General features: G+C 56.0%; 8 protein-coding genes across 19 annotated transcripts; 4 read left to right on the top strand and 4 right to left on the bottom strand.

The window, feature by feature from the left end:
- The first annotated feature begins 4320 nt into the window (after positions 1 to 4320).
- On the top strand, positions 4321 to 24509 carry ATP1A3 (ATPase Na+/K+ transporting subunit alpha 3). 2 transcript variants are annotated; one of them, XM_082438576.1, is made up of 23 exons: positions 4321 to 4479; positions 8653 to 8742; positions 8839 to 8898; positions 9041 to 9244; positions 10692 to 10805; positions 10920 to 11054; positions 11438 to 11555; positions 11689 to 11957; positions 13230 to 13428; positions 13506 to 13615; positions 13698 to 13832; positions 16455 to 16647; positions 16940 to 17115; positions 17201 to 17337; positions 17991 to 18141; positions 18262 to 18430; positions 20875 to 21029; positions 21108 to 21231; positions 22009 to 22154; positions 22708 to 22838; positions 23366 to 23467; positions 23723 to 23814; positions 24121 to 24509. In XM_082438576.1, exons 1-23 carry the CDS (start codon positions 4474 to 4476, stop codon positions 24147 to 24149), a joined length of 3045 nt encoding a protein of 1014 aa, XP_082294702.1. In that variant the 5' UTR covers positions 4321 to 4473; the 3' UTR covers positions 24150 to 24509. The 2 variants fall into 2 exon arrangements, with proteins under 2 accessions (XP_082294702.1, XP_082294701.1); XM_082438575.1 differs by having other exon boundaries at positions 8614 to 8742.
- Positions 24510 to 28520: 4011 nt separating this feature from the next.
- On the top strand, positions 28521 to 31458 carry RABAC1 (Rab acceptor 1). The gene is made up of 5 exons (XM_082438858.1): positions 28521 to 28689; positions 28982 to 29194; positions 29509 to 29606; positions 31025 to 31126; positions 31210 to 31458. The coding sequence occupies exons 1-5, from the start codon at positions 28634 to 28636 to the stop codon at positions 31296 to 31298; spliced, it is 558 nt and encodes a 185-aa protein (XP_082294984.1). The 5' UTR covers positions 28521 to 28633; the 3' UTR covers positions 31299 to 31458.
- Positions 31459 to 55340: 23882 nt separating this feature from the next.
- ERFL (ETS repressor factor like) lies at positions 55341 to 74576 on the top strand. 5 transcript variants are annotated; one of them, XM_082438802.1, is made up of 7 exons: positions 55780 to 55797; positions 69180 to 69259; positions 69372 to 69479; positions 72142 to 72376; positions 72786 to 72981; positions 73089 to 73206; positions 73671 to 74576. In XM_082438802.1, the coding sequence occupies exons 3-7, from the start codon at positions 69431 to 69433 to the stop codon at positions 74117 to 74119; spliced, it is 1047 nt and encodes a 348-aa protein (XP_082294928.1). In that variant the 5' UTR covers positions 55780 to 55797; positions 69180 to 69259; positions 69372 to 69430; the 3' UTR covers positions 74120 to 74576. The 5 variants fall into 5 exon arrangements, with proteins under 5 accessions (XP_082294927.1, XP_082294928.1, XP_082294930.1 ...); XM_082438804.1 differs by having other exon boundaries at positions 55785 to 55797; positions 69376 to 69479; XM_082438801.1 differs by lacking the exon at positions 69372 to 69479 and having other exon boundaries at positions 55341 to 55797.
- Positions 74577 to 74893: 317 nt separating this feature from the next.
- ARHGEF1 (Rho guanine nucleotide exchange factor 1) lies at positions 74894 to 93897 on the bottom strand. 4 transcript variants are annotated; one of them, XM_082438597.1, is made up of 30 exons: positions 93766 to 93897; positions 89287 to 89329; positions 89106 to 89189; positions 88484 to 88597; positions 86459 to 86557; positions 86109 to 86151; positions 85655 to 85901; positions 85172 to 85201; positions 84793 to 84892; positions 84549 to 84645; positions 84438 to 84473; positions 84064 to 84201; positions 83214 to 83319; positions 81723 to 81890; positions 81306 to 81451; positions 79684 to 79830; positions 79282 to 79364; positions 78925 to 79050; positions 78706 to 78820; positions 78485 to 78585; positions 78262 to 78339; positions 77971 to 78046; positions 77720 to 77887; positions 77133 to 77220; positions 76908 to 76994; positions 76480 to 76547; positions 76303 to 76389; positions 75726 to 75889; positions 75545 to 75647; positions 74894 to 75232 (listed from the first exon to the last, which is right to left on the bottom strand). In XM_082438597.1, exons 2-29 carry the CDS (start codon positions 89314 to 89316, stop codon positions 75564 to 75566), a joined length of 2910 nt encoding a protein of 969 aa, XP_082294723.1. In that variant the 5' UTR covers positions 89317 to 89329; positions 93766 to 93897; the 3' UTR covers positions 74894 to 75232; positions 75545 to 75563. The 4 variants fall into 4 exon arrangements, with proteins under 4 accessions (XP_082294723.1, XP_082294724.1, XP_082294725.1 ...); XM_082438598.1 differs by lacking the exon at positions 93766 to 93897 and adding an exon at positions 92540 to 92634; XM_082438599.1 differs by lacking the exon at positions 81723 to 81890.
- A 1125-nt stretch (positions 93898 to 95022) lies between these two features.
- On the bottom strand, positions 95023 to 99386 carry CD79A (CD79a molecule). The gene is made up of 5 exons (XM_082438838.1): positions 98281 to 99386; positions 96613 to 96906; positions 96248 to 96366; positions 95622 to 95690; positions 95023 to 95477 (listed from the first exon to the last, which is right to left on the bottom strand). Exons 1-5 carry the CDS (start codon positions 98354 to 98356, stop codon positions 95364 to 95366), a joined length of 672 nt encoding a protein of 223 aa, XP_082294964.1. The 5' UTR covers positions 98357 to 99386; the 3' UTR covers positions 95023 to 95363.
- A 2949-nt stretch (positions 99387 to 102335) lies between these two features.
- RPS19 (ribosomal protein S19) lies at positions 102336 to 110057 on the bottom strand. 3 transcript variants are annotated; one of them, XM_082438847.1, is made up of 7 exons: positions 109547 to 109642; positions 109009 to 109079; positions 108633 to 108733; positions 103851 to 104034; positions 103628 to 103754; positions 103262 to 103316; positions 102336 to 102401 (listed from the first exon to the last, which is right to left on the bottom strand). In XM_082438847.1, exons 2-7 carry the CDS (start codon positions 109077 to 109079, stop codon positions 102355 to 102357), a joined length of 585 nt encoding a protein of 194 aa, XP_082294973.1. In that variant the 5' UTR covers positions 109547 to 109642; the 3' UTR covers positions 102336 to 102354. The 3 variants fall into 3 exon arrangements, with proteins under 3 accessions (XP_082294973.1, XP_082294971.1, XP_082294972.1); XM_082438845.1 differs by lacking the exon at positions 109547 to 109642 and adding an exon at positions 109248 to 109272; XM_082438846.1 differs by lacking the exon at positions 103628 to 103754 and having other exon boundaries at positions 109547 to 110057.
- Positions 110058 to 113455: 3398 nt separating this feature from the next.
- On the bottom strand, positions 113456 to 118735 carry DMRTC2 (DMRT like family C2). The gene is made up of 9 exons (XM_082438805.1): positions 118692 to 118735; positions 117430 to 117657; positions 117188 to 117342; positions 116852 to 116928; positions 116405 to 116588; positions 116130 to 116256; positions 115276 to 115336; positions 114945 to 115119; positions 113456 to 114011 (listed from the first exon to the last, which is right to left on the bottom strand). Exons 2-9 carry the CDS (start codon positions 117651 to 117653, stop codon positions 113965 to 113967), a joined length of 1050 nt encoding a protein of 349 aa, XP_082294931.1. The 5' UTR covers positions 117654 to 117657; positions 118692 to 118735; the 3' UTR covers positions 113456 to 113964.
- A 578-nt stretch (positions 118736 to 119313) lies between these two features.
- LYPD4 (LY6/PLAUR domain containing 4) lies at positions 119314 to 124180 on the top strand. 2 transcript variants are annotated; one of them, XM_082438821.1, is made up of 4 exons: positions 119314 to 122582; positions 122782 to 122925; positions 123390 to 123716; positions 123974 to 124180. In XM_082438821.1, the coding sequence occupies exons 1-4, from the start codon at positions 122516 to 122518 to the stop codon at positions 124174 to 124176; spliced, it is 741 nt and encodes a 246-aa protein (XP_082294947.1). In that variant the 5' UTR covers positions 119314 to 122515; the 3' UTR covers positions 124177 to 124180. The 2 variants fall into 2 exon arrangements, with proteins under 2 accessions (XP_082294947.1, XP_082294948.1); XM_082438822.1 differs by lacking the exon at positions 122782 to 122925 and having other exon boundaries at positions 119314 to 122596; positions 123365 to 123716.
- The last annotated feature ends 6063 nt before the right edge of the window (positions 124181 to 130243 follow it).

Raw genomic sequence — 130243 nt, 5'->3', positions numbered from 1 at the left:
ATCCCTCCCCCTGCCACACCCCAGTCCCCGTTGGAATAAAAAAAGAACAAAACCCCAAAACTGGGGATACCCGGGTCTCATTTCCTAGGGGTGCGAGGGCACTGAAGGCTTGGGCTCCCCCCTCCAGGGAGTCTGCTGAGAACCGCAGACTGGATGGTCACTCCTGCACTCTCTCGATTCTCCGCCCTGCCCACAGACAGCAGGTCAGCCCAGGTCCGGGCAGCTGGCCCTTCTCCACTGACCTTCTCTCAGGACAGAAGGAGGCTGCGACAGAGACCCTGAGACAGATGGAGAGAGATACAGGGATCTGGAGAGGCGGAGACACCAGGAAAAGGAGACATAGAAAGACAGAAACCAGATGGGGCTGGGGGAGGGGAGGGTGAGTGAACAGTTCAGTGTGGTGGTGCCTGGGTGGCCCGTATGGTGGCAGGTGTGTGCCTGGGCCAGGGTAATTTGTCATGACTTTGTAGTCATGTGCATGTGTGTATGTGTGTACATCCGTGAACCCATCTTCAGCTGTGTGACTGTGACCCTGTGTTTCTGCAGAAAACGTACCTCCCCAGCCCCAAGAGAGGAAGTGAGATATCCCAGTCGGGAGGAGGGAGGAGGTGGGGCGGGGTAGGCTGAGGGCTGGTTGAGCAGGGAGAAGAGTGGGTCTGCTTTCTGTCCACGCCCTCCCCCGCCCCGCTGGAGGTTTCTGTGGAAACTGCAGCTGAGAAAGGACAAGTGAAGGTCACACAGCCAGAGCCAAACCGAGGCCGAGTGGAAGGGGGAGAGATGGGGAGGTGGAGAGAAAGAAAGAGATGGGGCGAGGATGGCGGAGAGACAGAAAAGGAAGAGACAGAGATGGGGTAGAGATGGGGAGAGACTATGGGGGCTGGCAGAGAGAGATGGGGAAATAGGGCAAAGGGGGAGACACAGAGAGACATACCATGATGAGGTGGGAGAAGGGTGAGACAGAATGGAGAAGGGGACGAGGTGGAGACAGAGAAAACAGGGAAATTAATAAGAGACCTGGGGAGTTTGGGCTGAGAGAAGCAGAGACTGAGGTGGAACAGAGACAGGTGAGACAAGAAGCTGTAGAAAACTATATGAAGACGGTAGGGGGCCCGAGCTGTGCGGAACGCTAGACAGAGAGAGGGACCACCAAGCGAGGGAAAGGAGCGAGGCTGGGCCCCGCCCCTCGGGCAGGGGGCCCAGAGCTCGGGAGCTGTCCGTTCAGCACCGGCCTGCTGGGCCTGGCGGGCCTGGCGCGCAGCACTGCCCTGTCTCCCTTGCAGGACCTGCCTGCCTTCTCAGTGTTTGGGCAGGCCACACCCCGGGGGACCCCGCCTGGCACACAGCGCCGCCAGTCTCCATCTGGCCTCTTCTGTGTCTCAGACCCTTGCCGTGTGTGTGCCCCTCAGAGACAGGTGTGGGGACGAGCTTGTGTCTCAGGGTCTCTCGTTTCCACATCTCTCACAGACTAATTGATGTCTCTGCCCTTGGGCGGGACTGTCAAGTCTGTCAGGGTGACTAGAATATGACTGCAGACATTTCTGGTCTGTCTCCCTCTCTGTTCCAATACCAAGCAGATCTCCTCTGGGGTCTTTCCCCATTTCTGAGTCTCCCCCACCCCCATTTCTGCTTTGTCTCCCCAGTGTTTATCTCTAAGTCTCCCCAGTGTGCCAAACGTGTCTGCCTGGCTTTCTATGTCCCTGTGTCTCTCTGTCATCTTCACTAAGTAATTCTGTTGATCTGCCTCTTACGCCTGTTTTCTCATTTCTGTCTTTGCCCATCTCTCTGTCTTTGTTGGTCTTTCTGTTTTTCTGTTCCTATTTGCCTCTCTCTGGTTCTGAACTCTGTGTGTCCATTTCTTCTCTTAGTCTCTCCCTCCATCTCTCTTGCCGAGTTCTCTTGTCCCCATCCATCCCTGTGACCTTCGTAAATCTTCCCTCCCCCCCACCCAACTTCCGCAAAGCCTCGCGCTGGGAACACGGTGCACAGTCATCAGTCTCACCAGGCTGAGGAGTGCATGAGGGGGGGACACGAGCCTGTGTCTGGGATGTGGTGTGGGGGACCGGGGTCTCCTCCAGTCCAGCTGGAAAGCAGGAGGAGAGAAAGCCGAGAATCTCCTGGGATCCTGACATCCCCAGGTTTCTCTGTCACCCCATCTCCCTCCCATGGTCCAAGCCCATTCCTGTAGGACAAGGTGGAGGGGGAAAAGATAATATGTTGACAGGTTCTCCCTCCTTCCCTCCCTCCCCCTGGAAGGGGGCAGAGTTGTAGGGGGGCAACTACCAGGGCTAGAAGATGTGCCTCCCCCCCTTCCCCAGTCTCCATGGAGACAGGCCAGGTCTGCAAGCCCAGCCTCCTTTGCTGCATATGCGGCCTCCCTGTTACCACGGCAACAAGGGACAGCGGGGAGGGATGGGGATGGGTCAGAGTACAGGATTGGGCTGAGGCTCTGGGTGCTGGGGGAAGTCAAGGAACCCACCTCCCTGCCCCCTTTTACTCTCTGGCCCAGTTTCCCTGTCCATGCCCATCTTTCTGTGGCTTTGAATCTCTGACTCTTGTCTTTCTCAGTTTGTGTGTCTCACTCTGGCCTTCACCCTTTCACACATTTCGGCGACCAGGTCCTTAACCTTCCCCTCTCACCTGCTATACACCAGGCTTACTCTTGCCCCTTGCCTGTCCCCCACATGTCCACTCCCATAGGTGGGGAGGATAGCCACATTCTGAGAAAGCTACAGCGACAGGCTCTTGCCTGCTCTCTGCCCCTTCTGCCATTCCCAGGGAGAGCCCGGGAGTGTTCCTCATAGAGCAGAGGGGTGGGGGTAGGAGGCTGTAACTCCTCAGGCTCCAGTGGGTGGCTGACGGGGTGTTGTGTGTATGTGACAGGCCTGGGGTGTGGCTGCTGGCTGTGCATCTGTGTGTGTATACACATACCGAGATGGGATGTGCATGGTGCGTGGGTGTGGGCATTGGGGGTGTGTTTGGAGCTACAACAGAGGGGTATGAGATAGCACCGCAATACATGATGTGTGTAGTGTGTGAGGTGTGTGGGACGGTGTTGTGTGATCTGTGTCGGTGAATTATTGTGCTGTGTGTGAGTCCGTGTGCACCTTTTGTCTGTCATTCACAATTAGCAACGCTTTGGCAATTCTGCACTGTGGGCCTTTGCTTATGCCCTGATATATTGGGGACGAGTGTGTGTGATGTTGCGTGACTGTGAAACAGTGTTCACAAAGCCTCAAGTGGCGTCTGGGGCAGTGTGAGGCCTGTGGGTGTGCTATGGTGCTGAGTGTAGATGTGTACTGGTGTGTGGGTCCATGGATTTTATGGTTATGGCTCGTGAGGTGGTTTAAGGCCAGCTCTGATGGAGTGTGTGATGTGCGTATCTGTGAGGTTGTGTTTTGAGGGTGTGTGTTAATCTACACGGCATTTTATGACTCTGATTCTATGGTGTGATGGGGTGTGCAAGGTGTGTGTGCTATGTGTGTTTCATTTCTACATGTTTGTGAGTCCCTGGGGTTGTTTGATGGGGTAGTGTAGGGTGTGTGGGAGGGTATTAGCTGGTGTGTGATGGAATGTGGTTGTGAAACTGGTGGTGAGTGGTGGGGTGGTGTCCGTGTGTGTCCACAGCGTCTGTGCTGTCTGGGTGATGGTCATGTGCGAGTATGATGCTTGGTGATCCTCTGGCTGTGATGTGTCTCTTGTGTACCTGTGCAGTTGTGGCTCGTTGGATAACTGCCATACCATAGTGTGTGTGTTGGGGGGAGGTCACACAGTGAGGGGAGCCTCAGGGCTCCTACCCCCTCTGCAGCTTCCCCGCTCACTGTGGGGTCTTCCTTGCCTCTTGTGCCCCCTCCATCTCCCCCTCTTGAACAGCACCCCACAGTCTCCAGGGTTCCCCCCTGCCTCACTGCAGAAGAAGGTGGTCTGGCCCTCCTGCCTTATTGCGGTGATTTACGGGGCTTTCCCCCCACCCGGTGGTGTCCACCTTCCACAGCGCACTCCTCCCTCTGGTGGCACACAATGAGGGGGATTACGGGGCTATCCCCCCCCCCTCGGCGCCCCTTCCTCGGAGCCGACATCCCACACTGCGGGGGTTTCCAGGTCCCTCATTTCGGGGGTCTCCGGGTTCTCCGCCTCCCGCAGCGCTCCCCCTTCGCCGCCTCGCCGCCGCTTTGCGGAGGGTGGGGGGCGGGGAGGACAGCTGCAGTACCGGGGGCGGGGCCGCGGGCCGTCCATCAGAGCGGCGGCGCCCCTGATTGGCCAGCGCCGGCCCCCCGGCGGGCGCGGGCATATGAGGAGGCGGAGGCGGCGACCGCCGCAGACTGTGTGCAGTGGGGCTGACCGCCGAACGGACGCGCGGACCGAGGCGCGGGCGCTGCAGAGGCCCCCAGCGCGAGCCCGCGCCTGAGCCCACCCTGAGGCCGCTGCCCCGGCCCCTGCCCCGGCCGCCTGCCCCTGTCCCCCGGAGCCGCCAAGATGGGGGTAGGTGCTTGGGCCGGCCGGGCGATGCGTGTGTGTGTGTGTGTGTGTGTGTGTGTGTGTGTGTGTGTGTGTGTGACATTGTGGGTCCTGTGAGACTGGGTGTCTGCGGGGGCCGGGGACTCTGGGACCCCTGCTCTCCGGGACCCGGGTTCAGGAACCTGTGAGCCGGCGGACCCAGCCCGTCCGTGTGGTTCTGTCTCTGGTTGAGTGTGTGCGTGGGGCCACCTGGCTTGGAGGGGGTCTGTGGCGCATGTTGGTGTGTCCTTTGTGTGCGGGGCCCGCGGGGCACGGACCCGCCCTCAGCATCTCTGCCTGACCTGGTGCGGTTGCCTGCTCAGCCGTATGTGTGCGTGTGCATGTGTGCGTGTGTGTGCTCCTGGCTCTGTCAGGCCCTGCAGCACCGTCCGCCTGCGATTGTGTGGCCCGGGTTTGTGTCTGAATGTCTGCAACCGCGTCTGGGTGTGTCTGAAAGCTGGTGTTTGTGTCTGGGGGTGTTGAAGCCCGTCTGCTTCCCTGGCCAGGCGGGGACAGGTCCAGACTATGGGATGAACACCAGATGACCTCTCTTTCTCCTTCCAGGCCTGGATGGGGTGCTCCGCAATGCGGAGTGGCCTGGGGCTGCAGTGTGTGTCTAGCTCCTAATCTGGGGGAGCAGACACAGGGGCTGGGGGGAGCAGGAGAGCCATGGCGGGGAGGCTGAGAGCCTGGCTGAGGGCGTATGTATGCAAATGAGTACGTGTGTGTATGGGGGGAGGGGTTGTGCATGCCTGGCTATGCCCTTTCCTCCGTGTCCGTGTGTCCTTGTCTGTCTGTGAGTCTCTCCAGCAGATGCTGCCTCCTCCCCTGGCTGACCACCTGACCCCCGCTGCAGCCCTGGATTCCTCCCTGCGTGTCGGGCGGGGCCGTGGGGGGTTGGGAGGCGGGTGGGCTGGGATGGGTGGGATGAAGAGACAGAGAGGGTCGGGATGGGAGAGGCTAATGGAGAGGGAGTATGAAGGATGAGGAGAAAGATGGTGGATGAGGGCTGATGGGCCCAGGGATGGAGCTGGGGAATGGGGCTGCAGATCTGTGGCTTGGGGTGGGCGAGGGGAGAAGGAGAGAAGAACTGGGTGGGGAGGGGACTGGGAGACAGAAGGGGGATGTGGGAGTCAGTGATGGCTTCCAGGTAAGTGGAAATGGAGGGGAAGCCGAGGGCAGATTGGAGGAGAGGACTGGGGCTAAGTGCCTTAGAGAAGAAAGGAGCGGGAGGGTCTTAGGAAAAGACGTGAGAACAGGAGGAGAAGTGAGACTCTTTAGACATGGGAGGCAGAGACATGGGAGGCAGAGACATGGGAGGCAGAGACATGGAAAGCAGAGAGAAATGGGCAGAGACTGAGAGAGGTGCTCCGAAAGAGACAGAGAAAAAGAGACATAGAGACAAAGAGACAGACACAGGCAGAGAGACATGGAAAGATGAAGAGAGACATGAGTGGGACATAGACAAGGAGCGACAAAGAGAGAAACTGAGGCTGAGATGAGGAGACCCAAGGACAGACATTTCCTATCCAGAGACAAGCAGAGGCAGCCTGAATGATAGGAGGAGAGGACAGAGGGCAAAAGGGGAGGTCGAGGGAGAGACGCTGAGATGAGGCCTCAGGCACCTTGAAAGGGGGAGGGAGAGGCAGGCTGAGGGGCAGAGGCTGCGTGAGCTGGGCAGGTGTCAGGGGAGGCGGACCGCATGGAAAATGGCGAGGAGCCGCAGGGGCAGGCTGCAGCGAGGCAGGCGTGTCCCCCACCCTCAGAGGTGCTCCCGCCCTGCAGCGCGCCATCTGGGCCTCCTGCCTTGACTGGGAAAGCCTCGGCTCCCCCTCGAACAGATGGAAGCCCGCCCCCAAGGGAGTCTTGTCATGACAAGGGCAAGGAGGAGCCAAGGCTTGTCTGCCAGGGACTGGGGTATCCCAGCCCCTCCCCCCTCAGACCCAGGATCCAGGCCCCCGGCCCCTCCTCCCTCAGACCCAGGAGTCCAGGCCCCCAGACCCTCCTCCCTCAGACCCAGGAGTCCAGGCCCCCAGACCCTCCTCCCTCAGACCCAGGAGTCCAGGCCCCCAGACCCTCCTCCCTCAGACCCAGGAGTCCAGGAACCCACCCCTAGGCCTCATAGGGACCCAAGCATCAGCTCCCCAGCCTTCCCTGAGGTTTCAGGGGTGGGCAGCTGGTTTTCTTCCCAACTTCTCCTCTCCTGCCTTCCAGGCCTCCATCTCTTTCCTCTCCTGCCTTCCTCTTATTTCTCTAACTTGTGCCCATGACCTTATATCTCCACTCTCTCCATCCTTGGGTCTGCCCCTCCGTGGAGGCTGAGGCCCCTCCTGAAGCTGTGGGTGGAAGAGTGTCCTCCCTGTCCCCCAAGCCTCCATGTTCCACGTCAGACGCAGTGCTGCTGCAGGGCTGGCCCAGGGCCAAGCCTCCCTCCCACCCCCTGAAACCCAGGCTCCCAGGCCTCCAGGCTGCAGTAGCCTCCCAGGCTCAGCCTCCCAGTCTGGGGGCAGACAGCAGGCAGCTCAACCCTCTACAAGGTCACGAGGGGATTAGCGCTGAGCTGCACTGAGCCTGGGATCCCAGCTTGGCCCTGGACCCGTAGGATCAGTCAGCGCTCCTCTACCAGCACCCGGTCTCACCCCACCCCTCCTGCCAGCCTCCAAGGACACTGCCTTCCCCACCAGCCCAGGTCCCCAAACTGGAACCTCAGTCACTCCCCCTCACGCTGCATCCAGTTCAAGCCAAGCCCGGGGGCTTTTGCCTCTTGCTGTTCTGCACCCCAAATCCCAGCCAGCTCCTAGTCTGTCCTCCAGAGGTCTAACCATGCCAACCCCTTGTCCAAACCTATCCATGGCTCCCACCAGCCCCCAGGAGAGAGTCTAGGCCCACAGCTTGTCAGTCAAGGGCCTCAAGACTGGCTGCATGTCCAGCCAGGCCACCATCCCCGTGCACAGTAGGCTGCCTCCCAGGCGTTGGTCCCAGCTGTGACTTTCCTCCCCCTTCCTGCCAGACCTGTGGGGTCTCCCAAGATTTGCTGGGTCCTTTGAGAGACAGAGACATCCACGGGGTTGGGGAGAGAGGCCCAGAAAAAGAGCCAGGCAGAAAAGACAGGGAGAGTGATATATGGGGAGACCTTCAGCTGGAAGGACAGAGATGCCGAGATGGACTCGGAGAGGGAGAGATGCAGGGATAGAGAGGAAGATGGCAGAGCGAGATCGTGAGAGCTAGACAAACAAGATGGTTGAAACAGTAGAGACGGTTAGGGAGAGACACACCAAGCATTACAGAAAAGGAGGTACCTCGAGAGATGAAATCAGAGAGAAGCAGAGATAAGGATGGAGAAAGATACAGACAGGAAATACGGACACTCGGAGACAGTCTGAGATCCCCTCACACCAACTTGGAAAGAGATAGGAACCCAGAGAGAACCCAGAGAGACAGTCTTAGCCAGACTCAGGGAGAGAGAGTTCAAGAGATAGAAACAGATATTGTATGAGATGGAAAACATAAAGAGCCAGAGATCAGAGAGAGACCAAAATCAAAGAGAGACACGCACAGACGCAGAGACAGAGAGAGAGAGAGAGAGAGAGACGGACAATATGAAGTGATGAGGGAGAGAGAGATCAGAGAAACAGCCGCAGAGAGACAGAGATACACACACATGAAGAGAAGGAGAGATAAAGAGGTACAAGGAGACAGAGATAAAACAGAATAAGACAGAGAGGCACAAACAGAGACCTGGAGAGACAGATCGAGAGAGAGAGACAGAGGTAGCGAGAGACAGACCTACCTAGCAAGAGACAGACTAAGTGCCCAGGGAGAGGGAGAAAAAGACACAAAGAGATAAAAAGACACATGGAGACTGAAAGGGAGAGGCCTACAGAGAGAGAGAGAGAGGCACAGACAGACCCAGATGGAGACTCTCAGGGACAGAGACCCAGAGGTACATGGAGCCAGAGACGGAGAGGCCAGTAGGAAGAGATGAGACCCAGGGGTTCTCAGAGATACCCAGAGCCGCAGGGCAGAGACAGACTGAGCCCCCAGAGCCAGCCCCTGCCCAGAGACGCAGCTGCACAGACGCAGGGCTGGTGTCCCCTTGTAACCCCTTCTCGCCCGCAGTCTGGTGGCTCTGACAGCTACCGTGTCGCCACCTCGCAGGACAAGAAAGATGACAAGGGCTCGCCCAAGAAGAGCAAGGGCACCAAAGACCGCCGGGACCTGGATGACCTCAAAAAGGAGGTGGCTATGGTAAGTCCCACCCTCTGCACCCACCCAGGGCAGGCCCCACCCACCCCTGCCAGGCCTCCTCGCTCACCCGATTCCCCCCAAACTCCTGTTCCTCAGACAGAGCACAAGATGTCAGTGGAAGAGGTCTGCCGGAAATACAACACCGACTGTGTGCAGGTGGGGCCAGGCCGGAGGGAGACGGGTCCGAGGTGGGAGGGGATGGGAAGCCCTGACCCTTGGGTGCCTGGGGGCACTCGGGAAGTGTTGGGGGTGCCAGGGTTGCTCCGGGAGGGTTCTGTGTGAGTCCTGTGTCCCCTAGGGTCTGACCCACAGCAAAGCCCAGGAGATCCTGGCCCGCGATGGGCCTAACGCGCTCACGCCGCCACCCACCACCCCAGAGTGGGTCAAGTTCTGCCGCCAGCTCTTTGGGGGCTTCTCAATCCTGCTGTGGATCGGGGCCATCCTCTGCTTCCTGGCCTACGGCATCCAGGCAGGCACCGAGGACGATCCTTCTGGCGACAACGTGAGTGCCCTTCACCCTGCCGTGCCCAAGGGCTCATACACGTAGGGACACATATGCACACCCCACTTCTCCCTTTAGACTTTTCAAAGCCCAGCCTCCAACTTTTTCTCATCTAACTTTCACAATCACCCAGTGAGAGAACCAGAGAAGCTATGAGGAAAACTGGGACTCAGAAAGGCAAAGTACGGGACTTCCCTGGTGGTCCAGTGGTTAGGACTCCATGCTTCCACTGCAGTGGTCACGGGTTCGATCCCTGGCCAGGGAGCTAAGATTCCACAAGCTTCACGGCTTGACCAAAAAAAAAAAAAGGCCAAGTAACTTGCCCAAGGTCACACAGTTATAAGTGTGAGTTGGGGGGTCCATCCCAAAGCTATGTGACCTCAGCGGCCTTGAGGATAGACACCAGCAGGGGGTCATGGCCTGAAAGATGCTCAAACAGTGAGAGAGCTCACATAGAGACCCAGGCACAAGCACCTGCTGATTTGTCAGGACCCATCCTCGCAACACACGGGACCACACGGTCTCAACAGACACGATGCCCATAAACACAGACCCACATTCTGACTACATGGAGATCCTCACACACACACGTGCACACGTGCACAACAGTGCAGAGAGTCAGTGCAGACAGTCACACTTGTACACAGATTCAAACACGGCCACCTAGTTCAGACACATAGGCACAGACAGACACAGACATTTACTGACAGACAGACATAGGAAATCAAACACACACAGAGTTTCAGGCATAACCTGGTGACAGACAGAGAGATGTGAGAATCAAGTATAGACAGTATTCTCAGAAATTAAAACCTAAACAGGCGAACAGACAGACTCAGAGTCTCAGACCTACGCAGACCAACAGAGAGAGACAGAGACAGAGATCCACATACAGAGACTCAAACACAAACAGTCTCGTACATTTAAAGCCAGGCATGCAGGCAGACAGACACATTGACTTTAACACAGACAGACACATGGACAGAGAATAGCGTACACTCAGATTCTCTGACACAGGCAGAAAGACAGACAAACCCACAAAATAGAGAGATGGACAGACTCAGAGGCTCAAACACACCTATGTTCAGAAAGAGGGACTCAGGGGAATTCCCTGGCGGTCCAGTGGTTAGGACTCCGTGCTTTCACTGACGAGGGCCCGGGTTCGATCCCTGGTCAGGGAACGGCCAATAAATAAACAAATAGATAGATAGAGAGATAAGTAAATAAATACATAAACAACAAACATTTAAAAAAAAGAAAGAAAGAGGGACTCAAACATGGACAGGCAGACAGAGACACAGACCCTCAAATGGATACAACCTGAGGTCAGACATACGAATACAGACCCCCAGTGACTCAAAGCTCTCTTCCCAGGTTCCACAAACCTCGGGATGGGGGTGGTGGGGAGTTGCTCCAGGGCGGGCTGTGACCCTGCATCTCCCCACAGCTGTACCTGGGCATCGTGCTGGCGGCCGTGGTCATCATCACCGGCTGCTTCTCCTACTACCAAGAAGCCAAGAGCTCCAAGATCATGGAATCCTTCAAGAACATGGTTCCCCAGGTGAGGGGTACCCAGGAAGGGGCCAGATGGGGGTGAACGGGGGAGGCAAGGCTATGCCGAGTGACCCCAGGTAGAGGGAGTCAGGGAGGTGACTCTTCTCCATTCTACCCCCAGCAAGCCCTGGTGATCCGGGAAGGTGAGAAGATGCAGGTAAATGCTGAGGAGGTGGTGGTCGGGGACCTGGTGGAGATCAAGGGTGGAGACCGAGTCCCAGCCGACCTGCGCATCATCTCAGCCCACGGCTGCAAGGTGGGCCAGGGGCCTGGGGCCCAGCTCTGCCCTTCCTGGAGTGGCCCAGGAGTCCAGGCCCCCATCCCTTCCTCCCCCAGGACCTAGGAGTCCAGGCCCCCGGCCCCCTCCTCCCCCAGGACCCTGCAGTCCAGGCCCCCTCCTCCCTCAGACCTACAGGTACCTTAGGCCCTGGCAAGAAGCCGTGTACCGTCCCCAGCTTCAAGAGCCCAACCTCTGTCCTCCCAGACACAGGCACCCAGACTTCTAGCTGTGACTTCCAGGGACACAGCCTTCAGCCTCATTAACAAAACAAACGAACAAACAAAAATCTTGACATCTCCTCTGGACAAATGCCCCTTGACCCCAGGCCCGGGGCTGACACCTGTCTCCTGTGTCCCCAGGTGGACAACTCTTCCCTGACCGGCGAATCAGAGCCCCAGACCCGCTCCCCCGACTGCACTCACGACAACCCCTTGGAGACTCGGAACATCACCTTCTTTTCCACCAACTGCGTGGAAGGTGAGGCAGGGGGGAGGGGCGGTTCGGGCACCCAGGTGGGGCCGGGCTCGTCCAGATAGATTGTCGTGCCTCAGGGGCTCGGGGTCCCTCTGAAGCTCCCCGAGTCTCAGCCCAGTCCCCTCTGACCCCACAGGCACAGCTCGGGGTGTGGTGGTGGCCACGGGTGACCGCACCGTCATGGGCCGCATCGCCACTCTGGCTTCCGGGCTGGAGGTGGGCAAGACGCCCATCGCCATTGAGATCGAGCACTTTATCCAACTCATCACTGGCGTGGCTGTCTTCCTGGGCGTCTCCTTCTTCATCCTCTCCCTCATTCTCGGATACACCTGGCTCGAGGCTGTCATCTTCCTCATCGGCATCATCGTGGCCAATGTCCCAGAGGGCCTGCTGGCCACTGTCACTGTAAGGCCCGGACCCTCGGGTCTGAGGGAGGAGGGGGCTGGGGCCTGATGGCAACAGTCTTGATTGCAACTTGGACATCAAGGGCCAAGCCTGCCAGATGTTGAATGAGGAGGGTCCTGGGGCTCAGAGGGCCTCACTGACAAAACCAACCAACAGGGAATCCCCTGGCGGTCCAGTGGTTAGGACTCTGCGCTTTCACTGCTGAGGGCCCCCGGGTTCAATACCTGGTGGAGAACTAAGATCCCACAAGCTGAGAGGCATGGCCCAAAAAAAAAAAAAAACCAACGAAGAATCTTGAGAAACACTGCCAGTCAGAAAGGGCTAACAACCCTATCATTTTTGAAGTTAACTTACAAAATTAAGAAGCACAACCTCGTGGTGAAAAGTCTAAAGAATACATTAAAATAGTTAAAAAATAAAATAACAGTCCCGACCCACTGCCCAGCCGTCAACCCCCCTCCAGAAGCAGGCTCTCTGCGCTGTTCCCGGCAACGGTGGGCATATTGCCACGTGTGTAGTAATTGTTTTCAGGGTACACAGAAGGGACCATCCTAGGAATACTATTCTTCTCCTTGATGCTTTTACTTAATAGATCCTGCAAAGTTTTCCATATTAGCATATTCAAAGCTACTCTAAGTCAAAGGCCTTTTATTGACCTACACTATACAAACAAGAGTTGCACGTATGAAGGTACTGCCTGATGAGCTGGAGGCAACTGAACACACCCCAGGTCAGCTGCACCCAGATCTAGTTCCCCAGAAGCCCCCTCAAGACCTGTTCAGCCCCTCCCCTCCAACCCCAGGGTTACCCCTAGGATAGACTGGCTTCAAACAGTGTAGCTTTTGTACTTCACATCAGTGGAATCATTCAGCAGGAGCTCTTGTTTCTGGCTCGTTTTTCGCTGAACACTATGTTTTTGAATTTCACCCATGCAGTTGTAGGCAGCGGTTGCTTGTTCTTTTTCACTGCTGTATAGTATTTCCATCTTTTATTCCCCAATTTATTTGTCCCTACTGCTGTTAGTGGACATTTGGGTTGTTTGCAGTTTGGGACTATTATGTTGCTGCTATGAACATTCTAGTATATTTCTTTGGGGTGCATCTGAGCCCATTTTTGTGGGTCTATACCTTGGGTGGAGTGGCTGGGCGACACCCCATTCTTTGCCCAGGATTCTCTCTGGGCTGGGCAGTTGGGTTGTTGGCAGTCGTGTTGCTGGCCCAACTCCACCGCCTGACTCTACCTGTAACTCCCCTGCCCTTGCATACACCCCAGGTGTGTCTGACCCTGACCGCCAAGCGCATGGCTCGGAAGAACTGCCTTGTGAAAAACCTAGAGGCTGTAGAGACCCTGGGCTCCACATCCACCATCTGCTCGGACAAGACAGGGACCCTCACCCAGAACCGCATGACGGTCGCCCACATGTGGTTTGACAACCAGATCCACGAGGCCGACACCACTGAGGACCAGTCAGGTGAGGGTGGGGCCCAGGCAGGACCGAGGGCGCCTGGCTCCCGGACACCCCCCAGCCCTGACTCGTACCTTTCTCAGGGACTTCATTTGACAAGAGCTCGCACACCTGGGTGGCCCTGTCTCACATTGCTGGACTCTGCAACCGTGCCGTCTTCAAGGGGGGTCAGGACAACATCCCTGTGCTCAAGGTGGGTCTGGCCTCCCGCTTGCCTCAGCTTGGCCCCTGCCCGCCCCGCGCTGCTCTGCTCTGACAGCCCCCTCTCCCCACAGAGGGATGTGGCCGGCGATGCCTCCGAGTCTGCCCTGCTCAAGTGCATCGAGTTGTCCTCCGGCTCCGTGAAGCTGATGCGCGAACGCAATAAGAAAGTGGCCGAGATCCCCTTCAACTCCACCAACAAATACCAGGTACCCTGGGCTCTCCGGGAGAGTCGGCCTGGATCTCACTTTCTTTTTTTTTTTTAATTTATTTAATTAATTTATTTATTTTTTATTTTTGGCTGTGTTGGGTCTTCGTTTCTGTGCGAGGGCTTTCTCTAGTTGCGGCGAGCGGGGGCCACTCTTCATCGCGGTGCGCGGGCCTCTCACTGTCGCGGCCTCTCTTGTTGCGGAGCACAGGCTCCAGACGCGCAAGCTCAGTAGTTGTGGCTCACGGGCCTAGTTGCTCCGCCACATGTGGGAGCTTCCCAGACCAGGGCTCGAACCCGTGTCCCCTGCGTTAGCAGGCAGATTCTCAACCAGTGCACCACCAGGGAAGCCCCGTGGATCTCACTTTCTCTACGACACCCGAAAAGCAGTCAGCTCTGCCCCGCTGCCCTCCTGCTTTGGGCAAGTTATTAACTTTCCCAGAGCCTTGGTTTCCCCGTCTGTAAAATAAGCCCAAGAGTACCCACCCAGTGGGGAGAGGAACACAGACTCGGGAGTGAGAGCAATATCTCTGTTGGAGTGAGCGGCAGGGGAGTAAACGTCTTCCTGCAGCAGAGCGGGAACCAGCCGGAGATCTCATTCATCCATTCAACAAATATTTTTTTGAGCAGCAACTACGTGTCAGAGGCACTTGTGTTAGGTGCTGGGGATACAGACGGCAGGGAAGTCCCTCCTCTCACGGAACTTATGCTCTAGTGCCAGGAGACAGACAATGACAAAGGATGAGAACATTAGGAAATTTGGAATATGTCAGCCAGTCACCATGCTGAGGGAGGGAGCCCTGCAGGCGTCTGGGGGCAGCGGGCACAGCGTGTGCAAAGGTCTTGACGAAGGAGTGTGTTGATGTACTGAATAGCCAGGCAATGTCAAGCCAGGAAACGTGGTGGGAGGGGAGGGCAGTGGGTGCTGGGTCAGGTCCCCTAGGGCCTTGTGGACACGACTTGGGTGTGACCCTCAGGGGGACATGAGCCACCGAGCAGAGGCAAGATGGGACCTGACTCACATTTATAAAAACTGCTTTATTGAGAGATACAGTTCACACACCATAGCTCACCCACTTAATGTGCATAATTCAATAGTTTTAGTATATTCACCGATACATGCTATCATCTGCCCAGTCAGGTTTTTAAAAAATATTTATTTATTTATTCATTTATTTTGGCTGCTCCGGGTCTTAGTTGTGGCATGCGGGATCTTTAGTTGCTGCATGCACGTGGGATCTAGTTCCCTGACCAGGGATCGAACCCGGGCCCCCTGCATTGGGAGCTCAGAGTCTTACCCACTGGACCACCAGGGAAGTCCCCACCCAGTCAGTTTTAGAGCATTTCCGTCACCTCAAAAAGCAACCTCACACTCCTTGGCTTTATCCCCCTACCTCCCCCCGTCTCCCCGAGCCCTAAGCAACCACTAATCTACGTTCTGTCTCTATGCACTTGCCTATTCTGGACACCTCATATAAACAGAATCATACGATATGTGTTTTTTGATGTCTGGCTTCTTTCACTGAGCATGATGTTTTCAAGGTTCCTCCATGTTGTAGCATATATCAGTGCTTCATTCCTTTTTATGGCTGAATAATTTTGCATTGTATGGATAGACCACATTTTGTCTATCCATTCATCTGCCAATGGACATTTGGGTTATGTGCACCCTTTGGCTACTATGAATAATGCTGCTGTGAACGTTCGCCTCCAAGTTTTTGTGTGGACATCGTTTGCATGTCTCTTGGATATATATCTGGGAATTGCTGGCTTATGTGGTAACTCTGTTTAACCTTTTGGGGGACTGCCAGAGACTGTTTTCCAAAGTGGCTGAACCATTTTTCACTGACTCTAATATTGTTTTTTAAATATTTATTTATTTGGCTGTGCCGGGTCTTAGCTGCGGCACACAGGATCTTCGTTGCCTCGTGAGGGATCTTTAGTTGCGGCATGCGAACTCTTAGCTGCAGCATGTGGGATCTAGTTCCCTGATCAGGGATCGAACCCAGGCCCCCTGCATTGGGAGCGCGGAGTCTTAGCCGCCGGGCCACCAGTGAAGTCCCGTGACTCTCATATTTTAAAGGCTCCTTCTGGCTGCCATGGGGAGGAAATATTATGGGGAGGGGAGGGAAGAAACAGGGACTCAGTGTGGAGGCTGCTGTGATATTTCATGACACACGGTGGTGGCCGGATGGGAGGGCAGAGGAGGTGAGAAGAGGTCAGAATCTGGGTACTTCAGGGGTGAGCTGACCAGATTCGGTGATGGGTCAGGTGCAGGATGAGAGGTTGTCGGGCAAGGCAGAGAGAGAAGCACGTATCCTAAGGACCCCTGAGATTTCTGCGAGAGAGACACAGAGGGCAAGAAATATCTGCGAGACGGAGAGACAGAAACGGGCAGGGATGAGCAGAGGTCTCTGTGAGAGAGCCCGAGAAACAGATGAAGATCTCTCGGGTAGAGAGATTTGGGCAGTGCCCTCTGGGGCAGCCTGGCGGTGGTCTGTCCTGGCACCCGTGGCTCTGGACGGGGCGGCGGGGGGGGTCCTCTTCCCCAGCTGGGTGCAAGGCAGCCTCTGGGTCCCTCGCTGTGAGGCTCAGGCGCGGCCGCCCTCTGCCCTGTCCACAGCTCTCCATCCACGAGACCGAGGACCCCAATGACAACCGGTACCTGCTGGTGATGAAGGGCGCCCCCGAGCGCATCCTGGACCGCTGCTCCACCATCCTGCTGCAGGGCAAGGAGCAGCCGCTGGACGAGGAGATGAAGGAGGCTTTCCAGAACGCCTACCTCGAGCTCGGGGGCCTGGGCGAGCGCGTGCTTGGTGCGCACCAAGGGTGGGGCCAAGTTGGGGCAGGGGCTGGGCCAGCTCTGGGGGCCCCTTGAGGGTAAGGAGGGACGTGAGGCTGCCCAGAGCCTGGCTCAGAATAGGGCCTCCCAGAATGCACCGTGAATGAATGAATGAATGAATGAATGAGACCGGAAGGCGTCTTTCAGACATGCGTGTTGACTGACTGTCTGGCCAACGAGGGAGCCTGACTGCCGGGACCGGGAGCTGTGGGCAGGAGGCAGGGAGGACCGAGGCTGGAGCCCCTGTGCCCCTCTCCCTGCACCAGGTTTCTGCCATTACTACCTGCCCGAGGAGCAGTTCCCTAAGGGCTTTGCCTTCGACTGTGACGATGTGAACTTCACCACCGACAACCTCTGCTTCGTGGGCCTCATGTCCATGATCGACCCTCCCCGGGCAGCCGTCCCTGACGCGGTGGGCAAGTGCCGCAGCGCGGGCATCAAGGTGTGGCCCGGGGCAGCAGGGGAGGCAGGGCCAGGGCCCCAGCGGCCAGCGGTGAGGCTGGACCGTTTGCACATGATGCCCGCAGGTCATCATGGTCACGGGCGATCACCCCATCACGGCAAAGGCCATTGCCAAGGGCGTGGGCATCATCTCCGAGGGCAACGAGACCGTGGAGGACATCGCCGCCCGGCTCAACATTCCCGTCAGCCAGGTCAACCCCCGGTGAGCCCTGCCCTGCCCAGCTCAGGTCCCTCTGGGACTGCGGGTCCCCCTCCTCCTGGGCCTCCTCCGTTGACTCAGCATCTGGGTCCTGTTCCTCTTCCATCGTGAGGATGGGCAGCCTGGTGTTGCAGCTGCGTGGGGTTAGCAAGGGGTAGGGTCACATCCCAGCTTTGCCACACATGAGCTGTGTGACCTTGGGCAAGTCACGTAGCCTCTCTGTGCCTCAGTTTCCTCCTCTCTAAAATGGGCTGCTAGTAATTCACATCTGAGAGGATTCTATGAGACCCCTTATTTCTGCATCCGTCATTCTCTCTTCCCATCTCTCTTTTATGTCTTTGTCTCTGTCTCTCTCTGTCTCTCATCTCTGTTCTGACTTCCTTAGCTTTCCCACCCTCATGTCTCTCTGTGTCTGTCTCTATTTCCTAGTTGCCTGCATATCTCTGTTCCTCTAAGTCCAGTGTCCCAAGGTTCTTCCTGAGGTCTGCCCTCCATCCCTCCTACTGCAGCCCCCTCCTCCCCTCCTTCCCTTTCATCTCTGATCCCCTGAGCCCTTGTCCCTCTCTCAGAGCCTGGTCCTCTGTCTCTCCTGTCTGTGAGTCTGTCCAACAGGTGTCACTGCCCCACATGTCCTGAACACTCTCTGCTCTTCCCAGGGATGCCAAGGCCTGTGTGATCCATGGCACCGACCTCAAGGACTTCACCTCTGAGCAAATCGACGAGATCCTGCAGAACCACACTGAGATCGTCTTCGCCCGCACTTCCCCCCAGCAGAAGCTCATCATTGTGGAGGGCTGTCAGAGACAGGTGGGCTCGGGCTGGGGTCCCTCGGAGGAGGGGGCCGGGGGTCTGGACTCCGGGGTCCTTGCTGAGAAGAGGGTTTGGGGCCAGGCCTCTGGGCGTCATCCTCACCCTCTCTCCCTCCAGGGAGCCATCGTGGCTGTGACTGGGGATGGCGTGAACGACTCCCCCGCCCTGAAGAAGGCTGACATCGGGGTGGCCATGGGCATTGCCGGCTCTGACGTCTCCAAACAGGCAGCAGACATGATTCTGCTGGATGACAACTTTGCCTCCATTGTCACGGGTGTGGAGGAGGGTGAGTGAGTTGGCCCAGGTGGCCCTGGAGACTGGGGTCCCTGCATGAAGCCCGAGAAGGGGGAGGGGAACAGGCCAGGGCTGCAGCAGATGCACGGCGGGAGACCACAGAATCCCACCAGGCCCCCGGCAGAGGCTGAGCTTGTCGTTTTCAGTTTTCTTCCCCTGCGGAGTTGGGGGCTCCCTGGGGGCAGGACTCAGCCAACGCACTTCTGGGTCCCAGTGTCGCCCAGCACAGGCCCAGTCTGGTGGGCAAGGCACATTCGGAAACATTAAAAGACAACACTCATGGGGATTTCCCTGGCAGTCCAGTGGTTAAGACTTCGCCTTCCAATGCAGGAGGTGCGGGTTCGATCCCTGGTTGGGGGGCTGGGATCCCACATGCCTCAGGGCCAAAACACCAAAACAGAAAACAGAAGCAATACTGTAACAAATTCAATAAAGACTTTAAAAATGGTCCACATCAAAAAAGTCTTTAAAAAAAATACTCATAAGTACAACCTCAGGGAAGCAGAGGGTCCTGAGGGAGCCCTGAAGAGGCCCCTCACCCACCCTGGAGTCAGGGGCCAAGGAAGCCTCCCCAAGTGGACAGGGATGGCCTGTGCCAAGTCCCTAGGGCCATGTGGGAATTTTCACGTAGAAAAGTGCCAGCAAAGGGAGTTGCAGACAGAGGCAAGGCCTCAAGGTCTCAGGCGGGGCCGCCGGGCATCACCTCCTGACGGGCCTGGATGCGGCCACAGATGGGGCTTGTTCACATTCAGTTTTATTCTGATTATCAAAGTAATTCATGATAATTATAGAAAATGTAGAAAAGCATTAAGAAGCAAATTGGAATCACCCGTAATCTTACCATCCAGAGATAATCACTGTTCATGCTGTGCTGCATTTTCTTCCAGTCTCTCTCTCCTATATGAAATGTCCCCAGCGTAAAAAATAACTCATGATAAGAGAGAATTCAAACGGTAAAAGCTGAGCCTACAGTGTCAGGTTCAATGCCCTTATCCCTTGTCTCCTGTGGCCCAGAGGACACATGGTTAACCCTTTCTCATCCCCAAGACATCCTCCGTGCACCTGCAGAGCACACACTCACGGAGGCGTTCACGCCGCCCAGACATTTATTGGGCCCCTTACCTTGTGTATGGTGCCGGGGGCTGGAGATACAGCTGTGAGCAGAGCAGACATGGGTCCTTGCCCTCAAGGAGCTGGGAGAGACAGCCTTCTGCAAGTTAACAAACAAATTGTAGCATAACAAACATAATTACATATTGTGACAAGTGCTAAGAAGAAAACCAGCAGGGTGCTGTGATAGATGGGGTCCTACCTATTTATTTATTTATTTTTTGGCCGCGCCGCGCAGTTTGCGGGATCTGAGTGCCCTAACCAGGGATCGAACCCGCGCCCCCTGCAGTGGAAGTGTAGAGTCTTAACCACTGGACCTCCAGGGAAGTCCTCTGTGCCTTCTTAGTGACACACCTTGTTGCTCATCTCAGCACACGGGGGAAGGTGGAGGGAGGGGCTGGCTGGGTTCATCTTTAGTTTCTTTTTACTTTATACACACTGTACTGCTGGAATCTTTATTGGGATATAGCATTCACACAAAGTCAGGCAGCTCCGTGACTTTTTATGCACGCACACACCCACACAACCACCGGACCCCCATCAAGATAGAGAACACTTCCAGCCTCCCGTTAGGGTTCTATCAGGTCCCCTCCAGTCTATATCCCCCCTCCCAGAAATAACCACTATCCTGACCTTCAGCACCATGGGTTCGTTTCCAACCTCTTCCAAATGGAATCATGTGATACGAATGCTTCTGTGTCTGGCTTTTTTTCACTCATCATAACCTCAGTGAGATTCATCCATGGAGTTGGGGGTGTCAGGAGCTCGTTCCTTTTTCTCGCCGGGTGGTATTCCTTTGTATGGACGGACCACAGTTTACTTATCCACTCACCTACTGATGGCCAGCGGGTCAGTTCTGGTTTTGGGCTATTATAACTAATGCCATGGTGAACATTCTTGTACTTGCTTTTTGGTGGACATAAACACTCATTTCTCTTGCGTATAAACCTAAGGTGAGGATTGCTGGGTCAATAACACAGGGATGTTTAACTTGTAACAGAAACTGCTGGGAGTTCCCTGGTGGTCCAGTGGTTAGAACTCCATGCTTTCGCTGCCAAGGGCGCTGGTTTGATCCCCGGTTGGGGAACTAAGATCCCGCTAGCCACACTGTGCGGCCAAAAAAAGAAAAGAAACTACCAAGCAGTCTTCCGAAGTGGTTGTATTTTGAGAATGTTTGAACAGGGGCAACATGGTTGGGCATCTGTATGGAAAGGCAGGTGGTGGGGGGATGGATTAGAAAGGATGCGTGGACCGGGCAGGGAAGGGGCGGAGGGACTAGGGTGCCCTGGCGTGGGTGCCGAGGTCTGAGCCTGCCCCTGCCAACAGGCCGCCTGATCTTCGACAACCTGAAGAAGTCCATCGCCTACACCCTGACCAGCAACATCCCCGAGATCACGCCCTTCCTGCTGTTCATCATGGCCAACATCCCACTGCCTCTGGGCACCATCACCATCCTCTGCATCGACCTGGGCACTGACATGGTGAGGCCCCGGCCACCCCCAGGCTCCGGGAGGGTAGGTTTCCCCACCCTCCCCGACTTACCGGCCTCTCCTGCCCAGGTCCCTGCCATCTCGCTGGCGTACGAGGCTGCCGAGAGTGACATCATGAAGAGACAGCCCAGGAACCCACGCACTGACAAGCTGGTCAATGAGAGACTCATCAGCATGGCCTACGGACAGATCGGTGAGGACCTGGGGACCCCGCCTCACTTATGGCTGGACGCCCAGTGCCTGGCCCACCGTGGGTGCTCAGAAACCTTGTGCTGAATGAGTGCAGTGAAAAGTAGGACCTGGTGCTGGAGGTTTGGAAGGAGTGACTTACAGATGGGTGGTGGTCACCAAGGTGGGGCTGGCACAGGTGGAGGAAAGGCCCGGGGCTGCACCCGGGGAGCACATGGGATACTGAGTGGCAGATCAGGGCTGGCCCCAGGATGGCCACTCCACTGCTCCACCCGCCACCGTGATGGGAAGGACCAGTCAGCCTGTGAGCTCTCTGAGGGCAGGAGTGAGCCCCACGCCCCACTGCCTTCTCCTCCATCTTTGCTGGAGGTGAGGTGTGCAGTCTTACAGGTGCTGAGTGCCCTGTAGCTGGGAGTGTCCCAGGAAGCAGAGGCTTGGTGGCGGTGGTCAGAGGCCTAGGGAGGTCATTCCTGCCTAGGGGGTCCTCAGGGGTTTCCTGACGTCCAGGTGGCCTGGCTCAGGTGGGAGGGAGCCTCCAGGTTCTCCCCTCAGGAGAGCCCCGTCTCCAAGGTTCCTGCTCCAGGGGGCCAATCTCAGGGGCTCACCACCAGGGGGCACCCTCAGATGGCCCTCTGGGAGCTCAGCCCCGGATGACGTCAGGCAAGAGGACCGGGTAGCTCGCCATCCTCGCGGTGTGGGTCTCAAGGGGCCTCAGAGGTGCCCTGGGCTGGCTGCCTGCCCCACCTGAGCCTCTCCTCATCTCCCTTCTCTCCTCCCCCAGGAATGATCCAGGCTCTTGGTGGCTTCTTCTCCTACTTTGTGATCCTGGCAGAAAATGGCTTCTTGCCTGGCAACCTGGTGGGCATCCGGCTGAACTGGGATGACCGCACCGTCAACGACCTGGAGGACAGTTACGGGCAGCAGTGGGTGCGTAGGGCTGGGTCCCACAGCACGGCCTGGGACCTCCCAGGCGGGGTCCCTGCCCGCAGCACCCTGGGCTGGGGCGAGCCGTCCCAACCATGCAGGGGCAGCTTCCTGTGATGGTCGCTCTGCCCCAGGGGCGGCATCAAGATCCTCGCCGGACACAAGGGGCCTCCTGGCGCTCTTGCCCCAGCCCATCATGGTCCTGGCCACCGGCCATGCTCTCTGCCCCACCAGGCCTTTGCTGCCCTCTTCCCCATCTCTGTCTGTGCCTTCAAAGCCCAGCTGGCGTGCCCTCAGGAGGCCCCCAGGATCTCTGGTCCACAACCGAGGTCACCATTACCCTCTCTCATTCCTTGTACATTTCCTGACTCTTCCCGCGGGGCTCTGAGCTACAGAGGGAAGACACGCCCCTTAGGGGATCCCATCTGGACAGAGTCCCCGCTTTGCCCTGGGGTCCCACGCAGGGGCGCAGACAAGGAGCACGTGGGCCTGGGGTGGGGCCTGGGGCTGCGGCCACACTGACCGCCGACCGGCACACGCATCATCGCCCTTGCAGACCTACGAGCAGAGGAAAGTGGTGGAGTTCACGTGCCACACGGCCTTCTTCGTGAGCATAGTGGTCGTGCAGTGGGCTGACCTGATCATCTGCAAGACCAGGAGGAACTCCGTCTTCCAGCAGGGCATGAAGTGAGGGCCGCGGGCGCCGGGCCTGCTCTCTGTCCCGCCCCATGTCTGTCTGTCTGTCTGTCTGTTTCAGTTTTGCCTCTGAGTTGATTTTCTCTCCAGTGGTCACATCTATCTTGGATTCTCTGTCTCTCTCTCTCTCTATGTGTGTGTGTGCACACTGCTGGGGTGTCCCTGGTCCCTCTCCAGATCTGCTTTATCTTCTTTTTTGGCCGCACGGCATGTGGGATCTTAGTTCCCCCACCAGAGATGGAACCCTGCAGTGGAAGCGCAGAGTCCTAACCACTGGACCACCAGGGAATTCCATGCTGTATCTTTTCATACCCCTGCCTGTGTGTCACTGTCTCTGTCTTTATACTTCAGTGTCACCATCTCCCTGGACCCGTCTGTGCCTCTCTCCCTCTTTCGGTCTCCATCTCTGTGTGCCTCCGTGTCTGTCTTTGTGCGTCTGCCCTTGGCAGAGCCTCTGTCTCGGTGGGATGGGGGTGCCTGCTCGAGTTCTCTGGGTCCAGCCCTGCCTGTACCTCCAGGAACAAGATCCTGATCTTCGGGTTGTTTGAGGAGACGGCCCTGGCTGCCTTCCTGTCCTACTGCCCCGGCATGGACGTGGCCCTTCGCATGTACCCTCTCAAGTGAGTGCCCCCTCCCCTGCCATGTACCACCTGCTCCAGGTTCCTCCGGGGAGCCTTCCCCGCGGGACGCCCTCACGGCGGGGGGGGGCGCTGTGTGGCCCGGGCACCCCTCACCTTGGGCACGAAGGACCAGGGGAGCATCCTCGCAGTGCGGCCCTGCCTGTCCTCTGGGACTCTGCCTCTGTGTGTCCCCCCCCGCCCCCCACCCCGGTCTCCGCCCCACACTGACACCCTCCTGCTCTTCCGTCTCCGCAGGCCCAGCTGGTGGTTCTGTGCCTTCCCCTACAGTTTTCTCATCTTCGTCTATGATGAAATCCGCAAACTCATCCTGCGCAGGAACCCCGGGGGTGAGGGGCTAACTGGGTACAGGGGGGAGGCTGGGGGGACGGGACGGGGCAGCTGGAAGGGGAGGCGAGAGAGCGCTGTGTGACTGATACTAACCTCACTCTCTGTTTCCCCCCAACCCCCTCCCTCCTGCATCGTCTCTCCACCCTCTTTGCAACTCTTCTCTCTTCGCCTCCTCCTTTCTGTGTCTTTCCCTGTGTCTCTGCCCCTTTTGGTTTCTTTCTGTGCCGCTGTCTGTCTGTCTCTGCTTGTGCTTCTCTCCCTGCCGTCTCCCTCTCATCTGTTTCTTTCCTCCTTTGTCTCTCCAGGTTGGGTGGAGAAGGAAACCTACTACTGACCTCAACCCCACCACATCGCCCGTCTCTTCCCTGCCCCCCAAGCCCAGGACAGCCCACTCCGGTCCCCCTCATTTTGTATTCTGGGGGGAGGGGCCCTCTCTCCCCTTGGCCCCACCCCCTCAAGTTATCTCCCGCCTCCCTCCCCCTCTTCCCCCTCTGGCTGGCTTCTCTCCCCGCCCCCGCACCTCCCCACCCCCTGCCTCTCTCCTCTCTCTCTTTTGTGTGTGTCTGTTCCTCTCCCTCTCCTCATCCCTGCCACCCAGCCCCCTCCCTGGGCTCTTTTTTACTCCCCGTCACCCCCTGGCTGACGCCGTCTCTGGTTCTGGACAATTATCAAATATATCAGTGGGGACAGAGAAGCCGTGTGTGTGTCGTGCTTGCTTTGTGGACCCGGGGTGTGGGCAGGACGGTGTTCCCTGTGCTGGCACCCGTGGCTGGGTGATTCACAGAACCCCAGGAATTTAGCCTGGCATGAGCTTGGGAGTCATGGAATCTCAAAGTCATCAAATCATGGAGTTGTAGCCCCACAAGGGTTAGAGTGAGAGCACCTTGAATTCGCCAGGAGATGGGATCATGGGATCAGAACAGGGGAGAGGAAGGGAATCAGACTCTGGATCCTCTTGTATTGGAGAGGTCCCCGGGGAGGCGATGATGCTAATGGTTCATTGAACTCCCACTCTGTGCTCTGCCCTCTTCTAAGCACTCTACGTGTATTAGCTCACTCAATCTTCACAAGGCACAGAGAGGGAAAGTGACCTGCCCAAGGTCACACAGCTGAGAGGTGACAAATCTGGGATTTGAACCTAGGCTGTCCAAGCTCTAAGTCACTATTGCTCTTCTCTCTCTTTTTGTTGAGATAAACTTTCATACAGTGATGTGCACAAGTCTCAAGGGCACAGCTCAGCGATTTAAAAAATTACTTCCATGTAGCCACTAGCCATAAAGTTCTCTCATGCCCCTTTCCAGTCAGCCCCCCTCCAGAGGTAACTGCTGATCTGCTTTCTGTCACCATCGTTTAGTTGTACCAGTTCTTGGCCTTTGTAGAAATGCAGCCTTACAGCATGCTGTCTCGTGTGTCTGGCTTCCTGTCCTCCACACCACGTCTATGAGAGTCAGCCACAGTGTTCCGTGTATCAGTAGCCTGCTCTTTTTCATTGCTGCGGAGTTTTCCACTGTGTGACTATTACACGATTTGTTGATCCATTTTCTTGTTGATGGACGTTTGCTGTTTCCACTTTGGAAGCCTCTAGGAAGAGGAACATTCTAGTAATATCCTCTGATGACACATGTGTGCATCTCTGTTGGGTACATGCCTAGGAATGGAATTGCTGATTGGGGGATAGACAGTGTTTATCTTCAATAGAAATAGCCACACGCTTTCCAAAGCTCTTGTGTCATCTGCATTCCAACAGCGTATCAAAGTTCCAGTTGCTCCACATCCACGTCAACACTTGCTATTGTCAGTCTTTTGAATTTTAGCCCTTCTGGTTGGGCAGCTCTACCACTTCCCTCAAGGCAGCCTTTCTAACACAGCCCAGAGATTGGAGTGAGAGGAAGCCCTGGGGCTGGTCCCGGGCCTGCCTGCCTCCCAGCACAGGTGTCTGGGTGGTCGGGATGCTGAGAGTCCACGTGAGTGTGAGCGTGTGCACATGCCCACTGCACGAGACCATGCTGAGGAGGAGTGCCTGAATCTGAGGGGGAAGGCAGTCAGCAGGCAGCGGCCATGTGTGCCAGAAACCGCCTGTGATGCCCAGGGCAGAGCCCAGTCCCGTAAGCGTTACGTAAGCCTGGACCTCTCCTGGGGAGGCCAGAGAAACTACTTTATTCATCAGGTTACAGGGTAAGAAATATTCCCATAGACAGGTGGGCAATCTGAGGCCCAGAGAGGGCAGGGACTTCCCTGAGGTCACACAGCAGAAAAATAACCCAGGTTTCTGATTGTCTATGCTAATGTCCTCCTACCCTCCCAGCTCCACTTCCTCCAGGGATCCAAGAGGCAGGAAGGAGGCCTCAGGTGGAAGGACCACAGGGCCAGGGCCCATCTCTCATAATCTTTTCAGGCACCCCCTTATCTCCCACCATCCCCCTAATTCAGGGCCCACTTGCCATAGGTCCCTTCTCCCCCCATCTCCCCTCATCCCCCTGCCTCACGGATCTTCCCATCTCTCGCAGTATCTCCGTCTTAGGGCCCCTTCTCCCACAATCTCTGTTTCAAGGGGCTCCTCCCCCACATTGCCCCTATGCCAAGGCCCCTCAGAATCCCCTGATTCAAAGTTCCCGTCCTGCCCCACTCAGAGGGTTCCTCTCCAACAATGTCCTTGCCTCTGGACTCCACCATCCATGGCCCATGCCTTTTTAAAAAAAATTATTTATTTTTAATTATTTATTTATTTATTTTTGGCTGCGTTGGGTCTTCGTTTCTGTGCGAGGGCTTTCTCTAGTTGTGGCAAGCGGGGGCCACTCTTCATCGCGGTGCGCGGGCCTCTCACTATCGCGGCCTCTCGTTGCGGAGCACAAGCTCCAGACGCGCAGGCTCAGTAGTTGTGGCGCACGGGCTTAGTTGCTCCGCGGCATGTGGGATCCTCCCAGACCAGGGCTCGAACCCGTGTCCCCTGCATTGGCAGGCAGATTCCCAACCACTGCACCACCAGGGAAGCCCGGCTCATGCCTTTTGACACCTCCAGGACTTTGCCTGTTACGTCTTCTGCTCAGAGCATGTACTGGCGGGTTATGAGTGAAATCACTTTTATTCGTGTTCCTATGAGGAAACTCCAAAGCCCTCATAACAAAAGTCAAACCCCAATTTGCCCAGGTCGGCCCTGGAAGAAGGCAGCTGGACCTCTGCTTCCAACTCTCTGCTCCCCAAGATTCATCTTCCTCTTGGGGGCTCTTCTGGTTACCCCTGCTGCTCCCATCACTTTGAACTCAGGTGCTGTTCCCCCATTAATGCTCTGGGCTAACTGTGGACTCACAGGCCCCCCCTTGATTTCCTGAAGCCCAGCTCGACCCAAGTGGGAAACCTGAACAAGCTTCTACTAAAAGCCTGGGGCTGACAAAGAGGAAGTAAATGGTAACTAGCCAACCTGATCTTCAAAGTATGGCTCATTCGGTTTCAGCTTGGGACCCCCCTGCCACGCGCACACAGGTGGTCTCCCTGCCTATTGCTCCACCAGCCCCTTCGACAGGGTCATCTCCCCCACCTTGTGGGGATGCCCTCCAGCAGGCCTCAAAGCCCAAAACCAAAAGGAATGTGATCCTTGGAAGACAGAGTTGGAGTTAAGAGTCACCTGGATATCCCAGGTGAGTATTCTCCTTCAGGCCCACCCAACCTTGGAAAATGAGGTATCCAGACCCCAATCAGATGGTCTTTTTGAGGTACTAGTCCGCCATCTTCTCAGTCGCCGGCTTTCCGAATAAAGTCGCTATTCCTTGCCTCACCACCTCATCTCCTGATTTATTGGCCTGTCCTGCGGCGAGCAGAGCGAGATTGGACTTGGTAACAGTACCACCAGGATCTTCACTGTCCAGTTGAGGACACCGAGGTTCAGGGAGGTGATGAGGTCAACACAGCCTGAATTTTGACCTCGGACCCCAGAATCCCAGCTCTTTTCGTTATAACAACTCCGTCTTTTAAAAATTCTCACCCCTTCAATAAAACTAGAAGAAAAGAAAGTGATAAAATGAAAAAAAATCTCAACCCTTTCCTTTCCCCCACTTCCCTCCGTCCTATCCAAAGCAGGGGTTATCCCTAGGTCCCTAACCCTAACCCATTCATCCTTGGGAGCTCAAGGGTTGTGGGGAGAGCTTTGCCCCCTACCTTAGATGCCCCCCCTCCAGCAACCATGGCCCCATCACTAGCCTCTTGAAGAAGGAAGAAATAGGTTCCCACAAATTCTCTACAGTCTCGCTATTCAAAATGTGGGCCATGGACCAGAAGCATCAACATCACCTAGAAACTTGTTAGAAATGCAAATGAATGGGCTCACCCTAGATCTGCTGAATCAGAACATCTGCGTGTTTTAGCACGTGTTTTCTTTTATACCTTCTAGAGTCAGAATGACAGCTCTACACGGTCTCCATCGTACCCTGCACGGGGAGTACACAACGTTTTCTGACTTTAGAGCTCCGGCTTCTGACTTTAGGGCTCGCATAACGCCCTGACTCCTGACAACCCACCTTCCCCGACTCCACGCGTCCTGCTTCTGAAACTACAACTCCCACAATGCCCAGAGGCGTCACTTTACGCGACTACATCTCCCAAGGTGTTTCGCGAGCCATACCACCATCATGGCACCCACTCTCTCCGACATCATCGGGACTACAACTCCCACAATGCTCGGCGGCAAAACTACCGCCCCCAGAGGCTCCAGACCCGCTACACGTCAGCTCCCGCTCCGCTGGGTGAGGCCAGGCTCGGGCGGGTCCCGCGGGGTGTGCAGGGCCCCGGGCTCGTTACAGCCGTTCTTCCCCTCATAGCACAGACATGGCGGCCGAGAAGGACCAGCAGAAGGATGCCGAGGTGGAAGGGCTGAGCGCCACGTGAGCAAGCTGGATCTAGCCCCCCTGACCGAGACCCGGGAGTCCTGGTCCCCCGCCCCTTCCTCCCTGGGGTCCTAGGAATCCCGGCCTCCAGACACATGAGTCTGGGCCCCTGGTGTCCTCTTCGAGGACTCTGGAGTCTGGGCCCTCAGCCCCTTTCTCCCCGGGGATCCAGGAGTCTGGGACCATATCTTCCCCAGAACCCCGGAGTCCGGCCCCCCTCGGTCCTCTTCTTGCTCGAGGGTCCGGGTTCCATCCCGGTCTATCGCTGACCTGGCCCCGCACCCACCAGGACCCTGCTGCCGAAACTGATTCCGTCCGGCGCGGGCCGTGAGTGGCTGGAGCGGCGCCGTGCGACCATCCGGCCCTGGGGCTCCTTCGTGGACCAGCGGCGCTTCTCGCGGCCCCGCAACCTGGGCGAGCTGTGCCAGCGCCTCGTACGCAACGTGGAGTACTACCAGAGCAACTATGTGTTCGTGTTCCTGGGCCTCATCCTGTACTGTGTGTGAGTGCCTCTCCGGCCTGGCCCCGCGCCCACCAGGCTGCCAGACCCGCACTGGCCGGCCCCGCCCTCAGCATCCGGCCCCTCCTCTCACTGGCCAGGCCCCGTCCCCATGGGGTAGCTCTGCCGGACCTTTTGACCCAAGGGCCAGGTCCCTACTCCCGCATCAGCCTGGCCAGGATTCAGTGTAACCAAATGTGACCTAGACTTCCCCGGCCCCAAGGACGTAGCCTGTCGTCCGCCAGTGTAGAAGGTCAGGGCCTCCGTGTCTGGCCCAGTCCCAGCTGCCTGACGCATGCCTCCCTGCCCTCTTCCAGGGCGACATCCCCCATGCTGCTGGTGGCTCTGGCTGTCTTCTTTGGCGCCTGTTACATCCTCTATCTGCGCACGTTGCAGTCCAAGTTTGTGCTGATGGGTGAGAAATCCCCTGCCCTCCTCAAATCCTGGTCTCTTGGAATGCAAGCCTTTGACTCCAAACCTCAGTCCTTGTGAACCCAAGTCTACCCAAGCCTAGATCTACACTAGATCCCCCAAACTCAATCCCTTAAAATCTCAGACACACCAGATGCTTCCACCCACTCTCAGCCCCCCAAATTGCTATTCCCCAAGCCCAGAAGATATCCCAGAACCCACCTCCACCTGCTCCTGTCCCTTAAACCTCCTTCCCTCTCCCTCCTTCCTAACCTCCTGCCAAAGGCATCAGCTGCAGGTACCCACATTGGACACCAGGTGGCGACCTTACACTGGCCTATATCTGTGCTCCCCTTTCCTGTTTCCTGGGGTGGAAGTGGAAAAATCTTGGGACTTCTCAGAGAGGGAAGCTGAGGCCTGTGGCTCATGTGGTCCCAGACTGGCACCAAGCACCACTGAGAAGAAAGAGGGGCCTGAGTTCCCAAGTAGGGGAAGCTCAAGGTTTGGAGTGGGGATAAGGGGGAATTGCGATCAGTCAAACAGGTAGACCTAAGACAGAATCCTTCAGAAGCCTGACAGTTTTGTACATGACAAAGGTGGTCTGGGTGGAGGGGCATGTCGGGCAAGCCCAGGGCATGGAGGGCGCGCCTGGAGCATAGACATGACGTGGCTTCAGCCACTGCTGCCACCAGGACCCGCAGACCCGACCTTCCAGTCTGCCTTGAGAAGGCAGACATCTGTACAGCCCTCCCTCAGTGTCCACAGGGGATTGTTCCAGGAGCCCCCGTGGATGCCAGAATCCACAGATGCTCAAGTCCTTTGTGAAAAATGACGAAGAACAATGATCCATGGGTTTCCAACCGAGGATACAGAGGACTGACTGTATTGTTTTGTGAAATCATCCAGGGAATTCCCTGGCGGTCCAGTAGTTAAGACTCCGTGCTTCCACTGCAGGGGGCCCAGGTTGCATCCCTCGTCAGGGAACTAAGATCCCGCGTGCCGCACAACACGGCCCCCCCCCAAAAAAAAAAACGAAAGAAAGAAAAATCATCCAGTTTCTCGGTCAGCCACAAATCAAATCAAATTCTTGTGGAATAATATGCAGACTCAAAAGACACATCCACGGGTCAGACTTGGCCCTTGGGCCACCAGTTGGAGACTCTAGGTCTACGGGAGTGCAGGTTGGAGCAGGAGAGCTGTAGTTTAGAGGGTGGCGAGGGGGCTGAGGAAGGTCCCTTGTATTCCCATGGAGAGTGGGTGGGGACATTGGAGACATGGACTTGGAGGGCCTCGGCACAAGGAGTTTAGATCCTGAGGCTCCCGGAGCTTGTGACACCAGATTGGTGAGGTGGGGGTCTCAGGGGTTACTCTGGGAGAGGGCACGAGTATCGGAACAGCTGCCCCAATGCCGTCTGCCCCCAGGCCGAGAGGTGACCCCAGCCCATCAGTATGCTCTGGCTGGGACCGTCTCCTTTCCCTTCTTCTGGCTGGCTGGCGCGGGCTCCGCCGTCTTCTGGGTCCTGGGTGAGTACAGGATCTGGGTAGCACTGTGGGCAGTGGGGGGCCAGGTGAGGCAGTCAGGCCCTGAACTGCCCGTTTTCCTGCAGGAGCCACCCTCGTGGTCATCGGCTCCCACGCCGCCTTCCATCAGGTGGAGGCCGTGGACGGGGAGGAGCTGCAAATGGAACCTGTGTGAGGTGGCTTCACGGACCTGCCAGCCTCCCGAGCCAGCTGCCCTGTCCCCGTTCACCCCCGTCCTGCTCGGCTCTGCAGGTCTGGCCAAAGGCCCCCTTCCCATTACAAGCCCAGGGAGGGACTCCCACTTTGGAAATAAAACTGTTAACAGTTGTTCAGCAGATATTCTCCCAGGGTCTTCTGTGGGTCTGTGCCGGGTGATGCTGGGATCCTGCAGAGGCCAAGAAGGTGGGGAGCGAGTGGGCCGCGGCCGTGGTGGGAGGAGGGTGGTGGAGAATAAGCAAGATGGATAACAAATATGATAGGACAGCCAGCGATGACAGGTTCTAAGGAGGAAAAAAGAGTATCCCAGGGGCCCCCGAGACCACCCCCATATTCGGTGATTTGCTAGGAGGACTCAGGACTCAGTATCTAGTTGTACTCACAGATGGGATTTTTTTTTTTAAGCTAATGAATTGCCACTTACTGGGGCTTTATTTTATTTTATTTTATTTTAAATTTATTTATTTTTGGCCACGTTGGGTCTTCGTTGCTGTGCGCAGGCTTTCTCTAGTTGCGGCGAGCGGGGGCTACTCTTTGTTGAGGTGCGCGGGCTTCTCATTGCAGTGTTTTCTCTTGTTGCAGAGCACGGGCTCTAGGCGCGCGGGCTTCAGTAGTTGTGGCACTCAGGCTCAGTAGTTGTGGCTCGTGGGCTCTAGAGCGCAGTCTCAGTAGTTGTGGTGCATGGGCTTAGTTGCTCGGCAGCATGTGGGATCTTCTCCGACCAGGTATCGAACCCGTGTCCCCTGCGTTGGCAGGCAGATTCTTAACCACTGCACCACCAGGGAAGTCCCCAGATGTGATTTATTATCATGAAAGACTATGAAGCAAAATCAGCAAAGGAAAAAGGCACATGGAGCGAAGTCCAGAGGAAACCAGGCACAAGGTGCCCAGAGTCCTCTCCCAGTGGAGCCACCTGGGTTGAGTGTAATACCCCCAGCAGTGAAATGTTGTCTTCGGGGAAGCTCATCAGAGACTTAGTACCCAGAAGGAAAGCAGTTGTTCAGCATAAACAACATCGTTTGCACAAACGGTTTAGACATGAGAGCCACTCTTTCAGGGAGAGGTGAGAACCTTGCTGAAACCCAGGTTCCCAGATGCCAGCCAAGGGCCGCTATGCAAGCAGGCCTCTCTAAGGACAGCCGTCTTGGGCCTACTGTGTTAACTCTTCCTCATAGAGAAAGTTCTGGAGATGAGTTATAGTTTAAAGAGGACCTCCCTGAGATGATGTTGAATGAAGACTTAAACTGAGTGAGGGAGCCGCCGCAGATCTTTTGGAGGAAGAATGTTCTGGACAGGGGAAGCAGCAGGCGCAAAGGCCCAGAGACAGCACTGTGCCTGGAGGTTTGAGGAACAGCGAGGAGGCCGGTATGGCTGGCGCAGATCACGGGGTGGGGGGGGTGCTTTGGTTTTCCTGAGTGAGGTGAGAGTGACACAATTTGCTTTTCATTGTAATGTTAAGGCCGCTGTGTGGGACCGCTGACAAAAGAGAAATGCACGTGGTAGGGAAAGCACTTGGCAGGTGTGACAGCAAAGTGAGGTGACAGATAGGGTCTGAAAAGCTACTTCAGATGGGGCTGGTCTGGGAGCCCTCTCCAAGGAGGTGGCATTTCAGTGAGCTCTGAGGGAAGCGAAGCCAGCCACAGGAAGAGCTGCGGGCCGAGCGGCCTAAGCAGAGGTACAGCCAGTGCCCAGGCCTGGCAGTGCCATCCCCCGGCCTCCCCAGCTTCGTGTCTCATCACCAAAACTCACCGGTTCATCGTTCATTCAGGGCCCGCTGAGTGCTCCACATTGTTCTGGAATCCTGTCACATATGGAGGCCACCAGCCACATGTGGCTACTGAGCACTTGAAGCATGGCTGGTCCAGATTGAGATGTGCTGTGAGTGTAAAATACCCACCAGATTTCAAAGACTTAGTAGGAGAAGGGTGTAAAATATCTCGTTAATAATTTTGTATATTGGTTATGTGTTGGAAGGATAATCTGTTGGATATACCAGGGTAAATTATTATGTTCACCTTATTCTTTTACTTTTTAAAATGTAATTAGGTAGAAAACACAGGGGACTTCCCTGGCGGTCCAGTGGTTAGGACTCCGCGCTTCCACGGCAGGGGGCACAGGTTTGATCCCTGGTCAGGGAAGTAAGATCCCGCATGGGATCTTACGGCCAGAAAAAAAAAAAAAGAAAGAAAATACAACATTACATCTGTAGCTCATATCCTGTTTCTACTGGACACACTGGCTTAGATGCTGGGGAACCAGCAGCGCCACAAAGAGACGAGGCCCACATTCATGAGCCAAGCAACAACAAGCAGGAAGCTCTCAGCGAAGCCAGTGAAACAGGTGAGGCTGGAGGGTAGTTGGGGAAGGAGGGACTCGCTTAGAGGGGAGGCTGGAGGGGCAGGGCCTTGCTGGGCAATGAGGAGGAGATTGCCTCTCAGAGGTCTGGGGGAAGGGTATTCCAGCCAGAGGGAACTGCAAGTGCAAAGGCCCTGAGGTAGGACCTGCCCAGTGACAAGGCAATGCTGTGGCTGGGGTGATGGGAGTGACGTAGGAGAGGATGGTGGGGAGGATGTTGGGGACCAGATGAGGCCGGACCTGCAAGCCACGGGAGGTCTTTGGATTTTAGCTTAAGGTAATGTGGAACCGTGGAAGGCTTTTGAGCAGGGGAGGGACAGGGTCAGGTGTGAACGTTAGAAATATCTCTCCGAGGGACTTCTCCGGCGGTCCAGTGATTGGGACTCCACGCTTCCACGGCAGGGGGCACGGGTTCAGTCCCTCATCGGGGAACTAAGATCCTGCAAGCCATGCAGCACGGGCAAAAAAAAAAAAAAGAAGAAGAAGAAAAAGAAATATCCCTTCGGTGTCGTGTGGGGGATGGGCTGGGAGAACAGGAAGGACGAGCCAAGTTGGGGAAGATGAGGCAGGGACGTGGAACGGAAAGGAAGGACGGGAAGGCAGATTCAGGAAGACAAGGGTGGGCGCTTGGCGACTGACCTGTGTCGGAGCTGAGTGGGAGAGAGCAGGCAAGGGTGACCCCCGCACTGCTGGCAAAATGGGAAGGTTAGGGGGCTTGGGTGTCTGGGACCACTCTGTTCCCAGTCACCAGGGCCGTACTTCCAGTGGCTGCCACCAGAGGGCAGAAAAGGGCTTCCTCCAGACCTTCTCCAGGGAGGGAGCCAGGTGTGGACTTGTCCTGGCCGAGGAGACCTGGGGTGCCTGAGGAGGAGAGTCTACTCAGAGGCCAGGGTCCCAATCCCAACTTGGGGGTGGCAGAGGGCGTTTAGTTGGTTAATCCAGCTGCCAGTATTCCCAGGGGAGACTGCCCTTCAGGGTGGGTGGTCACTCCGTCCAGTTTCCATTGCAGGGCCTGGAGTCAATGTGGTCAGGCTGACTTGTTTGGAGGTGACAGAGGCGGGGGGCCCAAGGACCTGGGACTGAGATCCCTGGGGCAAGGGGTCAGCAGCCTGGGTCTGGGGGTTGGTGGTGGGATGCTGAGACTCAGGCCAGAGGTCTGTCTGGAGGTGACTAACTCCAGGTCCCTAACTGATGTTGAGACCAGAAGCTTCCATGGGGGTGGGCAGAACTGGGGGGCCACTTCCCCCTCTATCCCTTCCTGAATTACCTTGGGGTTGAGAGTTTTGGTTTTGGGAAAGAGAAACTGGGGGCTTGGTGTCTCGTCAAGGGACCAAAAGTCTGGTTGTCTATTTTGGTGATAGAGACTGGGGGTCCAGTTAGCTGGTTGGAGTGACAGATTGGGGCTCTGGCTGTCAACTTCATGATTAAAGAGCCCGTGGGCCCAGGTTTGGGGTGACAGGGACAAGGGATCTACTTGTCCAGTGTAGAGTGACAGAGTCAGGGAGTGCCTGCACCTCATTCGGGGTGTCAGACTGGCCATCTGATTGTCTTGTTCGGGGTGACAGCTTGGAGTCCAGCCTCTGGTTTGGGGTAATAGAAATTGGGGATCTTTTATCAACTTTGAGGTCATTTATCTAGCTTGGGGTGACAGACTGGGATGCCTGAGGACACTGGGAGTCCAGGGCCCTAGTTTAGGATGACAAGGTAGTGCGTCCCCTGGGCTGGAAGCAACCTGATCGGGGTCTGATTCTTTCTTTCTTTCTTTCTTTCTTTCTTTCTTTCTTTCTTTCTTTCTTTCTTTCTTTCTTTCTTTCTTTCTTTCTTTCTTTCTTCCTTTCTTCCTTTCTTCCTTTCTTCCTTTCTTCCTTTCTTCCTTTCTTCCTTTCTTCCTTTCTTCCTTCCTTCCTTCCTTCCTTCCTTCCCTTCCTTCCTTCCTTCCTTCCTTCCTTCTTTCCTTCCTTCCTTTCCTTCCTTTCTTTCTGTTTGGCTGTGTTGGGTCTTCGTTTCTGTGCGAGGGTTTTCTCTAGTTGCGGCAAGTGGGGGCCCCTCTTCATCGCTGTGCGAGGGCTTCTCCCTATCGAGGCCTCTCTTGTTGCAGAGCACAGGCTCCAGACGTGCAGGCTCAGTAGTTGTGGCGCATGGGCTTAGTTGCTCCGCGGCATGTGGGATCTTCCCAGACCAGGGCTCGAACCCGTGTCCCCTGCATTGGCAGGCGGATTCTCAACCACTGCGCCACCAGGGAAGCCCCTGATTGCTTCTTGAGGTGGCAGAGACAGGCAACACTGGTTGGTGGTGACAGAGCCTGGGGACCCTGTTGTGTAATTTGGGCCACCAGAGATTGGGGGTTTCTCTGCCCAGTGTGAAGTGACAGCAACTAGGAGATTTTTTTTTTTTTTTTTGGACATTTGCTTTTCTTTTTTGGCTGTGCCACGCGGCTCGTGGGATCTCAGTTCCCCAACCAGGGATTGAACCCCTGGGCCATGGCAGTGAAAGCGCCGAATCCTAACCACTAGACCACCAGGGAACGCCCTAGGAGATCATCTTTTTTAGTTTGGAGAATGTCTGCTTGACCTGTTTGAGGCTGAAAACACTGGGTCTAGTTCTCAAATTTTAAGTGACAGATTTAGGACTCTTTTGTCTGGTTGGGAGTGACAGAGACCAGAGTTGGAGGTGTCAGATACTGGGGTTCTTGTCAAGGTTGGGGTGATGGCGACTAGTCTAGTCTGGGGTGACAGACTGGGGGTCTTATTGTCTAGTTTTCGGTGACCAAGACTGGGCCCTGGAGTTTCCTTAGGGTTATCAGAGTTGGCGTCTAATCTTTTTTGGGGTGACAGAATGATAGTCTAGTTGTTAGGTTAAGATATCAAAATCCTGAGGTTTGGGATATCAGATTGAAGTTTCAGTTTCTAGTTTGGAGCAACAGAAATCCGGGGTCTGGTGAACTCCATCGGGGTGTCTGAGACTTGTGGTCTGGTTATTCCTTTTGGGGTGCCAGAAACACAAGGCCGATTGTCTAGCTTGGGGTTATAGAGACCAAGGGACTGGTTATCTAGTTTAGGGTGATGACACTGGGGTTGGGGTGCTGGTCTGGGGTGAAAGACATTGGGGTGACCATTTGGCTAGTGTGAAGAAGCAGACAGTACAGGTCTGGTTGCCTGGTTTGGGTGACAGACTGACTGGGCTCCTTCTGGTTGGCTTGGGAAGCAGAGACCAGGGATGCCGCTGTCATGAGATTTCAGAGGACCGTGGGGTATCTTTGTCTAGTGTGAAGTGCCAGAGTCTGGGGGTCCAGATGTCTAGTTTGGGACATCAGAAGTGAGGGTTCATGTGTCTAGATTGAAGTGGCAGAGACCAGAGGTTCTGGGATTCAGGACCCGGCTTGGGGTGACAGAGACTAGGAGGTTAGTTTGTGATGACAGAGATTAGGGATCAGTTGTCCAGTTTGGGATGAAATGACTAGAGCTCTGGGGTTTCATTTAGGGTGACGTAGAATGGGAGTTTGCTCGTCTAGTCTGGCATGAGTGGGACCAGGGGTCTGGTGGTCCAGTTTAGGATGACAGACTGGAGTTTGATTGACAAGGTGAAGGCTACATGGGCTGTGGGGTCAGGTCTCTAGTTTGAGGTGACATTTATGTACCCAGGTGCCCAAAGTGGAGTGACAGAGCCTAGAGGTACCGTTGTCTTGTTTCGTGAGGGAGGGGCAAAGACTGGGTCCCAGGGCATACTTGGGGTGTCAGAGACTGAGGGTTTGGTTGTATCCTTTTGTGGGGAAAAAACTGGGTCCCAGGGACATTCAGTTGACACACTCTGGAGGTCTGGTTGCCTAGTTTTGTGGGACAGAGATTAGGGTTCTGGGTGTATTTGGAGTGACAGACTGGGATCTGGCTGTTGAGTGGCAACTTGGGGGTACTAAGGAGTATTTGGGGGTTTGGCTGTAGGCCTGTTATCTAGTTTTGTGGATCACAAACTGGGGTCCCAGGGTGTATTTGGGGTGACAGACCAGGGACATGGTTGTCTGGTTTTCAGAGGACAGATGCCATGGTCCCAGGGTGTATTGGGGGTGACAGAATGGGGGTCTGGTGGTCTAGTTTTGGAGATCAGAGACTGGGGTCCCAGGGTATATTTGGGGAGACAGAGAGCGGGGTCTGGTTGTCTAGTTTGCTCGGATATTGACTAGGATCTCAGAGAGTATTTGGGGTGGCAGAGATTGAAGTCTATCTAGTTGTGTGGAACAAGGACTCAGGTCCCAGAACATACCTGGGGTGACAGAGCTTGGGGTCTGGTTCTAATTTCGTGTGACAGAGACTGAGGTCCCAGGGAGCATTTGGGATGACAAAGCCGGCTACGTGGTCGTCTATTTTGTAGGACTGAGAGACTGGCATCCCAGGATGTTTTGGGGGTAACAGACTGGTTAAGACCAGAAGTTGGTGGTATGGTCTGGGTGGGGGATTGGGTGCTCAGCTTGTTAACTGGTGGAGAGAGTTTGAGTGCTGGTTGTCTAGTTTGATGTTGCAGACTTTTTAAAACATATTTATTTATTTATGTATTTATTTTGGCTGCACTGGGTCTTTGTTGCAGCGCGAGGGCTCTTCGTTGCGGTGCGTGGGCTCAGTAGTTGCAGAGCACGGGCTTAGCTGTGGCATGTGGGATCTTAGCCCCCCAACCGGGGATCGAACCCGTGCCCCCTGCACTGGGAGTGTGGGGTCTTAACCACTGGACCACCAGGGAAGTCCCTGATGTTGCAGACTTTATTCATCCATTGTCATGTTTGGGGTGACAGAGACTATAGGTCTAGTTGCCCAGATGGGGTGACAGAAACTGTTGGTCTTGTTTTCTAATTTGAGGTGATAAGGACTGGAGTCTTTTGTCCAGTCTGGGTTGACATTAATTGGGGTTCAATTGTCCATTTGGGGGAGACAGGTCCTGGGATCGGTTGTCTAGTTTGAGGTGATAAGACCAGGTGTCCCATCATCAAAAAATCTAGAAACAATAAATGCTGGAGAGGGTGTGGAGAAAAGGGAACCCTCTTGCACTGTTGGTGGGAATGTAAATTGATACAGCCACTATGGAGAACAGTATGGAGGTTCCTTAAAAAACTAAAAATAGAACTACCATACGACCCAGCAATCCCACTACTGGGCATATACCCTGAGAAAACCATAATTCAAAAAGAATCATGTACAAAAATGTTCATTACCGCTCTATTTGCAATAGCCAGGACCTGGAAGCAACCTAAGTGTCCATCAACAGATGAAAGGATAAAGAAGATGTGGCACATATATACAATGGAATATTACTCAGCCATAAAAAGAAACGAAATTGAGTTATTTGTAGTGAGGTGGATGGACCTAGAGTCTGTCATACAGAGTGAAGTAAGTCAGAAAGAGAAAAACAAATACCGTATGCTAACACATATATATATGGAATCTAAGAAAAAAAAAAAAGGTCATGAAGAAACTGGGGGCAACATGGGAATAAAAACACAGACCTACTAGAGAATGGACTTGAGGATATGGGGAGGGGGAAGGGTAAGCTGTGACAAAGTGAGAGAGTGGCATGGACATATATACACTACCAAACCTAAAATAGATAGCTAGTGGGAAGCAGCTGCATAGCACAGGGAGATCAGCTCGGTGCTTTGTGACCACCTAGAGGGGTGGGATAGGGAGGGTGGGAGGGAGGGAGATGCAAGAGGGAAGAGATATGGGAACATATGTATATGTATAACTGATTCACTTTGTTATAAAGCAGGAACTAACACACCATTGTAAAGAAATTATACTCCAATAAAGATGTTTAAAATAAATAAATAAATAAATAAATAAATAAATAAATAAATAAATAAAAAGACCAGGTGTCCAAGGTGACATCGATGGGGAGATACCATCTTTCAGTTCCAGGTGACAGGGACTACCTGTCCCTGGTCTGGAGCCAATTCATGTGAACGATGGTTCAGTTTACGGTGACAGAAACTGTGTGAGGTCAATCACCCACTTTGGGATGATAGAGTTGGGGTTTCACAATGTATTTGGGGGTGATGGGATGGGGTAACCGAGATTGGGGGTGTTGGTGAATAGTTGGAAAGAATTTTTTTAAAGTCTTTACTGAGTTTGTTACAATATTGCTTCTGTTTTAGTTTTTTGGCCCTGAGGCAGGTGGGATCTTAGCTCCCCGACCAGGGATCGAACCCACACCCCCGGAACTGGAAGGCGAAGTCTTAACCACTGGACCACCAGGGAAGTCCCCCTATTGGAAAGAATTGAGATGGGGGACTAGCTTGCCTCCTTTGGATGACAGAGACCAAGGGTGCCTTGTTGGGGTGTCGGAGACTAGAGTTCTGCTAGTCTACTTTGGAATGACAGATGGGGACCTAGTAGTCTAGTCTGGGGAGACACAAACTGGGGATCCAATGGCCCAATTTGAGATGACACACGGCATCGTGGAGATTGGTTATATTTTCATACCAAGGGTCTGGTGCTCTGTTTGCGGTGGTGTGACCAGGGGTGTGGGGACCTAGTTTCCCATGTCAGAGATTAGGGTCCAGGGCCTGGTTTGGGGCATTAGGCCAGGAATCCGACTGTGTAGAGGGTGGCAACACGGGGGCCAGCTGTGTAGCTTGGGGCACAGAGACTGGGGTTGTGGCTTTGCCCTTTGGTAAGACGGAAGATCACCAGTTTTAGTCTGAGGAGGCAGGAACTGTCATGCCAGTCCTCTAGTTTGGGGTGCAGAGCCTGGGGACATGGTGCCTTCCAAATGCTGAGTCTGAGTGTGCTGGCACCTGAGTGTTCCTGGGGTGACTGAGTCAGGGGTCTCCTGCGCCCAGGCGTGGGGTCCCTGGACAAGTGTGGATTTCTGAGTAAGCGTGGCCTGGGTGTGGAGCCCCGTTTGGGGGTTACAGAAGCTGGGAGTCTGGGCATTTGGAACCTGAGAGGTCAGGACCCCAGGGCCCAGGATCCACTTGAGGGGTGCTTGATTGGGTTTGGGGACGTCTGTGACACAAAAGGCCAAGGGCTTTCAAGGCTGGGATATCTCAACACGTGGGCATGGAGGTGATGGACACTGGGGCAGAGACACCCAGCGTGGGGAGGATTGAGGACAGGGCCCGAATGCAGGTCTGAGGCGGGGGCGTGGGGTCCCTGAGGCTGGGGCACAGTGGGCTATGGGGCTTTCTGGCTCGGGGGGTTCAGCTGCCTTAGTTAAACACAACAGCGTCCTGTGGGTCAAAGTCTAGATTGGGGCACATGGTTATGGTGGTCAAGATGCATTGCTGCAGGTGATGAAAACTGCGGACCCAGATCCCTGCTTGGGGGGGATACTGAATTTGGGGTGACCGGAGTCCCTCCTGCCGAGTTCTGGTGCTTTTGAGCCCACGTTCCTGATTTGGGTGCCTAAAGCCAGGCTCTAGATCTGCGACAGTGCAGACTTACGTGGGGGCTGGAGGGGACCATGGAGGCCTGCACTAGTGCTGACAGCGGGGGCCTAGCTGGTGACATAGGAGGGGCCTCCTGGGGTGCGTCCCCTGTCAAGCCTGGCTGAGTCTGGAGACTCAGCTGTCCAGTTGAGAGTGACTGGTCTGGGGTTTAGTGGTGACCACACTTGGCAGCCCATATGCTCATTTTGGGGTCCTGTTGATTACTTTAGAGCTGACTGCAGTTTGGGGCTCGCTGAGCCTGGGTGTCCCACACCCTGGTTTGGGGGTATCTGACACTGAGAGGCCAGATGCCGAGCTTGTGGGTGACTAGCTGTGGGGTTCAGATGCTATTCTGAGAGAGACTCGCTGTGGCTTTACCGACTGTGGGGCCCTGAAGGTAAACTTAGGGGTGAGACTGTGGTCTGCATTCTAATTTGAGGATTAAGGCTGGGGCCCTAAATGCTAAATTAGAGGTGACTTACCCTGGTGTCCAGATGGTAGGTTCTGGGGCTGGGGGACCCAGAGCCCTAGTCTGGGGATAGCTGAGGCAAGCTACTCAGATGTCTAATTTAGCGGGGGCCTCATATGGGCTGCCCAGATGCTGAGGTTGAGATGACCAACGGGGAGTCCTAATGCCAGTTTGGGATGACGGCTGGGGCCCAGGTGTCAGGTTTGGCAGTGACCCCCTCAGTCACCTGCAGCTGACTGTGTCTTCAGATGCCTCCCTGGGGGGTGGGGGGCTGTCATTCTTGTGTATCAGAAGCCTTGGACTTCCCTGGCGGTCCAGTGGTTAAGACTCTGCACTTCCACCGCAGGGGGCGTGGGTTTGATTCCTGGTGGGAACTAGGATCCTGCATGCCACTCGGCGCGGTCCAAAAAAAAAAAAGAAGCCTAGTTTTGGGGGGCATTTAAGAGGGGGGACTAGCTGCCTAGTTGGGGATTATTAAGAGTTCCTAATACTTACATACAATTTGGGGTTCACTGAGCCTCAAGGCCTAGTTGCCAAGGTTTGAGGTGACTGTCACTGGGCTTCCTTGTACCTGGTTTAGGGGTGATGGAGTTTGGAGTTGCCTAATATGGGGGTGTCTGAGGCTAATCACCCAGGTAACCTAGTTATGGGTTGACTGACATGGCGGCTTAGAACTTGGAGGGCCTAGATGCCTGGTTTAGGGGTGGCTTAATGGGGGCGGGTCTCAATACCTAGTTCGGGGTGAACTAACCTTGGGGCCCAGATGCTGAGTTTAGGGTTTGCCAACTAGAGGGGCTCTAATGCTTATTTCATTTGGGAGGTACTGAGACCAGGGGCCCAGCTGCCTATTTTTGAGGTGTCTCAAAGTCAGGTGTCTGTGAGACTGTGGCGATGAAGAGGTTGGAGGTTATTGCCCATGGGGGTTCCTGCTACTTATTTTAATGGTGACAGTGGCTGTGAATCCATGTACACGTTTTGGGGCTGAATGAGCCTCGGAGCCTAGTTAACAAATTTGGGGGTGACTGTGGGTCCCTGGTGTCGCGATGGTGGGTCATTGGGCTGAGATCCAGAAGTTTGATCTGGGGAATAGAGGCTAGTTTGGGGCACCTGACTGTGGGTTCACATCCCTAGTTTGGGGGGGTCACTGAGTTGAGGGATACAGAGGCTTGGCTTTGGGGGGGTTGAATTAGTCTCCTGTGGCTGGTAACTAACCAAGTGGCTTAAAACAGGAGAAATTTATTCCCTCGCAGTTCTGGGGGCCAGAAGTCCAAAATGAAGGTGTCAGCAGGGCCGCCATCCCTGCAAAGGCTCTAGGGGAGGATCCTTCCTTGCCTCTTCCTGGCTCCATCTTCACATGGCCTTCTCCTCTGAGGCTTCTCTTCAGTCTCGGTCTCTTATAAGGACATCACCATCGTCATTGGATTTAGGGGCACCCCAGGTAATGCAGGGTGGGCTCATCTGGAGATCTGTCACTTAATGACATCTTCAAAGACTCTTTACCAAATAATGTCACATTAGCAGGTTAGGACATGGACATCTTTTGGGAGGCCATCACAACCCACTACAGGGCACCCTAAAATTCTTTCTGATTATGGGGTTCCCAGAGTTTATTTTAGGATGACTGACCTCGAGAGTCAGCTCCAGATGCCTGACTAGGGGGTGTTTGGCTTGATTTGCCTACTTTTAGGGTAACAGCCTATGAGATACTAATGGTTAGTGTAGGGGTAACTGAAGGTTGGGGCCAGAGGTATAGTCTGGGGATCACTAAGCTTCAGTGTCAGAGTCCTGTCTTTGGGGATGTCTGAGGTTGGGAGGCTAGCTGCCTAGTTTGTGGGTTAACTTATTAAGTTCCTAACTCTTAGGGGAGGTGATGTGAGGGGAGCTCAGATGTACATTTTAAGGGCAACTGATGACGGGGTTCCAGATGGCAAGTTGGAGAGCTAGTAAAGCTGCTTGTTCAAATGCCTGGGTTAGGGTTACCAATGATTGGGTCCAGATGCACGGTTTGGGGGTGATGGTAGAGACCTAGATGACTAGTGTCCAAGTGACTTGCTGGGGGGTTCCTGACCTTGTCTTAGTGGAAACTGAGTCTGGAGCCAACTGTCTAGTTTGGGGGAGTCTTAAGCTGGGTGGGGCCCAGATCCCAAGTTTGGATTGATTGAGTCTGGGGCTCCAGTTGTCAAGATTGCAGTTACTCAGTTTACGGGCGACTGAATTTCAGTCCCATTTCCTAGTTTGTGTTGAGAACAGCATTCATGCCCTGAGTGGGGTGACAGCAGCTGGGGGCCCATTTGTCTAGCTCATGGGTGAATTATCTCAAAGTCCTGATGTTTGTTTAGGGTTCAATGAGGAAAGTCTAGGTGTGCCAACTTTAGGGCCTCTGATGCTTAACTCTGGGGTGACTGAGTCTGAGGGAATAAATGTCTACTTTAGAGGTGACTTGTGGAGTTACTTATTTGGGGGTGACTGATGTAAGGCCCAATCTCCCTTATCCTATCAGTGTCTTGGGCTGGAGGTTTGGGGTGAATGGGGCTGGGGCCCAGAACTCTCATTTGGGGGTGTCTGGGGCTGGGCTGTGGGTAGAATACGTTTCTGAGTCTGGGTAACTTTATATGGCCTGGGGTGACTCAGCTCAAGGTATGGATCTGATCCTAGGGGTCTCCAGTCTGCTTGGGGGTTTCTGAGAGCCGGTGGGGACTCACGTGCCTGGTTCTTGGTTTCTAGCCCCCTCCTTTGGGGGAATCTGAGACTGGGGCCCAGAAGTGCTATAGACCCCATCCCCAGGTCTGGGGACCCCGGCTCCATTGCTGCCCCCAAGGTCGGGCCCCTCCTGTGGATCTTTTGGGAGGGGTGATCCATTTCGGGGGTGACCGATTTGGGGGTCACACGCCTGGCCTACGTAGTTCTGGAGGGGACTGAGGGGGCCCGGGCGGGGCGGGAGTGGGGGCCCTGAGGCGCAGAGCCGGGCTGCGGTCCCCGGGGCTGGCTGCGGCGGGGGCTCCCGCGGGAAGCAGAGCGCGGCGGGGCAGCCGGCGGCGGGAGGGCGAGAGCCGGAGTGACAGGAGAGGAAGAAAAATGGGCCGAGAAATCAGAGTGGACGCGCGGGGGGCGCGAGTCCGGGAGCGGGCGGCGGCGGCGGCGGGCGGGGGCCGCGCCTCTGCCTCGAGGGACACCGCCCGCGCGCCTTCCCGGGGCCCCCGCCCTGGAGGCCGGGGCCGATGATCCTACCCCTCCCCTAATTCCAACCCCGCGCCCCTCCCGCTCCCCGCCGAGTTCCCGTCCCACCCCTCCCGCGGTCCAGGTGCCCTCTCGCGTTCTACGTGCCCCTCCCGAGCTCTTCCTTCCTCCAGGGAGTTCTATTTACTATGTCCACGTTCTCAACCCCCCGCGCAGTTATCTTCCCCTCCCCCCCGCCTGCTTTCTATCCGAGTCGCCCACGTTCTAAACTGCCTCTGCTGCCTAACTGCCTTCCCCTCCGCCTCCGACGCCCCCTCCTTCTTTTCTAAGTCTGTTCCCGCAATCCAACTCCCTCCTTCTTCAATCCCACCCCCCAGATTCTCCGCGCCCCCACCTCTTCCAAAGGTTCGAAGCGGAAATGGGGCGCGCGGCGGCGGCGGCGGCGGGGGAGGGGCGGGGCGGGGGCGGCGGCCAATGGAGCGGGAAGCAGGACAAATGAGGCCCGGCCCGCGCGGCCGACAGGCCCCTCCATCTTCCCATTAGCGCCTAATGGCCCCCCCGCCGCCGCCTGATGAAGATTTATCGGCCCTGGAACCCCCGCCCCCTCCGCCCCGGGCCTCCCCCTTCGCCCGGCCCGGCGTCCCCCGCCCCCGCCGCCCGGACACCTGATGAAGCCGTCCGCGGGGCGGGAGGGGCTGCGGGAGCCCGACCGAGACGGCCCTCGCAGAGACCAAACGAGACAGCCAGACAGAGACGCCCAGACGACGAAGAGAAAGTTCGGGGACGCGGGAGTCAGGGACCGTGGGAGGGAGTTGAGGGAAGGGTCTGATCGGCAGCCCAGGAAGCCCCGCAACAGCGAATCGGTCCTTAATTCTCTGCCCAAGAGCCCGGGAAGGGAGTGGGCGTGGGGATGGGGAGGGTCCCACCGAGGCTGGAGGAGTCAAGGCCTTCAGGGGTCCGAGGGGGAAGATAAAGCCGGGGTTCCGGAAACCTGGATCTGGGAGAGTGGTGGACTCGGGACACGAACTCGGGGAACCTGGGAGGCCGAGGGCGCCAGGAACCCGAACTCCTGGGCCCTGGGCTGGGAGCTTGGCAGTGGGGGGCTGGGTTGGGAGGCCCCTGATTGATTTCTGTTTACCGGCTGTCCCCGGCGGGCGGAAGAGCGAATCGCGCCCCATCCATCAACAGGCTCGCAGCCTCCCTAATAAAAACATTTTACTCCTAAATGATCTCGAACTAATTAACTCAAAGTGTTAATTAAAGTTTGCGCAGACAGCATTGTCATCAGGGAGGGCGGTGGATCCATCTTCCTGAGAGAGAGACAGGGTTGGGGGGGCCGCATCCAGAGAGGAAGGGAGAGTTCCCCATCCCCCTCCCACACTGACCCCACATCCCTGCTCCCCTAGCTCTTCTCACGGCCTCCCCTGGTTTTCTCTGTCGCTTCTTTTACCTGCCTGTGTCTCTTCCATCTCTGTCACCATGTCAGTCTCTGTGTCTGAGTTTCTGCGTCTCTCTGTCTCTTCATGATCTCTTGCTGCAAGGCTGTCTCCCCACATTGCTCCCACTTCCCATTAATGGGGAGCCTTTATCCATGTGTCTGTGTGAGTCTTGGGGTTATGTGTGCAGACACATACGTGTGTCAGAATGTGTATGTGGACATGTGTGTATGTCAGAGGATACATGTGTGTCAGAGTTAGTGTGTGCGAATGTGTGTTTGAGTCCAGGGGCAAGTGTGTGGACACCTGTCGGGGTTTGTGTGTGGACACGTGTGTCAGGGCTTGTATGCACACAGGTATGTGTGAGTGCAGCAGCATGTGTGTGTGCACGTGTGTGTCTAGATGTGTGTGACCAGTGCTGACAGGAGGGCTGTGGGACTCTGGCACGGTGTCCCTGAGACCTCTGGGAGTCCCTAGGGACAGAGCCAGGGTCCCCTTCCTGTCTCCCTCCGGCACAGGCAAGCTGGAGCAGGTCTGCAGGTCCGCTGGGTAAGTGAGTGACCAGCCGTGAACTCAACTGTGAACTCAGGTGAACTTGTGCACACATGGGTGTGCAGCCCCTCCCTCTGCCCCTGGACGGGGACTCCTCCTCCGCAGCCCCACTCTCCCCTTCCCCCTCGTCCACAGCAGGCAGCCAGCCGGGCAGGGGAGCTGGGGCCCGGACAGGCCACCAGGCCATGGGCATCCGTGGGGTGGCTGGCTGGGCGGCCCCGGTGTGAGCTCATACATCAGGGCTGACAGGCTCCGAAAGCCCCGGAATTAAAACCTAAATCGAATATTGATCACCCGCTCCAGCCGTGGCGCCTACTACGGCCCCCCCAGCTCCCTCGCGCTTGCTCCCTGCTCCCCTGCTCTCAGACGTCACCGTCACCGCTGTCCTGTCTTTCTCTTTCTTGCCTCCTCTCTCCCCTGCTTCTCCCTACCCTGGCCCCACTTGTTCTGGTGACTTGTCTCCGGCCCCAGCAGGTGCTCTCTCAGCCAGAGACGGAGAAAGGAACACCCAGAGACAGATTGAGAGACACACGGTCACAGAGACACGGGGATGCACAAAACAGACCCAGACACGAAATAGTTAAATGCAGACCTTCAGACCCAGAGCAAGCAGCGCATAGACACAAACCCAGGAAGACAGACAGACAGACACACAGGCACCCACAGAGGAACACACAGGAAGTCACATATAGTCACACCCTGAAAGTCACATAGACACAGACACACAAAGATACTACACACAAGATGCAGATGGAGAAAGTTACACTCAGACACCCACAGGCCGACAGACAGACATGCACAGGCCCACAGAGTTACAACTACACACACAGGATCACACAGGCATGGGGGTAGTGACACACAAAGACAGGCACAGTCACACAGCAAGTTACAACAACATAGGCAGAGGGAGACAGAAAGTATGGTCATCCCTGCAAGGCAGACGGACAGACAGACTGAACTCCAGAATGACAGGAAACACACACCCATTCCCTGTCCTCCCATCTCCACTCATTCTGACATAACCCGCCCCCCCGACTCACCCCCAAGTGCCACCCCTCACTGCTGCATCCAGAAGCCAGAAAGTCCCCTTCACAGAGAGGAGGCTCTCAGACCTCATCCCCCTGCTCCAGGCCAACTGAGCAGCACCTTCCACGCCCCAGGGTCCTGGGCTGGTCCAGGAAGGGAGCTAGAGAAGTAGCCTCCAGAGGGGGGCAAAAGGGCTTCTCCTCCCACAGGGGCAGGGCCAAGGTCATGTTGCCCTGGCTGATCCAGGGATCCGGGGTCTCGGTCTCTGAGACCACCTGTGGGATGGAGGCCAGACAGTGAGAAGAACTTCCCTGGGCCATGACGGCTGGGGGGGGCCCCACAGAGTGGGCAGGGGCACCGCCCCGGCCCCCCCCACCCCCAGCCCCTGGTTTCCCGGCTGGGGCGGGCGGCGGTGGAGGCGGGTGGTGGCGGCTGCCGGGGAGAAGATGAATCTTTCATGAGTGATTTGCGGCCGCCTCTTCTCGTCCCGTGTTGTTTAATGTTTCAATTTGGGCGAAAGCAAAACATTCAATCAGGCGGATTAAGAGCGTAATGCGTCTCATCGCTCAATCTGTCGCCTCCGCCGGGCAGCCCGCCGGGTCGGGGGGGGGGTTGGGGATTAGGAGGGGGTGGCGGGCAGAGACCCCGACCAGGGGAGCCCCGTCCCCAGCTCCACTCCAAAGCTGTGCCTCGGGAAGACCCTCAGCCTGGATCCCCTGCGAGGCCAAAGTCTCCCCCAGTCCTGGATCCAGCCTCACCCCTACGTACCACTTTCTGCTCCATCCTGGGGTGTCCACTTGGCTTTGGGGGCCCTGGCTTCTCCATACCCCTCTGTCCACCTGTCTTTCTCTGTCCACCTCTTTCTTGTCTTTCTGGGTTTGCCTGCCAGTTTCTGTCAATTTGTCTGTCTATGAGTGTCTGCCCATCTCTTTCTCTTTCCTTTTCTCTATGTCAGTCTGTACTTCCTTCATCTCTCTCTGTCCATCTGATTTCTCTCTGCCTCCTTACTGGGTTTTCTCTTCTTCTTTACATCTCCCTTCTTCTCCCTTCTTTAGATCTACCCGCCATCCCTCTGTCACACTGTCCTTCTGTCCACATGGCTTCTGTCTCTCTCATGCTATCTGTACGGGAGTCTTCCCACTAGCCCAGCCTCTCTCTGTCCAACAGCAGTCTTTCTGTCTCCCTTACTCTGTGCCCACTGTCTATGGGCAGACCCCCCTCTGTCCCCCATCTTCCCACCATCCCTCCCTAATTTGGCCCCTGTGCCATGTCCTTTCCTTCTCTCTCACTTTTGACCAGGATCTCAATCCTATCCGCCTGACCCTTGCCCCTTTATCTGCCTAATTCTCTGTCCTCTCTTCATCTCTGTTCCCGTGTCCACCTGTTTCTTTGTCCCATCTCTCAGTTTCTGTCTCTCTGTCTCTGCTCCCATTTGGGTCTGTCCCTCTGCCTTCCCTTCCTGGGGTTCCTTGACCTGTCAGCTCCCTGTCCCTTGGCTGGCCCAATCTCCATGTCCACTAGGGGGCAGCAGGTACAGGCTTTTCTGGTGGGGAGGCTGGCCCGATGGCTGAGGAGGTTCCCAGCTGTCCCACTGCGTGTCTGCAGACCATCCCAGTTCAGGAGCGTCCAGGCCAACCAGCCCCCTCCTCCCTCAGACCCAGAAGTCTGGGTCTCCATGCCCTCCTCCCTCAGACCTAGGACCCCAGCCCCCCAGCCTCCTCCTCCCTCAGACCCAAGCATTAGAATCCCCAGTCACCTTCTGTCTCAGAACCCAGGGGTCCTTCCTCCCACCCCCTCATTCCTCCCTTCCAGGCAGGCTGTGACCTGCTCAGGGCTAAATGGAGATTTCAGCTGGGGGACTGACAGGCACTAACCAGAAATGTTGTCACCACTGCCTGCTGCTGAGACCCATGGGGCTGCAAGGCCAGGGCCCCACAGCATGTGCAGGCACGGGAACAGGGACACACACAGATGGATTCCAGGAAACACACAAGTAATAGGATTCCGTCATAACATGCAAGGGCACACACAGACCCCCTACCCCAGTCACACCCGGGAGCCCTGGATCAGACCCCTCGCCCCCCCAGAGAAACTCACAGACACACAACACACACACTCACACTCTGCCTCAACCAGCCCTGCAGTTCAGACTGTGCCATCCGAACACACACACACACACACACACACACACACACACACACACACACACACCCTCCCCTCCATTCAGAGTGACTTTGGGGGACAACACAGGCAGGGCAGGAGGCTCTCCCCAGACTCCCATCTCTGTGTGCACCCTCAGCCCCCGGGACCCCTCAGCCTCTGCCCCCTCCTGGGTGACCTTGCCCGCCCCTCCCCCTCCCTCTCAGCAGCCTCTCTCCCCTCTCCTCCCCTCTGCCCCCCACCCCTTCTCTCTCCTTTCCATTTTCTCTCCTCTCTGTGCTCAACACTCCCTCAGTCTCTCTCCCCAGATCCTTAAGTTTCTCCTCATCTCTCACTTTTAGTGTCTCTTCCGTCTCTCTGTCTGTTTCTCCTGCCTCTTTCTCCATCTTTTTCTCTGAATTTGTCTTTGTCCATTTCTTTGCACCTCTGTGGCAAGTCTCTAACACGTGGATTTCTCTCTGAGACTCTCTCAGTTTGTCTCTCAAACTCTCTCGATTTCTTAGTGCCCCCCCCCCCCGTCTCTCTACCTCTGAGTCTCTCTCGGTTTCTGTCTCCCTCTCTATGACTTCAGGCTTTGCCATCTCTATGTTTCTCTCTCTGTGGCTCCGTGTCTCTGCATATCTCTGTCTCCCCCCGCCCATCTCTCTGAGCTTCTCTCTCACTGTCTGTCTCCTTCTCTGTCTCTCCTTCTCTGTCTCTCTGTCCATCCATCTCTCTCTTCTCCCAGCCCCTCCCTACCTCCCCCTCTCTCCCTCTCTGTCTCACTCTTCGCCTCTCTTTTCTCTCTCAAGTGTTTTCAATTTTATTCTGAGTGGAATTAACTACCCCTGATGTCAAATTGCCGCCGAAATCGATAATAATATCTTTACAAAAGAGGATATTCTTCTCTCGGAGAACGGCCTCTGAAAAATGGAAAATTTAGTCGAAATTGATTCATTACTTGACACTTTATAGAACGGCTGCGTATTGATCGCACCTGTCATGTCCCATCTCCCCTAATCGAAGCTGAAGGCCGGCTCCGATGCCTGCTATTTTTCATAATTCCACCGCAGCCGACAGCTCCACAAACACCGCCGCTCACCCGGCCTCCGCCTCCCCGCTCTGGCCGCCACCGCGCGCGCCCTCGGCCTGGCCCCGGCCTCGCGGGCCGCGCCTGCACCGCCATCCCTCCGGCGTCCATCTGTCCGCCAATTCCCTGCATGTCCTCTGTCTGTCCTCCCCTAGCACGGGGCCACTCTCCCCTGCTGACTGTCTGTCCTCTCCGCCCCAACCCCAAACTCTAAGCCTGTCCGTCCCTTTCCTGGGACCCCTCCCCCCATCTGTCCACCAGTCTTCTCAACACCCGCCTTTGTCCGTCTGTCTGACTCCCACCCCACCCCCACACACGCATTTGCCCTGGCTGGCTGCCCTCCCCGGCTTCCCGATGGTCCGTGTGGCTGTCTGTCTGTCCTCTGTGTCATCCCCTGCCTGCATCCTTCGCCACGTTCCAGGCGGTGGGGGTGGGGGAGGGGTGGGGGAGGGGGGTGCTGTCTGCTCCCCCTCCCCCAGCAGACTTGACTCCCCCGGCTCTGGATTTCCTCAGCGCTCCCCACACCCTCGGCCAGGCCTGGCCTCCTTGCAGCCCCGCTCCCCGGGCCCTCCTTCAGCCACCTCCCTAGGAACCCAGGGCTGCCTGCCCTCCTCCCTGAACCCCTCTTTACCGCCTCCCCCCTCCTCCCCTCCCTGCTCTCTTTAACATCCTCCCCCTCCCTCCTCTCACTCCCTTCCTGACCCTCCCTGTGCCAGACTCTGCCTTCAGTGGGGACGCAGAGATGAATCCGACACAGGCCCTGCCCTCGGGGAGCCTTGAGCCAGGCGGGGTAGCAGGGGAGGCTGGAGTGGGGGGGTGTCAGACTGCCAGAGGAAGTGCAGAGAGCCTGGGGGGTGCGGTGGACTCTGCTTGCGGGGTGTCAGAGCTGAAGATCAGAGTCTAACGTGGGAGTGTATACAGCAGGGTAGTATACGCTGCTGCTTGGGAGCATAGACTGCCACCCCCCAACCCACCCCCACTCAACCCACCCCCACCCTGCCAGCTGCCTTGGCTCAGGTCCCACTTCCAACACTAACTAGCTGTGTAACAGGGGGCAAGTGACTTCTGTGCCTCAGTTTCCTCATCTGTAAAATGGGAATGATGCTAATAACAGCACCTATCTTATAGGGTTGTTGTTGAGAGAATTAGTTAATCTATGTATAGAGTTTGGGCCAGGGCCTGCTCAGAGCAAATACCATTGAAGTGACAATTGTCATGGCTACTGTAACTGTGCACAGACCCTATTCAGCCCAACTCCACCCTCCGCGCCCCGCTCCCCAACTGCCATCCTTGCCTCTTGTGCTCCTGTGGTTCAGGGAGGACCTTGCCCGCCTGGAAGTGGGATGGATTCTTGCGGCAGGAGGGGGGCGGGTCAGCGTATACCCTTCCTGGTTTCACCCTCAGTCACCTTTAGTAGTGTTCAGGCACCTGGAGACCCTTTCAGGGGTGTTACCCTCAATCTAAAGGGACGCATTAGCCCTCACAGAGGGGGGGGGGGTGTCCTTGTACTCCCTAGGGGTTTGAAAAGAGTCTAATGGATGTTACAGACCCCAGAGGTGTTCTCTCTCCTTCATGGGTAATAAATTCAGTCCACTGGGTGCTTCAGGCTGGTGAGGGTGTCCTCTCTCTCTCTCTCTCTCTCTCTCATTTCCAGGGGGCATTAAACACCCTGAGGGCGTTCTCTCTCAGCGGGGTGTTAACTACAGTCGTCTGCTCTTGCAGCCTCCCTGGGGATGTTAACTACAGCTTAATGGTCCCCCTCCTGTGAGATGCTTCCTTCAAGTCAAGTAGGTGTTGGTGATACTGCTAAAGAGTGAATACACAGCCCTGGTGGGTGTTACAGCCCTCCTCGGAAATGTCTTACAACAAGAACTCTGGCTTTTATTGAGCAGCTACTGTTTGCTCACAGGGCAGGGCACACTGATGTCCATCTCAGGAATCCTCTCAACCACCTGGGGCTCAGAGAGGGAACATAGATCATCCAAAGATGCACAGCCCAGAAATCAGGAAGCCATCTTCTCTGGAAGGGGGTTCTGAGCAGTCAGATGGGTGTCGTACAGCCTATCTGGTCCTGGCCACTGAGGGCATCAGAGCTCTCCTGGGGGTCCTCCATACCCTCTGACTGGGCATTGTAAGCCACTCACGGGTATTACCTACACTCTAGGGGTGTTTCTGACACCCTGAGATGCCTTCATCTCTCCTGGAGGTGGGGCTTAAAGATACGGTGTGAAAGCTATCTTGGCTGATGCTTTCTGCTGTCTTATGGGTGCCACTAACATTCCGAGGATGGGTGCTGGGTACACCGTAATAAATGGTATCTTCTCAGAGGGTGTGCTGTTTTACTGAAGGGGATAACATACAGTCAGTTGAGTTCTTTCTGCCTAGAAGGTGTTTTTTCTCTTTTCTCAGGTGCCCTTTTGCGCATTTAATGGTCATAAAATACATCCCAGTTGGTGTTTTTGATGCCCTGACAGTGTTCTAGCTTTCCTGAAGGGTGTTGTCTCTCTCCCAAAAGGGCGCCACGTGCAGATGAAGCGTCCTACCCTACAGAGGGTGTTCCAGAACATTCAGAGCCACCCACTGTGAAGGTGCCAGGAGGATGTTCTCCACAGTCTGGTGAGTGTCACAGACACCCCAGGGGTACAGGTCCAGCTGGTGACCTATCCTCAAGGATGCTGTGTACAGTCCGGGTTGTTCTAGATACCCAGAGGATGCTGGCTTTCCTGAGGGTGTCTCAAGTTCTGCTTAATGACTGGATAGAGACACCCGGGGCAGGGGCAGGGGCTTCCTGCTGCCTACTTGAAAGAGAGACAAGTGTAGAGACAAGTGAAGAGACAAGTAGAGAGAAGTGAAGTTCTCATTTTCCAGCTGAATGTTTAGTATTTTCAATATGATTATTTTGAAGTAGTAATTCTCAGAGCAGGGGTGTTTATTTGGAGCTTGGCATGGTGCCAAGTGCTCTCCCATGTCCCTGTTTAACCCTAGCATGTAATTGACATTATTGCCCCATTTTGCAGATGAGAAAACTGAGACTGGGGGATGCTTAGTGACTTGCCCAGGTGAGGAGTGGTGAATAGGGCTGGAGCTGGGGCCTGTCTGAAGCCTTCTTCATCCCTTCAGCACCTTGGTATTGGCACCTCGGGGTCAGTGGGGTTGGGGAGATCTCACAGAGCTGTCCTGGCCACTATTGTCTTGCCCCAGACACTTTCCCCTCTGGAGGCAGGTGACTCCAGGGGCGATCCCCTGAGGAGGTGGCACTGAGGCTTGGGGGTGGAGCCTGACCTTGGGATGGGAGAGAAAAGTGGGGGAGGGAAGCAGCAAGGGGGAGAAGGAGAATGGGTGAGGTAGGTGCGAGAGAGGGAAAAGAAGAGTGGCTAGTGAGGACCAGGGTCAGGCTGGGCTAGGGCATCTGAGTGGGAGCTGAATTCTGGGCTGGGGGCTGCTCTCAGGGCCCTGAGGCCAGTGGCTATTTCCTTGTTATTTCAATGGGAGCGGACGCTGGGATGGGGCCCTTCCCTGTCACTGCAGTTGTGGGTATGTGCTCCTGTGACCGCGTGGGCATGTGAAGGGGAGTGTCAGTGTGCCTGCCCTCGGTTCTGTCTGTGATTGTCTGTGTGTCTGTCCCCATGCCCTGGGCTCGTGTGTCAGAGGGTTTGTGTGTCAGGGGTGGAGTGTAGCTGTATGTCACCATGGATCTGTGTGTGTCCATGTGTCCAGTCTGTGGGTCCGTGGATCAGGGAGTGGCTGTGAGTCAGGGTAGGTCTGTGTGTGCAGGCTGTGTGTCCATCTGTTGGTGCATGTGTGTGTGTGTGTGTGTGTCTGCTACGGTTGTGTATCCATGTGCCCATAGGCTGTGTCCTGTGTGTGTGTTTGCACTGTCTGTGTTAGTGTATTCGTGTGTCCCTATGTCCGTGTCTGTGTGTCTGCTACCCAGACTGTGTGTGCGCGCGCGCGAGTCGTGTCCAGGTCCAGTTCTGCGTGTCCAGCAGGGGTCCTGGTCACGTAGTTGCCACCTCCACCTCATGCCCGTCGGTTTGTCCGCGCGTCCTCCTCGGGAGGGGCGGGACGCGGAGGGGAGGGAAAGGGAGAGGAGGGGGGTCTCCACCTCTCCACCCACCCCCGCCCGCAGCCCCCGCTCCCTCAGTCCCGGGATCGAACCTTATTTAGAGTCGCGATTCGACATCTGTTTTCAAATTTGATCAGCTCTGAACTTTATTTTCCGAGTTTGAGGAAAATTATATTCCATCGATCGCGCTCCCGCCCCCTCCCCCGCACCGCCCGCCGCCGCCGCCGCCGCCTCCATATATCTGCGCGCGGAGCCAGGCCGGGCGGCCGCGAGGGCGGGAGGCGCGCGGCGCGCGCCGAGGAGCAGCGGGAGGAGGAGGCGGAAGAGCGGGAGGAGGCGCAGGAGGCCGGTCGCCCCCGCGGCCCCCGCCCCGGCCCTGCTGCCCCGCGCCTCGCTCGTGGCGCCGCCGCCCGCCCGGAGCTCCGTCCCCAGCTTCCCGCGTCTCTATCTCTCTTTGCGCGTCTCTGTTTCGGGGTCTCTCCATCTCCCTGTCTCTGCTCCGCCCCCGTCTCTGTGTCTCTGGCCGTCTCTCGGTGTCCCGGTCTCTCAGTGACTCTCGCTCCCTGCTCGCGCCCCCTCTGGCTCCGTCCCCCCCCGCCCCGGGGCTTCGGCCATCTCCCCCCACCCCGTCCCCCGCCCCGGTGCCCACTCCCCAGGACGCCGCGGGGGCCATGGCTGCGGGATCCGAACTTTAAACACTTCTCCCCGGACCGGTGCGGATGCGCAAGCCCCGGAAAGTGAGTGAGCGCCGCGGCCGGCGCAGGGGCGGGGATGGGGGGCGGAGATTCCTTCCCGGGGCGGGGGCCGGGCCGCGGGAGGCGCTCCCGAGAGACCTCCGGAGCTGGGCTCCCCGAGCCGGAGGCGGGGAGGCGGGTGGGGCTGCGTCCGACTCCCGGGAGGAGGGAGGGAGAGAGGGCTGGAGGTGCGCCCTCGGGGCAGGGGTCCAGGACCAGGGCGCTGGAGAGTGTGTTGAGAGCGCGGGAGATGCGGCGGTGAGAGCGCGGGCTGGCGGGCCGACCTGAGGGTGGGTCTGGACTTTTCGGGCGAGAGTGTTGGGTTTAGAGAGCAGGGCTGAGGGCTTGAAATTTGGGACCTGGGGGCTCAGAGCCAAGAGACTGGATATTTGGGATTGAGGGCTGACTGTTTGGGGCTGGGGGTCAGGACTAGGGGTGTGGTTATTTGGGGCTGGGGTCAGCGTGGGAGGTTGGATTCGGGGGGGCTGGGAGGTCTGGATTTGGAGCTGGAGTTCAGAGCTGAGGATCTGCAAATTTGGCTCTGGATATTTGGGGTCGGGATGTTTGGTGTGAGGGGTTCCAGGGGCTGTGGGAAGGACATTTGGGCCAATTCTGGGGTCTGCACACTTCCGGGCTGGGAGTGCAGGCCTGGCCGTGACCTTTGGGGGGGGCGTGTCCTTCTGGGGACAGGTGGCCTAGTGCCACACACCTTTTCTGTCCCAGTCATTTCACAACTGTCCCAGGACCACGCTGGGCCACCTCTGACATCTCTTTCCTGGCTGGGTCTCTCCTCACTGACTCTCTGTCCCTGTCTCTTCCAGGATCTCTGTGTCCACCTCCAGCTCTCCCAGAATCTATCCCTCTGTCTCTGTGACTCTGTCTCTCGCAGCATCTGTCTCTACCTCTTTGGGTCCAACTCCTTAGACTGTCTCTCAGAATCTCTGTGCTTACCTTTGCCTTCCCCTATCTTTCTCAGCATCTCTCTGTCTCTCTGTCTCTGCCTCTCTCTGTCTCTCAATATCTCTCTGTCTCTGTCTCTCCCAGTGTCTCTATCTCTGTCTCCCCCTCGCTGGTTTCCGCTCAGATTAAGCCGGGGACCTAATTCCAGGCCCAGGATCGAATTTTCTGGCAACAAAGGGAAATAGCGAATCGATCGGTCGCTCCGGAGATTAAGAGACAAGCGGCGCGCGGATCTATCACGGCTAAACGGCCCCCCCTTCTGCTCCCCCCGCCCTGCCAGCCCGCCGAGGCCCAGACGCGCTCCGCATCGCCAAGCAGCCTCAAGAGCCTCGGCTGCCCGGCAGGCCAAGCCCAGAGCTAACTGCGTGCCCTGCCGCGGGCCAGAGCCCTGGGAGGGGTGGGAGAGCACAGCTGGCCCCTGGGAAGGGGTGGAGGGGGTAAGGAGTGAAACGGAGGCAGCACACCACCCCAAAGAGTCATGTTGCACACACCTGTGGCCTCAGGTAACACCTTTCACCCACACCTGTCTATCAATGCACCTGTCACATCGATGTTCCCCCTTTAGTTCCCCACATTTGGACCTCCAGGTAACATTCGTCTCCTTATACCTGTGCCCTGTAGGTAACCCCTCTCCTCCACACCTGTTCCCTTCATCTGCCCCTATAGGTATCACCTGTTTCCTTTCACCTACCCCCCCCCCCGCCCCAGGTAATACTTGTCCCTTGAAACCTGCCTCAAAGATGCCCATGATATAGCTTACCTGCACCTCCAGGTAACACCTGTTCTCCAAAATTTGCCCTTTCCACCTGAATGCCTGCATCTGTCTCATTTCATACCCCATTATCCCCTTCCTACCTGCACGTGCACCACCCCACCTGCCCCCTAAAGCTCTAAACACACTTGTTTCTCACACATCTATATTTCTTCATCTCTGTCTCCCCTCAGGCAGTACTTGTTCACTCTCTCTCTCACACACACACACCCTTTCCTTTGCACGTAGGCACTCACACGCGCATCCTCCTTCTCTGTCCTCAGGTAACGCCTGCTCCCTCCCACCCTCCTGGCTCTCACCCATACCTCTCCCTTACGATGCTGGCCTTGTCTGCCATCACACCGGTCCTTCCAGAAGAGCATCCCACGCACGTGTCACTTGAGAACACACCTGCTTCATGGCACTCTCTCTGCCTGCACCTAACTCCCTCACACGCCATCTCCCATCATTTAACATAAGTACACCTACTTCCAAAGGCTTCCCCCATACCTGTCATTTCAGGTAACTCATCCCAGACAATACATGCGCCAACCCCACGTGTCTCCTAACCCACCCCCCCCCACCCTGCTCCGCACCTGATGGCTCACACATGCAATAGCCCCCAGGTATCATATGTATCCTTCTTCCTCGGGTGCCTCCCCTGCCATGATGTCTCCTTGTGCTCTGAAAGCCCCACCAACCCCACCTGCACACTTGCTGCTGGCCTTGCGTCTGACTCCTTCTCCCTGTCTTTCTGTCTCTGCCTCTCTGTGTCTCCCAATGCACAACTTCACACTTATACATGTTTGGGCAGGGAATCTGTCCTTGACCACAGGTACCTGCTTCACCTGTATACCTGTCCTTCAGGTACTACCTACCCACTCTCTTCTCTTCCCACATACCTAATTTCCCATGTTTCTCACTTCCTTTTTCCTTGCCTCACAAGGTCACACCAACATCTCCACACATCTGCCCGTTGCTCACCTGTCTACCTCAGGCATCACCTGCTCCGGTACCACGTTCAGTCATTTCTTCAGCAAACAAGTACTGAGCCCTCCACATGCCACCTCCTTAATCTCTCTCTGCTTTATCTCTTCATCTGGGTCTCTGCCATACCCCTGGCCTCCCCAGCCTGTCCCCAAAGGAACTCCTACTCCTGCCCCACAGACGTGCACCTGACACCCAACACTGGGTCCCCCTCTAGCCTTCTCCTCCCCCCACATCCACGTAGCCCTCATTCCTTCGTAGCTTTTTCAGATTCTGTGCACCCACCCCTCCCCTCTCAACCACTGCCCACACAACCTGTCACCCCCACCCCTTTAGAGCCTAACCTCCAGATCCCCTACACCTGTCTCCAGCCCGCTCCCCTCTAGTAAGACCTGTCCCTTTTCACAGAACCTGTCACCAGCCATCTACCTCCTCAGGGAACACCTTTCTCAGTGAGCATAAGTAACACCTGTAGCATTTGTTAAACACATAAAACACCTGTTCCCAGCCGACCACACACCTGCCCGCTGCAGCGCGCAGAAGCCCTTAAGTCAGAGGTTCTCAGACTGCAGCAGGCATCGGAAAGATCTGGAGCGCTTGTGGACCACAGAGGCCCGGGTCTCACCCCAGAGATCCTGGTGCAGCAGGTCTGATGAGGACCCTGAATCTCGGCATTTCTAACAAGCTCCAGGTGCTGCTGCTGCTGCTGCTGCTGCTGCTGCTGGGTCACGGACCACTCACGAGCAGCACCTGCTCCTAACATGTCCCCGGCTACTGCTGATTAAACCCATCTCTGGGACAGGCGGTGTCCTCAGTTCTTCATATCCATTCTCTCATTCCATCCTCACAAGACCCTTATGAGGCAGGCACTTAACCCTTATTCCCATTTTGCAGAGAAGGAAACTGAACCCAGAGCAATGGAGTCATTTCTGGGCTCAGAAGCTGGTAGATGTTGGAGATTTGCATCCATCTGAGGCCATCTGACTTCAGGCATCGCGGTGTCCTTGCCCCCAGTACCTGCCTATCAGGTGACCGCCTTCTTCCATAGACACTGTCCACCTTGTCACTTTGGCATCATTTGCTTCCCAATCACCTGCCAGCTTCCCTACACCCCAGCCTCACATCCTCCCTCCACTCCTGCCCTCGGACATGCCCCACCTCCCTGCTGGCACACCTGTCTCTCTCTGACACTGACTCCCCCGGGCCGAGCTTGTCATCCTCATCCTGGCTCCCACCTGCCCCCCAAGCTGCATGGAACCAGCAGCCTCCTGCTAACACACACCTGTCTCCCCAGATACACCTTGGTCTCCGGAACTACTCATCTCGAACCTCTTTCCCAGCTCCTGTTTCCTATCTGCTCACCTGTCTTTTATCCCCTCTCTCTACTCCATCCCTGCTCCGTCTGCCCACCTCCCCTCATCTGCCTATCCCTGAATCTGAATCTCTCTGTCTCTCTGTGTCCTGTCTCTTTTTCTCCCTCCCCGTTTTTTTTCTCTGTATTTCTCCCTTTCTGTCTCTCTCAGTGTCTCTGTATCTCTCCCTATCTCTTTATAGCACCCTGACTCTCTGTTTCTCTGTGTCCTGCACTCTCTGTCTCTGTCTCATTCTCTCTCTGTCACCTCCCTCCTCTTCTGTCTCTGTCCCTTGCCCTCCCCTCTGACAGTGGAAATCTTGGGGGGCTTGAAGTTATACTGACCCGCATTTGAGTCCAGGCATCACCACTCACCCCTGTGGGACTTTGGCCAAGTTACTTTCCCTGTCGGAGCCTCAGTTTCCACATCTGTGAAATGGGCATCATGACAGTTGCTACCTCCCAGGTTGTAGTAAGGATGGGATGCGGAGGGAAGTGAGAGGACTCAGGGCAGATAGGAGCCAACCTTGCCTCCGTGGGTCCCTCTCTGTTCTTGTCTCTTTCCCAGGGCTGCAGCCCCACCCGGCTGTCAGTGGAAGCGTGTGTGGTGGGGGGAATGGAGAGAGACGTGGGCAGAGGCATCCTGGCCGGCTGAGGCCTGGGCATGGGACCCGGTGTGGGGCTGGGGACAGAGATCGATCCGCCTCGGCGGCAGTGCGCGGGCCAGGATTGCATCTTGTCACAATAATTTATTGCTCTCATCCCGTCTGATCGATGGCGCTGAATTAGCACCGCGTGATGCCCCTGGAGCCCCGAGCCTCCCCCAGCCCAGCCGGACCCTGGCCCTTCTCTGGCCCTTCTCTGGCCCTTGTGGGATCCCTGAAGGCACCCAGTTCCAGCCAGCCCAGGCCCCACACCTGGCTCCAAGCACAGGGGTCCTGCCCTCCGTCCTGCCCTCTGTCCCCCACCTCTCTGCCCCCTCGCCCCAAGTCTTGCCTCCCCACCTCCATCTCAGTCCCTGGGTCTCTGCCTTTCCGTCCGTTGACTCACCATCTCTCTGTCTCTGTTTCCCTGCCTTCCTCCCTTTAGCCTGAGTTCCATTTTAACAGTATTTCCTGAGCACATACTTGGTGCCCAGACACACAGCATCCCTGCCCCTTGGCCAGTACAGTCCAGAGGGGCTCTCGTGGTCTCTTGGCTCCTGGGACTGGCTGATCACACTTGCCTTCGGTTTCCTGTCCCTCCACCCCCCTCCCCAGCACCACCAAATCGAGGTCATTGCCCCTACACGTCTGTCACTGTCGCTGGTAGAGGGCAAGGGGCCAAAAGGTCCAGCCCAGGCAGTGGGGCAGGGCCTGGGGTGTGAGGATGGGACAGGGAGACAGCTTCAGTTGAGAATCCACTTGGTGTTGGGAAGAGGGTGGGGTTCAGGATGAGGCAGGGGTTGGAGCTGGGGTTGGGTCTGGGGCAGGTGGAGGTGAGGAGGAGGAGGGGGAGGGGTGGGTTTTGGAGTTGGGGTGGCAGCCAGGAGCTAGGTCAGGCCCCGCGGGGACACTGACTCCCCCCCCAGGACCGCAGAAGGGCCAGGGTGGGTGTCAAGGCGGCCTTGAATCCGCACTTGGGATCTGCCTGGGCCAGCTGACGGATTCACTTTCCTGTGGCTCCGGCCTCTGCCCTGCAGCTCCCCGCAGCTCTCCCTCATCCTCTCCTTTGCCTCTGCCCTAATCCCTCAATTTTCCGCATCTCTGCCCCCTCCTCTGCTTCCTCCCTGACCCGGGGTCTCTCCTCCCAGCAGCTCTCTCCCCGTGACCTCCAGCTCTAATTCACTTTGTGAAGCCTCTCTGACTCACTCCCCTTTCCTGGGTTTCCCTAACTCGATCTCCCGCCCTGTCCCTGTCTCTCTGTCTCTCTCTTTGCTTCTCGGTCCCTCTCTGTCTTTGTGGGACTCTCTCTGGCCTCCCATCTTTTCTCTGGGTCTCTCCCATGTCTGTTCCCATCTATTTCCTGCTCTGTGCTGCTTCCCTCTTCTCTGTCTCCCTCTCCCCATCACTCTGTCTCTCTGTCTCTGTCTCTCTCCCTCTGTGGGTGTCTCTCCGGCTCTCTGTCTCCCCCCACCCCTGCACTTCCTCCATCTCTCTGGGTCTCCGAGGGGAGGGGCAGGGTTGGGGGAGCAGCCTGGGCTCCGGGTCCATCTGCGGTTGCTGCGCCTCCCTCCCTCTCCCTTCCCCCAGTGCTGTTTGGTAGGCGGGGTGCGTGGCACTGCGGCTCCCACCTCCCCGGGGACGCTCCCTCGCCAGCCCCCCCCAATGACACCGTTCCGCGCGCTGGCCACAGCCCCAGGGACATCCATGCAGAGGCTGGGGCTCAGGGAGAGAGACAGAGACCCACAGAGACACACACCGCCCCAGACAGAGACACCAGCTAGAGGGAGAGACAGGGCGAGGGTGGGTGTGAGGTCTCCATCCCTCCCTGGCTTCGTGCCTCCCAAGCACCCCGTAACCGAACCCGGTGCCACAGACACACCTTCTCCAGGCTGGAAGCCGGTGCCCCATCTGTCTGACAAACTACCCCTCTGTCTGTCTTGCACAGTCAGCCTGGGCAGAGGTTCCCTTGTGTGTGTGTGTGTGTGCGTGTGCACGCGCATGTGTGCGTGTGCACATTGTGCATGTGTGCAAGCTGTCTGGACTGTGTGTGTCTGTGGTGTGTGACAGTGTGGTGGGGGGGCTTTGCTGTCTTTTTGTGGGACTGTGTGATTGTGTTGCAGCACGTGTAAGTGATGTGTGGACATGTGTGTGTTCCTGGGCACAGTGACCGCGCGCGCGTGAGAACTTGGGATTGAATTAAGCCACGCGTGTCGTGTTTGTGAGCATGTGTGTGACTTGGGTGTGATGCTCAGCTCTCTGGTGTGTGACTGCCCCAGAACTTTGAGGCTGTTGCCGTGTGTGGAGTTTCCGAGTCAGGTGGCCACGCGGTGTGTCTGAGTGACCAGGACAGGACAGCCCACATCTCTGAGGGCCAGGAGATGAGAAGGCTTAATAGCCCAAGGGAGACGGGGTGGAAGGACCGAGAGTGCCACCCAGGTGGGACCCCAGGAGCCAGGCTGGTGAGTGTGCGTGTGAGGAACACGGCAAAGGAATAGCTGTGGACGTGGTCACAAAAATCTCCGCAAATCTCTGCGTCAAAGATTGGCTGTGTGAGTGTGTGTGGCAATGCCTTTTTGTTAAGGGGGTGCTGTTGTGTGTCTGAGCCTGTGGGCTTGTGTCTGAGTCTGGGATCAGACATGTACGGGGTGTGTGTGTGTGTGTGTGTGTGTGTGTGTGTGTGCTCGCAGTCATTTTGGGAGGCTGGATGTAACGAGCTGGATAAGGAGTACCAGTGCATGACAATTAAGTGACATACTATGTGTGACCAGCCATGAAGGGTGTCGAAGACTGTGTGTGTGTGTGGTTGTGTAGTCACGTGTGACTGTTGGATGGTATGTGTGTGTACTACTGTGTGAACCGATGCCTGGCGCTGTGTGGGGCTGAGCCCCTGGTGTCGTGTGAACATCGGCCTGTGTGTGGTACCACTGTGTGTGTGTCACGCGTGCCTGTGTGTTTCCCTGCCTGTGTTTTGTGTGGGGATGAGCCAGCCTGTTGTGGGGATGACACTGTGTGGCCTTGAGAGAAGTAGTGAGAGGTGTGTGTGTGTGTGTGTGTGTGTATGTGTACGCACAGAGACACCCCTGCCCAGGGTCAGGCCGGAGCATTTGGTGGGTGTGGGCAGGGGTAGGAGCGGGTGACCTGGGGAGTGTGGGGCAAGTCCGGGCAGGAGAGCCCCTGTCACCCTCCTGACCCCGTCCTCCCCAGGACAGCCACGGGGGTCTCATTGGTGCCAGCGATGGGAGGTCCTTGAGCCTAGGTTTGTGTACGCATGGACGTGGCATAATCTGTACGGACAGGTGTGCGGTGAGCACGTGCTAATATAGTGTGTGATGGCAGGCATCCGGCTGTGTGCACCCAGGTGGGACACGGTGTATGTGGTGTGTGTCCAGAGAGAGTGGGTGCATGCACCGGGGTCTGCTGTGTGTCTCTACTGTGCGCACAGGTGTGTCCTACACGGGTGTGTGGTGTAGGGAGGTGTGTGTCCCCAGGGTGGGTGCAGATGGAGTGTTGGTGTGTGTGTGTGTGTGTGTGTGTGTCCGGGTGTGATGTGTGTGCCTGTCGGGGTGTGTGCGCGTGTGCGTGCAGGGGGCCGAGGGAGAAGGGTCTTGGGCCGCGTCTCTCTCCTCTTTAGACAGAGCCCCAGAGAAGATATGAAATTTAAAAAAAAAATCAATTTTCATTCCACTTGTGCAGATTGTGTTAAGGGGAGGCGGGGGGGGTGCTGGGTGAGGGATGAAGGGGCTGGGGTGAGGGTGTGAGGCCCGAGGCGGCTCCCGAGGCAGCCAGAGCAGCTTAGAGAAATCAAAACAACTGGTTAAACCCCAGCCCAGGGGGCCGGGGTGATGGGGGGGTGAGGAGACAGAGGCAAAGAGAGATGGGGAGAGACAGAGAGGGACAGACACCCAGAGACAGAGACAAGAAACAGAGACACTCAGAGATGGAGATATTTGGAGATAGAGGCAGACAGAGAGATGGGGCCACAAAGACCCTGAGAGAGAGAGAGAGACAGAGAGACGAGACACTGACACCCAGCAGGCCTGAGAGAGGCTGGGATCTGTCTCTAGTGAGACAGCAGCAGAGGCAGGCCTGGGCCAGTGCGCGCCTCACACACGTGCACACGCAGGGGCAGGGGCTGGCTTGGGACATCCACAGATGGGTGGATGGACAGACAGCTGGACAGATGATGGCAGGAGCAGCGGGACCCCAGGGTGGGGTTATCTCTGAGTGCCCACGCCACCCAGTTGGGCTGTGGGTCTGTCTGTGTGTGTGTGTGTGTGAGGCCGCGTGTGTTTGTGGCCTTGCGGTGGCTGGCTGTGTTGGTGTGGTGTGTGCGCCTCTGTCTCCTTGCATGATGGAGCACGTGTGCACGGAGGGTGCTTGTCTGTGTGACTCTGTGTGCTCTCGTGTCACTTGTGTGTGACTGGCTTGGCTGTGCTGCCGTGTGTGCCTGGGTGTGTCTCTGTTTCTGTGTGGCACTGTGTCAGTGTGTGATTGTAGGTCTCTGTGTCTGTATTTGATTGTGAGCCTTGGTGTATGATAGTGTGTCTATGTTAGTGTGTGTCTGTCTATGATTTATGATTGTATGTCTTTGTTTCTGTATGGGACTGAATTGCTGTGTGTCTTGTGCATATCTGTGTATAATTGTGTGTCTGTCTCTGGGTTGATGTCTATGACCATGATGATGTGTGTGTGACTATTTTGACATGCATGTCTGTCTGTTGTGTGTAACACGGTGGTATGTGTGCCTGGGTTGCTGTGTGGGTCTATGTGATGTGCGTCAGTTGTGACAGTCTTGATGTGTATGAGTTTGTGGACATGTGCATCACACATCTTCGTGCTGTGTGTTGTGTGTGCCAGTGTGGTGTGTGTCACTTTGTTGAGCTGTGGCAGTGTGGTGCGTGTGCCTGGGTTGGCGTGTGGGTCTGTGTAGCTGCTTGGCAGGGAGAGGAGGAAGGCAGCTCTCGCCCGCCCAGCCCCTCTCCACACTGCTGCGCGCACACGCACACGCGCACACACACATATTCGGTGCCATGGCTGCGGGCGGTGGAGATGGGGGGCGGGGGGTATGGAGGAAGCAAAATAAAATTAAAAATTAAAGCTTGCCCGGAGTCCCCATCCGCCCGCGCGGACTGGCTGGGAGGGGCGGGGTTGTGGCAGCTCCCCCTCTGCAGCCACTGGGGCTGTGTGTCTGTCTGTCTGTCCGGCCATCCTGCCAGGCCCCTGCCAGGGCCGCAGCCCCGGCCCCGCAGGCCCTGCTCCCCCCATCGGTCGATCTGCGATCAATGGGGCCAGGGGGGCGCCAGGGGCAGGGTGAGATCAAAGGGGCCCCAAGAGATGGTTGCTGGGACAGAAACAGAGATGCGGAGATGGGGAGAGAGACAGAGAGACATGGAGACAGGGATGTTGGGAGGAGAGATGTGGAGACCCAGAGACATAAAAACAGGGTGGTGTGGAGACGCAGAGATGTGAGGACCCAGGGACGGAGAGACATGGGGACCCAGAGATGCGGTGCTGCACCCCGGACAATCAGGGCAGACATGCAGGGAAGGGGACAGAACCAGAGGGGGTGGGGGCCAGTCCCCGTGGGCCTGACAGGACACGGGCGGGGGACAGAGACGGGAGAAGAGGCAGGCAGAGACCTCGAGATGGCAGAGATGCGAGCGAGAGAGAGACGAAGGGGGAGCGTGGGAGCAGGGCCCGGAGCGCCGATCCCACGGCTCCTCGTTATAACGTGTCCGGAGGAGGCGGCGGGGAGTTGAAAGCGTCGGGAAGAGAAATCAAAACCAACACGGAAATGAGAGGGGCCAATAGGGGGTGGGGGCGGGGGGGGGTGCGGAGGCAGGAGGGAGGGGGGCCCGGAGAGGCAGGGAGAGCTAGGGAGGTGGGAGAGAGGTGGACAGGGCGAGGTGCGGGGAGTTGGGGGATAGAGGGAGATGGGGAGAGAGGTGGGGGCAGAGAGACGGAGAGAGTTAGAGAGGGGAGAGAAGGGAGGAAAAGAGACAGATGGAGCGAGAGATGCAGGACCTGGGGAGACAAGGGGGGGCGGGGAAAGAGACAAGAGAAGGGATGGGGGACAGGGAGGGACAGACCTGGAAAGAGATGGGGGAGCAGACGTGGAAGACAGAGAAGTAGGAGAAGACTGAATGATGGAGGGAGAGAGACAGAGAGAGACAGACAGGGGGAGAGAGCTGAGTGGGGAAAGATGGGGAGAGACACCCCAGGTTGAGGGGAGACAAGGAAAGAGGGAGGAGAGAGACAGAAAAATGGAAAAGAGATAGTGGGAGGAGACAGAGAAGGGAAAAGAGAGACAAAGAGGGAGAGAGAGACAGGGAGGGAGATAAACAGAGAAAGTTGGGGAGCTGGGGTGAGATGGGGGTGTGGGAGCAGAGGGGGGAGGGGCTGCCCCCGGGAGGGGTCTGAGTGCTGGAGGGAGCCAGGGGGAGAAGCCTCAGTAGACACGGGGCTGGGGTGAGGGCGGCCGTGGGAGACTGGACAAGTCTGAGGGCAAGTGGGCTGACAAGTCTCCTCTGGTGTCCAAGCGGTCAGGTGGGGTTTACGGGGGAACAGTGTGTGTGGGTTTCTGAGGTGTGTGGGATCTTCTGAGCAGCCGGACGTGGGAGAGGGATGGTGTGTTTAAGAGTGTGTGATGGGGAGGGGTGGGTGGGTATCTGAGGGGCTTGTGTCTAAAGGAGGGAGGCTGAGGAAAGCGTGCCCTCTGAGAGGTGGGGTCTGGCAGGGTGGAGTGGTGAGAGGCAGAAGGACCTGGGGGTTGGGGTGTCTGGGATAGGCCTCTGACAGGAGTAGATGTCTGAGGGTGTGGGTGACCGAGGGTGGGGTCTGGGTGGTGGGGTATCTGAGGCAGTGGGCTGACAGAAAGGGGAAAGGGTCTGAGAGACAGGGATGGGCAGGGGATGGGGTATCTCAGGAGAATTAGGTACCTGAGGAGAGGGGTGTCCGAGGGAGTGGGGATCTGAAAGGGGGGACCTGTTGCGGTGGGGGGGAGCCAGATCCAAGGGGTGTCTGAGGGGGGCTGTCTGGAGGGGGAGGCAGATCTAAGGGGGAAGCAGTATCTGAGGGGGGAGGCAGGTCTAAGGGGGAAGAGGTATCTGAGGGGGGAGGCAGGTCTAAGGGGAAGGGGTGTCTGGGGGGTAGGCAGGTCTAAGGGGAAGGGGTGTCTGGGGGGTGAGGCAGGTCTAAGAGGGAAGGAGTGTCTGGGGGGGAGGCAGGTCTAAGGGGAAAGGGTGTCTGAGGGGGAGGCAGGTCTAAGGGGAAGGGTTGTCTGGGTGGGGAGGCAGGTCTAAGGGGAAGGGGTGTCTGGGGGGGTAGGCAGGTCTAAGGGGAAGGGGTGTCTGGGTGGGGAGGCAGGTCTAAGGGGAAGGGGTGTCTGGGGGGTGAGGCAGGTCTAAGGGGAAGGAGTGTCTAGGGGGGAGGCAGGTCTAAGGGGAAGGGGTGTCTGGGGAGGCAGGTCTAAGGGGAAGGGGTGTCTAGGGGGGAGGCAGGTCTAAGGGGAAGGGTTGTCTTGGGGGGGAGGCAGGTCTAAGGGGAAGGAGTGTCTGGGGGGGAGGCAGGTCTAAGGGGAAGGGGTGTCTGGGGGGGAGGCAGGTCTAAGGGGAAGGGGTGTCTGGGTGGGGAGGCAGGTCTAAGGGGAAGGAGTGTCTGGGGGGGAGGCAGGTCTAAGGGGAAGGGGTGTCTGGGTGGGGAGGCAGGTCTAAGGGGAAGGGGTGTCTGGGTGGGGAGGCAGGTCTAAGGGGAAGGGGTGTCAGGGTGGGGAGGCAGGTCTAAGGGGAAGGGGTGTCTGGGGGGGAGGCAGGTCTAAGGGGAAGGGTTGTCTTGGGAGGGGAGGCAGGTCTAAGGGGAAGGAGTGTCTGGGGGGGAGGCAGGTCTAAGGGGAAGGGGTGCCTGAGGGGGGCTGCCTGCCGGGGAAGCAGGCCCAAGTGGTCGGGGTCTGAGGGGAGCTGCAGGTTTAAGGAGGGGCATCTGCGGGAGCACTTATGCGGGCGCTGGGGGCCCGCTCTGCGGGGTAGGTGTGGCAGAGGGCAGGGCTGGCAGGGGCTGGGCCTGACCCCTCCCAGCCTGTCGTGGGACGGCCGCCGGTGCTGGCCGGCTCTGGGCCGACAGATGAGAGCTCCGGGCAGCGCGGGAGCTGGATGAGGCAGCCGGGGGGTCAGCCGGGAGGGGCGGGGTGGGGCGAGGAGGTTGGCAGTGGGATAGACTTGGGACAGACACAGAGAGAGACAGAGGGAGACCCAGAGACGCAGAGACGGACCCTGAGAGGTCAGGCGAGAGGCGAGGGATGGAGAGACCGCGGCTGAGACGGTGCGGGGCGGGCGGGCGGCGAGAGCCAGCGAGTGTGAGTGAGTGAGTGAGTGAGTGAGTGGCGAGGAGCGAGGAGGGAGGCTGGGAGCCCCTGCTTAGTGATGGGGCGCAGAGGAAGGGGAGGCTGCCGGGAGGACTGGTTGGGAGGACCGGCTGGGAGGGAAGGACAGGGCACAGGGCCGGGAGAGGGACCGGGAACCCGGGGGACCAGCAGGCAGAGGGGTGCCCGCTGGAGGAGGCAGGCAGGCGGGGCGGGATGTAGGGGGCGAGGGCAGCGGGCACCCGGCTGGCTGGGACCTGGGTGGAGGGGCAGTGTCTGTCTCTCCCGCCTGCTCCATCCCGTCCTCATGCGTCTGTCTGTCTGGCTTCTCTGCAGGGCCAGCTCCACCATGGACTGCAGCTGCGTCTCTGACCTTCTCTTCGCCCCGCCTGCCCTGCCGGCTCTCTGGACCCCTGGTAACTGGCCTGGACCTCCCCCACCCCTTCCCTAGCCCTCGGGCCTTCCCAGCAAGCCGGCCCCGCCTTTCTGCATCTCTCACTGTCTTCCTTCCACCTCCCCGGGTCTTAGTCAGAGTCGCCTGAATCCAACCCCTTCATGAAAAACTTGGCTAAAAACTTCACAGCTAGATGTCCCTGCCACATGCCTGCTGGGACGCGAGCGTCTTTTGGAGGGCAGGTGAGGTGTGGAGGTTGGAGAGGGACAAGGAACCTGGGGCCTGAGGACCTGGGGTCTCGGCCGGCTGCAGTCTGCTCCCACCCAGGACCTGCGGTCAAAGAGAAGCAGGGAGACTGGAGAGAGACGGGCACTGATGGGGCAGGGACGGGGGCGAGAGGGGGCACTAGGCTAGGTGCTGGTAGACAAGTGGACAGACTGGATGACCCAGGCAGGGGGACTTGGAGACGTGGCCAAACCAGCCGGAGCCTGGGAAAGAGGACGGCTTGCTTGCAAGTGGATGACCAGAGCGGGGATGTGGGCGCGCCCCACAATGAGAGAGAGAGAGAGAGAGAGAGAGAGAGAGGGGAAGAGACGAGACTTGGTGCCTGGTTATTTGGGGTCTTGGAGTGTGTCTCTGTGTCACCCTTCAGTGTTTCCGGAAGAAGGGGTCACAATGGAAAAGTGTGCGTTTGCCTCTTTGTTGAGCTGGTGTGCCTGCTTGTCTGTGTACGTCCGAGGCTACCCGAGTGTCTCTGGGCCGGGCGTGTTGTGTGTCTTTGGGACTTTGAGTGGCTGCATTTCAGGGTTGGGGGTGTCTGCCAGCTCGCCGCCATGTGTGTCCCTGCCTCGGTGGCTGAAGAGCCTCTGGCGGCTCCTTTCGCGGTGTGTGGCATTCCGAACCGAACGGACGGCTGAGCTTGGTGCGTTTCGGGCTGCGGGGGTGGGTTCTCCCCAGGCCTCTGTGTCGGGGGTTGTGTCTGTGTTTGGGGTGTGTGGAGGTGGTTCTTGCACCTGTGTGTCCCTGAGTGTAGCTGGATATCGGGGGCTGCGTGTCTTGACGTGTGTGTGTCTTGACGTGTGTGTGTCTGTGTGCCGAGGTTGCGGGTCCTCCCTCTCGTTGTGTGTGCGTGTCAGCATGTACAGCACATCTGAGGACGCGCGATGGACAGGTGGCGTTTCCGGGCTGCGCTGTGTGTCTACATGTGTGTGGCCAGTTGTGTGTTGTCATCTTTGGGGTCGTGTGGGTGTGTCTGTGATACAGCCGCTTCCCCCCGGGACGTGTTCTGGGTGTGGAATGGGCCAGAGGTCGCGTGTTGATTGAGCCCTGTCTTCTTAGGTGAGAAAGACCCCAGATGGAGTTGAGAGAAAAATCCTCCCTTCAGGGAGGAAACTGCCTGGCCTTCTCCAGCCTCAGGCAGGGAGGCCGTATTTCCCATTTTTAGATACCAGGCAGCCTTGATGCGACCCTGCTCCTCCTTGCCTCCCATCCCTGAAATTCTAATAAGCCAGAGAGGGCAAGGAACTGCCCAGGGCCACACAGCAAGTGGATACAAATGGTCTGCCAGCTCAGAGTGCCCTCCCTCACCAACCTCCTTCCCTTTCTTGCATGGTTCTCAGCTTCTTATAGGCTAATTCTGCCTCCTGTTTTCATGCCTGGTTCTGGGGTCTCTGAGGAGGGGCAAGGGGACAGAGGATATGGCATAGGAGAAGCAGGACGCAGGGCCTGAGGCCTTGTGGATGGGAGGTGAGATTTAGGGGTGGGCAAGCCCCTCCTGTCTCCACCTAGCATCTGGGTGTCTGGACATGGGGCGCAGGACGCCCACCTGAGCGTGAGACACACAGCGCTGAGCTGTGGGTGTTAAGACTTGGGTGCCTGTGGGGCTGGGGGTTGGGAGGCTCTTCTACTGTCATGGTGTCACCCAGGGTGTGCCTGTCAGGTTGACACATGCGTCTTGATGCTGCACTCACTGTCTCTACCACAGTGTTTCATTTGGCCCTTTGGGGTCCTGCGTGTCTCTCATCACAGTCGTGCTGTTAGTGGATCCCAGTGCTGAGGGGCCCGAGACGTGCTGTTGCGTGTGCTGGGATGGGTGTGCAATGCTCCGTGTCCGGAGTGTCCGCCTTGGTGGCACATGGTGGGTGGTGTGTCATGCCCCAGCAGGAGTGTGGCACTCTGGTGCATCTGTGTCCCGTGGTACAGCTGGGGGCCCCTCGAGGGTGAGTGGACGTCTGTGAGATAGGCTGTGTGCTGTGGGCATCCGCAGACACTCACTGCTCTCAGACCAATGTAGCATGGATGCAGGGAGGGGACACAGGGACGTGAAAGGTATAAATTCATGGACAGGTGCAGAGACACACATGTACACAGGCCCAGCCTGGATGTGCCAGGGTGAGGTCAGCTGGGGCGGTGGGGGGAGGGAAGTTCAGGGAGAGATGGACAGGAGACAGGGAGGGGGGACAGCAGGAATCAGGGTCTCTCAGACCAGAGCCCTCCGGGGGCAGGGCCAGCCTGGGGGGCTGCGGGGAGAATGCTGTGGAGGGCGTGCCCTTCCCTGCAAGCCCCTCTCAGTTCATCCCCACAGTCAAGAATGCAGGAAACTGGTCCCTCCCTCCCACCCTCTGCCCAAGTTGTGCAAAGGTAGGGGATCAGGCTGGAACTGCCAACCCAGTGTCCCTGGACGAGTTCTCTCCCTCTATTTGGACAGTTTGGGGACTAGACACCAATTGGGGCGTGAAGAGCGGGAATCGGGTCCCTAAACATGCCTGAGGCTGGGTGACTGCTCATCAGAGACCGGGAGTCAGGGGAGAGCTGGATGCCTCCTGGCTCCTGAATCCAAGGAGGACCCAGAGCCCCGGACTTGGCGCCCTGACCCGGGGCCGCACCCCTGCTTCCTGTCCCCAGGGTTTGCCTTCCCGGATTGGGCCTACAAGCCGGAGTCATCCCCCGGCTCGAGGCAGATCCAGCTGTGGCACTTTATCCTGGAGCTGCTGCAGAAGGAGGAGTACCAGGGTGTCATCGCCTGGCAGGGGGACTACGGGGAATTCGTCATCAAGGACCCCGACGAGGTGGCTCGGCTCTGGGGCATCCGAAAGTGCAAGCCCCACATGAATTATGACAAGCTGAGCCGGGCCCTGCGGTGAGGAGGGGCTGGGGGCCGGGACTCCCACTCCCACCTCGCCCCTCTCCCCTCACTGTCCCTCTGGGCCCCTGCCCCCTGGGGGCTTTCCCTCAACTTCCTGGGGCAGAATCCTGTCGGATCCCAGCACACAGGGCTCTGCACGTGTAGCTACTGTAAGTACCTACTTGTGCGTGAAAGGAAGGCACGAAGGGAGGACCGGAGCCCTGGGCTTTGGAGCCACACAGGCCAGGATCCCAGCCCCTGCCTCACCCCTTCCTTGCCCTGTGACCTTGGCCAAAGGATTTCTGCGAGCCTCAGTTTCCCCAAGTCGTTGTGCTCTGTGCCGGGCACAGAGCACGTGTTAGGGGCTCTGCCTTCACCTCCCTGGGTCCCGCCCCCAGCATCAGCATCCTCCTTCCGTCCACAGCTACTACTACAACAAGCGCATTCTCCACAAGACCAAAGGGAAGAGGTTCACCTACAAGTTCAACTTCAGCAAAGTCGTGCTTGTCAATTACCCACTGTTGGACGTGGCAGCAGCCACCACGGGCGCTCCACTCTTGCTGACCCCTGGTCCCTTCGGGGGAGCCCCTGGGCCAGATGCTCCTCCCCTCACCCCCGAGGTGAGTCAGGATCCTGGGATCCCAGAGCGAGGTGCTTAGTGCCATGAACCCCCTGGGGAGGGAGCAACCAGTCTGAGTGGCACCCACTCCCTCCCCTCCCTCTCCAGACCCTGCAGACCCTGTTCTCTGCCCCATGCCTGGGAGAGCCGGGGGCCCGGGCGCCCCTGTTCACCCCCGAGACAGAGAAACTGCGTCTGGACAGCCCTTTCCCGTTGCTGGGCTCTGGTAAGGGCCTGGGGTCCAGGTGTGCCGGGGAGGGCTGTGTGAGGGCAAAGATGGGGGAGGAGACAGGATGCAGGAAGGAGGCTCCAGGCGAGGGTGTGTGTGTGTGTGTGTGTGTGTGTGTGTGTGGTGTGTGGTGTGTGTGTGTGTGTGTGTGTGTGTGTGTGTGCGCGCGCGCGTGTTTAAAAGTTGGAGGATGCAAGGTGAGGCAGGGAGGAGGGAAGCTGGAGAGGGGGACAGGCCGAGAGAAGGGTTTTCTGGGGGTGCTAAATGAATGGGAGACAGGTGGGGAGGTAGAGATGGGGGGAAGCCACGTGAGGGTGGGGAGATCCCACGTGCGAGGACAGTGGGAGACTCGGGTGGAATACGGCAGGGAGGTGGCACCCTTTACTAAGGCCCCGGCAGCCAGCCCTGATAGGGGCAGAGTGGCCCAGCCTGAACGCCACCCCCGTTCCCCCGCCCACCAGGTGCCCCTGGCTATTCCAAGCCCCCCGGCCTGCTGGGTCCCTTCGGCCGCGCCTTCCCAGAACACCCCTGGAACTTTAGCCCGTACCTCACCAGCCCCTTCCCCAAGCTGCCCCCGCCTCTCTATCCCCCCCACTTCTACCCCAACCCTCTGGCCAGTTCCCTGGGCCACCTGCCCTCAGCAGGGGCAGGGGGAAGCCCCACCGCTGCGCCTCTGCTGGCTGCCACCGCGGAGGGCCTGGGCCCCGAGCGCCCCTCGGGCCTGGCAGCAGCCCCTCGCCTGGCACTGCCGAGGGCTGGGGGCCCAGAGGCCGCGCTGGGGGGGAAGGAAGACAGCGACTCGGAGCTGGAGATTACCGACGTCAGCGGCTGCAGCTCTGACAGCGAGGGCGACGAGGGCCTCCCCGCGCCCCCCAAGGCCAAGGCGGGCAAAGGGGGCGTCGGCAGCTGAGCCGGTGCGGGGTGATGGATTCTGCCAGGGCAGGGACCAGGGTGGCCGCTCGCACAGCCTCTTCTGTTGTCTGGTCTGCTCTCGATGTCCTGCCTGAGGCCGGGGACCAGCCTTCGGCCCCTCCCAGGCCCAGGCTCACGGCGGCCCCAGTCTTCTTCCCCAGCCCCAGACTGGGGGGTCTCACCTCCCCCTCCAGAGAGGGGAGGGGACACGATGGCCTCCAGCCTCCTCCCCAGGCTCCAGTTTGAGGGGGTCCCCGCCTGGCCCACTCCCAAAGTGCAATACGGCGCCCAGCCTTCCCTGCCCACCTGCCCCTGTGCTGTGACCTGAGTGTTCGTGCGGCCGTGTCTCCCCCTGTGCCGGCCCCAGTCCTGATGCCCCCGCCTCCATCACAGGCCCCCTGGGGACAGGGAGCTCAGAGCAATAACCCCGCCCCCAGCCCCCACCCAGGAGGGCCCCCCACCCCATGACCCCTACCAGCGACCTCCAGAGAGTTTACTACAAAAATAAAAGAACAGAAAGAAGTGTGAGATGCAGGGCGCCCAGCGTCGTCGTGGGTGACCAGGGGGCTCGGGGGTGGGAGCTGGGAGGGGTGTTGGGAGGGGCCTGGGGAGTCACTGTCAAGACACAGGGACGAATGAATGAACAACTGGAGAAAGGCAAAAGGCGCAGAGGCGACGGGGTAGGACAGACGCAGGAAGTGATGCCAGACAGTTGTGGAGGGTTCCAGACACCGCGCCCGGGCCCTTGCCCGCCCTCACAAACACAGACCTCTCCTTAGATAATATATATTAAAAAATAAACCTCCAATTCAGGGTATAAAAACAGAGCAAAGGCACTTGGGGGTGGGGGGTGGGGGCTGGCCCCCCCCCGGGGCAATACTGAGATGGCCCAGGAATGGGGGCCAGATGGTGCCCCCATGGAATGAAGCCCTGAGTCCCCCAAGCAGGAGGGAGAGAAGGCCGAGGCCAGTGGGAGGTTTGGGGGGCAGTGATCCCAGCTGGGCCCCCCTAGGCGTGGCCCTGGCAGCCCGGCTCCGTCTCCTCAGGCCCTTGGGGTTGGAGATGCTGCGCTGTGCAGTGGCGGGTGGCCCTCTCCTTCTTGCGGAAAGGCCTGGGGGGAGGGGGAGATGGAGGAGAAGAAGGGAGATGGAGATGGGAAGAGAGATGGAGAGAAAGAGGAGAGAGATGGAGAAAGAAACAGACAGGGAGAAAGGGAGGGTGGGGAAGGAGCACAAAAGAGCCAGAGAAACAGAAACGGACAGAGACGGACAGATGGAGGGAGGCAGGAGGCAGAGTGGGGAGATGCAAAAGTCAAAGACAGAGGGAGAGAGATGGATGGGGCTGTGGAGCGGCGAATGCCTGAGGGAGCCACTCTGGTCCCTCCTCCCCAGGCAGTGCCTGGTTCCCCCAGTCCCCCACTCACCTGCCTGGGGCAGGGGGCCTCAGGTACAGCCAGACTGGGGGACAGTGTTCTCCCCAAGCGGAGACAGGAGGAGTCTCAGGCGGCAAAACTCCTCCTCCACCTCCTGGTTGGGGGATCGTCAATGAGAAGGGTCCCTCCACTGAGTCAGCCCCCGCCTCCCCACCCACCCCAAGGCCACCACCTCCAGCTGTTTAATGGTCTCCTCCAGGCTGAGCAGTTCCTCCCGAATTTCCTGGGGCTGTGCTGGGCTTGGGGGGCCGCCCCCTGGGACTCCATCGCCTTCGAGCGGCGGCCCCACCCCGCTGTCTTCCTCCGAGGGGAGCAGGAGCTGCTTCAGGGACAGCACTGGACAGGGGCAAGGGGACAAAGTCAGAGGCAGGGCTCGGGCTGGGATGGGTGGGAGGGGAGGGGTGGGACAGAGGCCAGGGGCCTGCGGGTGGGAGTGAGCTTCCGGTTGGCCAGACCTGCAGAAGGGGCTGGGGGCTGCAAAAGGGGGTGCAGAGGTGAGGCTGGGGCTAGGGTGGGGGCGGGGCGGGAGGGCACCGAGGACGGAGATGGGTCCAGGGAGAGGCTAAACTGAAGGTTAAGGAAGGGGCGGGGCTGCAAAAGAGGGGCTTGGGGCCACCAAGGACAGTGGTGCAGGGTCGGGCCGTGCAGGAGGTGGATTTGGTGCATTTGTTTCTGGCGGCTGGCCATACAGCAGGTTGGAAAGCACTGTTCCGGCTGGCGGCAGCCCTGCGGGGGTGGGGCTGAGCTACCTTTCTGAAGGGCCTTGGCGGCGAGCTGGCCCTCAGGGCCTGGTCTGCAGAAGGGCAGGAGGGCGCTGAAGATTCTCTCCATCCGGCCTGGGTCAGGGAGCAGGCAGGGGACTCAGATCCTGCTGGGCTTCCTGTGGACACCCCACCCCCACTTGGCACCCCTCTATCTAGGCTCACCGTCAGCCGGGGGCATCTCTCGGCCACCGTTGCCGTTCTCAGAGCTGCTGAGCAGGGGTTCACGGGTGCTGGGGGGAGCAAGTGCTGGGTGACCCCGCCGCCCTGGCCCTGGTGGGCAGCAGGGGCAGGGGGACAGAGAACTAGAGGTGGGGAGGCAGGGAGGTCCAGAGACAGAGACAGAGGTCAAGGCTGGGAGACAGGGAGACAGAGAGACCGGGCTGGTGGAAGACAGAGAGGCCTGGATAGGAGACAGATGGACCGTGGTGGGGTCGGCGCACGCGTGTACACGCCTTCACAGGCACGCGCATGCACACACACACACAGACACGGACACGCACATGCAAATGGAGACTGGGCTGGAGCTCAGGTTCTGGGGACACAGAGGAAAGCTGCCCCCTGCCCTCCACTTGCCTCCCTGGCCCCCTCACCTGCTGGGGCTGGGCCGGTGTTTGGGTCGGGAGGTACGGGCAGGGACCTTCAGGGATCCGGCGGTCTCAGTGATGAGGGCACACCAGCTGGGGAGACAGGGCAGCCCCTGGGCAGTCAGAGCCCCCAGACCCTGTGCCAGGACCTCCCACTCACCCCGTCCCCAGAGAACCTGGGCCCTGGGCCTCCTCCTCCTCCACCCGCTCTTGGAACCCAGAGCTGCTCACTTCTTCCGCTCCGACACTGTCTGGGCCACAAGCTCGTATATCTGGGCCTCCTGGTCCCAGGTAAAAATGACATAGAAGGCTTTGTGATCTGCAGGGGGAGGGAGAGGTGAGGCTCAAAGCCAGGACCATCCCAACATGCACCTGGGGAAGGCCCCCATCATGGTGGCACCTTGTGGCTCCCATGACTCAACTCACCCCCCTGCCCCGCCCCCGGTGCCTCCCTCCGGAGCCCTCCCTCACCTAAACAGGAAACAAGCCTCCAGTCTGGCTCTACCTATGAGACCCCTGGAACCACTCCGCCCACCATGGCCCCTCACTGGGCTCCCAGCTCCCACCCCTGCTGCCTACAACCCCCAAGAGGCAGCCAGGGCGTCTTTTCAAAATACCAGTTAGAACTGGCTGCTCATCTGTGCAAAAACCTGAGGCAGTTCCCCATCTCGCTCAGTGAAATCCACAACCGGCCTGGAGCCCCGGCCGTGCCCAGCCCAGGGCCCCCCTCACAGCCTCGGCCTTGGGCAGAACGCGCGTGCCGGGCTGTGTGGAGGGCTCCTCCCCTGCCTCGGGGACAGCCGCGCCCGGGGCCTCACCAGTGGCCACCTCCCGGGTCATGGCGGAGGTGAGCCGCAGCACCGGCCGAAGCATGGTCTTGCCGTCGGGCGTGGGCGTCAGCGTCCGGCTGTGCGACTTGAGCAGCAGCCGCTCATCCTGGCGCTGAAGCAGCAGCAGGAGGTCGTCCAGCAGCAGGACGTGGACCTCTGCAGGGGGGCGAGGCCCATGCTCAGCACCCTCGCTTGGCAGCCCCGTCCCGCGGCCCCCCGCCCACAGCCCTGGCGCTCACCCACAGCCTTGTCCCTCGTCACCCGCCACGTCAGCGGGCCCTCGTGGACCAGCCTCTTCTTGGTGATGTCCAGGTTCTGGAGGCAGGAGGGAGTGATGGTCAGTGAAGGCGAGGGCGGGGCAGGGGAAGGCGCGGATGACCATGGGGTCCGGAGGGGCTGCCCCGCTGGGAATGAGCAGGGGGTCAGGGTTGAGGGGCCCCTCTTGGCTTCCTGGGTGTGTTATCAGAGAATCCCCAGGGCGGGGCGGAGGGGAGGAGAGGGGAGGGCAGGTGGGCCGGGGGCGGGGCCACCTTGAACTCGCTCAGCATGGGGTCGCTGCTCTGCCGCAGGTGGGACAAATCCAGGCGCCGCTGATAATCCTTGAGCCGCTGGGGCAGGGAAGGGAAGGGAAGGGAATGTCACTGTGACAAGCCAAGAGTTGGGGCCGACCCACAGCGACCCCGAGGGGGTCAAGCCGGGGTTCCCGCACATGCGCGCCCCACTGCCCTGGCCCGGGGCCCCGCCCAGGCTCACCAGCAGGTCCTCCATGTCGCGCACGGCTTGGTTGACGTGGTGCAGAATTTCCCTGCAGCACTCAGCCGCCAACTCCACTTTCTCCCGTTCTGCAGGCTCTTCTGCAGGCAAGGGGGAGACCAGCCCCAGTGAACCCCAACCCTGGAAGCTCCCAGTCCCTAGGCCAAGGTTAGAGACAAGAGAGCGGAGGCCCAGCAGCATGGGGCAGCGCCTGCGGCTACCTGTGTTCTGCCCGATGCTCTGCAGGAGCAGCGGGTACTTGGTCAGACGCTGCATCTCCGTGGGGATCATGTCCTTCAGCTGCAGGCGGCGGCACCGGGGACGGCTCTCGGCCTCCTGCGGGGGCAGCAGTGCTGAGGTGGCTCTGCTGCGGCGGGCCTTGGGGACCGGGACGCCGGCCCCCCTCCCCTGGGACCCTGGGGCCCAGACCCCTGCCTCACCTGCACAAAGGCACAGAACCGAGGCTCCTTGCGCTGTTTGGCTTTGAGCTGCTCTAAGGCAAACGACTGGCGGCTGCAGAAGCGGGAGGAGATTTTCTGGAACCAGGAGCCCTCGGTACCATCAAACTACAGCAAGATTCAGGCCAGGGAGGGTGTCTCAGGTGGGATTGGGGGGAGTGGGGCCTCACGTGGGGATGGCAGCCTAGACAGGAGGACAGGTTAGGGGCCCAGACCCCTGGGTCTTGAAGGGGTTGAAAGCTTGAGACCTGGTCTCCTGGGGCCTGGATTTCAGGTCCCCAGCCAGGAGCCGGGGGCGGGGTGAGGGGAAGGGGGTGGCCCTAGGCTGGGCACCCTTACCTGGGCCAGCAGCACATCTCCGATCTCCTCAATGAGGTAGCCACTGTCCTGCCTCCGCTTCATCAGGCGATCAAGGAACAGGGCTGCGGGGAGCAGAGACGAAAGGGGGTGCTGTCAGGGCCCGTGAGACTGGATGCAGAGCTGGTCGGGAGCTGGTGGGGGGGGGTCAGGCTGCAGGTGGGTGTGTCTGATCCATGGGGCCGGTGGGCCTGTCCCTCCCTCACTCCCCACCACGTGCTTGTTGATGATGTGTCCCTAGAATGTGAGCTCTGGGGTTCTGAGGTGGGGTCGTCCCCAGAGCTGGAACAAAGGCTGCCCGTGAGACCAGGCTCCAGGGTTTGTCGTCAAGGCAACGAAGGAGGGAGCTGGCAGTGGGACGTAGGGCCACAGCCCTGCACTCACAATGCACCTCGATGAGCTCGTCCAGGCTGGGGAAGATGTTCTGTAGCTCCTCCAGGGAGAAGAAGCCCCCATCCGCCATGGGCTGGTAGAAGAGGTCATATAGCACCCGGAGCATGCGCACGTGGGCCGCCTCTGTCACCAGCAGCTCTGCAGGGCCACCGGGCAGGAGGCATGGTTGGGGAGCGTGCAAACTATGGGGGGGCACTCTCAGAGGCAGGCTGGGGAATGAGGAGGAGGGGACGGGACAGGGATGATTCTCTCGGGGTGGAGTCACTTGCCCCTGAAATAGCCACTGAGAATTCCTCAGCCCCACTGCCTTTCTGTTTTGGCTGGGGCAGCCAGCCAAGGTGACCAATGGTCCCAGTTTGCCCCGCACCATGGTTTTCCCGGCACATGGGATTTTCAGTGCTAAAACTGGGACAGTCCTAGGCAAACCGAGACAAGTTGGTCTCCTCACTGCCTGCAGCTGTGTTTTATGTCTAACACAGCCTGCAGCTGTGTTTTATGTCTAACCGTCCAGCAAGTTTTCTCAGGCTCAGTTTCTGGCACAATGACCCCCCTCTCTGCACAGGTTGATGGCCCGAGTTCCAGGGGCCCCAAAAGTCCCCAGAGACTAAATTTACCATTTTGTGTGTTACGTATGTCTATTTTTCTGGTGAGAGAAACTGCTATGCTGTCCGACGTGGTAGCCACGAGCCACACACAGCTCTTCAAATATTGCTTGATTAAAATGAAATGCAATGCAAAATTCAGTTCTTAGTTGTACTCACCACACTTTAGGCACTCAACAGCCATTATATGGCGGGTGGTTACCATGTTGGAAAGCACAGGTATTGCATGTTACCATCATTCCAGAAAGTTCTATCGGATAGCACTGCTGATGTTTTGATCAGACCCTCAGAAGGATCTGTGACCCAAAAAGCATTTATCTACTGCCCTAAAAATTCTGAATGAGAACCCTTCTTACTATTAAGTAATCTGTAAATTAACTTCCAAATGAGCTTCCAAAAGTACTGTACGTTTGCCAAACTCCCCTCAACACACAAATGAGTTGAAATCACAGCACAGAATCGAGACAAAAACGATACTCCCATCATCTGCTCAGAAGTAAGCACTGCTAATGTATTGATTATCTTCCCAAACTTTTCTGGGTGGGAATCTTTTTCTCCCCTGAGCGCTGAAGATCACAGTGATAACAACAGCTACATCTGAATGCTCTTACCCTGGGCCCACCACTGCTGAACATCTCACACTAATCATCTCATCTTCATCTTCGTGACAGTCTTTTGAGGTAGGAACTATCACTGCCCACATTTCCCAAATAAGGAAACGAAGGCTTACGCTAGAAATACAATTTTATAGACCGTTTCTGGCTCCTAACATCAACACTGTCCTGCACTACAAAAAATTCTTTGGAAATGTCACTTCAACAATGGCCGCATTCCCGTTCCATGGAATATTCCACAATTTACTCAACAAACGGTGCTCTGTCAGAAGCGGGCTGCCTTCAAGCTCTGCCCGGTGTAAGTAACACCGAGATGGTCATCTCCCTGCGCCTGTCTGACTCTGCTGGAGCTGGGTTGTGTCCTCGGCCGCAGTGGGTTGGAGGGGGCGGCACTCACCGTTGATGACCTCCTGCCGCTTCACCTGGCTCTTGGGAAGGCTGTGCAGGGTGCCCGGGGGGACGAGCTCCCGCCAGCCGGGGGGCTCTTCTGGCTCCAGCTCTAGTCCCGATCGGCCCGGCTCCCCCTCATCTCCAGGCTCGGGGCTGTGGGACAGAGGCCTCATTAGGGCCCCAGCGCAGGGCATCCCAGAGAGCAGCCTTCAACCCCTTATAGTGTCCAACCCCATTCCCTAGGGCTGCAGACCAGCCCCCAGATCTGGAAAGAAGCCTCTTACCCCTCTCCTGTGACCACTGGAGGCCCTCAGTGACCTCAGCATCTGATACCCAGTTCTTGGTGATTCTGGCAAAGACCCCCCACCCCGGCCTCCCTGACTCTCCAGGCTGCCTCACTGGATGGGGGGGAGGAGTGACGTACGTGGCTCGTCGGGCAGGGCCAAGCACGGCCGTGGCGGAGCTGGGGTCCATGTCCACGTCGCTCCGGGAGCGGCCCCCACCCCGGCCCTTAGCCCCGAGGCTGCCCCGGGAAGGCCGGCGGCGGTCACTCACCCGCAGGCTCTCCGAGCGCCCCAGACGCCCCGACAGCCTGGACCCCGAGGCCAAGGACAGAGTCAGGCAGAGGCCAGGACAGAGATAAGGAGAGACCAAGACAGGGACAGAGACGGGGAGACACCAGGACAGAGATAGACAGGGACAGATGGGGAGAGACCAGGACAGAGACGGGGAGAGACCAGGACAGAGATAGACAGGGACAGATGGGGAGAGACCAGGACAGAGATAGACAGGGACAGATGGGGAGAGACCAGGACAGAGACGGGGAGAGACCAAGACAGGGACAGAGATGGGGAGAGACCAGGACAGGGAGAGACAGGGAGAGACCAGGACAGGGAGAGACAGGGAGAGACCAGGACAGAGATCAAACATGCAACAGAAGAGAGGAGAGAGTCAGAAGGACCAGTGTGACTTTGGGGTGCTGGGGCAGTGAGGGGGGTGGCCAGAAGGGATACTGAAATTGGTGGAGGAGGGGAGGGGAACCCAGTATGGAGCACAAAACTGACCCCTCCCTTCCCTGAGGCAGGGGGATGGGGACAGAGGCAGGAGTTGAGGGAGGGAAGGGGGATTTCAATACTTAGCTCTTCGGCTTGAGGGTGGCGTGCCCACCCACCCCTCACAGGGGTGAAGGGGAGGGGGTGGCCCATGGGGAGAGGGGAGGGGCTGGGAGAAATGGGGGAGGGGCTAGCCCTCCCCCCACCCAGGGCCCAGGCACCCACCTCTTCCACCTTCTGGGGAGAGAGGGGCACAGGGTCAGAGGTGGACACAGATGGAACCCAACTCACCTCCCCCACCCGCCAAAGGGTCCCCAAAGCAGCGGCACAAGGACAGGCAGGGGGCAGAGCCTGCCCCCCAACTGTGAGGGGGACAGGGCCCCCAGGCACAGAGCACAGAGGGCTGGGGGATGGAGGGAAGGGGCACTGGGAGGCAGGAGCAAGGCGGCTGGGCTGGAGACTTAAAAGAGAAGGGGGAAGAGATGGAAAAGTGCAGGGCGGAGGGTGGGGGCAGAGGGAGAGGGGCCAGGAGGAGCTGAGGGGAGGGAAAGCAGAGGAAGAGGAAGGGGGAGGAAAGGAGAGAAAGAGAGGGAGGAGGGGGAGAGAGAAAATCAGTGAAAAAAGGAAGGAGAGGAAGAAGAGAGGGAAAAAGGGAGGAAGAAGGAAGGAAAGGGGAGATGAGGAAAGAGAGCGGAAGAAAAAGGGAGAAGACGGAAAGAGGGAGAAGCAGGGCAGAGTGGAGACGGCTTGGCTCAGGGACAGGCAGGTGCAAGTGGCAGTGCGACCCCCAAACACACACCCTCCCTGCGCTGGATAAGCCCGGTCCTGCGCCCGGCACCTCCCCTGCACCCGGCCCTGGGCACCTCTCCGTGTCAGCACCCTCCTCTGTGCTCTCCAGGGGCGCTGCAGGCTCCAGGCTGGCCGGGCCCTGCGGGGGCGGGTCCCCCAGCTCGGGGAGGGCATCAACACCTGTGGGGATAAGGGGGGTGGGGAAAGCAAGGCTGGCTGGAAGGTCCCTGCCACGGTGAGACCCACACCCTGGGGGCCTCCGTGCCTCTAAAGCCATCCGGTGCCTGGCCGACACCAAGCGGCTGCTCTATACTTCAGTGGGAGACGGACAGATGGAAAGACCTCTGAGAACAGGGCCATGGGCAGGTGGGGCTCAGTGGGTGAAGATGCTGCAAAACTAGGGTGCCAGCCTCGCACTCGGGGAGGAGACTGGATGGCTCCACATCCATGCATTCTCCCGACGCTCAACTGGGACTTGTGGGAAGAGAAGGTGCCCGTTTAGAGGTGAGGGGGCTGAGATTCAGAGCGGGGAGTGACTTCCAAGATCTAACACCAGTCAAGCACACAGCCAGGATCTGAACCCAGGCCTGGCCAAGTATTAGTCTGAGATCCAGAGGGCTGAGGGCCACCCAAGGAGTATGAGACCTTAAGTTCATGGAGCCGCCGGGCTCACCATCTAAGGGGGGGCTGATTGGTAATGTACTCAGAGAGGGTTCTGGGAAATGAAGCCGTGGGGGCTGATGGGAAACGTAGTCCAGGGAGGTGGGGCAACCTGTCACCAGAATAGAGGTACGAGCTTGCGAAGAAAGCCGTGGAAAGGGTAAACCGAGGGAAGGGGTTGGTTACCAATAACCCTGGTGACCAGGAGCAGGGAGGGCAGAGAACCAAGGGGCCGTTTTGCTGCGGGGCCCGGGAAACTCTCACCTGGTTCCCGGTCAGGGCTGTCCCCAGACAGAGGGTGCAGAGGAACTCCGGGGGTGTCCTGCCCAGGGGGTCCGACATTCCGGTCCCGGGAGGGCACCCCCAGACCTCCCTTACGTTCTGTAAGGCCTGGCTTCTCACCTGGGGAGGCATTGAAGGACAAAGGGGAATATGAGAGTCCAGCAACTCTAATCCACAAAGGCCTGGGGATCCAAGATGCTGGCTCTGCCCCATCCTCCCCATCACCCAGGAGACCCCTCCTCCACCCTCAGAGCCAGGAGTCCCAGCCCCTCGCCCCTCCTCCCTCAGACCTAGTAGGTCCCCTGCCCTCCTCTCTCAGGTCCCCAGGATGGATGCTCTAGCTTCAGGACTATTACCATCAGCCTCAGCTTTGAGGTGTCGAAAGTCTGGGGCTGAAACGAGAGATGGGACCATGAGGTGGGGGCAGCACGGGGAAGTTGGGGCGGGGCCGAGGCTGGGCACCTCACCCTGGGGCTCTCCCCGGTTCCAGCGGGCGGCATCCAGGAAGCTGCTCAGTCCTTTCTTGGTCTTGGTCGGCTCTTCTGACCGCCGGTTCCCCATCACCTATGGAAGGTGGGGGGGAGGAGGGGGCTGGGCATTTCTGTGCCGATGCCGACAAAGAGGGATCAGACCCCAGCGGTGCAGAGTCTCGAGGCCCCCCGGGGGGTCTCTGGGGAGGTAAGGGCCGGGTTTGGGCGCTCAGGGAAGCACCTTTTTCCGGAAGAAATTCCTCCCTGACTTCTTGTCCACACTCTTGGTCCGCACCCCGAGGTGGCGCATGTACAGGGTGATGGCGCTGACCACGGCAGCACTGCGGGGAGGGGACAGTGAGGGCGCACAGACACACGCACTGCCACACGCACTCCCACGGACGCAGGTGCCCTGCTACCCTCACAGCTTCCCCTCCGCTCGCTTCCCACACCAGCCCCATGACCACTTCCTGCTGAGTATCTGAGCAAAGGGGGGAGAGAGAGGGTTTTAGAGGATGGAGCCAGAGATGTTGCTCAACGCCCAGGCCCCTAGGCAGGCAGGCCCTCCTCCCTCGGGCCCAGGAAACCAAACTCCCCGCCGGCCTCTCTGCTTCCATCACCTCTTTTCCTCATCGTTAGAGATGGTGTGTCTGTAAGAAGAAGAAGTTTGTGACAAATTTGCTAAGCCTGGGGTCCCTGACCACCCAGCACAACTGTCCAGGTTGCTGTCCCCTTCAAAGCTGGGACAGGGAGAGAGGACAGGCAGACGGGGGGGGTGGTGCTGCTGCTGACGCATCTGGGAAGGACAATCACTGAAGGACAGACTCTCACCCGGGGGTCGTGAGAGTTGCAAGGACAGGACCCAAAGCCCAGGCCTGAATGCAAGACCGTGGACAAGACCCGGAAACTAGGAGGGACCCCAAAGCTGGGAAGGGAAGATGCAAAACCAGATGGACTAAAATGCCAGGGCTGGGCCCCAGAAGTCAGGGGAGGAACCCAAACGCTGGGAAATAAACGCTGAAGCTGCAGAGTGAGCCTGGGAACGGAAGGAACGGGGCAGCAGAGGGCGCCCTCTGGGCTGCGGAGGGGCTGGTCCCACTCACTGCATCTCCTCCAGGTGGGTCAGCTGCCGCTCGGCCAGGTGCCGCTCCCGGGCCTCATAGCTGGCGCGGTCCCGCCCAACCCAGGCCCCCAGCTGGATCAGCTCCTGCTCCCAGGGCGTCATGCCCATGAGCTTCTTGGAGCGGAAGTCCTCCAGCTGCCGGCTGACGGCTGCCTGCTGGGTCTGCACCACCTCCTGCACGAACTGCCGCTGGACATCCTCGGAGAGGAGATCGGGCCGCGTGCGGTCTGCAGGGACAGGGGCCAGTTCCCTGGGCTGTGACTCCCCTCCCACCCTTCGACTCTGACAGCTATGCTTCCTTGGGCTGTGGTGGCCATGAAGAAGGAAGAACAATCCCGTCCTGGGAGCATGAGAGTGCGGCCTCCCTCCCGGGGGGCTCCTGGTCCCTGCTAGAGAACTCTTCCTCATCCCCAAATCCCCTCTCCTCTCCTTACCAAGTTCAAAGGCCACGGTGGGAGGGACCGACACCCGCAGAATCTGCTCAGGGGAGAGAATGGAGTGAAGGGGAGGACTCGGCAGTGAAGGGGCAGCGAGCGACGGGAGGGAGGGGAGGACTCGGCAGTGAAGGGGGCAGTGTTGGGATCAATGGGATGGCAGCCCAAGTACCAGTGGGTACGATGCTCTGAGGGGAGGGAGCAGTGGAGGGAGGGCCAGGCTGGCACAGGGTCTCCCCAGACCAGGCCGCCCTTCACGTTGCCCTCAGCAGGTTGGAGTTTGGGAGGAGCAGGCTGGCTGTCCAGGGTGAAGGGGACGGGGGATGGGCCCCCTCGAAGGTGTCTCTCACCGCACACTTATCCAGGAAGCTGTGGCAGAAGTCGCCGAAGGCCTTCTTGGACTCCTTGGGGCCCAGTGAGCCCAGCATGTCCGCGTGCAGGCAGCAGAGCTGGGGGAGACAAAGTGTGACCCATCCTCCTCCCACCCCACCCAAACCGCACTGCCCCTTGGAACGGCTCAGGGCGCAAACCCTCTGTGAAGTGCTCCCTGATGTCCCCCATCCCCGTACCAGGCCCCCGCCTGCCTCCTCAGGCCACCACGGCTTTCGTTAATTTTCTCTCCTGTGAAGTGGTTCTTTGGTCTGTCTTCTCTCTGCTGCTGCTGCTAGTACCGCCACCCCCAGCTACAGTAAGCGGGCTCGGTGTGTACCTGACGCTGTGCAAACTCTTTAGCCGCATTACCCTGTTCAGTCATGGGGAGGATGATCGTTATCCCATTTTACAGATGAGAAAACAGCTAGTAAGTGACAAAGTTGGGACTGGATCTCAGGCAGCCTGTCTCTGCTGCTCCCCATTGCCTAGCAATACCGTGAGTTACTTGAGGGCGTGTGTGCGTGTGTGTGTGTGTGTGTGTGTGTGTGTGTGTGTGTGTGTGTGTGGCAGGGGGGACGTTCTGATTCATCTGTGTCCCAGACAGGGCCTAGTACACGGCGGCACTGGGCACATAAACAGGAGGACAAGTGGCACTCACTCACTCACTCACTCATCAAGCACTCCTTGAGGTCACCTACGTGGCAGCCCTATGCTGGGTGACACTGGCAATGCTGTGGGGCCTCCAACTTGTCCTGGCTCCTGGGGGACTCTCATCAGGTAAGGGACATGGTCTCAGTGTGCTAAGGACTCGCCCCAGTAATCTATGCCTGCCCCCTCCCCACGCCCCCATAAAGCAAAACTCCATCAGAGGCCAACAGGAAGCAGCCCAAGGGACCATGACTATCTCCTGGCCACTCCCCCAGCCAAGGAGGTGAGGAAACAGCATGAGGACAAATCTCAAAATGCCGAAGGCCATCTGGGTCACCTCAGCCGGACCCCTGGCCAGGCCTCAGTTTCCACATCTGTAAAGGGACACGGCAGTCAGCACAATCCCTGGGCTAAATTCCAGGAGTTCAAGTTCTAGAAACCCTCAGGCTCAGCAGGGGGCCTCCCTTGCCCAGAGGGCCAGAGCCTCCATGCACCAGGGGAGGGGGTAGCCACTTTTCTGGCAATTTCCTGATTGCCTGCCAGTTTTTGAAGCTTTGGTGTCAGTCGATACACTCTTCTCTCTGCACCCCCCAGGCCTCCCTCCCTGCCACTTCCATCAGTCCCCTTGTTTTCTGGAGGGATCTACCACGCATTTCCAGTACAGAGCAGTGCCCTAGGCTAAGCCCAGCTCCCAGCCTGCGCTGGGCTGCACGGGGTCTTCTTGGGACAGGACCCTGGTCCACAGAGCCCCCTCCAGCCAGTGTTGTGGCTTCTTCCTCCCTAAGTCACCTGCTGGGTTCTCTAGACTCTGCAGGTGTCTCCCAGATGGCGTGGCTCTGCATGCACACCTCCCGGGTATTTTCTGCCCGATAACAAGTTTTCCGGGTCATCCGTTACATTCCCTCTGCCTCGTGGGCTGCTTTTAGCAGTTTCCTTGTTTCTGGACCAGAGCCTACTGTGCCGCCTAGACCCGAGGAGGCTAACGGTTTTCTCCCAACCACCAGCTCTGAAGGACTGATTGGTGGCACATGCAGAGAATTTGATTTCCAGAGTCTGGGAAAAGGCGCTGTCACTGATGGGTGATGCTGCCGTGGGCATGGTTTCCGCCAGGCTGCGGGATTCTCCGCTGCTCTGCGAGGCTCGGCCGCGCCTACTCTCCCGGGCTGCGCCCACTGCTCAGAAATTTACACGGGGCACCTGCAACCTTGTCTGCATCCCGTGGTGGGCTTCCTGGCTCTCAAGCTGTGCGCTCTGGATCCCGCCTGGCTCATCCTCGCTGGTCTAACGCACTGAGCACTGAGGCTGGTCCCAGCCCCGCCCCGCCCCGCCCCTCGCCTGCCCAGCCCCGCCCTCACCAGGGGTCCTGGCTCGAACTGCATGGCCACGTGCTGCAGGAGGGCCATGAGGTGGGCTGGGCGCCGCTTCACCTGATCCAGGCTCTGGAACTGGTTGTTTTGCTCCTCGGGGTTCTGGGGGCGGGGATGGGAGTGAGACAGTGGGGAGCAGAGGAGGGGCTTGGGGCTTGACCCTCCCTCTTCCCCGGCACTTCCCGATGGATCCAAGCTGGCAGGTGGGGTGCTGATGGTGTCTCTGCTGTGATGGTGGCAAGTCAGGGGTTGGGGAGAATGGATGAGATTTAACGTTACAATGGTGGGTGAAGAGGACAGAAATCAGGAGTGATGGAATGAGGATCTGTGCTGTAATTAGGGGGCGGGGGCAGCGATAAAAACTGGGGTTAAACAGGGTGAGAGTCTGTGCTGTAATGGGGGGGGCACTGACGATGGGGTGAGGGAATGAGGAAGGAGGTACCAGGAAGATTAAAGAAAGAGAGATGGGCAGTGAGAGGAGGCTGAGTGACAGCATCTGAAGACAGAGAACAGGACCTAAGGTGGGAGAGGGGACACTGAAGACGGGACTTGAGGGCTGGGGCCCCAGGGGGCCTGGGACAGAAGCTCTCCCACCCCACCTCCCTCTCACCGTCTTCAGCTCATTCTCAAAATCCTCGTCCTCAGCCCCGATGATGCTGATGGGCACCAGGCCGGGCCGGGGGGGCCCTGGGGCCTGTGGAAGGGGAGGGATGGCTTCAGCCCACAGAGCTCCCCACCTCACAGCCCCCCAGTCCCCTCACCCCTCGGCTCCCTCCGCTCTCTCCACTCACCGCCCCTCGGGCGACGTCTTCGGCCTCCATGGGCTCTGCAGGGCTGGGGGAAGAGGAGGGGCCGCGGTTAGAGGGGTGGGAGGGGGCGGCCCAGGGCGGTTACTCACAGATTCCTGGCCCAGGTGCCAAGGTGAGTAAACAGCCTCCGCCCCCATCCCGGCCTCCACAGCTCAATGGGGCCTCTGTGTGGCGACAAAGAGCCCTTCAGAGGCCAGCCAGGGCAGGGAGCCCAAGGACAGGGAGCCTTGTGGGGTCGGGGCGGCGGGGGGAAGCTGGAGGCCAGGAGCCCGGGTCTGTGAGAGAGCTGTGGCCGGGAGAGCCTGCGATTTCGGGTCCCCGATGGAGGAGGGGCTGGGGCTGGGTCCTGAGGAGGCAGGGCCTGTGGGCCAGCAGAGGTGGAAAGGCTAAAGGGGAGCCGGGAGGGAGATAACTGGGGCACGGGGGCTCTGCTCTGACCTGTGACAGGCTTGGGGCAGGATGCTGCCTCCGAACCCACCAGCCCTGCTTCCTGTGACAGGAAATCACAATGGCAAATCCCCCAACCCCCAACTCTCTCCACACGAGAAAACCAAACTCTGAACCCTCCTCCCTCAGGACCAAGAGTCCTCGGCCCCACTTCTTCCCCTCAGGGACCTGGCATCTTTCCGGCTTCCATCCCAGAAAACAAGGGATGGTCCTCAGAGAGCCCATCCCAAGGGGTGTCTATCTCTCTCACCCTATGTCCACCTGTCCGGTCTGTCTGTGTGTCTGCCGGCTCGCCTCTCCCCAGCCGCCTCTCCATTGAATCTGCCTCATGCCTTTGACTCTCCTCTCCCCGTTTCTTCATTTTCTCTCGCCTTTCCTTCAGACCTGTCTCATTTTCCCACTGTCCCCGCCTCCCCTCCGCTAGGTCCCACCCCTGCTTCTCTTGCTCCGTCTTCCCCCTCAGTCTCTGCCTGTCTCCCCACATCTGGTTCCTGCAGCCACTGTCCCCGCACCTGTCTGTGTCACTGTCTCATGTGCTGTCTCTCGTCTCTCTCTCTCCCATCTCTCGCTGTCTCTCCCATCTTGTCTCCCTTAGAATCTCCACTTCTCCCCGCGTCTTCCCACTGACATCTTCTGTGTCCTTAATTAGTCTGACTAATGCCACTCGAGCCCGTGTCAGGTGGGAAGGCGCTGTGGAAACAGGGGTGGGGTGGACCCGTGCGGGGGGCTTCTCCCCACAGCCCAAAGCTATTTATAACCCTAGTCGCTGGAGACCCACCCTTCTCCCTCTTCCACAGGCCTCCTCCCTAGCACTCAATAAATGGCAGCCTGGATTTTGATTATGATAATTAAACAATGATGCTTTCTGGAGTGTCCAAATGCCATCCTATGGGTTCACCCAAGCAGGCCTCATTTTTATTCTTTTCCATAAAGTGTATTTGTTCAACATCCAAGCTTGGGTGACTTAAGATCTGAGCATTGTTAAATGTTCACATAAATAAATTTGCAAAACAAGACAGAAAAATAATAGTAATTTATTATGAGAGCTGAACTTACACCACACTTACAGTGTGCTAGGCACTGCTCTAAGTGCTTCTCACAGAGTAAATCACTGAACCCTCAAAACCACAAGCACCCCATCTATTATTACTCCCATCCGAGATAGAAAACCTTCACCGGGGACTTCCCTGGTGGTCCAGCGGTTAAGACTCCGTGCTCCCAATGCAGGGGGCCTGGGTTCGATCCCTGGTCAGGGAACTAGATCCCGCATGCTGCAACTAAGACCTGGCACAGCCAAATAAATAAATATTAAAAAAAAAAGAAAGAAAGAAAGAAAGAAAAAGAAAACCTTCACTGGGCCATCAGCTGCAACTTCTGGGCTGGAAAGCATGACCATGGACATGGAGGGTCCCTGCTCATCCCACTCAGGGGTGGAAAAGTTTGACAGAGGCAGGGAAGATTCCAAAAGGGCAAAGGTGAGGACACACACATTATCTGAGCAAATGTTTACATGCCAGGCAGGCCCTGGAACATGCACTTAATGTGTATTATCTCTTTTATTCCTCATCACAATGATAGGAAATAATAGTTAACACTTAATGTACACTAAGTGCCATTAAATACGTGCCAGGAACAGTATTACTGCTTGATAGATATTAGCTCAGTCCTCTCAGTGACCCTGTGAAATCAGTCTTCTTCTTATTATCCCCATTTTACAGAGGAGGAAAGTGCAGCACAGCTCTTAAGAGGCAGAGCCAGGATTCCGACCCAGGCAGTCTGGCTCCAGAATTTATGCATTTAACTCCCAGAATGTACGGCTTTGGAGCATGGGGAATCCCCACCCCGACCTTAGGAAACTGAAATCTGAACCAAAGCTGAGACACATCAGGTTTCCCTATGGTGTCTGGGAGTCAGGGGTATGTGGGCACTGTGGCCTGGGCAGGAGTGCAGATTGGACTCAGCTGCCCCACAGAGGCCTGGGGCTCAGAGAGGATTGGGGAGGGGGGTGGTTGCTTAGAAGGTGGGGCGTCATCCCACAAAGGCTAGAGAATGATGGGTTGAAGCGGTCAGATGGATCTAAAGGCAGCTGACAAGCCCTGGGGTCCAGCAGAGGGGGTGCTATGTGCATGGGGCTGTGGAGATGAGGGCAGGTTCAGAAGATCTTTATGGGTGGGGGTCCTAGAGCAAAGCGGGCATGTGTGAGGACTACATGGGTGCCTGGGTTCTATGCAGGGCTCAGAGTCTAAGATATTGAGTGGATGAGCCTGGTCTCCAAGAACCTCTAGGAGCCTTAAAGAACCTAAAATACAGAGTAGTCAAGGTGAGCCCTTGGAATGCATAAGGACCCAGATTCTATCTGACATATGGTGGGTCTACAATGATCCTTGGATAACACAGGATCATAAGTCCTTAAGGGAAAGAAGCCAGTTTACGGGATCTCTGGAGACTTAAAAGGGGACCAGAATTCTATAGGGGAGTGTGGTGGTCCCCGAGACCCAGGATCTACAGGGCCCCGGATTCTAGCGGATGCTATTGATCTATGGAAACCCCACATCTGTAAGGAGCCGGACCTCCATGGGGGGGGGCAGCAGGAACCTGGAGGGTCTGTAGGACCTTGTAATTTACATGGAGGGTGGCGGGTCTACACGAGCCCCAAATCATATGCAGGACGTGGCGGGTGTACACCGCCCCAAATCCTACAGGGAACGTGGCAGTGTGCATGGTCAGGGATGCTGGGGAGGACGTGTGGAGTCAGGGTGTGACGCCCGCCGGGGGCCGCGTCCCTCACCTGCTCCGGGTCGGAGGAGAAGCACCGCAGCTGCCAGAACCGAAGCCTCCGCGCGCCGGCTCCGGGCTCCCCCACCCCCGCCTCCGAGTCGCTCTAGCCACCCCAGAGTCCACCTTTGCTTCCAGCTCCACTCCTCCCGCCAGCCGCTCTAGCCCGCTCCTGTCAGGCTCCAGCCCAAGAGACTCTACTCCTCCTGCCGGCCGCTCTAGCTCTCCACTGAGCCACGCTGGCCAGATAGGGCCGCTCTGGCCTACCTTGGAGGGCTGGCGTTTCCGTATCTCGACTGCCCCCGTCACTCTCCTGGGCCCCGCCCCCTGCCCCCTGCCCCCCGCCCCCAGGCCAGAGTTGGGGATGGTTCCAGCCCCCAGACCAGTGCTCAATCCGAGAACACCGAGTCGCCCCGGCCCTTAGCCCCCAGACTGGGATCCTCACCCTATTTTTCCGCCCTAACTTGGGACCGTTTGAATTCCCAACGCTCGTACATTAATTCTCCCTGCACTGCCTCCCACCCCGCCTCACACTTCCCGCTGGGGCCGCAAAGCAAAAATCCTGGGTTTGAGCATACCTTCCCATCTGACATGCAGTGGAACCTGGAAAAAGTAATTAACTCTCCCTGGGCCTCAGTCTTCCCATCTGTACAATGGGAAAAGATCTCCAGTTCTGTTGCCCTGCAACCCATCTCCCAGGGTATAACTCATGACCCAGAAAAAGACCTTTCCAAAAAATGCTTTCAAACGCGTTCTGCAACTTTCAGCTTCACAGCGGCCTATGACCCTGTTATTGTCGTTTTTCGTTTTGGGTGGCTCTAAATCATGCGGGATTGGAGGACGGCGCTTAGCTGAAAGCACCTGCGAGTTCAAATCCCAACTCCACTCGGTCTCACGATGTATGTGACCTGGGACGAGTCGGTTTTACTCCCTGGGCCTCAGTTTCCCCACCTGTGCAATGGGAGTGATCATCCGTCCTCCGCCAGACAGTTGGGAAGCCTTGACCCCCGGCTCGCAGCCCTCATCTCACCTACTGGGCACTGAGCAAGTATTAGTTCTCCTCTCTTTGTCCCCTTTGACAGATGGAAAAACTGAGGCCCAGGGAGGGGCGCCTGCTGGCTCAGCGGGGCCGGGAGGAGGCCGCTCCACTGCCGGCAGCGCCCAGCCCCCTCCCTCCTCCTCCCCACTTCCCCTAGCAGCCGAGGGAAGAGAGGCCGGGCGGGGCCAGGGATGGTGTACCTGGTGTCCGCGCGGGGAGGTGACCGGCGGGGCGCCCGAGGTCGGGCTCGGCGATCCCGGGCCCGGTGTCCCGGCTCCCGCTTCCTGGCTCTGGCGGGGCAGGAAGTTGGGGCGTTTTTCCGGAGGCCCCCGCCCCGCCGCCCCTCCCCGCTTCCTGCCCGCGCCCCGGGCCCGCCCGGCACCTCCGCCTCCTTCCCCTTCTCGCCGCCAGCCCCGCCCCTCTTTTCCCCGCTCCGCCCGGGACCCGCCCGACCGCTGCCGGCTTCGTCCGTCTGCCCGTCCGCAGGGCGCGGGTTCCACCTTTCTCATATATGTCTGGCGTCGGCCATCACCTCCCTGGCGAGGCTGGGGGCCCTGCGTCCGCCTCAGTCTGCGCAGCAGTCGCCCCTGCTTTCCGTCTCTGTGTGTCTCTTGGTCTTCCTCTCTTTTTTTTTTTTTTTGCCTCTGTGTGTTTCTGTCCGTGTTCCTCTCTTTGTGTCTGTCTCTCTTTTTCCGTTGAGGTCTTTCCCTCCCGCTAACGGGCCCCTGCTTCTCCCCGTTGTCTTTTCAACTCTTTGTCACTTTCTCCCCCGGAGCCTTCTCTCCCCATCTCTGGGTCTGGATCTTTCTGCATCGCCATCAGTCATTTCCCCAACTGTTGCTTTCCCTAGAGTCTTAGGGGTCAGCCTCTCGATGTCCATTTTTCTATGGACCCTTCTTTCCTTCCTATCTCTTCCTGCTGTCTCTCTGTCTCTCTCTGATACCCTTTCTCCTCAGTGTCTTTCAATTCACTTGCTCTGTCTCTCCATCATTATCTTTGTCTCGATTTCCCTCCCCTCTCTAGCTCAGAAACTCTGTATCTCTGTCCCTCTCTGTCAACCGCCTCTGGATTTCCCCACCATCCCCAGTTTAGGGCCACAGACTCTCCAAATCCCACTTCTACAAGGCCACTCCCAGAGAACAGGTGTGGCCATGGTCAGAATTTGGTACCAGTCTCACCAGACAGTCTACTGTGTCTTTGGGACTTAAATATGCATAAGTGAATATGGTTATCTGGGTCCCCTCTGTGTCCCCCTCTGCTCAGGCACATGGCCTGGGTTGGGGCCCTTCCCAAGACACTTCCTGGTTCTTTCAGGGGACAGCCAAGACTGGCTACCTGGTCCCAGGTGTGGGGAGTGGTCAGGAGCTGGAGGAGGAGGGGGCTGAGGTCCTGGACTTCTGGGTCCCAGAGGAGGAGGGGGAGTGGTCCCCATGAGATCTGTGACTCTTGCGAAGGTCTGCAGTTGGGAAGGATTTATTATCACTAAGTGGCCATGACAGAGCAGGGAGGGGGGGAGGTGACACTAATGAGGCTGCTACAATCAGCTCCCCTAGAAGCAGCGACTAAGGGCTCATTACCCGCTGGATGGGAGGGGAGCCTGGGAAAGGCAGTAAGGGGAGGATTGAGTTAGGGTGTGGGGAGGGGATGAGGACGGTCTAGAGGGAAGAAGAGTGGACACTCCCAAGGGGGAAGTTGAGTCAGGATACTCCCAGGGAAGATTGTGAAAAGAGAGCGGGTTCCAAGGAAGTGGGGTGAGACACGGTTTGGGTGCACAGCTGGTGGGGGCAGCCCGGCTGGGTCACGGCTTCTCCAGCTGAACGTCTCCGATGTGGAGGCTGCCCACATCCTGGTAGGTGCCCTGGAGGCCCCGGGAGATGTCCTCGTACATGGAGCAGTCATCGAGGTTCAGGCCCTGGGGTGGAAACGGGGTGGTGAGCCTCAGGGCCCTGACGCCTGGGTCCCTGCTCCCAGCCAACCTCAGGGAGGGGCCCCGTAAGAGCCCCGCCCACCCCACAGACACGCACCTGCCCCGCACCTGCCCCCGCCTTCCACTGACCTCATAAAGATTTTCATCTTCATAGTCATCCTGGACATCTGCCCCGAATTTCATGTTCTGCCACCGTTTCTGTTGGGGGATTGGGAGCCTCCGTGAATGGGGGGAGAGAATGTGTTTTCAGACCCTCACGGAGGCCAGGAGGTGCTTTACCAGAAAGGGTAAGGGACATGCCCAGAGCCACATATCCTGTAAGTGGCAGGTCTCTCTGGGTCCAAGCCAGTGTCTTTTTGGCTGTCGCCACTGCCTGCTCTTCTCCACGAATAACAACAGAAATAATAGTAAATGGCTGTAGTTGCCCCGCGGCCTAAAGAGAGACTGGTGCAGGCCAGAGACTCTGGGAGGACACCAGCCCCCATCTTCCCTGGCCTCGGCTACATCTGGAGGCTGCGGCACTCCTGGGTAGAGGGGGAGAGTTGGACATCTCTGTGGGGGGCGGGGAACGTGAGGACAGCCCTGAGGGGAGACTGAGCCAGGACGCCCCTCCGGGCCCAGCGCCATGTAAAATGCTTTCATTATATTAAATTCCTGACCCCCTCACAGCCCCTGTGAGGTGGGTGCTGCCATTCTGTCAAGTTTTAGGCGGGACCCTCGGACTCAGGGGGCCGCTGGTCCCCGGCGTGGCTCACCCTGAAGAGCAGCAGCGTCCCAGGCACCACGGCGCAGATCAGCAGGATGATGCCCTCGGCTGTGATGATGTTGTTCTTGGTGCCCTCCCCCATGTCCAGGAAGGGCCTGGGGAGTGGCTCTGCGAGGAGGGAGCGCTGCTCAGAGCCCAGCCCCTCAAGTCCTCCCCTCGCCTCCTGGCCACGCCCCCATCGAGGCCCAAGACCACTGAAGTCCCCACCTTGCAGGTGAGAAAATCAATCAGCCGCTGTGCCGTGAGCCGGGGAGTGAGGATGCCCGAGATGCAGGAGCTGCAGGCACTGGCTCCATCCTCCCCGTCACAGGTGAGAAAGCCAGTGGCCCCAGCTGTGGAGTGATGTGCACTCACCACGCACGCGGAGGTAGGTTCCACAGGAGCGCTGGATCTTCTGGCCTTCCTTGACTTGGCACCTGTACATGCCCCTGTGGCTCTTGTTCACCTGCTGGATGATCAGCTCGCCCTTGGGGCCCGGGCTTGAGAGCTCCATCATAGGGGGCCACGTGGAGTTGCCTTGGAGGATGCGCCACCACGTGACGTTGGGGTTGCTGCCATTGTGCCTGCACAGGAGGCGGACCTCGTCCCCGATGCTCACCGTCACCGATGGTGGGCCCCAGTCCACCCACAGGGCCTGGCACCTCGGGCCTGCGGAGAGGCGAATGCGTGAGGGACCGTGAATGGAGACACAGGCCCAGCCCAGCCCCTGCCGCTCCAGCGCTCCTGGCTGTGTGTGTGCATGTGTGTGTGGTGGGGGTGTGTGCAGAAGAGTGTGAGTGACACACTGCTGGGGGTCCCCACTCGCCTCTCCAGAGCCACCTCCTGCTACCCTCTCCATACCTGCTCCGAGCTTCGGCCCCACGGAGCTCACTGGCACTTGGATAGTTGGGTCCCTCGTGCTAGCAGGGCCCCTGGCCAGGCAGCTCCTTCTAGAATCAGTTTGGGCATCACCTCCTCCTGCAGGCCTTCCTAGATTATTTTCTCACCCCAGCCCCAGCCTGGCCCCATACCTGGTGCTTTATATATTGTGTATAACTGTCCCAGAACCCTTAGAAGTCGGTTCTCTCATTATCCCATTTTACAAGTGCAACAGCTGAGGCCCAAGGCAGCAGGAGTGGCTCAGGGGTTCGAACCCTGGCCTCCTGGCCCTGGGCCCCTTCCTGCCAGTTTGTGAGCCTGTCCTGCCCTGTGACCCTGGGCCCGCCCCTCGTTCTCCGTTTGCGTAACTTTGTGTGTGTCAAGCTGGGGGCCGGGGTGAGTTCAGCGTTTGGGCTGGGCTGGGCGTTAGGGGAGGGCCTCAGCTACGTGGTTGGCGGGAGGGGGCTGGGTGGCCCAGGCTGGGGAAGCCCCAGTTCTTGTGCCACTATCCCCCCCGCGCCCCCCCCACGCTGCCCCTGGGCCAGTCCACATGGCTGTCTGTGGCGGGAGGAGGAGAGAGGTGGCGGAAGAGGCAGCAACCTGAGGGTCACGGACTCCAAACTCAGCTCCCAGTGGAAATTTGGGGTGACTGGCCACCTCTCTCAACTCCTCGCTCAAACGGGGTGGTTCACAGCCCTGCCAGCTGGCAGTGCGTGGGAGGGGAAGGGGGAAGGTCACCGGCCCCCCCCAGCACTGAGAAGGGCTTCCCTATGCAGGGGATGGTGACCGGGATTCCAGGCAGAGAAGGAGAAAGTTTTTTCTCCCCTGAAGCTGATTATTACCCACAGTCCCCTCCCTGCCCCCAGCTCTGGAGCTCAGTCAAGGGCAACCTTAGTTCCTTATTTTGATCTGGGGGGACGAGGGGGTGCGGAAGGTGTCTCTCGTCCTGCCTCCCCCCACCGGGGGATGCTCCTTCAACTTCGCTGAGCCCCCCTCCAGCCTCCCGTTGGCCTGCTTGGGACAGTCAAGCAGATGCAGTTTCTACGGGGTCTTTTCTAGCCCCTCTCCTGCCAGCTCCTCTCCCGTCCCCACTGCCTGGGCCCTCTCAACAGTCTCCCAGTTCCCCCCCCACCTCCCCCCAGCACCTGCCTGTTGACCACGTACCCAGGCCAGCAGCGAAGATCAAGAGGAGAAAGGTGGTGGCACGCGGGGTTCGGAGGGCTCGGGGACCCCCAGGCATCTTCTCCCGGTGGGTTGTTTTGTATGGGTTGCAGCAGCCCTGGGATACCAGATCCCACCTCGGCCGAGCCCCAAACCCCGCCCCACTTCCTGCCCAGCCCTGCGGAGATGGGCTCCACTGGTCCCACTGCTGGGTCCTTTGGTTGTCAGGCTGGGGGCAGCCCCTGCCGGGAGGCTTCAGGCCATGAGTGGAGAGGAACTGCTCCCTGCACCTGTGGCCGCCACAACTCCCCCGAGAGGAGGTTGCTTGGGTAGGGGGAAGAGGTTGGTTTAAGGCCTGGTTCGTCACTGGAAAGGAAGCCCGAGGGAGCCGGAGTTTGGGGTGCCTGCTGCGCACAGGTGGTCAGGGGACGGGGGTGGTTCCGAGCCTGGTCTTTGCCTCTCACTGGCCTTGGGCAAAACTTGTCCCCTCTCTGAGCCTCTGTGTCCTCCCTTCTTGGGGTTGGAAAAGAGGATTTAAAGAGGTTGTGCATGCACAGCACTGAACACAGGGCCTGGCACGTAGTAGGTGCTCAGTAAATGTTAGTTACTATTAATGCTCATGGGGAATAAATGAGGCAGGCCCACCAGCTCCGTGACTAGGTGGTGGCTTCCCTTTCCAAGATTTGGCATTTTTAATTCAAGAGATGAGGATAAAAATATCTCCCTGATGTTGTGACATAAGTTGATGTTCCCGACACCCAAAGGGCCACAAAGGGCTCTTTCCTGGTGTTCTTTCATTTCAGCCTCTCCACAAGTGGGCAAGGTAGGCCATCCCCCATTTTGCAGGGAAGGAAACTGAGGCCATCACAGAGAGGGAACACCATCACTGTTACTTGCCCAGTTTATACAGTCTGGTGGTGGAGCAGGGATTCCAAGTCACTTATGTGTGACCGGCTTCCTTTGAGCATTATTGTAGGTCAAGTGGGAGGAAAATGAGGCCTGAGGGGTGGGGGAGGGGAATGACATGAGGTTGTTTAGATGTTTGTGAGCAGTTAGGGGACCATCTCATACATGCGCGCGCGCGCGCACACACACACACACACACACACACACACACACACACACACACACACACACAAGGAGACACCATGAAAAAATTCATGGCAGGGAGATTTTTGGTAGCAAAAACTGGGAAACAGACGAAAAGTCCATTTACAGGAGAAGGGATGCATAAATTGAGGTATAGTCAGTCAGTGGAGTAGCACACAGCAGGAGAAGAGGCCAAGCTTTGCTTGTCAACATGGCTGCATCTCAGAAACAACAAGAAAATGAGAAGAAATGTACTATGACAGGATCCGGCTGACTTGTTTTCAAAAGGCAAAACAACAGCATGTGCTGTTAGGGACACATGTGTCTACAGTAAAGGTGTAAATGCACGCAGGGGAGTGATACCCCACTCCTGAGAGGGCTTACCTCTGGGGGAAGCAAGGAGGTTGCGACTGGGAAGGGTACACAGAGGGCTTTGTCTGTCTTAGTTTTATGTCGTTTTACTTTTTAAGCTGGGTGGTGGGTTCATGGGTCTTATTTATTTATTTATTTATTTATTTATTTATTTATGGCTGCATGGGGTCTTCGTTGCTGCGCACGGGCTTTCTCTAGTTGCGGCGAGCAGGGGCTACTCTTCGTTGCGGCGCACGGGCTTCTCATTGCGGTGGCTTCTCTTGTTGCGGAGCACGGGCTCTAGGCACGCGGGCTTCAGTAGTTGTGGCTTGCGGGCTCTAGAGCGCAGGCTCAGTAGTTGTGGTGCATGGGCTTAGTTGCTCCGCGGCACGTGGGATCTTCCCGGACCAGGGCTCGAACCCGTGTCCCCTGCATTGGCAGGTGGATTCTTAACCACTGCGCCACCAGGGAAGTCCCATGGGTCTTTTTTACACTATTATGTATATATACTGTTTTGCATGCTTGAAGTATTTTGTAATTTTAAAAAAAGGTGCAACTGTCACCCACACAGAAGAACATGGGCCTCAAGACTTCACACCTCCTGGGTTTGAATCTCAGCTCTGGTCATCTGAGCCTCAGTTTCTCCTCCTGTGATCTGGGCATAACCTCCCTACCTGTGAGGCTGTAAGAATATCACAGTGTGCTTAGGACAGTTCCTAGGACACAGTTCCTCTTCTCTGGCCCTCGGGCCTTCCCTCCTTCCCTCCAGGGACCCAGGTGTTCTGTTGGGTCCCTCTCTGTACAGCAGGTCATTAGCCCCTCTGTACTAAAGTTCTTCCTATAATCCCCATGTAGGAAGAAGTCTGGATCCAGACGCTGCAGCCCTTAGGAATTCACCTCCTTCAGCATCCTTCCTGGCTGAGCCAGTTTCCAGGCCCTCGGCTGACCCCCAGTGGCTGGAGGGGCGCAGCCGCCGCATTGCAGGCCCTCTCAGGCTCACTGGCCTGTCTGGGCACCTCCACCTCCCGCTTACCCAGCACCCTGGTATCTGGCACTGTGTGAGCAAACCGGACACTTGACATTGCATTCCCAGGACGATTCTGGGAAGTATCTTCATCCTCCATCAGCAAAAGAGGAAACTTAGGCCCCAAACAAGGAGTGACTGGCTCAAGGTCATGCCCAGGAGTGTAACCCTTTGGGCCTCATTTTCCCCACTTCTAAGGGACAGTGCCCTGTAGTGGCTAGAGCCCAGGTCCAAATGCTGGCTTTGCCACCTCCTGGCTGTGGGACATCAGGCAAATTACCCAACCTGTGACTTATCTTCCCCATCTCCAAACTGCGCTTTTTGGCACCTACTTCACAGAGTATTAAGTGATATATTTATAAAGCACCTTGCACGTGGTAGGCTGTACTCCAGTGTTTATTCAGATCTTATCTTCCAGCCCTGACAACTTCCAGGCTGGCGGGAAATGACACCTTCATTCCCCACTGGGTGTAGGGGACTCTTTGGTTTGATATTCTTTCCATTTTGAACATCTTGGTCCCTCAGGTGTGCTGCTTTGAGCAAGACACGGCATCTCCCCGAATCCCTCAGGTAGGAGTAAGCAGCTTTACAGGCAGGAGCAGAAAGCTGAGGGTACGTTGCTCAAGGTCGCACAGAATTTTGGGCAGCGTTGGAATTTGAACCCGTCATTTGGAGTTCAAAGCCAGGCTTGGCACTGGAAGGAAATGGGTTTGATCTGAGGAGTAACTTGGGATGGGGGAACCTCAGGGGTCTTGGCCTAGCAGGCTCAGGCTCAGCATCTTAGTTTTCCCCAACTGGGAGGTGGGCCAGGTCTCATGGGGTGGTAAGGGGACCCTTCCAAGGCTTAGCACCTGCCTACTGGAAGCCTTTTGTATCTCCCACCTGGACCAGAAGACCATCACAGGTGGAGCTCCCGTCCCATTAGTGCAAAGAGCCAGTCACCATGCAGAACTGTGCTGGGGGGGGGTGACACCACCAGGGCCCTGGGAACTTGGCCTCTATGCGGGGGCCATGCCCCTCCCTCTGGGAGGGAAGTAGCAGCCCCCTGCCAGCCGGGTCCCTACTGCAGCTTCAGCACTGCATCCCGTTTCTTGGGGCAGGTACAGCTAGCTCCATCTTACAGTAGGGCCCAGGCCAGAGATCCCCAAAGTGAAGGCTCCCGTGTAGGTCAGGAAAAGGACGTGCATACTAGGCAGGTCACCTTGGGCTGGAGGCACACAAAGGACCACCCCGAGTGACGGCTGTCACTTCTCGAGAAGCAGCACCTGAGCCCCAGGACCCTCCTGTTTTGTTCCAGCAGGGTCCAAGGCTCCACGTGGGGCCACTGCTTTAACTTTCAGTTTCTTTTTCTGAGAACCGCCAAGCCAAGGTGTGGGAGAGGAGCGAGGGCTCCCGGGGTCTTGCACCAGCATCTCGCCCACTTGGGGCAGAACCGTGTGAGCCTGCAAGGCCAGGCCTCAGGTTTCCGAGGCTGTTGAGCACCACAGCCATGCAGGAAGGCCCCGGCCCCTCTCCTTCGCAATGGAAGGGAAGTGCAGTGCAGTGCTCCTTCCTCTTGCCCGGCCACCCTACAATCAAGAGACCCAGACCAGGATTACGAATGAGGCAATTTATTAACCCAGCATCATTTGTTCTAATGCTTCTTGTTGGCAGCTGCCACCTGTGGGAAAAGACAGACAATAGTTAAGATCAGTTGTGGGGTCTGTGTTCAAGCACTTCACAGTAGCTCCCCAGTAGCCATGGGACGGACGCCAGGCACCCTGATTTGTGGTTTACGTGTATTCATCTCATCCGATCCTCACAATCTTGGGTACCTCCCCATTTTACAGAAGGATAAAACTGGGACTCTCAAGGACAGAGAGTGTTGTCGTGTGTTTCCAACATCTGCCCATCACTCCACACTGTGTGCCAGGCCCTGCTCTGCCCCGGAAGAGCCACCTACTCGTTCCAGGCCACCCCCAATCCCCAGAGGGCTGACACCTCCATTCTCTTCTGACACTTAAGTGACTCGACAGTCTAAGAGTCCTAGGAGGCCTCAGTCAATAGGAAAAACAACGATGGGTTCACGCCAGGCCCTGGGGGCTTCTGTTGCTGTAGCTCACTGAATCCTCACCACCACCCTCCGAGGTAGGCAAAAGCAGATCTCTCTACAGACAGGGACTCTGGCCCAGGGTGTCTACAGTCGGTCAGCATCTGGACAGAGACCTGTGTTCTGAGGCACCCTAATACTCAGTAAGCATGAAGACTAAGAAGAAACACTACAGTCAGAATCAGAAGGCTGACCTGGGAAGAGGGAGTCGCGTGCCCTGCAGGAGAAGCAAGCCCAGCGAGCTGCACCCTGGGCCTCCCTTCACCCAGGCACCTGCATTTTCAACCAGCCCCCACAGGAAGTCTGTCAGAAACGCTCTTTCTCCTGCACCCTCCTCCCCTGGGCTGTGCCCTCCAGGGGAGGAAACTCCGAGCTGACAAAACCCAGGCTCCAGAAACACCCAGGCGGTGACTGAGGTACCCAGCCCTCACCTGTCCAGCGATTCTGTCCAGATCTCTCTGTCCCTGAGGTGTTAGTTTGCGGCCCCTGTGGGAGAGAAGGGTCATGTAGCCCCAGGTGAGTGCAGGCTCCCACCAGCGTCCCCGATCCCTGCCAGGCCTCCCCTGGACACGAGCCAGGCTTTCCAAGAAGGCACCTGGCCACAGGGCCACATGGCACCAGCCAAGTCCCACTGAGGTCCCCAGTCGGCTGCATTCCAACAAGCTGGAGGCTGGGGTGGGAGCTCCCCCGGGAGCTGACGGGGTGTCGTTGGTGCAAGCATTAGATCAAAAGCCCCGAAAAATCAATTGGGAAAAGCTAACGAGCAGGCTAATGAAAGCGGACAGTCGCTAAATTACCTTCCTGGAGCCTGCAGTAGTTAGCCAGAGGGGTCGGGGCGAGGCCCCGCGCTGTTCGCTTTTCTGAAGAATCCCCTGCCTGCCTGGGGGGCAGGTGCAGACTGTGCAGGACAGACCTGGCACCTCACTGCGTGGGCGGAGGGGGACAGTCCTTGATAACTTCATTATAGGGGATCTGGCCCCAAGGCTCCTCCACACCCCCAGCTTCCCCTCCCCTGCTTACCCATCTTGGTCCTTTTCCACCATTTTCAGCCCCTCCAGGGCTTGGAGAACCCGACGGGCCACGCTCTTGGAGCCTCTGCTGAAGTGGCTGGGCATGACACCATTTCTCTGACGCCCCCCATAGATCTTGGTCATGGAACCAACCCCAGCGCCGCCCCGGAGGTACAGGTGCCGTGCTGTGGAAGCTGGGTGGGAGGCAAGGGAGACTTGAGAACCCTTCTCAGGCAGAGAAGACGCTTCTCCACAGCTGAGGCAGCCTTAGGAAAGGGCCTTGCTCAAGGTCACAAGTGTAGCTGTGTGCAGCAGCAGATTCTCACCCCACCGTTTTACAGTCAGGGAAACTGAGAACCTGAGACACCAAGCCCAGTAGCTGACCCCACCTCCCCCAACCAGTGCGGGAGACTGGCGTGCACAGCCAGTGGAGGGACCGCCATGGCCACGTGACCAGGCAGGCAACCCGCGCCCCGGGACTTGCTTAGCGGTTAGTGCCCAGCTGTGCTGCGAAGTGGACCTGAGGTTCTGGGGGAGAGCCTAGCAAATGTTTAAGCCGTGACTGTCCCCCTCCATCTGCCTGGGAGCTTCGAAGGGCAGCAGAGCTGGAGAAGAGACCTACTGATCCTCCCACACCCAGCCCTGGAGCGCTTGGGTAACAGTGGTAGCAGGGCTGACATCCTATGCAGTGGACGTTCCCAACCTGGAAGGTGCGTCACCCAGCTCTGCGGACTGGGATTCTGGTCCCTCGACTGGCTTGGGCAGGTCCCTCACCCACCCCGGCCAGCCTCCTTGGAAATCCTCTTCTGTTCAACTGGAACACTTGCCTGCCAGGCCCTATGCCATCTGCTTTTCACACTCTCTCCTATGAGGCAGTAACATGGCCTTAGGAGCCCGCCTGATACTGTGGCCTTGGCAAGTCACCTACCCTCACCTGAGAACCAGGACGAACAGTACCTCATTGAGCGCTACTGTGAAGACTCCATGAGAGTACTCCTGGAGTACTCTCATGCCACATAGCTCTGTAGGGACGGCCCCTCCAGACGGTTCTGCTTTTCTACCTCAGGGGGCCACTGAGGTTTGAAGAACTGGGGCCCAGATGCTGGCCATCACACAGCCCTGCCTGGCTGAAAGCTCAAAGGTAGGGATTCCAGGTCACCCCAAAGACCAGCACGTTAGATTCCCCTTAGTCCTGAAGATGAACGGGGGAGTCAAGGATTCATTCCTTCAACAATGACTTGCTGCCAAGAGTCACGGGGCACTGGGCCATCTCCATGACCCTCCAGTGTCATGAGCTGGCGGGGAGGGGCAGGTGGAACTGACCAGGTGAGGTAGGCTCCTCCTTCCCTCCAGCTGCCCCTCCCAGAGCAGTTCCTGCACACAACTGGTTCTCAGCCTCTCTCCTGCCCTCTAAGACCATCTCCGGATACAGCCACAGGCTTCAGGGGCCAACAGCGCAGCACAAACCGCTGAGCAGCCCCTCCCTGATACCACTGCCTTTAGCCTCTGCTCACTTTAAAACTACTCTCCTTGGTTCTTTTTGTCCTCACCCCACCCCCTAGATCGGGGCTCTGACCCTCTTCCAGGCACCAAGCAGCCCACCCACTGCCAGGATCAAGAGAGTCACCTGTTACAAGCCACCCCCCCCCAATCTTTCTGCCAGGAGTGACCTCATGGAAAACTCGCCTTTAAGACCAGTGCAAATGCCCAATGGCTACCGCCATCCCTCCTGCACCTGTCTGGTCATGCCCTGGCTCTAGGTGGAGATCTGCTCTCCCACTTGGGCTGTGGAAGGCGTAAGAGCCTCACGAAGGGGGAAAGATGAACACTCCTAATTTCACGAACACCCAGAAGAGGCCGCACACTAGAAATGAATCTTGCTGAACCAGGACTAGCGCTCAGCCCAATCTCAGCACGGAAAGGGGCAAGCTGTCTGGTAGATGGGGTTTGAACCCCAACATTGCTCCCTGTCAGCTGTGACAGAGTCCACCCCCTTCAAGTGGTCTGCGCCACGGTACTAAGGGGGACAACGTACTTCAACCCTGAGCAGTGACTGGCAAAGAACAAACTCCAATAAAGCTCAACCTTAGTTTCTCTCAGGGGGAGTTTCACATCTTTCTTAATGACACATGAAATTATCTGATGCAGGAGAATTCCCCGGTGGTCCAGTGGTTAGGACTCTACCCTCTCACTGTAGGGGCCCAGGTTCAATCCCTGGTTGGGGAACTAAGATCCTGCAAGCTGAGCAGCATGGCGCGCGCGCACACACACACACACACACACACACACAAGCGCTCAGGCGCCCCAATCCAACAGCTGCTCACCCACTGCCGAGCACCTACCGAGACACACACTGTATTCTTATTCTTACCTCCCCACCAAGCAGGCCCTTCTGAGAACTGAGGTCAAGAAGGCTGTCCAGGGCCACACTGCACCACTCCCTTTCAAAGCCCTTTAGTGGTCTCCCCTTAGAGCACCCCCCCACTCTCCTGAAACAGGCTCTTTCTAGCTCTACACCTCACCCCTCACAGACGCTGCCCCGACACCACCGCCTGGCGAGTGCCCACCCCTACAGATCTGCACCTCTTGCGGACCACCCTCAGGAAGGCCCTGCCATCTAACCCTGTTCTCTGTATCCCCTATACCTGAGATCAATAGCTGTCCACACCGTGCTCTTACATGTCCCCAGAATTTGACCCCCACTGCCCTGTTGCCTTCACTGCCAGAGCTCAGCCTCCCAGGACAGGCCGCTATCCCACTGTGCTTTAGACCCAAACCCCTGAGGGGGCAAAACAGGCCAAGCTCCCACGATCCAGAGGAGGAAAAGCAAATATGGCAGACTGCGGTTTTGGAGCCAGCCTGCCACACCCTCCCAGGGTCTTCACCGGTCTGTATCTCATTTTCCTCCTGGGTAAATGACTATCTCCTATGACTCCACTTGTCCAGAGTATGGACTGACCAATCTAAGTGGGAGCATTCTAGACTCCAATAGAGGTTGGCAGACTTTTCCTGTAAAGGGTCAGACAGTAGACCATGTAGCCATTGGCAACTGCAACTCTTGCCTGTCATGATTTTAAACAAACGGTCAGGGCTGTGCCCCAACAACGCACACACAACACACCCTGATCTAGGACCCTTACCCTGTGCCACTAGGGCAGCTGGGGAACTGAAGTCAAAAGCGAGCGTTGGAAATCCAAAGGGAGAGCAGCAGGGCAGGCAGAGGACGCACACCCAGCGTGATGTGTTGGGGAAGCTGCAGTGGGCAGAAAGGGGCCACGGCAACTGTCAAGATGACCAGCAGGCTCAACTCGGTGTGCGTTCCCCAGAGTCCTTTCCCCATTTCCCCTTAATCTCTCCCCACCTAGAAAAATAAAGTACAAAATGCTGCCAAGGGGACAGAGCTGCCCCCACCTCCAAGCGATGACAAGAGTCGGGTAGACTGTGGCATCAGGAGCTGGCAGACCCCAAGCATGCTAACCTCCCTGACATCAAGTGCAAATCGGCAACCACCAGTCCTACTTGGGAAGTTTTTGTTAGGTACAGGTTATATAAAATATGCATATTCACCTGATCAAATGGGAAAAGCTATTAGATTTTTTCTCCTCATCTTAGATCCAAAGTTGCCTTGCTTGACCTATCGGCTCTTGGGGCATCACCAAAGAGCAGTCAGGACCAGACATGCCTTGCTTTCCAAGATAGGTGGATGGCAGAGGTAGTGGTGGTCTCGTCCAGGCCCCGTCACCACTGACTGTGTGCCCAGGGAGGTCAAGTCAGCTCCCCTTCACCAGACCCATTTTTCTTTATAAAAACATACAAGTGAGTAGACAGATATGCTACCCACCCCACTCATCTCACAGATTTGATCTCTTAGTCCTCAGGGGTCAGAGGCTGTGTCTGAGCATGCTGGCCCCTATGCCCAGTCTAGGGCCTGAAAGATTGGCCCACCAACCTACAAAATACTTCTGCTCTGAGGTGCTGGGCACCTTATACCAAGGCCAACTCTTCTCAAGGTCATTCTGGAGTTTTGTCCAAACTCTGCTTCCCACCTACAGACAAGCTCTGGTCAGGACAGAGCCCCCACTTCACAGAGGATGGATGAAGACGGGAGAGACCGAGAGCCTTTAGCGAAGGCCCTGTGCAGAGGCGGCCACCTTGGCACAATCCAGCCTTGAACCCCATCCCCTACTCCCAAGGTAAGCCTCCATGGGGGTGACTGGAGAAACTTGAAATATTAAAGACAGATGAGGCAATACTAGCAGTAGCACTATGCAGTCAAGGGCTACACTTAAAATCAGTCCTTCAAAGTCATTACTAAAGGATTAATAAGAAAATAAAAAAAGGGACCGGTACAGGGTGACCATAAGGTTTTCTCCAGGGCACCTGAGGCTTGCCAAGAAGATTTAGAGCAATGAGTGACCTGGTCAGATCCCCAACTCCTTAGTTACCAACAACTCATTTAACATGGCAGTCTAGTGTGATGATCTGAACAACAAAACAGACCCACAGACATTCGAAGGACAATGCCTCTCTCTAAAACAAACCGCCTCCAGGCAAAACGTGAACACGCTACTCATTTGTCCCTGGGTCTCCCACAAGGCCCAGAGGAAAGCACAGGTCCTCACATGAATCTCTTACAAATAAAGAAATATTCAGAATACAAAATTATTGAATGTCACACAAAACATGCAGTGACAGAGTCAAAGATTTCTCTCGTTATTTCTGGGGGTAAGTAAGAGCTCACAAAGGGGACACCCGGCCCCCCACGCCCCAGCCAAAGGCCCCAGTTCCTCACCAGCTCGTGTGTAGAACCAATTCTCATCGTAGGGAGCGAGCTCTTTATGCTTGGCCAGCTTGACAGTGTCCACCCATTCAGGGACTTTCAGCTTCCCGGACCTGGGACCAAGACAGTGAGAAAGACACAATTCAGGAGTCTCCACAAACCCCATCCCAGTTCCCTCCCCTCAACGCAACTGCAGATCAAGAAGAGCCCAATGTGTCCCAAAATACAAAAAGACTATAAAACTCAAACACAATTCAGGGCTCATGTAGAAAGGATGGACCCCACAGAGACCTCCAACAAGCCTCCCCAGACTGAAAGCCTGCGGGCGCTGAGGGATCAGGCAAAGGCGACAGCCTCCACCCACTCGGACCCCAGTCCCCACACTCACTTTTTGAGGAAGGCTGCCAAAGCTCTGACGAACTCCTGCTGGTTCACGTCCTTTACAGTAACTCCAGGCATCTGCGGGAAAGGTCGAGCATGTGAACACAGGATTGATGAAAACGACTGACAAGGGTCGGGGGCCAGCCCCAACGCGATCTAAACCGCCGCACTCTCCTTACTTCCAAAAGCCCTACTTCAATTCCCGGCTTTAAAGGCCCCCGCGCCTGTGGGTCCTAGAGAACTCACCGACGCCCACGGTCCCTCCGGGTCGCACGAACACTGCCTGCCCCCGTTTGTGAAGACGCTCTATGACCCCAACCCCTGATTCTGGGGTCCCTCGCACTCCCCGCTGCCCACCAGGCCCAGCCTCGGTTCCCGGAGCGCGCGGACCAGACATGCCCGGGCCTGCAGCTCGCACGTGGCCGCGACTCCAGGAGGCGGGGCGGCCCCGCGCGGGTACCCCGGAGCTCCCAGGCACACGCTCCGGGCTCGGGAATCGGGCCCCGACACCCTGCACCCGGTTCGGACCGGAGCACTCTCCTTACCGTGCGGCCTCCAAGCTGCCAGCCACGGAAAAGGGAGCAACGGGGTTTCCCGGGCGCACAAGTCGGGCGTTGGTTATCGCGAGAGTTCCGAGAACTCGCGAGAGCGGGGTTAGAAAAAAGCGGCCGCGCCTCTCTCAGGGCAAATGTGGCTTCCCCTCCGCGAATGTGGGAGGGTGTGGCGTGAGAGCGGAGGCTTGTTTCCTCCCCGCCCTTCCTTCTCCTGCAGCGTGAGAGAGGAGCTCTCGTCTTGAGTTGGAGGGAATCTAGCTTCGTTTGCGTTGATCGTGGATGGAACAAACAGCGGCGGAGACTGTATCTCCTGGCGGAAGTTATGGGTGGGCAGGAAATAAAGAGACCTGGCTACTTCTGGCGCCACCAGCGGGACGACCCCTTTTCCGGGTGGAAGTGTCTTATCTGGCCGGAAGTGGGGCTAGTAAGGGCGGAACTGTGACCGGGAGCGCAGGGGAAGGGCAGCGAAGAAATGTGGCCACCACCTGCCCTTCCTCGACCAGCAGTACTCGCGAGAGCGGAAGGGGACAGAAGCCGCACCCTTCTTAGGGCGGAAGTTGCTTCACCACGGCCCAGGAAAGCGGAGTGGGAATGAGGCACTGGAGGCGGGGAGCAGATAAGGGCAGGGGCAAAGGGGCAGAGGCGGGACCTTCCGAGAAGCTCAGCTCTGCCTCCTAGCGCCTGAGTCTCTTCGCAGGTAGTGCACACATATTAATTCTATCAAATACTTTTTGTGTGACTACTCTGTGCAAGGCACAGGTAAACATTATGTAGTATTACATGCATTATCTAGTTTAATCCTTCTAAGGTCCAACACCCAAGAACACAAAGAACACACCTGTGGTTTGATAAAGTTGCTAACTTGCTGCAAGGAGAAAACATTTAAATGTGAATCCTAATGTAAACGATACTGTGTCAGTGTAGATTCAGCCAGTGTAACAAATGAACCACTCTGGTGTGGGATGCTGGTAGTGGGGGAGACTGTGGGAGGGCGGGGGGACTATGGGAACTCTTACTTTCTGCTCAATTTTGCTGTGAACTTAAAAACTCCTCAAAAGAAAAAAAAACCCACCTCTTAAAAAGTGGTTCGAGGGTAGGAAGTTGTTTATGTTGTGATGAGGGGAGAGGCCACATTAGAGTACATTAACTCTGTAGGAAAAAAAAATTCCTAAGGAATCAAAACAGTGTAGTTTAGTCATCAGTATTCTGAGAACCCAGAGAGGAGTTGCACGCAGGCCCTGCCCTCTGAGAGTACTTATTCTTGGAGGGGAAGACATAGTTGGACAGAGATAGGCACAGCTCAGGGTGATCAGGCCTGAAAACTGCGGGCCAAGGGCCCCCAAGGAATGTAAGGAAATCTACCTAAGGGGCTTATCAGAGATATTAAGTCAGATGAAAAGGAGGGTCTATGCAGGGCATGGGTTATAGAACTGTCTATGTGTCTATATTGGTGGCTGCAGAGCCAGCTACACAATGGGACAGGGATACAGAATGAGGTCTACATGGCCCAGGCAATGAGGGTCTGAGTAGAGAAACTGGATGGGGATGGGTGGTATGATGTTGATTCTACATTGCTCAAGGAGTGTGGTCTGGAGTGGAACATGTTCACATAGGGCTGACATGAAAGGAAGCATGGATTCCCAAAAGGCAGAATGTAAAATGAGCTCCTGAAGTGAAACATGGGTGTCTGTGGGGGAGGAGACTTGTTTGGAGAGAGAAGCAGGATGGTGCTTCACATTTGGAACCTCATTGGTTATTTCTGCAGAACATCAGGATGGTACATGAAGGAAGCTTAGAAGAGGGATGATTTACTCAATACCCTATTGGACCTGGGCAACACCTTTCCTCATCTGGCAGTGGGTAATGGGAAAGGGAGTGACATATGAAACAGTGCTCACAGTCTATTGGCTTTAATCTCCAAAGGCTGGTCAGAGGCCAAGGGCCCGCTGGCTCCCCACAACCACAGGTGAAGGATGCTGCAGCCACAGAGGAGCGAGAGCAATTCGTAAATGTGCCCTTTCCCCACAGCTGACCTCTGCAGAGCCTCCACCCTTCTCCCTCAGGCACCAATGGGGAAGCCCTGACAATCTGATAGACACAGTAGGCCTAGCCAGTAGTGTAAAAAGCCCTACCAGGTCTGACAAGGGGAGATGGGCTGCAGAGAAATGGTCTGTAAAGAGTGGCCTGCCCCCACCTCCTTCCTCCAGTCTCCATCACTTTTTTTTCCCCTCCCTTTTCTCATGTCATCCTTTAACCTCAAATTATACTTTCTCTTTTACTCTTCCCAGCTGTGTGAGCTTGGTGTACTGGGGACCTTTGGTCAGGCCCGCGTAGTGGGGTCTTAGCCATGTTGCATGTTTCAACGCTTCCCTCCCCCCTTGACTGTGTGGGCTTGGTTTTCTGTCACTGGGAGAGCATGGCACAGCAAGGTTTAGGCAGGTCTATTAAGGGGCAATCACACATCTAAGTTAAAACAAGGCCAGGGAAGGAAGGTGTGAAGCAGACTTTGGTCTTTGGTTATCTTGCACTGAGTCCTGGGAAGTGTTGGAGATTTGTTGCTCTGTAATCTGTTAGAATTAGAAGCAGCTCACCTTCTCAAGGCCCCAAACTAGAAAAGAGCAAGTTGTAATTGGATGCCATCACCATCAATTATCTTGAATAAAAAGAGGTGTAGGTAACATTAGGAAAAAGAATCAATGATCAGGCACATCCCTTGAACTTTCTGTTTTGCCCTTCTAAGAGTAGGAATGGGGATGGGGGTCTCCGAGTCTTCATATCTTTGGAATAGCTCACCAGGTCTTCACGTGCTTGGAACAGTTCAAGGAGAAGGACTTAAAAGCAGAGGACTAAGAAACAAACGTGAGTAAGACATTATTACTTACTGCTATCTTGAGTAGAAAAATAAAGTCTTTTAGAAAAACCCTTGCGACTTGTGTCTGTCTCCTGGAGTCCTGAAGTTTTCACTGTATTATAAAAATTACCTATTAATTGATTTGGGGCCTGGCAAGGAAGGAACCTTTCTCCAATATGTGCCTACAAATTTTCCCTAAAATACTTGGGCAAGTCACTTTATCTAAGGTGTTCCTTTATTTGTAAAATTGGAGTAATCATGCATAGCTTACAGAGTTGCTGTGAGGCTATATGCGAATTGCATACAGTGTGTACTCAATAAATGATAATAACTGTCACTAACCTTTTATAGGTCCTTCAAAACTTAGATACATGAACCTCTCTAGTTCAGGAAAAACCCTTGATAAAGACTAACTTGATTCTTCCTGTCCTGATTGGTCTCAGTCTCCCCGTTTGAAAAATGTTACGTTAGATTAGCATTAAGTTGACATTCCATTGACCAAAGCTGGCCTGAAGATATGTCTTGTTTAACCTACATAGGATTTAAAGAAGAAAACTGAGCCAACATTTGAAAATTAAGATGTTTTAAAAAGAAATCTAGTTTTCCAGCTTCTCTTGAAAAATCAGAAGATATGGCAATCCCGAACCCACATTCCTGCCTGGCAACAATCCACTAGGGCCACAAGGAAGCTGCCTCCTTAGGTAGGGCATGCATTCTCAGTTTTCTAGGGCTCCTCTGGCCTTCTTCACTCATTTATATGATCTGCTTGGCCCTGTAGGTATTTCCACTTGTGCCCCTCTGGGCAGCTGGAAACTGTCCATGCTTGGCACAGAGCAGTCACTTAATTACTGAGTCAGTGAATCACGTACTGTGTCTGCCTACTACTCTTTCTTATCTGGCCATAAAAAGAAATCCAAGTTTATAGTTATTTGTGGTAGTTACTGAATAACTGATTTTCACTTTGAGAAGTGAATTGAACAAGTCCTTTCTGTCAGTCAGGATAGACTAGGTTAGGCTGCAGTAGCAAACAATCCCCACATCTCAGTGGCTTAAAACAATACAAGTTTATTTTTTGCTTACTCACACAAACCTAAATACAAAATGAAAATTCTCTCCTGTTTTCACATGCATGGAGACAGACATGAGTGCACAGGTATATACAGAATCACACGTCACATAAATACCCTGGAACATGAACTCATGCAAAAATCTATTTAGATACTGGTTAACTTAAACTGCACAACTTTCTCTTCGTTGGGGATTTTAAAAGGTCCCAGGATGCAAGGAAGGTAAAAGAATATCCACCTTCAGCCAAGGAAATGGCCATGCTACAAAAGGAGCCAAAAGCTAACAAAGCACCTGAAAGCTTTAAAAAAGCCTGAAGCTTGTACTACATGAAATTCCATGCATAAATCTGTAAGTAAAATAACAAATATGCAATGCCTGCAGGCTGTTGCCCCCCTACCCCAGTGAGGCCTCCACCTCTGGGCTTCTAGCTCAGGAGGGAGATGGACCCCAGATGCCCAATATGCAGAGCCACAGAGGGGGCTGGACTGGGTCAGGGAGAGGGGACAACAGGCTGGAATCCTCTTTCTTCAGCAGGAGCTACAGACAGGAAGGAAGGGGGCAGGACCAGGTCACATCTATTTCCCCCCCAGCAAACCCTCTCTTTTTACCCCATCTAATCCAGGCCCATCTTTGTTCACCTGGATTATAGCAAACACTTCCTCCTCACTGATTTTCCCACTTCTAGTCTTGCCTCATCCAATCCCTCCATCACAGCCACCATACTTGTCTTGCTAAAGCTCAGGGTCTCAGAATATGTCCCTTACTCAGAAACATTCCCTCGCTCCCCTTCATGTACAGGTGCTTGTCTAGATGCCCAAGCCTGGCATGCCAGGCCTGCATGATCAGAAGCCCCTTCATACTCATCTGCTTCTGTTCCGGCAGTCCCCCCAGTCCCACACAGCATGTCCAATCCACCATTTTGGACAGGAGAAATCTCAGCCTCCCCTCTCTGTCCCCACAGGTGTTTCTCATGCCTCAAGATTCCTCTAGTTCTCTCCAGGTTTGTCACTGAGCTTTCTGAAGGCATCCAGGTTTCCCAAATAGAATGGAAGCTCCTTGAAGGCAGTTATCAAATCTCCTTCCAGGCCAGACCCTTGTTACCTCTTCAGCCCCTCTCCAGACTTCAGCAGGCAGCTTGGGTCCAGAGAAAAAGCCTTGGGCTGGAGTCAGGAGAACAGGCTTTGCCACTGTCTTGCTATATGCCCTCAGGCAAGTCCCTACCTCTCTCAGGGCCTCACTTTCCTTGACATCAGGGCACTGGACATTTGCTTTTGAGTACAAAAAGGATAAAACAGATTCACTGAATAACTCTCAACTGTAATCTCAGGGGCTAGGTTGAAAAGCTTGGGGCCTGGGCCTGGGATCTTGAACTTGTGACTTCCTGATCTACTTGGTTAGTCCCTGCTTACTCCAGTACCTCCATTTCTCAGTCACGCCTATCCCATCCTCTCCTTTTAAGGAACAGGTTACCTGGTGGGCCACAGGTGTGGAGCACGGAAATCCAGGCACGGCTGGAAGGACCAGAAGGGGTCAGGCGGGGAGCCTGAAATGAATCTTTCAGTCCCACAAGAGCCTCGGCTGCCTCCCACTGCAGCTGCCACTCTGAGGGGTCAGAGGTCCGGGCCAGGTGAGAGGCTCCGGGGGCCTGCAAAGGAAAGGGAGAGAAGCAGACTGGGAATCCCCACTTCTGCCCACCCTCCAGGTGCTCCCTCTGCCCCTGGTTACTTCATTATCCCCTATTCTTCCCTTCCCCAAGCTCAACTTCCTCCCAGGGTCCTGGATCCCACTTCTTCCCCAGGACCTGTGGCTGCAGCAGAAGGGGGTCTGGGGTGTCACAGGGCTGAAGTATCAGAGTCGAGCATCTGGAAATAAGGAGAAAAGATGCCAGGGGGATTAAACATGGACAGACAGGTACACGTGGAAACAGGGGCAGGATTTTGCTATGTTCTGATCTGGGAATCTGAGTGCCTGCTGGGTCATTAGGCTTTGTGGCCTTGGGCAAGTCCCTTTCTCTGTCATGGCCTGCTTTGTTTTCTGTAAAATGAAAATATGTCAGCTTCTTCCTACCAGGGCTACTGTGAGGATTATGGGAAATAACTGGTGTCAGTTAAAAAAAAAAAAACTGACAAAACATCTAAAGGGATTGAGGTGACTGTTCCTGCCCTACCAGAGTCTGGTTTCCTTCCCTCCTAGTTCCCCAATCGCCATGGAACTTGAGGAGCAGCTTGGCCCACCTTTAGGAAGCTTTCTCTAATGGCCTCTGGCCTCTCTCCTAGGCCTCTGAGGCTCTTAGCATCATGTTGTTCCCCTGCCCCGCCTCACTTCAGCAGGCAGTTCAACCTTATCTTATCTGTTTAAGTGGATTTAATAGCCACTATTTGTTTAAGGCCAGGGCTTGTGCTAGGTGTATTCCATATATTATTGCTAATTCTCATTATTACCAAGAAGTAGTAGTGTCTCCGATTTATTGACAGAAAAACAGGCTCAGAGAGGTAAAGATACTTGTACAAAGGTTCACAGCTAGGCAATGACAGAGCTCGGAGAGCTCTGCCTCACCCATTAGTCTGAGACCTTTTCTTCTTCTTTATCATCTACTACGGTATCCAGCACAGGGTTAGGCACATCATAAACACATATCTTTTTCTCCCTACTCACGTGTGGGGCAGGGTAGAGGGCCCTTGGGATTCTCCAGAAAGAGGAGCCATCAGTATTGCGCGGGATCCTGTGCAGGCTGGGAGGGGCCCATTAGTGGGCAGCCAGAGGGCAGTGCCAGGGTCAAAGCCTAATGAGGGTAAGAGAATGCAGAGCATATGCAGAGGTCATGGCTTGTCTTCCCTCTTCCTACCCTGTATCTTTTTCCTCTTCTCTTTCTGATACAGTGGTACCTAGTCATTCACATATCTCTTGAATTAATGTTGAATTCATCTTACCAGGGAAAGGATGCAGAGGGACAGCAGGTTCTCGGCATAGCAGGCGGCACACCACTGGGGTTGGCACGGAAAGGCCTGGAGGCAGCCAGCATCCAGCGGCCCAAGGGCCTGGAGGCACTGGAGTCCAGGGCAAAGGCAAGGCTTCTGGGCGACAGCTGAGCAGCAGGGGCCCCCGGGAGTTCTCCTGCAGGAGGCATAGGTTGGAGTCAGGTACAAGGCTGGAGAAGGAATGGGTATGTTCCAGGATGTAGGTAGGACCCCAAAACTTCAGAGCCTGAAGGGCCATAAAATCCCACCCCCTCATTTTGTCCATGGAATAGAAGTGATTTGCCCAAGATGACACAGCAATTCAGGGCTGGACCTAGAACCCAGGTGCGGAGGGCAGAGAGGAAGGGACCTGGGCAGGGGCTAAGACAGGAGTCCCCTCAGGGCCCAGTTTTTCCTTACCTTCTCAGGGGGTGTCAGTGCCAGTGGGACTGCCCTGTGGGGAGTCTCAGGCTGGGGTGCTATGTTCTCCTTTCCAGCTGTGAGGGACCAGGAAGAGCTTTGGTGAGCTCTTTCTTCTGAGGGCCATCCCACTCCAACCCCAAACTGAATTATCTCCCTCTGTCCCATTTCTACCCACAGACCTCACTGCATCCTCCCAACACTTAATCACATTTTACAGTTGGGGAGGATGAGGCCCAGAGGATAGAAACACCTTGCCCCAGGACTGGGATTCTTTTTCCTACTTAGGCTTTCCCTGCCCACACTCCTGCCCTAGCCCTGGCCAGAGACACTCACGGTGGACCCCTGGTCGAGTGACTCCCTTCTTGACACGGCTGGGAGCGTTGGGAGGAGCCGCCCCTCTCATCACTCCCTGAGCCAGGTGCCGCTTTAGCTGCGCCTCCTCCTGCCTACGCAAGGCCACCTGGGCAGCCATGACTCTTCGGCGCTCCCTAAAGAGGGGGGTGGCGAGCCGGAAGTCAAGTCAGCCGCCTTTTAGATGAGGCCCATCCTCTCCCTTCCCTGCATCCCGTACTCACAAGATGAGGACACATTTGTGACACTCGCAAGCCTGAAAGAGGCAGAGGCGCTTGTGGCCCTTGAGGTGGGCAGTGATACCATGACCGCGGCAGCGGGCGCAGGTTGGAGAGCGACTGACAGCTCTCCTGGGGATGAGCTCCATGCCCTGGGGGGCTCTAGTCTCACCCCCCGTGGCAGAGTCTGAGGGGCAGTGGTGGACAGCAGGCATTTCACTGGGTTCCATGTATCTAGGGGCAGAAGTGGGGGGTCAGGGTGGCCACGTGGGCCCTCTCCCGACCAGCCCTCTCGCCTCTGGGAGGCCACGCCTGAAGGATCTTTCCATTTCGCCCACTCCTGGACTCAGCTGTCACCCTTCAGTCTCCCCTGGCTTTCTCCTTCTTCACTTTCCTCAGGCATCGTCCTTCCCAAGAACCTCTCTCCTCTTTCCTTTCTTACGTATCTTTCCATCCAAACATTATTCTCCGCTCACCTGTTCCCTTCCAGGCAGAAATCCCAATTTTGGGCATACTCGCGCACTCTCACGCCCCCTGCAGCAGTTCTCACACCCGCCTTCCACCAACAGCCCATTCCCACAGTTTCCTTGGCAGCCTCTTCAACAATTATCATCCTTCCCTCCTGCACGTATCCAATTCCCACACATAACGTTTATGCTCCCCTTTCCATTCTTAGCCTCACGTATGCCCTGCAATTCAATTTCCCCCCCGCAGCCCTTTTAATCAGACCACTCCCTTGCACCTCAGTAACTACATCATTCTCATGGATCCCTTGCCTCACTTTCAAGAATTATTTTCATTCCTTCAGCAAAGGTTTACTGAGCCCCTTCCATGTGCTAGGCCCTGATCTAGGCCCAAAGCGCCCTCCCCACGGCCCAAATTCCTCTCTTGCACCCACACGCCTTCCAAACTAAGGCAAACCCGCGCCGTCGCTGCGCCCGGCCTTTACGCGCCTTCGCCCATTCCCAACAAGCAGCCTCGAGCCGCGCCCGCCACACCTCCCCGTGCATCTGTTCCTCGCGTGCACCCCCTTCTGCCGCTGTCCCCCCAAATGCTGGGCCCGCGGCCTCGCCCCGCTCCAGGGTCCCAGGGAGGGGCCGGGGCTCGGGGAGCGCGCCCAAGGGCCGCGGTGGGGGAAGGGCGAAGGGGTCGCGAGGAGCGCTAGAGGGGAGGCCAGGGGATGCCTGGGGCGGTGAGTCCAGCGCAAGACAGGGAGGGGAAGAGACGGGAGGGGCGGGGTCGCGTTCGCTTCGTCAGCCCGCGGTTACCACAGCCTCGAGCGCTGTCAGACTCAGGATGAGGCGAAAGGAGGTGGTGACGCAGTGGCCTGAGTAATAGCCTCGCTCGCGCCACTTTTCCCGCCCCTTCTTACAAGGACCAATGAGCTTCAAGCGGCGCCTTCTGCCGCCGAGGCGAGCGACCAGTGCGTTTCAAGATCCTTCACTGACAGCCCGCCCCTTTACCTCCGGCCCGCTTCTCCTCGCGCCAGACTATCAGGCCAGCCAATAGCGCGTCGAGTTGAGTCTCGCGCCACTTCTCTCTCCTCGTGTGATTTGCCTTCCCAGACTGTTCTTTCCCTTTTTGGGGAGGTGGCCAATGGGGCGTCGAGTACCGATTCCAGGACTAGGCTGGCCCTGCCCCCCAGGAACGGCTGCCCGGCCCGCCCTCCCGCGCACGCGCAGTCTCGCCCTCCGGCCTGCCCTCCCCCGTCGGCGCCTCTTGAGCGTTTGTCCTCGACTCTGCGCGGGCGGCTACTCTTTGCTGTGTGGACGCCCGTGTTTTCTCACTTCTCTGCCGCTGCCCCAACTCCCGATCTACCTTTCTCCTTTTATGTTCCCCACGCTGCGATATCCCTGTTTCCTTCCTGGGTCCCAACTTCTCACGCTGAGCCCCACCTTCTCACGCTGAGCCCCATTCCTTGTGTCTCTAATCGTCCGTGCTGGTGCTGATTTTCCTAATTCTGACTTTTTCCGTCTCTGAGAGCCTCTCTCTCTGCCTGTTCATCCTGCTGATTTTCAGAACCCCTTTCTCCACGTGCCTCATTCCCTCATAGCCTGGACCCCTGCCCCTCCCATCCCCCTCTTCGATTCCCGAGACGCTTCTGTGGTTTTTCTGTCTTTTTAGCCCTTTCCACCCTCTGTGTTCATCTTCCTCCCGGATTTCACCCCATTCTCGGGGCTCCACTCTCTAATTGTAGCCTTCTCTGTGCATCTCTACTAGACCCATCTCACGGTTTCCCTCCCCATTCTCTGTGGTGTCTCCTTTTCTCTATGCATTCCGCCCTGTCTCCTTTTCTGTCTTTGAGCCTCTGAGATTGTCTCCTCTCTCCCCTGAGAACCCGGTCCTTGTGCCCCACTCCTCATTTTTCTGCCGTTCCGGATCGTGCTCTCTCTGCTCCCTGCAAAGTTCCATTCCAACAGTTTGCTCCTCCTTCTCTGTGTGGTTTCTCTTTTGTAGGGATAGCATCGCCTCTGACCACTACTCCATCCCTTTTTCCTTGAGGGTTTCATTCCACTCTTTTCTGGTTGTGTCCGTGCTTGTTCTCAGATTGCTGGGTCCCGTTGTTTTGCGTTCCCAGGCAGGTGTGTGCCATCTTCTCTGCTTGGTCCAACTCCTTTGTTTGATCCTTTGTCAGCCTTCATTTCCCCTTCCTTTGTCCCATCTTTTCTGCTGGTCTTGGCCTCTTAGTTTGCCGCAGATTTCTGGGTTACGGATCCTGTGTCAGGTATTCTGGACAGAAAAGTGTGGCAGAAGTGACGTCTAGCTGGACTGCTGTGCAGGGGGGCAGTACTAGACAAAGTTGGAAAGGTTGTTTGGGGCCAGTCTGGGGGAGGAAGGGTGAGGGTGTGTGGGATGCTTTAATGCCAGCTAAAGCAATTGACATTGAACCTTTAGGTAGTGGAGAGAGAGGTAGGGGGACCAACATTTTTGGAGAGCTTAGCTCTTGCCTGGCACTTTATACTAATAATCTTATTAATTTTCAACAATGACTCTATGAGATATATTACTAATATATTTTATATATGAGTTCAATAAGATGCACAAGATCACACAGCTAGACAGTGGAGAGGTAAAGATTCCAACGTTGGTCTGTCTTTGAGTCCAAAGTCTATCAACTTTGTACAACCTACAGTGTTTTAGTTATTTCCAGTAATCCCCAGTTCCCCACTTTTATTCTCTAACTGTTGCATAGGCACTCATTTCAGGTGGCTAATGCATATCTTTTAGTTTGCGTGTGTTCTTGCAAGATGTGCAGTGTTTTATGTGCATGATGCTTTAATTTATGTGAATGACATTATTTACTGTTTAAAATAATCAGCACTGTTTTTATGATCCATCCATGTGCATGTGATGCATACATCTAACCAGTTGCTTCTGACTGCTGCACGATATTCCATGGTGTGCATCCCCTGCGTGTCGCCTTCAGCTCCCTGTCACCACAATAATGCTACATCCTCATATGTGTTCCTTTGTAGTTGAAGGTGGAAATCTCTGTTATGTGTACCTAGGATACACCAGAGATGGCTCTTTGTAAACCTAATTTGACTAAGTATTGCCAGACTCCTCCCTACAATGAATGATACTTTGGGTCTGAGACACTGATCAGAACTCCTCCCTTCCTCAGGGTGCAGAAGAGGACCCTATCTACCCCCCAACTACCCCATGAGCAGCAGTGCACAAGGGTCTCTGTAGCCCCACAGTCCTACCAATGCTCATATTTTTCCAGCTTTCTGATCCCTCGCCAGTCTGATAGATGCACATTTGGATACATTGTATTTCTCTGATTATTGTTGAGCTGGGGTGTTTCTTCATATGCTTGTTAGCCTTTCTGGTTTGTTTTTTTTGAGATTGCTTCTTCATATGCTTGGTCCATTCCCCTACTGGGGTTGCTCTTTTTTTCTTGTCAATTTGCCTGAGATCCTTGACCATTCTCATCGGTTTAGGACTTGGCATACGCTCTTCTTATGCCAATTTTGGCACTTCGTATTATTTTAGAAACTTATCCACTTCATCTGGGTTTTCAAATTTACAAATGTAGAGTTGTTACGGACAATTTTATTATTCTTAGAACATGTGATGTCTGTTAATTTTTATTTTTCATTCTGTATTTTATTTGCATCTTTTTTTCTTGATTAGAGTTGCTGGAGAATTATCTTAGTAATATTGTCAAAGAATGAATATTAGTCTTTTGTAATACTTTTTTGTTGTTTTCTATTTCATTGATTTCTGTCATCATCTTTATTTCTATCCCTTTTTGGGGGATGCCTTGTTGCCCCTTATATAACTTCTTGAGTTAATTCATAAACATTTTGTAATTCTTCTTGTTTCCTGATAAATGTATTTAAATTATAAATTTACTTCTAAATATTGATTTAGAAATCAGAGTCCCAAATTTTGATGTGTATTTAAAAAAACTTTTGATGTTGAAATGATTATTGGCTTACAAGAAGTTGCAAAAATTTTATATAGAGTCCCTTAAACCCTTCCTCCGGTTCCCCATAGGGACATTCTGTATAACTGTAGTATACGAGCAGGAAATTGACATTGGTACATTACTCTTAACTAACTTACAGGCCTTATTCAGTTTTCACCAGATTTTACATGCACGTGTGTGTGTGTGTGTGTGTGTGTGTGTGTGACATTAGTATGTTTGCTATTATTCAGTTCTAAATACTTTTTAATTTCTTTTTCGAGTCAAGGGTTATTTAGTAATTTGTTGGTTAACTTCTACACACACATTTGTTGTTCTGATCTCATTGTCTCCGGATGGAGGGTAGCCTGTATAATAGTGATCCTTTGAATAAGCCAGCGTCCTCTGCTCAGCACCACGTCCAATGGCAGAACCTAAGCAGTAGAGTGAAGAGTCAGGATTTGAGAAGTTAATGTGTGTTTGGGTTAGGTTGGAAGAGAGACTATGGAGACGGGAAGACCTGTGTCCCTGAAGGTCTCAGGGAGCCTATGTCAATGAAAATGATAATCAACTTTCTGCTCCAGAAACAGTGACCCAGAGGCTGACAAGAACTGAGCTTGAGACCTAGATTGAAATTGGTTCCAGACTGAGGTCCAGCATCCAGGACCCAGACACAGGACCATGGGACCTCAGCATTTGAGCCCTGTGCAGCTGCTCTGTCTCCTAGGGGCCATTTCTACTCTGCCTCGTATGTCCTGTGGGGCTGGACGCTTAGGGACCCTCTTGGCTGGGATGGGAGGGCTGGCTTCATGTCACTGGGGGAAAGAAAGCTGCGTATCTGGGTCCCTCGGGAGACAGGGTCTGTGGAGGCTGAGCTCTTGATTGGCGGCTCGGGGCTGAGAAGGCAGTGTGAGGGGCAGATGACTGGAAGAACATTCTCTCTTTAGGGGCTGGAGCTCTTTTGTGTTATGAAGCAACATCTTCACTCTTCAGAGCTGTTGGTCTCCATAACTGGCAATGGCATCTGATGAGGAGCATGGTGTGTAAACTGAATGAGGGCTGTGAGGAGACGCTGGTGTTCATCGAGACAGGTGAACGGGGGTGACTCTGCTACATTTCTTTTGCTTGCTCTTCTGACCCCACCTCCATTCCTAGCACCCAGCGACTCTGGACTGGAGTTCCAGATATTCACCCCATTATATGTTTGGGAACAGCATCAAGACATCTGCAGGAGAGGGGCAGGACCCAGCTGGTTGTGGTGTGGGCTGGATAAGAGGGCAGAATGGAGGTGGACAGATCCCAGGAGGGGAGGGGGACTCTGGGAGAGAAGACGAGTTTGGGATACAAGGGAGAGAGGCGCAGACGGGCTCCTGTGGGGAGAGGAGTGAGGAGAGGCAGATGAGACCTGGGAAATCTGAGCGGCGAGTGGACAGTGGGGGAGGGGCAAAGTTGGTGATGGGGCGGAGTGAGCAGGAAGAGCAGGGGGTGGGGTGGGAGGTGGAACTGGGCGTGGCCAACGACACTGATCAGCGCTCTCCAATCTTCCGCTCCGCAGGGACCAAAAGGGGAATTGTGGGTTTTAAAGGCTGCAGCCCAGCTTCATCTTACCCCCCGCAAGTCTCCTACCTCGTTTCACCGCCCGGATTGTCCATTGCCTCCTATAGCCGCGTCTGCCGGACATACCTCTGCAATAACCTCACCAACATGGATCATTTTGTGAAACTCAAGGCCAAGGCTCCTAAGACTGTAGCATCTTCTTCCCATAGTTGCCCAACCTGTGTGGGCGAGCACTCTAAGGACTGCCTCCCAAGTTTTGTCACCACCGAGGCTTGCCCCGACAATGCCACTGAGTGTTACAGTTCCACCTTAAAATTTCAGGCAGGTGAGAGAAGAGAAACTTTCTTTCTCAGATGCCTGCTCTAGGCCTGCTGCCTTCCCATCTCTGAGGGAGGTGGGTGGGACTCGGAGAGGGGATGGGGGTTGTGGCACATAATTCCAAGGAGGCGGGGAGAAGGTGCCTGGTACCTGAGTGTTTGGTGGGACAGCAGGTGTCCTGGTTTGTGAGGGGTGTCTGGAAGGAGGGGTAGGATGTTTGAGTCTTGAAAGTGTCTCTGACTCCCCTTGCTCTCTTCCTTACAGGGTCTCTCAATACCACCTTCCTCCTCATGGGCTGTGCTCGTGAATACACCGATATTTTAGCCCACTTTCACCATATTGGCAGCATCAGAGTGACTGAGGTCATCAACATCATAGAGAAGGCCCAGTTTGCTGGTGCAGAGCCCTCTAGTGGGAGACCTGCTCGGGGCATCCTCTTAGGCCTCCTGTTTGCCTTCAGGGACTGACGATCTAGCTGGACCAAACACCCCTATCCCTTCACATAGCGAAATAAAGTTACAGAGTTGCCTTTCTGCTTTGTCCTGTGGTCCATGAGGGTTGTGGAGGCATGAAAGGTCTGAGGAGGGCCAGACGTGTCCAGGGAGGCGGAGGGGAGGGGCAGGTAATGGGCAGTGCTTGCTGTGAAGTGAGCAGGGGGCTTGGGGAGGAGATCATTGGCAAAGTGACAGAATCATGCCCAGCAAGCAGGAGAAACCTAAACACTCCCCTCCTCCTCCTCCTCCTCCTCCTCCTCCCGGGGACCTGACTTCTAGCCTGGGTTCAGCCATTGACTTGGAGATCCTGGCCAAATCTTCTCCCTTTTTTGGGCTTCCATTTCCTCCCCTTTAAAATGAAGGCCTTGTAGGGAAGTCATAGGGATTATAAATTCAATTTGAGTAAAGTTTAAAACCATATATTTTATGATAAAGCGCCTTTAACTTAAGATGGCCAAAGCACTGACACTGATATATTTGCTGTAAAGAGAATTATAGGAGTTTTATTTTTCTGATATTAAAAGTTACTTAATGAAGACTTGTTTACATTAAAAAAAATAAAATGAAGGCCTTATGAATTAGAAGTGTGGCTCATTGGTATGTGTCAGATACTGTGGTAGTATCTGGCTAGGGTTTTTTTGTTTGTTTTGTTGTGTTTTGTTTTTGGTGCAAAAAATTTATTAAATGAAAATGGACGTGGATACAAAGGGCGTGTGGTACGTGAGTGAGACATGTTTTGAGCCAGCCAGACTCAAGGTTGCAAGGTCACTTTTTTTCCAGCTTTACTGAGGTATAATTGACAAAATTGCAGTGTAGTTAAAGTGTACAACATGATGATTTGCTATATGTATACATCGTAAAAGGATTCCTACCACTGAGTTAACTAACACGTTCATCACCTCACATATGTACCCTTTTCTTTCTTCTGATGAGAACACAAGTTCTGTTCTCTTAGCAAATTGCAGTTATACAATACAGTATTATCAACTATAGTCAACATGTTATACATTAGATCCTCAGACCCTATTCATCTTATAACTGAAAGTTTGTACTCTTTTACCAACTTTTCCCTATTTCCCCCAACCCTAGCCCCTGGCAACCATTTTTTGAATCTCTGTTTCTATGAGTTCAACTTTTTTTTTTTTTTTTTAGGATTTCACAAGTGATATCATGCAGTATTTTTTTGCCTTTTTTCCCCTTATTTTTACTGAAGTGTAGTTGATTTACAATGTTGTGTTAATTACCGCTGTACAGCAAAGTGATTCCGTTTTATATACATTCTTTTTTAAAATATTCTTTTCCATTATGGCATATCATAGGATATTGAATATAGTTCTCTATTCTATACAGTACGACCTTGTTGTTTATCCATTCTATATATAAAAGCTTACATCTGCTAACCCCACCCTCCTACTCCGTGGCTCCCCCAAGCCCCTCCCCCTTGGCAACCACCAGTCTGTTCTCTATGTCTGTGATTCTGTTTCTGTTTCATAGATAGGTTCATTTGTGTCATATTTTAGATTCCACATATAAGTGATATCATATGGTATTTGTGTTTCTCTTTCTGACTTACTTCGTTTAGTATGCTAATCTCTAGTTGCATCCACTGCAAATGGCATTATTTCATTCTTTTTTTATGGCTGAGTAGTATTCTATTATATATATGTACCACATCTTCTTTATCCATTTATCTGTTGATGGACATTTAGGTTGTTTCCATGTCTTGGCTATTGTGAATAGTGCTGCTATAAACACAGGGGTGCATGTATCTTTTTGAATTATAGTTTTGTCCGAGGCTAGGGTTTTAAGTACAGGATCTCATTCAACTCTCACAAGATCCCAGTAAGATAGGTTTTATCCCTATTTTGCAAAGAAGAAACTGGCTCTAGAAGGTTAAATGACCTGCCCCCAGTAGATTCCCTCTTGCCTCTTGTGCAGATCTCTGTCTCTACTGTGGGAATTTTATTGAGACATTTGGAGACCTGAGATGATTTCCTCTGCCAACTAGTTGTTTCTTTGTGCAAGTTGGCAAATAGGAGGAAAGAGGAAGGTGCAATGCTGGGGGTGGTTAGTTTTCACGGAAGGTTCAGGTTGCAGGCTCCTAGGAGAGGAGAGTGTAATTCCCCTTTCTGGCCATAAGGAGGAGTCAGATACACCCTACCCTGCAACTTCAGGCCTTCAAGTTAGGGTTGTGTAGGTGGGGAAGGGTGAAGGGAGAGACTCTGCCCTAGGCTATTTACCTGTGTGATCCCAATTTAACTCTCTCCACTGTGTTATGAGGTGGGGAAGCAGACACCTAGGGAACTTTTACTGTTGGTTAATCATTTTCTGTGCATTACCTCATTCATTCTTAGTACAACCTTATGAAATAGATATTGTCACTTCTGTATTTCCATTTTACAGGTGAAGAAACAGGTTTAACTACCTGAGGCCCCAGAGCCCACCTTTGTTAATAGCTTGGACAAGTGGGATCTGAAATGCCTGCAGTTGTCCTCGGAAGTGGAACCGGCATGAAGACCTCAATGACTATGGACAGGTTTTGGAAGGGTGGTTGGGAAGCCAAACGAGGGCATGGTAAGTGGATTAGGTCTCAATGGAGACCAGAGAGACTGTAGCAAGAGGCTGTCAGGTCCCAGAAGGAAAGTTTTGTGGGTGAGTTTTATCCCTGGGTTTCACCCACTCTGTACTTCTGACCAGTTGAGCTAGTAGATCACTTTATTTTTAATTTTTAATAAATTTATTTATTTATTTATTTATTTATTTATTTATTTATTTATTTATTTATTTTTGGCTGCACTGGGTCTTTGTTGCTGTGCGCGGGCTTTCTCTAGTTGCGAGTGGGGGCTACTCGTCATTGCAGTGAGCAGGCTTCTCACTGCGGTGGCTTCTCTTGTTGCGGAGCATGGGCTCTAGGCACGTGGGCTTGAGTAGTTGTGGCTCACAGACTCTAGAGCACAGGTTCATTAGTTGTGGTGCACGGGCTTAGTTGCTCCGTGGCACGTGGGATCTTCCTGGACCAGGGCTTGAACCTGTGTCCCCTGCATTGGCAGGCAGATTCTTAACCACTGCACCACCAGAGAAGTCCCTAGTAGATCATTTTAGAGGGCTGAGCCGGGGCCTGGGTGGGCCAATGCATATGTCCATAGATTCTCTTAATCCCACTAGCCAAGGGGATCGAGAACATCAATAACCTTCAAAGGGAACTGGAGAGTCAAAGGGATGGTGTCCTAAGGTGTCCCAGATGGAAGGCCCAGATGTTCCATCATGATACTAGAGACAGAACATATTTACTATGTACAGAAGATTATATGTAACAAAAATATTGGATATGGCGTGTGATTTAATGAACCCCACAAACATATCACTCAACCTAACAAATAGGCTATCAGGAGAAACTTGCATCTTACCTATATGTTTCTTCCTATCACATCTCCTTGCCTCCTTTCATGAAGTAACCACCACCCTACATTTTACTTAGCTTGGATTTTTATGTACTTCGATCACATATGCATAATATGTTTAAACAATAAATGTTTATATTTGCTTCCTTTTGTAAAATGGTTTATTATATATGTAGTTTTCTGGAACTTGCTTTTTAAAAACTCATCATCATATTTCTAATATTCATCCATGTTCCAGTGTGTGGTTTTGTTCTTGCATTTTCACTGATGTATTGTCTCCTGTTGTGTTATTGTATCACAATACAATCCTTGTCAGTTATGCTTGGATTTCTCGTCTCCCCACTCTCCCAGTTTTTGGACACTTATTGCTGCTATGAATATTCTTGTACATGTCCCCTTGTGCTTAAGTGCAAGAGTTTCTCCAGGGTATACACCCAGGAATGGAATTGCTGGGCTGTAGGTTTGTTCAGCTTTGGGAAATAATGCCAAATTGTTTTCCAAAGTGGTTGTAGCAGTTATACATTACTGGTGAGAGAGTAAAGAATTCTTGTTCATCCACATGACCTCCAACTTTTTTTTTTTTAAATTTTATTTATTTTTGGCTGCGTTGGGTCTTTGTTGCTGTGTGCTGGCTTTCTCTAGTTGCAGTGAGCGGGGGCTACTCTTCATTGCCGTGCTTGGGCTTAGCATTATGGTGGCTTCTCTTGTTGCGGAGCATGAGCTCTAGGCGTGCAGGCTTCAGTAGTTGCAGCACGCGGACTGAGTAGTTGCGACATGTGGGCCCTAGAGTGCAGGCTCAGTAGTTGTGGTGCACCGGCTTAGTTACTCCATGGCATGTGGGATCTTCCCGGACCAGGGATTGAACCCGTGTCCCCTGCATTGGCAGGCGGATTCTTAACCACTGAGCCACCAGGGAAGTCCCCCTCCAATTTTTCAAACTTAAAAATTTTTGCCTATCTGGTGGATGTAAAATGGCGTCTCACTGTGGTCTGTGTAAGTATCCCCTGATTGCTAAGTAGGTTGTGTCTATCCATATGTGTATTGGCTGTGCTTCTTTTGTAAAATGCCTATTTGTTTTATTTTATTTTTTTGGTTTCTTTTTCTATAGGATTGCTTATCTTTTTCTTATTGATATGTAGTATTTCCTTATGTACTAATTCTTTGTCAGTTAGATGATTTGTCTTCATTTCTTATGTTCTCTTTTGAAGAACAGGATTTTAGTGTTGAACTTATCAATCTTCCAGTTTTATGATTGATTCTTCTTGTGCTTTGCTTAAGAGATCCTTCTCGGGAATTCCCCAGCAGTCCAGGGGTTACTACTTGGTGCTTTCACTGCCGGGGCCCGGGTTCAGTCCCTGGTCAGGGAACTGAGATCCTGCAAGATGTGCAGTGCAGCCACAGAACAAAACAAGAAAACACGCTGCATCGTTAACATGACAGTAAGGTCCTCGACTGTCTGATTCTACCCATGTTTCCAGACTGAGTCTTCCACAGTAAATCCTTTGACACACTGATGTCTTACTAGCTATCTTGTTATGAAATATTATTTTTTAAAAAAAAGAGAGATCCTTCTCTATCCCAGAATCCAAAAAATGCTCTCTTTTGTTTCCTCCAAAAAAGTAAGTTTGGCTTTTCACATTTAAGTTCTTAATTTATTTAGAATTGATTTTTTGTGTGTCTGAGATAGGAGTCTATTTTCATTTTTTCATATGGATAATTAATTGTCCAGCCCCCTTTATTGAATAATTCCTTCTTTCCCCATTTATCTGTAATGGCATCTTGGTTGTATTTCAAAGTTCCATATTTGTGTGGGTCTGTTTCTGAAATCCCTATTTTTCCATCGATCAATTTATCTACTCGTGTGCCAACAGTACACTGTCTTAATTTTTATAGCTTTATAATAAATCTTTATACCTGATGAGGCAAGTCATTCCCCCTCCCCACTTGTTCTTCATCTTCAGGAGAACCTTGGCTATTGGGCTTTTGCACTTCCATGTAAGTTTGGGATCAGCCTGTCAAGTTCCAAGAGATCCTTGTTGGGATTTTGATTGGAATTTCATTGAATAATAGCTGAATTAGGGGAGAGTTTATATATTTATGAAGTTGAGCCTTCCTATCCATGAACATGTGACATCTCTCCATTTATTTAGGTCTTCCTTAATATTTTTCAGTAAAGTTCTTCAAGGAAGGACTGAGAGCTGCTGGCCAGGTGTGTGGAGAGGGCTGCAGGTGAGGCATGGGTGGGAGGAGGTCCATGGGCCACATTAGGTGGAGACAGTTTGGCCCTTTGCCATGGAACCTGGGTGAGTTTTAGGTGGGAGTAGCCCATGAGCACAAAAAGAGCAAACGAGGGGAAAATCCTCTTTATTCAGACCTTTCAGGTGGTTCACGGTGGGTCACAGGCACAGTCCCTTTCCTTGGAAGCCCCCAGTTCCTTGCGGGATGGAAGCCTTTGTCCTCATCCATCCAGGGCTCACAGCAGCCTGTCAGGGTTTCCAGAAGGCCAGGAGGGACTCCAATCCTGGGTCCAGGTCCCCAGATATATTCAAGGGTCAGAGCTGTTTCTCTGGTTCAGGCTCCTGACCCCACAAAGACTCTGGGGTCTCAGGTGGGCTCTTCCCCACAGCCTTAAGGGGAAG

This window comes from Balaenoptera physalus (assembly GCF_965194825.1).
Source record: "Balaenoptera physalus genome assembly, chromosome: 19".
NCBI lineage: Eukaryota > Metazoa > Chordata > Mammalia > Artiodactyla > Balaenopteridae > Balaenoptera > Balaenoptera physalus.
Note: the sequence above shows the minus strand (reverse complement) of the source record. Positions and strands in the feature narration are given on the sequence as shown.

Excerpts from the sequence above, each read along its gene's own strand:
- ATP1A3 (XM_082438575.1), top strand. Across the intron at positions 10,806-10,919 it reads TCAAGAACATGGTTCCCCAG|CAAGCCCTGGTGATCCGGGA; the intron begins GTGAGGGGTACC and ends TTCTACCCCCAG. Across the intron at positions 13,429-13,505 it reads CACCACTGAGGACCAGTCAG|GGACTTCATTTGACAAGAGC; the intron begins GTGAGGGTGGGG and ends TACCTTTCTCAG.
- RABAC1 (XM_082438858.1), top strand. The coding sequence starts at position 28,634 with ATGGCGGCCGAGAAGGACCAGCAGAAGGATGCCGAGGTGGAAGGGCTG. Across the intron at positions 29,607-31,024 it reads GTCCAAGTTTGTGCTGATGG|GCCGAGAGGTGACCCCAGCC; the intron begins GTGAGAAATCCC and ends GTCTGCCCCCAG. Across the intron at positions 31,127-31,209 it reads CGCCGTCTTCTGGGTCCTGG|GAGCCACCCTCGTGGTCATC; the intron begins GTGAGTACAGGA and ends GTTTTCCTGCAG.
- ERFL (XM_082438800.1), top strand. The coding sequence starts at position 69,151 with ATGCGTCTGTCTGTCTGGCTTCTCTGCAGGGCCAGCTCCACCATGGAC. Across the intron at positions 69,260-72,141 it reads GCCGGCTCTCTGGACCCCTG|GGTTTGCCTTCCCGGATTGG; the intron begins GTAACTGGCCTG and ends TCCTGTCCCCAG. Across the intron at positions 72,982-73,088 it reads CTCCTCCCCTCACCCCCGAG|ACCCTGCAGACCCTGTTCTC; the intron begins GTGAGTCAGGAT and ends CTCCCTCTCCAG.
- ARHGEF1 (XM_082438597.1), bottom strand. The coding sequence starts at position 89,316 with ATGGAGGCCGAAGACGTCGCCCGAGGGGCG. Across the intron at positions 85,202-85,654 it reads ACCCACCTGGAGGAGATGCA|ACACACCATCTCTAACGATG; the intron begins GTGAGTGGGACC and ends TTCTTCTTACAG. Across the intron at positions 78,047-78,261 it reads CCATGCTGAGCGAGTTCAAG|AACCTGGACATCACCAAGAA; the intron begins GTGGCCCCGCCC and ends TCCTGCCTCCAG.
- CD79A (XM_082438838.1), bottom strand. The coding sequence starts at position 98,356 with ATGCCTGGGGGTCCCCGAGCCCTCCGAACCCCGCGTGCCACCACCTTT. Across the intron at positions 96,907-98,280 it reads GATCTTCGCTGCTGGCCTGG|GCCCGAGGTGCCAGGCCCTG; the intron begins GTACGTGGTCAA and ends GCCTCTCCGCAG. Across the intron at positions 96,367-96,612 it reads AACCTACCTCCGCGTGCGTG|AGCCACTCCCCAGGCCCTTC; the intron begins GTGAGTGCACAT and ends CCCTCCTCGCAG.
- RPS19 (XM_082438847.1), bottom strand. The coding sequence starts at position 109,079 with ATGCCTGGAGTTACTGTAAAGGACGTGAACCAGCAGGAGTTCGTCAGA. Across the intron at positions 108,734-109,008 it reads TTGGCAGCCTTCCTCAAAAA|GTCCGGGAAGCTGAAAGTCC; the intron begins GTGAGTGTGGGG and ends TCTTGGTCCCAG. Across the intron at positions 102,402-103,261 it reads TGGACAGAATCGCTGGACAG|GTGGCAGCTGCCAACAAGAA; the intron begins GTGAGGGCTGGG and ends CTTTTCCCACAG.
- DMRTC2 (XM_082438805.1), bottom strand. The coding sequence starts at position 117,653 with ATGGAACCCAGTGAAATGCCTGCTGTCCACCACTGCCCCTCAGACTCT. Across the intron at positions 116,257-116,404 it reads CCCTCTGCATCCTTTCCCTG|GCTTTGACCCTGGCACTGCC; the intron begins GTAAGATGAATT and ends TACCCTCATTAG. Across the intron at positions 115,337-116,129 it reads CCCTCTACCCTGCCCCACAC|ATGCTCGACTCTGATACTTC; the intron begins GTGAGTAGGGAG and ends CCTTATTTCCAG.
- LYPD4 (XM_082438821.1), top strand. The coding sequence starts at position 122,516 with ATGGGACCTCAGCATTTGAGCCCTGTGCAGCTGCTCTGTCTCCTAGGG. Across the intron at positions 122,583-122,781 it reads GGCCATTTCTACTCTGCCTC|GGGCTGGAGCTCTTTTGTGT; the intron begins GTATGTCCTGTG and ends TTCTCTCTTTAG. Across the intron at positions 123,717-123,973 it reads CACCTTAAAATTTCAGGCAG|GGTCTCTCAATACCACCTTC; the intron begins GTGAGAGAAGAG and ends TCTTCCTTACAG.